Genomic DNA, 121,314 nt, shown 5'->3' with positions numbered 1-121,314 from the left:
CCCTCTATGTAACAGAGAAAAAAACCCACTTTAACACTGCATTAAATGAAAATAAATGCACTGTTTCATAGCTCGAAGAGGACTGTGATTGAGCATGTAATAGCAAACAGATTGATGGCAAAATCTATCCCTAGTTATTATGATGCCTTCTCCACTCAAGGATATAGATGAGCGATGAAATCTTAAAATAAAAGTATGACAACCACACAAAGGTGCCAGTATTCTCCAGTGAATTTCAAAATTAAGCTAATTTAATGGGTCGAAAGTAATACAAAAATAAATAACACAATACTATCAATAGAAGTTTACATACTCTACAGCTTACAGTAATGTTCATGTGTCTGAGTTAAAAAGACACTTAAATTACAAAATAGCATTAGCTACATTACTCCTGTCAAGCCAGTCCCTTCACTCTCTCACTTTCTCTTGTTAGTGATACTCGTTTGAGAAACATCACTTAGTTTGCAGATATACCGCACACAAGTATTTACCCCACCTCCACAACAGAAAAGAACAGAAAAAATCATTTTAGCTACAGTACTGTACATTGAAATAATAACAGCTTCTTATGGTCAAACTGTCCTTTTATAGATCACATCCAACCACAAGAGAATGCAGCTGAACCGCTCTTTTTAGTTCAGAGAGCATCTTTGATTGCATTTTGAAATGCCCCCATGCACCACTCCACCCCCAACGCAACCTCAACTGTATCGTCAACATGGAGAAAATATTGGAAGTGCTTGAACATAGAGTAGATTAGTAAGCTTGAAGTCTGTCTTGTCTCCTGGATATCAGAGCAAAGATATCCCTTTGTTGTAAACGAAAGCACTATGCTGTTGGATAAAGGAAGAGCCTTCTGACATTATATATAAATGATATATGTATATATTAAAAAGGGGTACAAAAACCTTTTTGGGCACTCTACCTTACCAACAATAAATTTTGCACTATGGGACGTTCATGGCGTGAGGAGGTGAAGTGTTGTTTGTGTTTTACCAAGCACAAGAGAGCTTGTACAGTATAGGATAAAAAACTATTCAAGCTTCTGGTGATAAACCATGTGGATAAACTAGAGAGGTTATCACTTCTTTTGATACCATCACGCTTTCCTGACTTTTGTCTGAAGCGGGGGCCTGTCCATACACTCACACACTTCTATCCAATCTGGAACCTGGACATACCAGCGGCCTAAAAGGCCTCCTTGCCCACTTTGGGTGATAAGTCATGTGTGTAATAAGTGTCTGGATCAATGAACATAGAACGCTTTAACTGGAAATGGCCCGCCCATCAACTTCAATCTGTTACCAAGTTAGAGAGACTATGTCCTTTTGACTTTAACGATGTGTCGACTGTCTTACATAGACATGTTTTGCCTTTGTGTGTATTTTAAGTGAAAGCACCCATGTAAGAATGGGAGGAGTATCCAGGGATCGTTAGCCAAAGTAGAGGATGACATGTTGTGTGCTGTAACTTTTGTGATAGCAAGAATATGCTAGAACATTTCAAAGGGAGAAAAAACTGGTAGGGGCAGTGGTTGGAAACAATTCAACTGGTCAATTGTCTATTTATTAATATCAATTATAATGCATTTCAAAGTATGTCTACCTCACTTTAGCCTTCTAAAAACCTTTTTTAATTTGAGATTTTGTCATAAATTAATCTGTGCAAACGTGTAACCCAGAAGAAACCCAAAAAAAAATGTAGATGAAAACCACAGGGTCCCCTTGCTCTCAGGTTCAGATTGAGTTATTGACAGCTGTGTTCGAAAGAATGACTGAAGTTAGCGGCTCTGGTAATGTATGTGGTCAAAAGAAATAACTAGCTGTGCCCAGAACTACGGCTTAACTATGGTTAAAGCTGTGGAGAAGTTGCATTTTGAATTTTAGTGTTTGTATACTGGTATGTGTGAGAGTGTTTTCATATAAATATATGAGAGTAAGAAATCTCTATGTAAATAACTACCCAAATGTTGACATTTATGATGTTTTGGACAGGTTCACCGCTTCTAATGTTTTGCTCACTTTCCCCTTTCATTCCTCTGTTCTTTGTGTAGTAAAAAAAATCACCCCAACTTTGTAGTTTAATGGTTGTGCATATGAATAACTGTTCAATTGTTATTTTTGCCTTTTGTTGTTTATTTACTGTCATTTTTCTTTTGTACAATAAATCATTTATTTAGCTTATGAGATTCATTGTTTATTTTTTTTACCAATTCTAATTCGTCTGTTCAGGCCAGCCTGCTCCCACACCTTGATAAGAACACTGCGTCTCTCTCTCTCTCTAACACACACACACACACACACACACACTTACTTAAGCCACTGGTGGCATCCTGGGTCTTTGAAAAGTTGAAGCGGGTACCAGAGGTGGCAGGAAGCAGATTCACTCTGAGGCTAATTGGTGAAAGAGAGCGTTCAGAGGACAAAGGTTTAGTGTTGGTTTGGGTAGCCATTATTTGGATTTCATATGCCATCCAGCCTGACCCAATTAATATGCCACCTGATAGGAGGGCCTCTCATCAACCTAATTTAGAGAATCAATAGGGGACAAACGAGAGTGAGAACGAAGCTTTTTACGGATGCAAACAGACAAAGACCACCCAGTACAAGCTAGAGAAGACTGATGCCAGCAATGACATAAACCTTTTGACAAATCCTCACTCGACATAAACAAACATTCACACAGTCCTTCTGCCCCTCAAGTGCGTCAATGTACTGAACACATCAGCGCTCATACCCGCCCTACATAGATGAGGAACAACACCAATGGATGTTTTTATTTTTTTGGCACATGAGGGGCAGTTGTAGAAGTTGGACATGAAGTGTTAAGTAGCTGAAAGCCTTAAAACTGCTAACATGATGAACTCTGACCTGGCTTCATCAACTAAAAACAAAAATAAAACTATGCTGTGGAGGTATTTGTGGAATTGCGTAAAAAAAAAGTACAGTACTATGGGAATATTGAACAAAGCTCTAAAGAGAGAGGGCTGGGGGTTGGGAGGTTTTGGGAGGAGCTTTATGGCAATTATGGCCATAAAGTTAAGAAAGAAGGTGAATTGGGGGCAGCACTCAATAGCTTAAATTGCTGGACACAGTAATCAGTAACACCTTTTTGTCTGGCTCACTGACTGGCCAGTGTTTAGAGAGGGGAACTGTTCAGGAAAGATCACACACACTCTTATGGGATGAAAGAATCTCGCATGACAATAAAATAAACTGTGGAGACACAAGTTTTGAGTTGTGACAGGGTAAGGCAGCTGGACCAAGCTCACTCAATGTGAAGATTCTGTACTGCAGTGTACAGTTGATTATTATTCATCCCATTCAAACTGTGCAAAACAATAATAAAAATATATGTTTTGGGGGTTTTCGTTTGTGTGAGATTTAGATCTCATTAGCTTACTCTTCCCTCTCAAAGTGGAAAAGAAAATCATTATTGGGGAAGGAATAGAACTGAAACACTGAATAGAAAATTATTTTTGAAAAAGTATTCATCCCATTTGTTTCAGTGTGGATGCATTGCCTTAAGTACATCATATGTTATTTGCACTTGATAATTGGGACTCACTTTTACTCATATATCTTTCTTGCTAGCAGAGCTGCTATTCCATCCTGTCATCTTGTTTTTGTCACCTACTTTTACTCGATTTTGTTTTAATCTCTGAATATATTTAGTTTTATTCTGCTATATACCTTGTTATCTTGATTTTTGTGTTCTGGTGTTTTGTTTGTATGCTCTACTGCCTGCTGTATCTTTGACGTCCCTGAAAGCACTATAGAAAAAAATGATTATTATTATTATTAGTAGTAGTAGTAGAGGTAGTAGTAGTAGCAGGAGTAATAGTAGCATAAATCGTAGTAGCAGTTGTAATAAAATCTAAATACTAATATTAAATACTAATAGTAGTCATAGTAGCAGGAGACTTAAGCATATAGAAAATGTGCTTAATTTATTACAATGTACAGAACTCATCACTCCCCTGAACCCATTACAAAGTTATGAATTATGCACTTTCAGGGAAGTGATCCTGTAAGATTTCACTGTGGTGAGAGGGGAGATTTCACTTTGAGAGAAAGGACTACTTACATCTGTATTAGTTTTCATTTTGTTTCGGAACTACGAGCGGCTCAGTGTCTCCCCTCTTGTGTCCCGTGAATGACAGGTGTCACTTAAATGTTTTGTGCTCCTGGCGCACCATCTGGTTGGGAGCGGACTAATGCTAGGCTCTGCCATAGACAGTGGTAAGCTGCAATCCAGCGGGCCTGGTTGACAGTGTGTGCCTTGCCGGGGCATGTTGCTCTGCCGTCCTGCAGGTCAGAAAGCAGACCTGGGGACGTAAGAGGACCATCCCTACCCTGGAGGAGTTCCTCTCAGGTCTAACAGTCAGACCCACATAGGAAGCAACAAAGCTCCTAATTACACAGTGTTCTGTAAATCCATTTGTTGTTCCACAGTTTCACTGGAATAGGACTGTTTAATTCTCATGAATGGAGCATCAATATGAAAGAGAATGTATTTGAACCTGAGTTTGAGTGATATTAGTTAGATGTATAACAGGGACAGTCAAACAGATTAATTTCAGAATAATGATAAGGTAAATGTGTTGACAAAAAGAGAGTCACAATATTAACATAATTGTGAGAAAGAATATAATTTTGCAAACATGCAAATAATAAAAGTAAAAGTTATTGTTAAAGGCCAAAAATGAATCAAGACTCTCTCAAAACATTCTGCACATTTCTGCTGGAATTGTGTGACAGTGTTTTAGACAAATTGCTTTTTTTACATCCATGATCAGATATTTTAGATATTTCTAAAACAAAACAGGATTTACTGCAGGTACTAGAGCAGTGTTCAAAAACCCTACACAGTTAGTTGTATAGTTGTATAGTTAGAATAACATGAAGTTGAAAGTTTCAACATTTTAGACCACAGCAGGTAAAAAAGAGGATAATATCAATGAGCAAAACATGCACCAAAAACCTCTTTGTCATTGTACAGCAGTCTGAGCCAGTGGGAAATTAATTCTCTCCTTGGTTCTCACAGGTGTAACATCCTAATGATGACTTGACTTTAAAAACATCTACCAGCAGCCTCCTCTCTCCCGACACACAATCTGAACATTCCGTCCACTTATTTTGAATGCTTCTCACAGCAGTGTGTGATTACTTGAAAGTCAGTCGGACATCTCTCTTTTGGCAACAACAGGAATCAGCCCAAGAGCGTAAAAACAAAACCTTTTGTACCTCGCTGTCCTCGGCTCCTGCCGCTACAGCCATGGTAATAATCCCAAACCTCCTTCCTTTCTTTGAACATCCTCTTCAATCTGCAGCATGACAATAACACAAATAACAACACAGAAATGTCATTATAAGTGGATTCAAGTATAAATCTTGTGCAAAAAAAACAACAAACAAAACAGGATGCTCTGTTCTGTGAAGCATGGAGCTGCTACAAAAGTTGTTGTTTCATCTCCTGGGTTGTTTCTGATCAAATGCATTCTGATGATATAATAAGAAATGGGAAGGTTACGCGAGGACACAGCTGCACTCTCTCTGCCCTGGTAGGGGTGAGCAAACTGAAAGATTCCAGGTCACTGATCAAACTTCCAAAAACACAACCCTTGGTCAGCTCAATCTTCCCCTCCCTTGACAGACGTCCATATTAAGAGAACAATAACAAAACAAACAAAACAAATTTGCTCTGCGTTTCTGAGATGAACACAATCCCACTTCACATATTAGATCCATCTTGAGAAATTAGGGCGTTCTGGGCATGGAGGTCATGGATCATACAGTGGCAGCTATATATGGTATTTCACCTTTCTTGTCTTTCATGATTTGCATTCTTTTGCTTACTTGTGAAGTGCTAGGAGGCCTTCTGTTTCCTGATATTATACATGTAACTTTGCTTTGCTTATGATCTTTACAGGCTGCAATTTGTCTGACATGTATCATGAATTTCAATCGACCTCCCTCTAACCCTTAAAGAGCTCATCAGATTTGCATGTTCCATTTTTTTCATAAAAGATATATATACACACACACACACACATATGTGTGTGTATATGCATATATATATATATGCATATGTATATGTATACATATATATATGTATTTGCTTTATGTTTATGTGATGCTTATGGTTGGCCCTGAGAGTATTTTGGCACACATTTATAAAGATGAAAAAATAAAATTCTAAAAAAGAGAAGCAATTTCTATAGCTCCATTGCTAAACAAAGACAATTCATATTTGGCGATGTTTTTTTTTTTTAAGCCATGCAGATTGCAACGCAGCATTGCAGATTTAGGTTTTAGGAAACATGGCAACAAAAACAGCAATAATGAATTGCCAAAATATAGAAGTCGGGAAGAGATGCCGTTGGTTACAGTGCCGGCCAATAAAAAGGGTTGTGGATTTCTTTGAGGCCTGAGCAGTCAGTGAAAGGCACTGTGGGGTCTCCATAGTTCACATGGCAAACTCTCAAAAACCCATGGGGGGTTGCCCTCCCTCCCTCCCCTGTCATGCCTTAACTGAGGCTAGTGTTGACACAGTGCTGGCCAATCTAATTTTGATTGTCAGGAGCAAGGAATGGTGATCCCCCCCGCCCCCCTGAGATCATCAAGTTCATTTCTCTGGCTGCATAGGGATTTTTTTCCTTTCTGCCCCCCTCTCCATCTCCCCATCTCCCCACCACTAGAACAATATTCAGCCGTTCCTGGGCCTCACAGAGTGAGCTCACTGGAGTTAATCTCTCAGGCCTCTCTCCTCTCTATTGCTCTCTCTCTCTCACTCGCACTCTCTCCCTCTCTTTCTATTCAAAAAGCCATTCGAGAACAGCTTGAATTAGTGACAGTTATTATTCAGACTAATGAGTAAAAACTCAAAGGCAACAAAAGTGGACTGTGACATATAACAGCATTCATAAATCATTCATTCTTGGCAAGGCGGATTGGTTAATAAGTAGATGACAAATAACATTTCTGCAATCTGTAACATTTTAAATCACTTTTCACCACAAATCACAATAGTGACAAAAAACGGCAGACAATGATATCTGTTGTGGCAGTTTGCTTTGTAATGGAGGGAAGTCTGTGAAATGACATGAAGCCCACATTGTTTTCCCAGATCTGTACCGCCAGAAGACAGATGGCCCTCTACACCTCTGTGTGTGTACATGTGCACATGTGCATGCATGCGTCACAGAGAGAGAGGCAGAGAGGGACAGGTTTATCGCCAATATTATTTTAGATTCAAGTGCATATATCAGTGAGTCAGTACACCCAACTTGTGACAAAATCTGTAAATTGCAGTGCTCCAACTGTTTAGAAAAATAATCTTTGTCTATACTTGATAAATGACCAAAGCTGTGAATTAAGATTCATTCATTATTCATGCATTCTCTGATAAACTAATTTGGTTCAACGCTTTCCATCATTTCAAATTTAAGTATGCATGATGGGTTAATGCAAAAAGGGTTACTTAATGTCTTTTGTGTGGTGCAGAAAGAGGGGGAACAGCATAGTGATAAGCTATGACATTTGGGGGAGGCCTCAGAGTCAATTCAATCAAATTCAAACAGTCGCAGGGAAAATACGATTTCCTCACTGATTTGACTGGCAGACTGATCCTATGACAGCCCAGCAGTGACAGTGTGTGGCTTTGTGGTGTAATTACTACTGTAATGTTATAAAGGAAAAAAAAAGATCAGTTAATACGACTGGATCAGTCAAGCTACCTAAATAAACGGGCACATCGAAGAATAATGGAGATGGGGGTGGTCATCTGCTTTTGCATTGTAATAATTTGCATTAGATTTGCTGAGGAGGGTAAATCCCCTAATTTACATAATCTCCATAAAAACTATCAATAAAACTTCTATGCCATTAAAAATAAAACAAAAATGGGAAGGGAAAGTTGTGCTGTTATAGGACAAAATAATCTCTTGCAGGACAGACACACAATGTTTTTCTCCTTGTCTTCCCCCATTTTTTCCTAAATGTCCTGTGAAATGCGACATAATAGAGAGTTGAAACTTTGCACCATGATGAGTTGGTGGCTGCAATATGGCCAGTTGGCCAGATGGGGGCACTGGAGTTAAAGGTCAAAGTTGAACTTTGCCTACAAAATTATTTTTGGATTGTTCAAATCTGCTATCATTTAATTTTTTCTTTATTGAGAAGCAGTCATTTCCCTAAAGCTTTTTAAATATTTTTCTTCTCAACAGCAAACTTAATTTGTGGACTGAGATTCGTAAATGACCTCGAACCCAAAATTAACCTCTGCCCACACCACATATAGTGCCAAATATTAATCAATATATTAAGTGTGACAGCTATTGGCACAAATTGGTGTGGATTATAACTTAGAGTGAGTATACATTATGGAACTTGTCACACAAGCGAGGACCTTTATATGAATCAAACATACCAAATTTCATTCAAATCCATTATTTAGGATAAGAATGGTGGCACTTTTGTTGCCATCCACATTATATACTCAATGCCATAACTGTCACAACACCAATCGACGGATTCCTGTATTACTATGAAACTTACTGTGAGTCAAAACCTTATCGCTGAACATGCTGAAACCTAAAATTGCTGTTTGTATCTCTATTCTAATTTGAATATGTGAAAAAGAAAAAGTATTATTGCATAATTACTGCGCTCCCTCTGTGGAATGAAACAAACAATAACAGATTGATAGTTATCTCTAACATGAGTGGGCCTTACGAGAATATAAATTGTTAGGGTACTTTATTCATTTTGAATAAGCTGCCAAAATACTTAAATCATTACCTAGCAACTGAAGTTTATCAGAAAGCACAGAAAAGCTTCTTAAAAATCTCAGCTCTCTAAATATCACCACCTCAACACTAAAATTTAAATAAAGCATGACACAAATTACAAATAATGCACAAAACCTAACAAAGGAATATGACTAAGAAATTTAGATATAAAAATAGAAAATGTACTTTTAAACTTTCACTCTCATTCCTAAAATCGGCAAATAACGGTTTTCACTTGAGCTGAAAGCACAACTGCAGATTGTCAAGAGTAATCTTGACATTACAGAGAACAATTTTAAACCCAAAGATCAAAGGTGAAAGGTCAGGATTATTCTGACAGGGAGGCTGGGTTCACTGAAGGGGAAAACTGACCAAATCATTGCCTATATCTTAAAAAAAATTAGACAGCAGATTTAGGTACACGTTTACATTTGTCAAAATGTTCTCCCAAAGCTCCTTTGTGTTTAAAGAAATGCATGTTTAAAAACTGGGGACAGGGTGCAAATTAAAAAGGGGGGTAGGGTGGTGTGCTCGGCGTAGGTGCATGATTTGCAAGCTGTCAGATGACTGCCTTGCGGATGAAGAGCAGTAGGCCCCATTCTCTGTCCAGTGCTCGCCGCTCCCCACCCCCTCACTCAAACGCCTCTCCATACCCCATGGGAGGAGGTCTGTTGCGCTGCGGCCACACTAAATCAACATCGTTCTAATGAGGTGTCACACTTGACCCCCAGCAGCCTCAGCCCCTCACATGGGTGTCAGAGCCACAATGAGTGGCCCTCCATCTCCAGCGCCTGGCTGACACATTTTGATTCATGAGAGAGCCTGGGCCCTGTCAGGTCAAAATTACCCCTATCAAAATGCCACCATCAACACATTCATCAACCCTACCTCTGAATCCGCCCTTTTTTTTCCCCAAAAACACAATCCCTCTCCAAAATCAACAATGCTTACTTGCGGAACACTTACAAGGGCATCTCTCAAAATGCTGCATCCACCCTCTGACTCCCTCCACACACACACCGCCATACCTATCAACTAACTACACACAAATGCACGTCTGCATGTTCACATGTTCATACGCACACATGCTCACAATGACTATTACAATAAAGCATCAATAATCACTTCCCAACACAGCTAGATCCAGCCTTCTGTTTCTAATGGCCGTCTAAATGGTGAACTCTGCGTCCCCCAGGTGTTGGTGAGCCGATCCTCTGACCTGCTGACCCAAAACACTCCTAATGTGAACAGGTCCACACCGCTAATAACCAGCCTGAGAGTGAAATCAGCTTGAACTACCTAGGAAAAACTGGCCAGGTCAATACACTGCTTTCTAGACTATCAATATGTCAAAGTGTCCGCGTTGAGTAACGACATTGCAGAAAGCTAGCATAGCTTCCACGCAGAACAATAGGGAAGACTGCAATATCCTCACATTTGGTAGAGATGCTAGCAGTCTAAATGATCATCATGCTCAAGCTAACTGTGTGACAGGTAAAATTGTCATGATTACAGTCATATAGTCATTCATACATCATCTAGACATTTTTCCTAGAACCCCCCTCCTCCCACTTCACCCTGTGTCAAATTGCTCAAGTTTGCAGAGAAATTCCTGTCGGTGGACCTCATTACCAGCAGTGATCAATCCATGTACAGGAGAGAGGTGGCTGCCTCAGGTCATGGTGTACCGCTAACAACCTGAAGCTGAACACTTGTAAAAGATGTTGAGATGAGGATTGACTCCTAAAGGAACCTGTCTGCTCAGCTCCACCTGGAGATCAATGGCTTAATTGTGACCTCAGCTGAGTCACTGAAGTTGCTGGGGATCACCATGGGACAAGATCACCTCATGCCTAATCCAGAAGCCCAATAGCAGATGTTCTTCTTGGGGAACCTGTGCAGGATCAATGTCACAACCAATCCTAGTCCATTTTGGAGATCAATAATCAAAACCATTGTCACATACTCCATTACTGTCTGGTACATCACTGACTGTCAGCTGCCCTCCATCGAGAAACTGCATGATACCAGTGCAAAGAAGGATTCTGCCCACTTCATCTGTTCCATAAACGCTCCTCTGGGAGACAGCGCCAGTCCAGTAAGACTAGGACTACCCATCACCTTGACAGATTCCCTCTGAGCCGTTGCCTCACTTAGCTTTCCCTTCAAAGATTCAGCCCTGCAAACCTCTGTCACCTCAGGACTCGTCCTCATCATCCAATCAGTCTGTAAGCCTTAAAACTGTCACTATTTACCACCCAAACTATTTATTAGCTCCCATACAGTTTCTGCACAACCTTGTAATTCATTACACACATTTTCATCGCTAAACCCAAGGCATGTTTTTCAGTTAAAAAATTACAATTGCCATAAAGACTTTTATTCTGAAAATTTTGCTCAACAAATTGATGTGGTTTGTCTGCTATATGTCAAGTGGTCACACGCCCACAAATCATGCCCACATGCCCACAAATCAAGGTATAGTCGATGGGGAACTAAAGCCTTGAAAATGATTCCCACCCTCGTTTGACTTGGTATAGAGAAAATATTGTTGATGACAACAGCAAAGCCATAAGTCAACACAGATGTCCAACCTCGTAGTGGGTGTTTGGAAGTTAGAAAAATACCACTTAAAGTAAAAGGCCTACTTATGAAAAACAGACCTCAGAGTACTGGTACCTATAATGAAATTTCGATAATGCAGTTATTTAGTTCCAGTTCATCATCTTGGTCTTCATCCCTCTATGTCATGTCTTCTGATTACTTCACATTCCCACCACCAGCTGCCAGCAGTCCTACAGTAATAATGCTTTTCTTACTTAGTCATTCAAAGATTCGCCTCAGACATTCGCCCTAAATACAAATTGACCCAAGTGCAGCTCACTGGCCAGCGGGCTTCTCCTCGCTTCCCCCAAAACCGCTCATTAAGGACCACGTCAAGTGAAAAATGACTTTTTTGAGTTGTTAAGCCATGTACCGAACCAAAATATTTCCTCCATGCTTCCTGTAAATGCTCTGTGATGGAAGAAAGCTCAACCTGCACTCAGGGGCGTAACATTTTGCCTGAGATGTCTTAGTGAGTTTGAGGCCAGATTAGGGGGTGATTTTTGTTCCATACAAACTTATTGTCTCAGTGTTTTCCACTGCAGCTACACCCGCTGCTTCTTCTTTACTTGCAGTGCATTCAGTCCAAGCCTACACAATTGCAGCTGAAACTGAGAATCAATTAAGAGAGGCAGCCTTTTTTTTTTTTTTTTTACATGTGTTACATAAGTTAAGAAAATTCTTATGCGAGAGATTTTTTCAACTGAACTGAGTGCACCTGGTGTGTAGAAATGTCTCTTGCTAGCCTATTTTGTCCCATGTTTTCATTCTCTTTAGTCTTTACCATAATGTCCTGCATATCAGAGCTCATTTCTCTCTGTGTTTTTTGTTGGGTAACCATGACAACCAAGCTCTTTGAATAAAACAAATTACTATCAGCATTAGTGTGGCAGTTAACTTAAGTTATGTTTAGCCTCAAGTTGGCAGTATTTTGTGAGGAAAGTGCTGTGCAGCAGTGGGAGCGATGGGCTACAGACATTAGGAACATTTTTGTAATGTACCTCCAGCAATATTGTCAATCTAATATTTCTTATTAGTGGGCTAGATTAAATTAAAATGTATTTTAATTTTTAAGTTATTTGGCATAAATCCAATTTTGAGCATCCTAATTTATTTATTTATTTATTTTGCTATTTCCCCACATTGAATTGTTGAGTTTCATTCTAAAATGAGATTTCCACCACTTGAAAAAAATTGACACCTACACTAAGAAAGTGGTTGTTGGCATGCAAGAGAGCAACAGAGGCGTCTTGCCAACTCACTGTTGCCCCTTTCTGTAAAGGGGCCTCAGTGGAGTGGAGCAAAATGTAGAAAGATAAAACACAACAGAAACATTATCGGAAATTACGTGGGAATTTTCAGCTTATGGTAATGTTAACCTGGAAAAAAAGGGAAAACAACAAATACACTGGAAACAGCACCCAGCAGCATGGCAGTAATGACGGTAACTTTCCCAACCCTTCGGTAATCTTCCAAAAGCTGTGATACATGAATCACTATTCATGCATTTACTATATTGCTATTATGAAGATGTTGGTCAGGTCTTATAAATGTGCTGTAAACTGGACTTCATTTAAAATATTAGGAAAACCAGAAGAAAGAAACCCTGGAAAAAACGGACAGTAAAGTGCTGTAGGTTAGTTGGCAGAGGCGCCTCTGGTACTGTCCTAACGTGATGAGGGGGAGAGAAGAGACATGGAGAAGGATGGGAAAGAAGAGGCAGAGGGGTGAGGGGGGTGACGGACTTAGCATGAGAGAAAATAAGCAAAAGTTCTGATTTGTTTGAAGCTTCACAGTGAGAAACCTGAAACTGGAGTTGTGCTCCTTAAACAGATCAGCTCAAAACTCTTTGTGGGCTAAACTGATAAAGCTAGCAGTGTCTGAAGGACTTGGCCTCTGCTAATATTCACACACCAAAACTGTTATTTGAGGGAATATAACTGCGCAAATCATCTCTAGACTGGACTTAATCAATGCATCTCCCATACCATGTATGACAATGGAGGCCATTATACAAGTAGAATCAGTTCATCACTGTTCCTATCTTATAAACGTTACGATATAACTTGAATGATAAAATGTAAATTTAGCAGGAGAATGGGTTGGTCTGAGAGGAAAAACTGTTGTATTGAATTTTAAATGAACATATGGCTCCAAATATCTTCCATCTATTATATTTCCTGAATCTCAAGTGACGGAGGATCATACTGGCAAGTCAGTCTGACCTTGGCTTTCTGGGAAAATCCAACAATAAATTACACACCAATTCTGTTGGTTTTGTTGTTTCACCAGACTGGCATGTTTTGAACAACCTGTGTGACTGAGATGGAGATATTGCAGAGTGGATTTGCTTTAGGCTACAAGAGAAACAAGCATATCTCCTGACCTCTGACCTCTCTGTCTTGTATACGATTCTGAAAAATGGACTAACTAATGAGAATAATATCATTATTGCTGTAAAGGCCAGACTAAGCTAAGACTTAGCTAAGTCTTTTCATTTGGCTTCCTGCAAATTTGTTTAACCTCTTCATCATGATTAAGAAAATATAAACAAATCCATGTCCCACATTCTAAACACCTGCCATGCGTAAAGTGGCCTGTATATTTCCTGGTATGAGCTGCTGATTTGATATTCAAGGACATTGCATCTATACACCAAACCTGTATTTATGTATAAACACACTACTGTCATTCCATACATGCACAAAATATGTGATAAAATTTCTCACCTATGATAATTACCCAGACGAGCCCTTTCCCACCAAAGTACCAACAGCTGACTGTGATCGTTCCAAATCTACATAATTTATTGGTACCTGTTGCTGATTCTTGTATTTGGTGGCTTAGGTCATGAAGAAGATGACCACGCACCAAACAGTTTCCACAACAGTTATTGTTAGGCAGCGTGAAGGAGGAACTCATTTTTGCATACTTGAATTTGCATTGTTTTATATGAACAAAAAGTCCCAGGTATCTTCATTGTTTGTCTCCCTGGATTTCTGGTATTGGTATGTGTATAAATGCACTGCTCAAATAGATAGTGTGTGTGTGTGTGTTTGTGTTTGTGTGTGTGTGTGTGTGTGTGTGTGTACACGCGTATGGATGATGGGGAGGTGAGGAACATAAACTTGGATCAAGGGAAAAATCAGGGGAAAGGGGTTTAGAGTGGTGGAGGTGATTTTTTTGTTGTTGTTGTTTTGACAGAAGTGAACAGTTAAAACCCTGGCCACTCAGAATGACACAGTATGGATGACTGAGGCTGTGCAACCCTTTGTGTAAAAGGAACTTTTGATTTAGTTACACAGCTAAAACAAGAACCTTTCACTCCCAAACAATGGACTGCTTTTCTCAAACTTAGCACTCGACAAGTGAGGAGCAAATTGTACATGTGTGTGTATACGAGCGCGCACGTGTGTGCATGTGACCCCCCCCATGTCCAACAATCACCCTCACACATACCACCCTTTTCTCTCCTCAAATAAAAACGTAGTAAAAAGAAAAGAGAAATCATCCACTGTTGAAGTACTTTACGAGATCCTCCTTTAAACAGAAAAAGGACTAAGTATCCATGGGAATCTTAGCACGTTAGGGAGGCCTTTCTCCCTTCCTCTCATCCACTCTCCCCCGCTGCACCCCTGGACCAATGCAATTGTTTATTTTCTCCTATTGAGGCTGCTCCATTCACTGGCTTTCACATTTACTCTGCTCAATTGGAGTGAGACAGCACTTATTCGAGGAGAGGAATGTAGCGTTCCATTGACAGAGCCGCAAGAATGCAGAAGAAATAATTAAAACTTTTTAAAGGAAAAAAAGTACAGCTGAGCATGAGGGAGTACGACGTCAATCGGAACAATACTGACTGACAAGATTTCCTTCTGTGATGAGTATATCCACACATCACCTTGACACTACAAAGTAAAGAGCTGTTTGAATAAAGCACAACGCTGGAAAGTGGAGCAGGGATCCTATAAGGAGGTCATTCATTCTCCTTGCTTTCTTAACTGAAACTCCCCACAGAACAATGAGGCGTTCTCCTGCCTCTGCAGCCTGCTCTTATAAGATGTGGCCCGTCCTCCAGCCTCACTCCTCCCGGCCCTGCAGAGCTGCCCCACTTCATTTCTCCTGAGCTCTATTCTGTCTTGAGGAGGTAGTCGTAATGACAGTTTCCTTCTCTATAACAATTACCATGGCTGCCAGAGCCTTCTCCCTCCTGTCAGTCCCCATTATCTTTTACCAGGAGGAGCCTCCCAAGCAGCCAGGCAGGACGGAGAGTATGAGCAAGGGTCAAACTTATATTGACCAAAAGCTGATGTACGCACTCACAGCTCAGGCAAAAGGCCAGAGCATACTATCCAGACTGACACCAATATTTAGTGAAAATGAATTGATGACTAGTCAGGAGCAGCTCCTGGTTCCAGTGGTGGGAGTTTTTAAGTGCCAGGCAGTTGATTCATGCAGAATCATTGAATTTCTTTAAGTAGCTTCAGCGATAAGAAAATTAACTTTATCTGGTATACCGGGTCAGTATCACAGACTTTTTTCAACTGCTGACTCCAGCGCTTCATTTAAGCTACAACATGTCTATGGTGAATGAATCCTACTTTTTGCTTTCCTTGTTCTTTTTCAGACTTAAGCTGGCAGTGAGTTCCCAGATAAATAATGCGTGAGTCAATGAGCACAGCTGGAACAGCCTTGGATTTGATAGCTGCAATCTTATTTTCCATGTATAGTGATTGAGGCGCTGCTGAGCTTGGTGTCAGCAACCAGTAAACAAAGTGGGCTTGTGACTGAATGCTCACCAGTTCGAATCCCAACACCGACTGGGAAATGGGTGGGGAATATGAATGACTAACGCTCCCTCAACAACTACTGACAAGCTGCCCTTGAGCAAGGCACTGAACCTCCAGCTGCTGCAGTAAAGCTGCTCAGCTTGGAGAAATGCAGGTAAAAAACACAACCTGATAGCATTGTAAACAGTGAGTGATATGTGGCTGGCTACCAACGTTAGTGTATCAACAATATTCAGAGAATATTGATATGAATACCATTATGAATACTGGACATCCATCAAAAGGCCAGATTCATCACAACTAACATCTGTGGTTGACACAGATTCTGGTTGATATTTGCACACTTTAAATGTGTTTTGAATTTGTTTTTAGCGAACACTATTAACTACCTTGAGCAGTGAATCTCATTTGTGATGACAAAAGTAACCGATAAAAGATAATCATTTTGTACATTTTCCTTACAAAACAACTCTCAAGGCTTGCTTATGTAAAGGTCACAGGTTTTACTGTAAAATCTGAGCTTATAACAGTTCAACCTTCTTACTGAATCTAACTTTTATGTAGTCCAAAGTGTTTGCATTACAGACCTACATTCCTGAGGGCCTAATGCAGGAATAAATCAGGAATCCCTGAGGCCTTAATTCACTAAACTTTCCACTACACAGCACATGCTGCACCTTCAAAATTAGGTGAAAACTATTACATGTGATACACTAACAATGGTTAATGAATGTAGACTGTGCATTGTATGCGCAATGTGTGATGCACATACATAGGTTACCCTATTCAAATTGTGTTCGGGAAGATAGATTGGTTAGATAAACTTGTGTGTAAATATTACTGAATGAATGGTTTATAAATACAGTAGATTCGAAAATTATAATAATCCAAATCTGAATCATGCTTGATTGCATAACCCTTCTTGCACCTGCAAGGCTTGAACAGCAGGTATGGTTGCACAGTAGTCTGAGTATGAAAATCTTAATGAATCAAACACTTACAGAGTATCAGGAGCCCCACAGCGTTACTGAATTTGGGCTTGAGGGTGCTGATATAATACACAAGTGAAGCTTACCTGCCACCTACTGGTCAGATGTCTCCAATGCACAACTATACAAATGAGAAATCTCCATAGCAGTTAATATTTAACAGTATACAGTAAAATAAGGTATCAATCTAGCCTCTTGCATCTTTTTTTTTTTTTTTTTGTAGGCAGTTTTATGCTTTATTAGATAGAGACAGTGTGGGAGATAGACAGGAATGGGAGGTATGGGAGGCACAGGTATGGGAGAGAGAGAGGGGAGGACATGCAGCAAATGACCGCAGGCTGGATTCGAACCCGGGTCACTGCAGGAAGGACTGAGCCTTATATGGTACGCACTCTACTCGGTACAATGGAGATGTCATAATGACACAAAATGTCATAATGACATAAAAATCTATAGTACCACCATACTAAAACACACCTTGGTATGACGCCATCCAGGCCATCAAATCCAGGAACAGGCTTTATCTTAAAACAATTATGCTTTAACATGGGAATAGTGTGGTCAAGGACCCACCCCACTTTCTCACCTTCTATGCAGGACCAAAAAAAAAAAATACTTATAGTCTTTTCTATCCACTTGTATGTTTTCAATAGTGGGTGATAGCCCTTAAAATATGTATTCAATTAAAAAATTAAGTAACTTCAACACTGTAACTGAAGTGAAACTCAAAATACTCAAACTCAAAATCAGTCACCTCACTAATAATGCTACTCAAACAAGAAAATCAAGTAAATGTTGCTTTGCTAAGGGGCTAGGTCACCATCCTATTAAAGCCAACCAGATATTAGCAGTTGATTTAGTGTTATTTAAAGTTGGCAAATTTTCATTAGATAATAAACAAGAAAGGGTTTATCTTCAAATGTTTTAATAGTGGAGCTGCACTACTTTAATTTCAGGTCAAACTTAAAAAGGTCTTGTTCATCTCATTCATTAATGGTGCTACAGCTCCTACTTCAACCGCGGAGCTGAAGTATGATAATAAGCTGATGTCAGTATCGATTCTGAGACTACTGACTTTATTGTGCCATTTAATTTGGGAAGCACAATAAACCACTGATAAAAAAATCAGTTTTAATAAGAATATGGCCTCATCAAGCTCTTGATTTAAATAATATTCAAATATACTTAGCCATTATTGTCTTGATAATACTTAAAATGCCACTTTCTTAACTCTCATACTTTGTTTTATGCCTACTTTGTAATAATACACAAGTTGCCATGTATTCACGTAAGCTGACTCAATATTAAAATGGGCATATTGAACAGAAGTTACTCCAAGAAACTGTTGCACCATCAGCTTATTAATGTTTCTGAGGTGGTGCCAAATGTGCTTTTTGAGTTCAGTAGAATGAATGTGCAGCAATGGGACAGCGTGCACTCATCTACTTCACCAGGTGGAGCCAGAAATTTTGGCACAATTGCTTGGTGCCAAAGCTTGAGAAGCCACCATTCACCAACCTGACTCATGTTCTGTGAGAGACTGGCGCCCCCTACTGACCCTGCATGTGGACCGTCTCTGGCACATACCCACCACTAAAAGGAAATGTCTCCTGCCTGCTGCCTGTTAACATGATAGTGTACAGCAACAAATAATAACGCAGTGATTTAAACAAGTTTATTTTTTTTTCAATCTGTAAATAGACAATATTCATAAAAATGGTTCAATCGGTTTTGGATAAAATCTAGAGTAAGAAAGATGCAAGAGCACGATTCTGTAAAATCTGCATTACAACAGAACAAAAAATATTTGTACATCACAACTGTACGTACAAAGCTAAATAACAGTATATAACTTTAACCCTGCAAGGAAAGCTGAACATTTCATGTTCTGTGGTGTTGACTAGTGCTGCATCTCCACCTTTTGTCTGTTACACAACCAGAAGTATAAAAGCCACAGTTTGAATCACAAGTAAAATATTTCAGATCCAAGTTTTGAATTTAACGGAAAAACAACCTAGGGAGAACACGAGAGTTTGACAATCTGCTGGTGAACAGTGTTTTGTGACAACTGTTGATGAGATCCTCATGTGCTCCTTCATTTAGCTGCAGCCCTAGTCTTATACAATGTGAAACAATGTGCTGGCTACTGTCAGATGGGATACCTGACATTTGCACTGTGCCACAAATCTATGCAATCATACTTCATTTTGGCTATTTAAATTTTGACATCTTAAACCCCACATACCATTTCACCAAATTGGGAAATGCTCTCCTCCTGGAATGTATCTGTCAATCTGATCAGCACTCGAGCCAGAGGATCATCCCAATAAACAAATAACCTTAACCGCAAAGATGGCACACAGATATGCAGAATAATGATATTGAACAATTCCAGTTAAATATCCATAACTAGGTGTAACATCAGGGCTGAAAAACAGCAAAACTCTCAGAACATCTACCCTCTAGAAAGCTGGTTTAAGTATTATGAATGGTCTGTTAAAAAGGGACCAAAATGTCCCGTAGTGTCCCCTTTTCCTGTCCATTCCAATTATGGGATTGAAGTGAGGCTCAGGAGGTCCTTATTGCTCAGATGTTGTTGCCAGCATCTGCCTGACATTTCGTCTGCATGTCTTAAAGCCGCAGGTGAGGAACTGGCATGGTGACATCACGGAAGAATCGATGTACAAGGGCGTTTTTGGCAGATAGCCTCTTGTTTGGATCATAATTCAACATTTGCTGCAAGGAAAAGAAATGATAAAGACAGAAATGTCATTATTCATACAGTATGTCCATGGACTTTTAAAATACAGGTTCACTTTTTAGCTCATTTCCTTCATTACATCTCCATTTTACATCATCCACACAGCCCATGTCTTCTTGTGGAGGTATGTTGTTTTAATTAAGGGCAAGTTTCCAAATATATCTGATTTAAGTCAAAGATTGTACAACAGTAAGCAGTAGCTTGGTATTCAGTGGACAGCGAATACATTTCAGACTTTGACAGTTTTCAGCGTTAACTTCCTGGTAAGACCTATGCAAAACCAAATAACAAAACACTGAGTCACAAAATATATGTTAAAATAAGGGAAAATAATATGTTCTCACCCCAAGCAGTTCTCTCCCATCCTCATCGAGAAGAGGCACCACTTTGGATAAGTCCTGCCGGGCCCACTTGGGGAAAGATGGCTTGTAGTCGGGCATGGAGGTGACGCCCGGCCACGCGGCCTCGTCGGGGGTGCCCAAGGTGCGGAAGATTCGGAATAGCTGATCTATCTCCGAGTCACCTGGGAACAAGGCCCTCCTGGTGATCTGGACAACAGGGGACAGGGAGATTATATTATTGGTGAGATGTCTTGCTTAATCCATTATGCGCAATACAGAGGCTTCTTTCATTCACAGTGGAACTTGTATTTTGAAGTTGAAAAAGAGTGCATTACCATTTCAGCAAAGATGCACCCCAGGCTCCAGATGTCTACAGCTGTGGAGTAGTATTTGCAGCCCAGGAGAATTTCTGGTGCACGGTACCATAGTGTTACCACCTGAAAAACATTATCAAAGTACGTAGTTAAGAAACCACAATGTCTCAAAAATCTGGAAAAACAATCTAAACAGAATATCTACAAAACAAATCTAATTTGCCTGGATTTTTTGACTATATCAATCATGGAAATAACATTCTTGAAGTACAATACTTGCAAATGGTAATTTTTAGCAAGTTTTTTTGCAAATGTCTCGTGGCAATACATTGGTATATTTACTCCAATGTTCACAAATATCTTAAACACTTTAGCAAACACTGAGGGTTCTCGGATCAAGACCACTGTCAATTGCAAAATGAAAAATCTTTCCAATCACGATTTGACACTTAACCTAATGACATGATGAGCAAGGCAGCCGTACACCTTACCTCGTGAGTGTATGTGCGGACAGGCACCCCAAAGGCCCTCGCCAGGCCAAAGTCAGCCAGCTTGATCTCACCCTGGGCATTGATGAGGAGGTTCTGGGGCTTCAGGTCTCGATGGAGAACCCTGTGAGAGTGGCAGAAGGCCAGGCCCTGCAGCAGCTGGAAAAGGTAACTCTGCAAACACAAGTGAGTAAGAAACACACACTGAGAGGCATAAACTTAAACTTCTCCAGAGAGTCCATTATCATCTTGATTTCCAAAAATATATCCATTATACAGTATGTTCAAGATAGCTGTTCATAAGAGACCAAAACAAATCTGTTTTGCAATGTAGGCCACGTTTACCTTAACCAGAGGCAGAGGGATACCAGTGACAGAGGAGGAGTCCATGAACTTCTTTAGGTCCTGATGGAGGAACTCAAAAACAAGGTAGAGCTTGTTCTCGGTGTGGATGACATCACGCAGTCTGAAAGATTTCAGAGGCAGATTAGCCAAATGTTACAGAACCTTCTAACCAACACAATTTAAGTAATATGATAATCTTGCAAGCAGGTTTTAGCTAAAATGGCAACATTAAGTACTTACTTGACAATATTTGGGTGACTGAGTTCTTTGAGGAGTGAAATCTCTCGGATGGCAGTGCTGGGTACACCCTCTGTTTCACTGAATTAAAGACATGGAAAATTGGCTGCATATTTTAATCGAAATTCATTATCTAATCCAGGTTATTATCTAACCCAGGTTATAATAATTTTCCAAATTCAATTTCCTTTTAGCTTCATTTTATTGTCATCTTAGGTTTATTTCAGCTTGGTGAGGGATTTCAGAAAGTTAGTTTTAGTGTAGTTTTTATCCCTCACAAACTTTTTTTTTTTTTTTTTTTTTTTACTGTACATGTTTTCGTATCTTGACAGTTCGGGCCAAGCATCTGAAATGTTCACACCACACTATAGCAAACAATGGACAACGTGACTGTGATGTCACCTGTTGACGTTCTACTGTTTGAAGCCCAGTAAGCGGGTGTTCTGGTCACTCACATCTATGGCATGGCAGCACAAGCATATTCCATATAAAGTGTTAACATTTCATTCAGCAATCAGCCAACAATTATCTGTCTAAATGTAAACACACAATGCAGTGGGAAATAACACCAGCAACAAGTCAAATGCTGGTAAATTAGTGACAATTGATGGTGTATTTGTTCGGGGTAGGTAATCATATGAATAAAGTCACACACAAAAGCAAGACTTGTCCTCAGTTTGCCGTCCTTCATTAAAAAAAAATGCCAATGCTGTAGCAAGAGCTTACACGAGAAAGAGCACCTATTACACATTATAAAGTGTCACATATCATCAAATGCAGTCACAGCTTGAAAACTGATGACTGGTTGGTGCATAAACCTCATCATTAGGCAAATTCAGGCGTGTGAAGAAATTAACTTTTAGGCAGAGAAGGCATCAGCATAGATTTCTGTGCTGCCAGACTCTGACAAATAAACACACACTTATTTTCAGTTTTACTGTTACCACAAATAGCAGTTTGGCCTGGGGAAATACTATTCTCGTTTCACTGATGTACAGAATGAGCCCCTGGACTCACTAAAATGTCTGGCAGGGCATCTTCAGATGCCAAATGACACTCCTTGTGACACATTATTGTTTCTGCTATTTATTCACTTTCATATGCCCATCCCACACTGTTAGTGTGGTGGTAGCCCTGCAACTTATTTGTTAAACTCATCACTCCATGTTAGAGCGGGGGAGGAGATCATTAACTAACTAACTTCACCTCAGTTAAGTTAGGCTTGCCCAGCTTGTCACATACAGTGATTTTGTTTTCTAAAATGAATGTCAATTAATGTCTGAACGAGAGAAAATTCCGTAACAGTTGTCCGAAAACAGAATGAGCAACTCCGTGGCAAACCCCCAAAGATATAACAGCTTCATTGAACAGAAACAACGTAACTAACGTTACCGTTAGCCCGGTTAACGTTAGCTTAGCCCCACATCGTAACCAGCTGATAATCAACAACACTTACGTGTCTAGTCTGATTTTCTTGAGGGCAACAGTTTCTCCCGTGACTTTGTTCTTTGCTTTGTACACCACTCCATACGTCCCCTCTCCTATCTTTTCTACTTTCTGAAACGACTCCATCTGATAAAACTACCTAATGTGCGTTTGTAAATTAGCTAAACCGACTCCTTTGTGTTGTACCAAGTCAGCTCGGCAGCTACGAGCACAACGTTAACCGGCAAAGGGGGGAATCGACAGACATATAATTAGCTGATCTTCTTGGCAAATACAAGCGATCTAAGTACGCTACAACTTGTAGAAAATGTTTGCCCCGAGCCTCCACAAGCACCGGTTAACGCGAAGGAAGGGCAGTTGGACGGGGTCATCTGCTAACGCTACAATGATAAAATAATAAATATCTGGATTAGCGCGGCTCCCTTCTGCAAAAAACACAGAACTCATCAGCTTTTCCCGCGTTATCCCGGGGGCGTTCGTTTTTCGTTTCATAATACACCGACTTTCGTAGGCGGGTGGTCCTACATAGTATTTCTTCTCGCTTCCCCAAAAACATCGCATTTATCACATCGGCAATCATTTTACAAGGGGTGACACTGTTGACTGAGTGAAATGGTTGGTAAAAAACTGTCGGCCAAGTCTCAAACTCTTGATGTTTTAATTGTAGGTGCAATTAGAGGCATGTCTCGGGATAAGAAACGGGCATTCAAGCACACTGAAGTGTCACATGACGAGACGTCTCGTCGCATGCGAATTACGTCGGCGATGGAATCGCCAACAAGAGTTTTTTGTTGTTGTTGCTGTTTTTGAGCAATGTGGTCATTATACAATCCGGTCCCAAAAACAAGCGCACAATAAGATAATTATATGGGTTGAATTAAAGGAGAGGAAGAGAAATTGAGAGAAATAAAGAAAAAGGGAGAAAAAGAACAAAAGGGAATGTAATCCATAGACAGTTGTAAGTCTCTGCAATTTGTTATCATATTTTCCAAGGAGTTGAAGACGGTGAGCGGGTCCTGTGGATGTTGGCTTGGAGATGTGGAGAGTCCAATCCATGGAAGTAATATATTATTCACCTGTAGCCCTGGAAGCTGGTGTGTCACAACCCTTGAGTCAAATTCAAAAAGAATAAAAAAAGGTTTAAAGACAAACTGATTCACCGGTCTGGTCTTGTACTTGGACTTGGCAAACCTGGTGGCCTCGTTGAGCTCATCTCTGTTCCCCTTCCTGTGAGCCCGGTCCTTGATGTTGGAGAGGATCATCAAAGAATCATGCAGTTTAAATCCCACAGAGGGCACACCTGCCCATCCTACACTACTGGGACAGCAGGCAGCTTGGTGGCCTGAACATTAGTTTCTGGGTCGCAGACCAGGGGGGAGTGATTTTTGGGTCTTTGGGATCCATCTGAATTCTAAGACAAAATCCATTTTTTTTCTGGTTAATGTCAGATAAGGGAAAGGTTGAATGGGCAGTTGAGCTGAAACAAATTGTAAAATATATCCTGGATTATTGCTATAAAAATGACCCATTTGTAAAAGAGAGAATTTATCAAATTCCCCAACTTTCACTGTCTGAAATACCTCTCAAAATTCCATGATATTCCAGAAATTCCATGACTGGTGGAAACCCTGATGATTAGATAGTAGCCTAATCACTAGAGAGTTATGAGGAAAGATGGATGACATGCGGCCAAGCCCATAACCCCAACCTTATCCCTGTGTGTACGACTGTGCCTCAGCCTGCAGAGCCATCAGGACGTCCCAAGTGACACAACACTCAAACTTATATGATTCATGGAATTACAAGCATCATAATCCAACATTTCTTTTTACTGTATATCACTCATTTCAGAATATGAATAATTTCAGTTATCCTAACCTCAGAAAGTATGTGTTCAACATGTGTGCCGAGCTACAAGTCAGTGATGAAGAGGCGGGACATGAAGCTGTAAAGGTTGACTGTGGTATGTTGGGTCAGGTGCCCTGTGGGAAGGATTTACGTGCTTGTTAGCTCTGTTGTTATGTACATGTGACCAGTCTGTCGGCACATGAGTGGTCACATGCAGCGCAGCTTGAACAATCTCACAAACATGAGACAACCTTCATGGTAAAACCACTGCCGCCGCCACAGGGAGGGTGACCGGACGCTGGGGGGGTGGATCCCAAAGCTTTTTCGCTCCTCCTCCCTCACTACCATTCGTCTCCTACCGGGAAATAACGTGGAGGAGCCAAGTGGAGGATTATTTGCTATACTCTAACATCAAAAATGGGCATCTGGTGGCCCCATCATAACTGAGGTAGCCCACAATAGGGCTGCGTCCTGTTTGTCTACAACTGTCCTCCCTCACTACCACTCGTCTCCTACCAGAAAGTAACTCGGAGGAGGCGAGGAAAGGAAAGGAGGAAAGTGAATGAGAGAAGGAGGAGAAGTGAACAGAATCCCTCTATCAACATAAAAGTGGCCCCATCCCAAACTCCTCCCAAAAGGAGGAGTGATTTTTAGAGCTTTGGGATGCTCCCATAGAAGGTTACCTGGGCGCAGGTGTGCCTCATTGCCCTGACGGGACACCCCCACCTCTCCATGTCCTGACCAATGCTCAGTCCCATCCTGCTTTCTGCAACTTCATATTAAACTAATTTTTTTTTAAAGATCATTTTTTTTGGCATTTCTGCTTTATTAGACAGTCATAGTGGAGGGAGACAGGAAAGGGGGCAGAGAGAGGGGATGACATGCAGCAAAGGGCCGCTTTTTATACTGTAATATACTTTTGAGTATAACATTTTAGACAAATATTGTATGAGTCTACAAAATAAGTCTCCTTCTGTGTTAGCAGAGTAATGTATACTGGTTTGACATTATTATTAAAATCTTGCTTCTCTGGTTTCTAGCTTTCACAAAGTTAGAGAGTGATAGTGATTACAGACGAGCCATGGGAATAATTTATGTAAATTCATAAATGTAATGTATCAATGGCATCCTGTTTTATTTGCCTGATTTACTTAAAGATGCTATGAGTGGGATGATTTTCTTTCTTCAGTATGTCACTATCAAATTTGCAAATCTAAAGCAAGAGAATTTTTTTTTTGCGTGGAAATTGCTACAATGCATTTATATTCACAGTTATGATACTTTATGTTTCTACAAAAAACAATTTTCTTTTTTTTTTCTTTTTCTTTAAACCATTTCAATCAACTCATTAGTTTGAATGCAGTCCAGTGCTCAACTGAGTGAAACTTTGGATTATTAAAGAGGAACAATGAGCGCCCACAGTCTCACAAAGCGAGCACGGGTGTAGCTTATTGCGTCGGTTGCTCTTAGCAAAGATTCTCAGAGCTACAGTACAGCCTGGGGTAGAGAGCAGGACACAGAGGAAAGGATGAGGAATAAAAGGATGCTATTGATTTGGCATCCAGACCCTCATCTTGTGACCCCCATGCACACATAGCTGTGAGGTCAGGCGTCAAAAACAGGCATGACTCGAGGTTCGCTCACGGTTCTCGCCCATCTCTCTCCCAGGAGCAGGAATCACATACAACGTATTCAGTCACACTGCAAAAAAAACCCCAACCTGTTTATTTTCCAATAATGCACTTACAAAATATCTATATTATCCTGCTTGAGGAATGTCTGTTACTTTGTATTCAGTTGAATTATTATTATGTATTAATTCTATCTTTTCCTTTTTTTGTTCTAGGTAATGTAGGTCAGGTGAGAAAGAAAATGTAACAAAAAGAGAGTAACAATATAAAAGAGATATAAGTGAGCACAACTGTTCAAGCAATACACTGCAGTAATCACAGTGTTACACAGGGGTTGCACTAATCAGCGCAACAGAAATTATAAAACTGCCTATCTGTTTGCCAAAGTGGGCGGTGCCAGTTTGCAGACTCCCCATGATGTCAGAGGTGAGAAGAAAGTTTATGGTAATTCAAGACCCAGGACTCTTTTAAAGAGAATGGGGACACATTTCTCAAGTCTCTCTGGGAGTTGAGTTGGGGTTTAGGACTGCGGGTGAGGACCAGGGCTCAGAAAGAGGACAGGCCCACTGCTACACAATGAGGACCGTGACACTGTTGACGCTTGTTCTGGCTTTTACATCTGCAACTGCAACAAGTGAGTACATCTCAATTATTAGATTACAAAGTCTAGTCAAGCACATGCCTGTATGTTTGTTTTCCTTTTGGACAAATTTTATCAATTACACTTTGGGTAATTTTCATCTAAGAACACAATTACAGGAAAATATTCTTAACTCTCCTTTATTCTGTGGTGCTAAAGCCTGAGTTTTAAGACACTTTGTACCTACAAAGTTTTGCCACAGGGTAAGCAACAGATTACTTTTGAGCACTGTGACTGATGTAAATCTCACACTTTACTGCCTCTCTTCAATCACAAGCGTGTGTGTGTGAATCCTTGACTTAGTACTTCTTTGTTTGGATTGTTGTTATCAAGTAATTGAACAGCAAATTAATTTATCTATAATTTTCCGCTTATTTTATGAGAACACAGCTCAGCACTGTGTAAAAGTGATGGATGATGATGTATAAAACCTTTGCATGCCAATTTATTTGCTGCTGAATATCAATTTGACCATATGCTCAAATATTTTCCGAGGTATGTAATTCAGAATTAAAGAAATATATTTTTTCTTTTTGCATGTGATGTTTGAATATCAATAGTCATGTTATTGTGATGTGATTTTGAGTTAAAACTTGAAGAAAATCCCCTAATGCAGTTCTCACACACTCACACACACATCACTAGCTGAGTAAAAGGCTGCCCCAATGTCTGAGATCCCTCATTCCTGCAGTTGGGATTACGGATGCTGTTGCTCAGCTGATAGTCACATGAAAAGGATTGAGGGGGATTGCAGGTCGTGTGACTCCCACTGCCTAGAACCCCAACACTCCTTTACTCCTCTTAGGACCAAAAACACAGACCTGCTCTCACTTCTATAAGTATCTTCATCATTATGTTTAGATAATTCATGTGTATTTCTACAGTCCCATACATCTTTACCTCTATTAAAAAAAAATTGGAACTCATGGTGTAGTTTGGGCAGAGTGAGATCACAAAGAAAACTAAAACCTATCTTGCAGCTGAGGAATGGGATTTTTAGGGACAGAACAGAAGAATTAAAAAAGTCACAATTTAGATATTCTTGTTTCATTGGAAACAAAGAATCACACTCTCACACATGATGTTGGATGTTTAGGATACTTACCGCAGGAGAATGAGCAGAACTGTATGATGTGTTTTTTTCCCCTGAAGGCTTCACAATGCTTTGTCTTTTCCAGAGCCTAAAACCCTGTTCACACGCTACCGCTCATGGAACTCACGGATGTATCCTGTGTGGAAAGATGGGGATGCAAGATTCAGAGACTGTTGGTTTGGTCAGTTTCACTATTCTCACTTCAGTAGGATCTGCTACCACGTCTCGTGACAGGCTGTCCAGAAATATCAAATTGTGTGCAACATTGTTTCCAGGTGGTGAAGTGACCTTTGATCTCAAAAACGATGCACCCACCCTGACCGGAGCCAAAGCGACCTTCAATATTGACCTTCGTTTCCCACCAAACCAAACGGTGCTCCCTGATGGGCAAGTGGTCTGGGCGCGTAACTGCACCATCAATGGTAAGATAACTTCTCCACTGACTCCTTTAATAGGCACTGTTATACCTTCTTATCATGCCACATGCCTGTTACTCCTGTTGATGTGTCTTCTATGGCCTTCTTGTTTTTCAGGAAAACAGTATCAAGAAGGTCAGGCTGTTTACTCTGACCGAGTTACTGACTGGACCGGAGTCTTCCCTGATGGCACACCATTCACCAGGGGGCAGAACAAGAAACCCCACTATGTGTTTGTGTGGAAGACATGGGGTAAAGAGTAAAGAGTAAAGTGTTTAGTCTGTTTGAAACCTAGGTTGCTCCTTAGCTGTATACTGTGGTAGTAACATTTCACTTGAGATAATATTAAATCAATTGTATATGAGCATAATACATTCAGGGTTAAATTTATCACTGAAAATTATTACAAAAATGGTCAGTGATCATTTTTATAATAGAAGATAAAAATAGACACCCAAATCTTCTAAAAGCAATAATTACTACATTATATCAAGACGTGAAGTCTCCATAGAGAATTAGGAAAGATGGTAAAGGGGACTGTGATAGCATCCAGGGGAATTTTCAGTGAGGCTAAAATTTAAGGTTAGGGTTAGGTTATCACCGACCTATTACATATTAACTTTTGTTCCATCTTGTTCTTTAGTCTTTGCTATATCAAAGCCGGTTAAGTGGTTGAAGCATCTGTGTTTGAAACTAACTTGACCACTGATAACTCAACTGTAGTTGAGTTTGCTTTTCGGTTATATGGTATGATTCTGGTTATATGGCACCAAAGGCATCACCATCATCACCCTATGAGCCAAAAAAGACTCTCTCTTTTCTTGGAATATATATAAAGACCCACTGATTAATAGAAATAACAACAAAACTTTAACAAAGTATCAGATGAAAACAAGACTGAAAAAGCACTACTTCTCTATCCAAGGGCGGTACTGGCAGGTGGCAGACGGGCCGTCCTCCTCACTCACTATTGGGACAGACAACGTCCCCCTCGGCTCTTACAACATGGAGGTTGTCATCTACCACTGCCGTGGCAAGGACAAGTTCATTCCTCTTGGCTATGCCTCCACAGTATTCGCCATCACAGGTGAGCTCATGGAATTTTTTTTTGATAAGAATATAATAAATATGAACACCACTACTATCAATCAAATAGAAATTTATCAGCTCTGACTTGACAAATATGAATTTTCAATATTTATGTCACTTTTACAACTCTGACGATAACATCTCCACATGTTGCTCTGCCATCAGACCAAGTCCCATTCACCATCTCACTCGCCCAAGTCAATGATGTCAACCAAGATGACCAGAGCTTCATCCAGAACCGAGCCATTGCTTTCAGTGTCAAGCTCCATGATCCCAGCCAATACCTCAGTGACTCAGATATCACCTTCAACTGGGACTTTGGTGACAACACCGGAACTCTGATCTCAAGAGAGCGCACTGTCACACACACATATCTCTCACTAGGGACCTACAAGCCCCAGGTGGTCCTGATGGCAAGCATCCCCAATGGCTGCGGAAACCCCACTGCTGGTGAGACATTAAATTAATGGACTAATTAATAACATTATTCTTTTTTTTTTTTGGCTTATATACTGTCTTATGTGATTGCTGAATTACTATGTACTGTATATGCAGTAGTTCTTAAAAAGACTGGAAATATGCTGAAGTTTTCTAACATTTTTCCTGCAGTTGTTCCTATAGATGCCTCTGCTGTTCCAGCAGTAGTTGTGATGGCCTCCACCCCCGCAGCTGCCCCAACAGCAAACCCACCAGCACCAACCCAGGAAGGGGATGCCATTGCTCTGGATGTGCCTGCTTCTGAGGCCGCTCCAGCTGACGACCTCTCACTGGCTGCCTCTGTGCAGCCTGCCGAAGCAGCCAGCGTAGCCACAAACACAGATGACGGAGAAGCAGTCATTGATGCAGCCGCAGAGGGGGTGGAGGTTGCCTCGGTTGCCCCTGCAGGAGTCGATGCAGCTGTTGTTCCTGTGGAACAAGACCCAACCACTGTCGACATCACAGCAAACACTGCTGCTCCCCCTGCAGAAGACACAGAGGCTGCAGCAGCGGACGTGGCCACTGCTGCCCCTGTCCCCCTTGCAACTGAAGAGCCAATAAATGCTGATGTAGCAGCTGCAGATGAAAACACAGTGGTTACAGATGCAGCTGAAGTAAATGTGCCAGTGGTTGACACTGTTGCTTCAGCCGCCCCTGTTGCAGAGGGTGATGAAACTGCAGTTGACCTGGTGGCCTCAGTAGCTCCAGCAGTCCCTGATGCTGCCACTGTTGCTCCTGCAGCAGAAGTAGCTGTAGAGCAAGAGACTGAGGTTGTGACTGCTGCTGCTGCTACAGAGGTTGTCCAGGCTGAAACAGTAGCCCCTGCTGATAATGTTATAGTTCCTGCTGCCACTGAGAGCACAGCTGTGGTAGAGGCGGCGGCAGCTGAACCTGCAGGTGATGCTGAGACTGAAATACTGGAAACAGAGAATGAGGCTCCAGCTACTACAGGTGAGTGATCATGCTGTGAACCTAGATAGTTCAAGAGATGACCATCGCAAGGAAAATATTTGTCAATTCATCCTGAAAGCATCAGGTCAACATGTCAATGTGTAATCAATTTTCTCTTCCTTTTGAAGTACAAGCTACAGTTAATGAGGAGGCTGTTCCAGCTGAAGGTGAGGTTGAAGCAGCAGTGGAAATCGAGGCAGAAACGGATCCAGCACAGGTTGCTCTTGTTGTGGCCAAGAGACAAGCCCCAGAGCTGACAGCTGACTGTATGGTCTTCCGTTACGGCTCCCTCGCCACCTCTGTAGATGTTATCCGTGAGTAAATAGAATTGTTATCATCACATTATGTCTACAATACATTGTACCTCTGTGAATACAGTTATGCTTTCATAATGGAAACAGCTATTGTAGTTTTAGTCATAATCACTCAAGCTGTCTCATCTCTTGAAATTACTATGCAGAGGGTATAGAGAGTGTGGAGATTGTACAGGTGACCAGTGTGGTGGCAATGACTACCGCCTTGGAGCAGAATGCTGTGGACCTCACCATTACCTGTCAAGGAAGGTGAGTATGTTTGACTACAGATGATCCAACAAGACACATTTATGAAATAACAACATTCAGAGTATATTACATAAGTGAAAATATTTGTATAATTCAAATGTATTTATGTTGTACAGGTCTAGGAAATTAACATATACAGTCATTATTATTCTCATTGTCACTATGTCTCTGCATCTTCCAACTATCCTTCATTCAGCCTGCCGAATGAGGTCTGCACTGTAATTTCGGATGCTGACTGTATCACACCTGTGGAAACAGTGTGTAGTGCAGCTACACCTTCTCCAGACTGTCAGATGATCCTTCGTCAGTTCTTCAACGACTCTGGAGTTTTCTGCATTAATGTCTCTTTGACCAATGATGTCAGTCTTGCTGTGGCAAGTGCTAGAGTCAGTGTGACAGTAGGTGAGTGAGAGAAAAGTTTTACTGGTCAGTAAAATGTCTTGATCTGTTGGCCACTCCTCTTCATAGTTTGTGTGCTTTATTTACAGGCTCCGATGCTTCCCCAGCTGGCACTGTAGCTACAGTCTTGGGTGTTTTTGTCCTTGCCTGTGTTGTTGGCAGTATTGCTTTAATGTACAGGTGAGTGCCAAGCTCATCTCAGTGTAAGCGGTAGAAATCACATATTCTATTTCCATTTTGTTGTGACTGACTTCAATCTCATTCGTATCCCTAAACAGGCGGTTCAAGCAGTACCAACCGCTAAGAGAAGACCATGGTAGCAACAGCGGAGGAAGCTCTACAATAACATCAGTGCCTTTGCTGTTGTGGAACTTGCTGAGCCGACAGTCACCAGGAGAGAGCCGCCCGCTGCTTCAGGGGAGGCTGGTGTGAATGTTACCATCAGCTCATGCAGCCAGCACATCGGCTTTACACACACAATACTGTAACTGTAAAAATATTGTAAGCCCCAATGTACTAAGAACCAACCACTCTAACCTATAGATTAACTGAAACAATCCCCTGTGTACATCAAGATATGTAAGAATGGAATGGATTAAAATGAATTAAAAATATTAAACAATTTCTGAGGGACCTGATATTTATTACCTCCGCCAAGGAGGTTATGTTTTCGGTGCTGTTTGTTTGTCTCTCTGTTAGCAGGATTACAGAAAAACTACTGGCCAGATTTTCCTGAAACTTCGTGGAAGGGTGTAGCATGGGCCAAGGAAGCGGATCCGGATCCGACTCACGATCCGGATCCGACTCATGAACAAGCAATAATAGCACGAACCTTGGCGGAGGTCTGCACTCTCCGAGTGCCCTTCTAGTTTTGACCTGCAGTAATTTCTATTCATTGGCACTGATGGTTTATATAAAATGTAGTAACTTATTCTCATATTTGTGGACTACCTGTACTAAGTCTGTGGAAAAATCAGTATTAACAGCTCAGTGTAACAAGCTTGCATTTTCAATTCCTTTCCAATGTAATTTGAATCACTAACATCACAGTACTTTTCCATGTTTAATACCCTAAAATGAATAAAATGGAACTTTATCACCAACTTGCATTTCCCTTTTTTTCCCTCTCTTCAATACCTGATAATTTGTCATGTGATATTCAGATGTTGTTTTCTTGGCCTACGATCAGTTCAAGATCCAGGTGAAACTGGAATCTATGGTTTCAATCTGGTAATCACAAACATCAGCAGAATTTTGAGAATTAGTGATTGTGATTGAGAATCCACAGAATTCATTTATTGCTGGACCAAAACTTCCTGATGAGATGATCCCCACACCAACATAGGTATAGGTGGTGCTTTGACCTCCATAAGTGAACTGATATTTTTTGTCCTGGGATCTTTTGAAATATCATAAGTGACGTTTTTGATCCACCAGGGACAGGCTTTGTTGTAGACCATCTGCAAAAAGCCGCATTTTTACTTTTCTGCTGTAAAGTGAGTCCTGGGGACTGGGATTTTTCAATTACTGTAGCTAATTTGTTTATGTACTGTACTTATTGAACAGGTCTGGGCTTAGACTGCAGCCTTGTCTGATCCCTGACCCTGTCTGAAGAATGCTGCTCTCTTGTGGCCATCTTAACACAGCATTTGCTCTCAGTGTACAATGCCTTTATAATATTGTACATTTGACTCCCCACTCCACTTTGAATAAGTTTAAGAAACAGTCCTTTATGCCAAATGGAATCAAAAGCTTTTTTTGAAATCGATAAGTTTGGGTTTGTAATTGTCATTCTGAAAGTTGAGGAGCACAAACCTTGGATGTTGAGCTGCTTATACATCTAAAAGAAGTAATCTCTATTGTCTTTCAGCTTTGTGTCATAATTTACAATGAAATTGTCTTATCTCTCATTTAGTTTAGTCACTGTGAGGGATAAAACTAGTTAAGCTAGTTATATCTTATATATAGGCTATAAGATAACCAGATGATAAAATACTAAATGATAAATATTTTAAATTAGGGTTAGTTTTGTAGATTTATCTTTTGTAGATTTTACCTTTCTACCCAATGTAATTTCTCACTGCCTAATGTAATTACTGTAAGTGTCCCAAATGGATGGAAAACTGCCTAAACACAGTGAGAAACAGACTGTACAGTAAGCAACATCATCAATACATACAAGTAAATGCATTTAGTTAAAGTTGCTCTGGTTTCTCACTTCCTCTACGATTTCATTTTTGCCAATATCATGTAGGCTGCTAACTCCAGTGACTCATTCCAGGCAAATATTTATTTTATTATGCACTGATAGAGCAATAAATGATCTTCATTTCCTCATGAAAGGTTACTTATTCAAGCAACAAAAGGTCTTCAAAACCTAACAATGGCAAACCTACTGATACTAGAATTAAGCTTTAGGCTAAAAGTTTTAAAATTATTAAATTTTTAGCCCAAAGCTAGTTGCATTTTAGCTAACTAAAGCTATTTTATGATTTTGTTCTTTTGTTTGTTGAGCCCCTGTATTTATTTACTTTAGTAAGAACACTTAAAATCACACATTCACACTAAGCCACACTATAGCTTCATTCATTCAGTGAGATAGACTGTACATCAAAATATCAAAACACCTCAATCAAGAAAGCTACGTAAGCTAGGTAATTTAGCTTACACAGATTTTTGTTACACAAACAACAAAAGTTGCCGTGTTTGACTACAGTGAAGCACAATATTATATATTTTAAAATATGTACAACTGTATCCTACATATTTGGATCCTCTGTCCACATGACCTGAGCAGGCATGTAGGGCAGAAGTGGTTTGGTTATCGGACAGACTAGCATTGTACCTGCCTGATATATGGAAAATATTAGCATCACACACTGTTCTCCATCCCATTAAAAAGATTTATGTTACTAAGATGTTACAAGCATGCGTTCATGCAGTGAGCTGATGAAGTGCTGCTGATGGTGACATGCACGTCACATGACTTACTGCAGTGCAGAGGAGAGGCTGATGTCACTGCAGCAAAATCTTTATTGGGAGAAGCCGAGGCCTTGCCCACCAGGCAGGAGCAGAGATGTGGAGGGGCTGGGAAGTAAAACATGGTTTGTGTTTATAAATCAAGGTCCTGAGTGAGAACTGTGCTTTTGTTGAGAAGGCTGTTGCATTATGTCTTTATGTCATCGAGGGCCCTGTGCAGCAAAATGTAAGGTATAATAGAAAGTATTGTAGAGGAAATGCACTGACATACCAGGCCAATTTATATTCAAAATATGAGGAAAGGAAATGCACTGACATACCAGGCCAATTTATATTCAAAATATGATATGTATACACTATTCCAAAACACCCAGTCTCTCTCTCTCTCTCTCTCTCTCTCTCTCTCTCTCTCTCTCTCTCTCTCTCTCTCTCTCTCTCTCTCTCTCTCTCTCTCTCTCAAATTCTAATTCTAATTCAAATTTTCTTTATTGGCATGACAGAAAGGATCTATGTTGCCAAAGCATTTGCAAAGGATAAAGTCAAATAAATAATGGATAATAGACAAACAATTCTACAGATTCTACACATATCAACAATAGCATGTAAAAGCATAGTGGCATAAAAGTAATTCAATACATTCAATATAATTGAAGTCAGTGTATAACAATACAGGACACTGGGAGTGATGGGGGAGCATTTCTGACAAAATTTACAAAATCATTTTCAATATTTACATTTTCTCCTGTATTTGGTGGCATTTAGATACAAACTTTGCAGCAAGATTGGTTTCCTCTCTCTCTCTCTCTCTCTCTCTCTCTCTCTCTCACACACATACTTACACGTACGCCCACACACACATACACACTCACGCCCACACACACATACACACTCACAGGGAAAACCCAGCTTTCCACATTAATATCCATCAAATACACTCATGCTACAGTGCTGTGCTCAATTGCATTGATCACCAAACACATCAGTTCATCATCCTTGTCCATTACCGCAACATCTCTCTAGGTCATTTGCAGTCGTGTGGAGCTGCTCCTCAGCATGCCGCTTCACCCCTGCCAAGTGCTGTGCAGCCATCTCACTTCTCTGCAGCCATGCAGCTTGGCCTCCACAACCCTCTCGGGCCTCGCCATCCCTCCAGGGTTGCAGCATTGCTTCGTCCAAGTCAAAACAAACCACCACTGCTGACTGGACTGTTGCCAAGTTCCAAACAAAAGGTTGGAGACATGTTAGCTTCTCTCAGTCAGACTTTTCCAACTCTTCACTCTAGCAAGGGTGACACCGCCTGGGCCCCATGCTCATGCAGTTTATTAATATTATCATAGATTGAAATGTTATTTGGAATTTGTTTGCAGTTAACTTTAAAAACCTTCCCTGGCCTGATGCCAGCTGGTTCAGGGAATCAGATTGTCAGAGTGCTGGTTGAACTAAAGCTTTCCAGCCCAAATACTATGAATGGAGACAAATACTTCATGGGCATTTCTAAACTAAACAAATAAATAAAACCAAACATACATTTTCAGACATTCCAAACCTGCACAGAAACTGCATAAGCTGTGTGAGAATCTGGATGAGTGTGAAGACAATGCTGTTACATTATAATATCAGGGTTGAATGTTATTCTTAAAATGACCATCTTCATTAGCCTAGAGTTTTAACTTTATTTTGAAGACAATGAAAATTGAATTGAGAGTGAATTTCAAAGCCATTTTATTTGAGCTATTGTTTATAGTATATATCTGTTTATGTTTAAAGGGGAATTACCAAGTTGGTAGTGCATTAATTTAAAATGGTTATAAATTATGTCAGAAGCGTCCAGTTATACTGCATGTTAAATTAATTTCTAACCATCCTCCACCCAATCAGAATTTAGGTTTCCCAGGACAAGGTATTCTGTCACTATCATATTTTCACTTTCTATGAGTGTACAATGTCCTATTATTATTATAGTACTATGTCCTGTTGGACCAGAACTTAGCTTTATAGCACTGCCTCGTAGCACCTATGTCCTGTTGGACCAGAACTTAGCTTTATAGCACTTACTCTCGTTGTTCTCTCCTAACTAGAACCTTGCTTGTGTTGTATGAAAATCTCATGTGTAAGTCGCTTTGAATAAAAGCGTCTGCCAAATGTGAAATTGTAATTGTAATTGTAAATTGTACAAATTATAAGTCAGTCAGTTTTACAGTAAATGTGAAACATCCAAGCCCTCAGTTCCCTTTATAAAGATTGTAGTTACAACAAGACAGTGCTAACAGAGCCATTTTGTGTTGCAGTATTTATTCAGTTTTAGCTTGGCTCATGAAAGTTTTCTAATGTCAGCTGGCTAGCAGGTGGTCAGTATGGATTGTCTATTACATAAGTAACATTATAACACACTCCTGCAAAGGAAGTTACTTGCAGGAGTTAAGTGAACAAGTCTTAAATGTCCTTACAATAAAGGCTGATAAAAACAGCTGTCCTAAAAAAATAACTGCCAAAGCTTTGTTGATATAAATATCCATGCTCTCAACATCAATGGCAGCTATGAATTTCTTTTCCTGCAAATATTTTATAATATATTTGTTGTACACACAAAATAAGTGTTGGGAATGCCAACAACTGGAGGTGCAAAGCCTCTAATATATTTGCTACAAAACAACAGCACACTTGAAAAAACTCTTGCTCTAATGTGGGCAAGCCAATTAATGTGAATAAACAGTAATGTAATGTACCAGCCCTCCTCCCTTCGGGCGCAAAGCTTACCTGAAATCTGGTATGCGACAGATTGTAACACATGAATTACAGTAATTGATGGTTGGGGTTTTCCCATGTTTTATTCCAACTGATCTGGGTGTCAGAAATATTGTCTTTCTGACAAATAATGTAAAAAAATCAGTTGAGTTAATGGTGCACTGTAGAATACCATCCATTTTGTTTAATGTTTACAACCTAAAGCTGCACTAGGCCGCTTTGCACGTTGGCGGCCCCAAGTGACAGCAGTGGTAACTGTTTGGATTTTTGAAAGTTTACAGGACTTCATTATCCAGAAATTATGCAACATGAAATAGAAAACTGTGCTCTCTTCAGACCTAAATTTCTTTTTCTTACCGTATAGTGGCTGGTGGGGGTGGAGATGGTGAAGAAATCTTTTGGCAGCAGGTTCAGCCATTGTTGGTGAGTCCAGCTTTCCCCGGTCCCTGCTGTTTATAAGGTTCGATTTTCTGCCAGTAATCATATGCGACCAGACTTTTTTCTGGGCAAATAGGGTGGATCAACAGTGTCTCAATAAGGGGGCATGAGGCACTCTTCTAAAGCTTTAAGACACCACTTGAGATATTAAATGGCAGTTGTTTAGATTTGCAGCATGTCACATGTACTATGAGTTAGGAAAGTGTAAGTAAATGCCGGATCAGGAGAGGAAATTCTAGCTCATGGTTCTGCTGCAGAAGCAAGATTGAATTTATGGCCCCTTAGGGAATTCCCAATGAACCAAAAGGATCAATGGCTAATGGTAACGTCGAGCTGATGGTTAGTGTTACTCAGTCCAGTCTGCTGCAAAATCATTAATGTATTAATGTGTATTAAATAAATGTGTGTGTGTGTGTGTGTGTGTATGTGCATATGTGTGTGTTTGTATGTCTTTGTGTGTGTATGTGCGCTTGCATATATGCCCTTATTAAAGTGTGGTGATGCAGATAGCCTTAACACTCAGGACATATGAAACCTTCAGTGGCCATATGAGGGGGTTGGGATATAGGTTCTCTACTGGGAAATATAATTGAACCAGTGAGATGGGCTCTAGCAGCAGAGAAGGAGGGGGGAGAGAGAGAGTGAGTTATTGACCATAAGGCAGGTTGATTAGATTACAGAGCTCAGCCTCACACAGGACGTTTATTACAGAGAAAGCCAGACATCGGCAGTAGCTGCAAGAGCTGTAGTCATGCAGACTTCAAAAGAGGAACACAAAATGTGTGTGAGAGTGACAGAGAGAGACAAATAGAGAGAGAGAGAGAGAGAGAGAGAGAGAGAGAGAGAGAGAGAGAGAGAGAGAGAGAGAGAGAGAGAGAGAGAGAGAGAGATCTATATATTTTTTTATTATGGTGTGGTCCAGATGTCCCCTCAGGAATAGAAAACCCAGAGTTCATTTTCATTAGAAAAAGGGCTGAGAGGTTTAGAGGTTTGTTGCACATGGTGGTGAGGTTTAAGGCAGAGATGTCAATAGAATGTCAGTAGAATCTTCTCACAAGTTATCACCACAAGTGTGTGTGTGTGTGTGTGTGTGTGTGTGTGTGTGTGTGTGTGTGTTTGAAAGTAAGTGACATTTTGTAAAAAATATAAATGAAAATAACGAAAGATGTCATATTTGACTGGATGTATCAATGGATTTAAGAGAGTGTTAAAGATTGGCTTCAAGGTTCAAAGAGTCCGTCCTGACACAAAGGGAAGAGAGAGGGCCACACCCAGTCTACACTGAGCATGCTCAGCACTGTCTCAACATTTTACTACACTGGCACCCTGTCTGCAGACCTCAATTAAAATGACTGCGGAAAACCGTGCACACACACACAAACACGCAAACATACATACACAGAAATTGTGAAATCATGATGTTCACAAGGAGAAACACCAAACATTCAATGCCAACCTGTGAACTTTTTTTTAAATGCCCCCATCACCACAGACAGACAGACAAACAGACAGACACACACACAAGGTGCCATCTCACAGACTATATAAGACCATTTCAAACTAATACGTTGCACCAAAAAACTACGAAATATTAAAGTTTTTAAGCGCTGAATAGTGTTTCATTTTTGTAGTTACATGCTTGTTAAGTCATTGTATTGCACTCTTAATGCTTAAAGCTTGCATCAATAGTTGATTCAGCAATTTCATACTTTTGCACAATCAATAGGCCTACAGCAGATGTCATGATGGGTAACTTTAAAGACGCCAGTTCTCATGCTTTTTTTTTTTTTTATCAATAAAGCCATTAGGATTCACTCATCTCTAAAGGAACTTCAATAACAGCACTACTGAAGCTCTCACAGCAGAGTCTTGTTTGTCCCTGGCAAGAGAAACTTCAATTGACGTCCAATATAAAGGTCTTATATGGGGAATATTACTGCAATAAGTCACATTCAGGAAATTCAGGAAATTTTGGCAACATCTTCTCAATATCTTCTCTGGTTTGTAAGATATTGTAATTAATAATAAAATAATAAAAACAATAAATAATTAAAACAAAAAAGCCATGTCCCCTGTAACCCAAGTTCAGAGTCCATGACACTTTCTGGTACATTACCCACACCCCAAACTCAAAAATGGTTGAACAGAAATACCCATAGAGTTATTAGACAACTGGTACTCAAACACAGATAATGGAGATACTGTAGTGCACAATGTTTCTAAGGGATAGAATAACTGCACAGTCATGGCTCTGCCCCAGGCTCCCCAAATATCAATAAAGTATTCCATTACTGTGAAAGGAGAGAGAGGGAGGGAGAGAGAGAGAGAGAGAGAGAAAGAGAAAGAGAAAGACAGACAGACAGACAGACAGACAGAGGGAGAGAGGGAGAGAGGGAGAGAGGGGGGTGTGGGGTGGGACTTGTGTGGGGTGGGAGTAGAGGGGTGAAAGAATCAAATTAATTTAGCCATGTGATTACATTTAGGCTTTAATTGCACTTTCTCTTATAGAGACAGAGGTGCAAGAATCCTTGACATACATTTAATCATAGTATAAAGAACATGAAAACTACAAGCAAAAACAGAGACATGAAAAGTATATGAAGAGGTAACAGTGAAGACTTAGGAAAAGACTTAGATTTAGGCCAGATAAGCAAGCAATGATGCACAGTGTCAAAGAGAGCATAAATCAAGGTGAGGAGGAGGGTGGTGTGAGTTCAACAATGGACACATCTTTAGTTATTGAAGCAACAATGAGGAAGTGAGTCTGGCCTCTTGCCATGTGCTATAAGGGAGGAACTGGTGAGACAGAGAGTGCAAGACAGAGAGCCAGTGGAAGCACAGAAAGGCAGGGTCTCTCTCTGAAGGATAGGGAGTGGCCTAATCTTGTATGCTGAAGAGTGATTGAAAAAGGAAGGGCTCTGTGGGTGGGGTACGGGGAGGGGTGGGAGAGAAAGGCGTGAGGAGGATGGGATGTCCAGCTCGAGCGCATAAAACCCCGGCGCTCTCCAGTCGGACGTCCTGTTGCTTCACGCTCCAACTCCAAGCCCTCAGCTCTCCAACCTCCAGCCTCCTGTGAGAGAACAGGGACAGACACAGAGAACAAAAAGGCAGAGAAGGAAAAGGCAAAGAAGAACCATGAGCCACACTTCAGTCCGCACCTCCACTTCCTACCGCCGCACCTTTGGAAGCCCACACTCCATCTCCATGTCCTCTTATGCCCCTGTGTCCTCCCGCATGCCCCACTCCGGGGGGCGTTATATGAGTTCCATGTCCCCTGTGGCGGCCACCCGCTCCACCACCTACCATCAGCAGCGTTCACGGTCCGCCCCCCAGCCTCCCCGCCTCTCCTACGACAAGGTGGACTTCTCTCTGGCCGAAGCCATCAACCAGGAGTTCCTGACCACCCGCAGCAATGAGAAGGCCGAGCTGCAGGAGCTGAACGACCGCTTCGCCAGCTTCATCGAGAAGGTGCGCTACCTGGAGCAGCAGAATGGCGCCCTGCAGCAGGAGCTCAACCAGTTCAAGGGCCAGCAGCAGCACGGCCAGCCCAACCGCGCCTCTGAGCTCTTCCAGGACGAGCTGAGGGAGCTGAGGCGCCAGCTGGACGCTGTGGGCAAGGAGAGGGACCAGTACCAAGTGGAGAGGGACAACCTGGCTGAGGACGTGGCCACGCTCAAGCAGAGGTAGGTGGCAACATGATGAGAAGAGAGAGAAAAGTGTAGGGTGTGGATACTGTAAAAACATATCTATCTACACAAACACACATATCTATAGATAGATGGATAGATGGATAGATGGATAGATACTGGATTTGTGCATGTATGACATTGTAAGGTATTTTGGGACAGAGGGGTGGAGGCCAGGTCCATTGGGAAGGTACACATTGGGTTTGTTTACAACCGTTTCAGAGGAGCTGGTGAGTTTCCCCCCTCTTGGTTTACACAGTATCATGATGTGGGTTTGTTGCTCATGTAAGTTGAGGAGGGGAAACGGCTGTGGGTGTGGGCAGGCGGTGCTTGTCACATTACCACCAATGCCGCCATCACATCCTCCACCGACACAACTACACTACACTGTGTTGATTGTTCACTTTTAATGCATCGATAAGGTAGAGAGTGCTTGGGTGTGTGTGCCACTGGAGTCCAACAGCAGTGGTGGGGTAGGGCGTGGCTCACAGGCAGGGTGGACACCACACAGCTGCAGCACACCGCTGGACGCCCAGCACTGCATTGTCTTCATGCGTCTGTGTTGAATGTCTCATCTGTAGACAGTGGTTCAACATGACACTAGATAAAGCACCTTAGCACATGACAACAAAGTGCTATGAATAACACTGCTTCTAAACCAACACATAATGCTTGATGTTGAATTGCATCTTGACATATTTGGTACTAAAATTGCTTTCCTAAATTTTCCTACAAATCCCCCCCCAAAAAATGTGTAGACTTTCACAAACACACACACAATTATGTATGCAAACATTCTCCATGTTATTGAGGGAAATGACAAGGCAGGAGGATGGATGGACCAGACTCAGGGTGGGGCCGGACGAGGAGAGGGGAGGGGATAGAGAGAGGAGGGGAAAGAGGAAAAGGGACAAGAGACAGAGAGGTAGGATGTCAGGCGTGGTGAGAATAGCATCAGGAAAAATCAATGTGACTCAATGACTCCATTAGGTGGGTTTTCAGTGTCCCTCGGTGCTGATGGGCCGGTGCCAGAGACCCCATTAGGAAACGAGGACCCCTGTAACGCTACATGAATTAAAAATGAGGGAGCAGGCCCCACTATGTGATGCATTCCCACTAATCTACTTTATGTCCAGCTTGTGCATGACTGCTCTCTGAGAGGACAGAATCCAGTTGGGTTCAAGAGCACATCCACACATCGACCACACAGACACACAGTTATTACCGGTTTGTACAGAATGAGCATCCTGCATTGTGCAGTGACATAACATGTGATGACTCATCACAGTGACTCATGAATCGTAACTGCTTTTGCGAGCCAATGCTAATAATATCAATATCAGTATGAATTAATACCATATTTGTTAAGTTTTGAAAGCTGAAATAAGAATAATATTTATGTGTTAGGAGCCTCATGCATGGGCAGTAAATGGTATTTTCCCATTATAATCCTATAGGGGACAGTCAGTTGGTGAAGACATATTCCACGTACTGCTGTAACATGCAGATTCAAGATTATTACTTTTGTTGCATGTCAACCCCTCTATGCAACGTCTTTTTTGTCCCTCTGTTATACACAAAAAATCTTTAATGGAAAGATGGAGAGTGTGTGTAGATGACCTTATTGAACTGTGGAGACTACATTAGCTGAAAGGAGCAGCTGCTGATCACACTGGGAACACTCACAAATCCTTTTACAGGGCAGTGAATTAACAAATTGATCCAGCAGCTTTCTGCCAGCTGATGCCTTGTCTCGGAAAAGCCCTGATGCAACCTCAGACAGGGAGGGGTTGTTGGACAAATTCCACTGTCTCTTCCCTCCCCCTCTGCAAAGAAGAGATTGAAAGAGATCTCTAAAGTGAAAATGTGATTTTTAACATTTTCTCTATCTCTCTCTTTTTCTATTTTTTCTAATCAAAGGCTGGATGAGGAAGCCCACAAGAGGGCAGAAGCTGAGAATAACTTGGTTATCTTCCGCAAGGTAAACACTCAGCTCATTCAACCATGAGTACCATAATTGTTACAATGTCCTCAGGCTCAGGTATCAGATCACAATCAACAGCTTTTTACCCTCTCATTCACTTCCATAACAGCGTCATCCTGCGGTGACCAGTAATATGACAGAGCAAACTGATTCGTTTCTCTCTTCTTCTGCAGAAAAAGCTTCTTTCTTTGTCTAAGGCTGGACTTCATCTATGCCTGTGAAACAATAACATATCAGATTTAATCTTAGTTGTTATTAATTGACTTAACTTATATATTTGTTTGTTTTGTTTTTAATGTGTTTTTAATTATATACAAAAAGTTTGAATACACAATCTTGAATTTCAAATTTCAAATATATCCACATAGAAAGCTTTTTGGAGGCCTCTTAACTTGTTATAACTCACTATTTGGGTTAGGGTTAGGGTTAGGGTTAGTGACTCTTTGAGTGAGACTATTAAACTATTTGTAACCACTGGAGGAAACATGTAAACACACCTTTTACAGCCTCAGAATACATGTAAAACAAATACTGTCAGTTGTTACAGCAAAAGCTCAGACAATAAATTCCAGCTTGATTACATTTTTAATTTAATAAATCATAATATGAACAAAGCTGTTGGGAGGGTGACAGTGTTTCAACAAAGGATGACATATTGCAATTATAACGTTGGTCTTTAAGGTCTGACTGTTCATTTGTAAGCATAAGCTAAATGACAAATAGTGATAAATTATTGGATGAAATTATAAACAGAGTTTATCTCTTATAATAACTAGGATGTGGATGATGCCACATTGTCCCGCTTGGAACTGGAAAGGAAGATCGAGTCTCTGATGGATGAGATTGAATTCCTTAAGAAGCTCCATGATGAGGTAAGTGCTGCTTCCTCTGCACTTTATCTCTAGAAGCTCCACATGTAAAACAGACAGAAGAAAGTTTGGTTTTATTCCAGAAGCCATAAGACTTTTGAACAGTAAATGTAAAAGGAATGGTTGTCTCACACAGCATATAGACTGATAAATGCATTTTTTTTTTAATATCTATCTTTTGTTGTTTATGAACTTGCTGTCTTGATTTGCCCCTTAAGGAATTAATAAATATTTTGATTGATTGATTGACTTTATTTATGAATTGTATTAATTATTCAAAAATCACTTCTCACAATGTCTTATACAGAGACCTAGTGCAGGGTAACATTTAACATAAACTCTGGTTTATCACACACTCATAACACTTGAATAAATGCAACGTGTTACCAATTACCTTTAACAGAATTGTGTATTGCTAAATATAGCTACCAGACGGGTGATGTACATTGAAAATATGATTCTTGGTAAGGTTTTGATTTGAGTGTGTGTGGTGTTTCTCGTATTGGCCATCATGATTTTGCCATTTATATGTGTGTGTGTGTGTGTGTGCGCGCACCTGCTGGTATGATCAGGAGATCCAGGATGTGCAAGTGAGTGTCCAGACCCAGCAGCTGAAGATGGAGGTGGACAGCAGCTCCAGGCCTGATCTCACCGCTGCTCTGAGGGACATCAGGGCCCAGTATGAGACCATCGCCTCTAAGAACATGCAGGAGTCTGAAGAATGGTACAAGTCCAAGGTAGACAGACACACATGCATAAATACATAGATACATACATACAGACAGACAGACAGACAGACACATACAAACACCTGTGTTTCTGTTTCTTCCTGCAGTTTACTGATCTGACTGAGTCTGCAAAGCGCAACACTGATGCTCTAAGGCAGGCCAAGCAGGAAGCCAATGAGTCCAGGAGGCAGATTCAGTCTCTCAGCTGTGAGGTCGATGCACTGAAAAACACGGTGAGGCCTAACACCTGTCATTTTACTATACTTTGCTATACCCCACTGTACACTTGTATTAGTATCCTCAATGGTTCTTATCAAATACCCCTATAAGAAAGAAATTTTGCTTCACATCCACCCCTGCTGACGTTGTTGTGCCTCTGTGTTTTTCAGAACGAAGCTCTGCTGAGGCAGATGCGTGAAATGGAGGACCAGTTTGGCAATGAGATTGGTAACTACCAGGACAATGTAGCCAGACTGGAGGACGAGATCCGCCACCTGAAGGATGAGATGGCGCGCCACCTTCGGGAGTACCAGGACCTCCTCAACGTTAAAATGGCTCTGGACATTGAGATTGCCACTTACCGTAAACTGCTGGAGGGGGAGGAGAGCAGGTGAGGGAGGGAATGTCAAGTGGAGTTTTTCCGTAATTTTTGGTGCCGTTGCATGTCATGTAGTGTCAATTTAGGTTTTTCTTTCCTTTAACTTGGGCTGGAGGGTGGATAGGGTGGTACAGTGGATCAGTGGGTGTCACCTCACAGGAAGGACCTGGTTTTCTGTGTGGACTTTGCAATTTTCTCCCGTCTTTGTGTGGGTTTTCTCTGGGTGCTTCCACATTTAAAACATGCAAGTCAGGTGGATTGGAGACTCTAAATTGCTCATAGGTGTACTGTGTTAGTTCTCCCTGTCTTCCACCCAGTCCAGCCCCCTGTGACCCTGAAGAGGAGCCAATTTCAATTTTTATTTTTTTTTCTACTTGGACTAAAACTGTCCATTGTTTATGATAGTAAGATTGATGAATCCAGTGCCAATGGAATCCATTCAAAAGGCATTGTGTGATTTAAAAGTGCTTGGGCTCAATCAGAGTAGACCTGCTTTGTGTTATTACAAAGTTTTCATCTGTCAGCTGCAAAATTTTTCTGTTATGTTTATTGTAATGTTTTTCATGGTCTAGTTGCTAGACTTTAATCTATGTAAATTAAGAACCTTGGCGAAATCTAATGTGCCAAGCAATCTAGCCCTAATAAGTAAAGCACATACACACTTTTCATAACAGGTTGCTATTAAATAACACCCAAATGTTATATTCTTCTTTAGGATTACTGTTCCCATCCTAAATATTGGCATGAGCAATCACCTTGGTGATAGAGGTAAGATATAGCTCTCTTTTTTCAGCATCAGATATAAGAGAAAGATGACAATCAAAAGCCTTTAATTTATATACTTTATTACCATTCTATAACAATTGGTGATGTGATTGATGAGTGAGGATTCAGCAATCATAGTGAATCATCAAAAGGTGATTCAGCAATTCAAAAATTATGATTTATGAAACACAAATGTATTTGAATGTAACAATCTCAGCAGGGCTTTAATCTGACTTTACCTTCCTTCACAGATTATGAACAGACTCCAGACAGCCTGAGCAAGAGGACTGTCGTCATCAAGACAGTTGAGACTCGTGATGGAGAGGTAAATTGATGTAGACACTGTGCGGACAATAGTGACATGACAGAAGCACAATAACTAGGAGGAATAAATATATATAGTATATTCAGAGTTGAAAATGATTTGACTGTGTTTCCTTTCCATCAGGTGGTCAAGGAGTCCAGGAGGGAGAAGGAGAGGGAGTCAGGCCGGAGTGAGAGGACTGACATGGACGACAAGGATGAATAGTTAAAAACGACTTAGATGATGTAAAGGTCCTTGCCAAGAATGAAAAAGAAAAAGATTAAATAAAAAAGACAAAAACTAGAAGACAATAAATTCAAATCTATATAGTCCTCATTTTCGCTAGTTATTTGTATCATTGTCTAGCAGAGAGTCTGTCAGTTTAGGTGCCGTGTTAAAAGAATCCCTTTAGACAGTGTCACTTTGGTGCTATTTAAAACCAATTGTTGCTGATGAAACTAGTAAACTAATCTCTAGGGCTGAGCAAATCCATTTTATTAACATACCACTTGAGGCCTTGATTTACAGTGCAATCCCTTGAATCCTTAGATGACCACATTTTTGTAGCAGAGCATTAGTACAATCTAAAGAAATAAAAATAGGCAGTTTAACTAAACAGGATCAGAATGATTTGGGCCGGTTCTTAAGAGGCCTATTTGTCTCCTGGATGTGATTTGATTTTGATTTAGCTTTGAGAGAGACTGGTCAATACACCTTGAAAGAAACAAAATGCATTTGTTTTAGTAGCTTTGCTGTTCTCTCATTGTAAGGATCACCAAAAACATAGATTGATAATAGACATGTACCACATAGTAAATGATGACAGCAGCCAGCTGAACTCATCCAGTGAGACAGATTATTACAGAAAAATGTGCTTTGCAATGATGTGTGTATCTAGCACCCACTGATGAATGACTATGTAAGTGCAAATAAAGTTAATTGGAGCAGAACTGTGTTGTTTGCACACATTATTTATTATGATGTTACTGTAACAAGACTCTTGTTCTTTGCGCCACTACCAATTTCCTCTTTTCTAACAATAATGTGTTGTTCCAGAAATTGATTGTTTGTACCAAGGCTGAAGTCTCCATGACCTTGTTGCATTTTACCCACAATATCTGACTTGTTTCCATTTCCACCCAGTTGCTACAGTAGGTGCTACACATCTTAGTGTTGTGTCTTTTGACTCTGATAACATGAAGTCTTAATTTTAGTTTTATTTTTAGTTACTTTTCTCTTTGACTAGCCACAGGTCACTCAAGGACACCCTTCCTATAGAGCGCTACACTGCTTACATACCATGGGACTTCTGGCCATCTTCTAATATTTGGACTGATCATTTTATCTTCTCTGCCGTCATTATTCAGTGCCAATGCCCACATCAGCTGTGGCATCAGCCTGAACTGTAGACACCGTAACTTTAACTTGCCTGGTAACACTGACCTCTCTATGCACTCTAAACTTCTCATTACATCCTGTCTGAATCGGTCTTTGTAAGGTTTCTTCTGTCCTAAGCAGTTGACAGGTTTCTCTGTTATCGCTGGTATTGCCCCTCGGCATTGTGTGGTAGTGAACAGCAAGCTTTTGCTTTATAGCGTCCCCTTAACATTAGAGATACTTCTTAATTTGCATGGTTTTACTGCACCCAAGCAAGAATACAACAATGTTTTATTTCTGGCCAACGAGTTTCTAAATGTTTCCTCCTCCTATCCCTCCGATCTGATAACTTAAAGGCTAAGTCATAGCAGTGTTTGGACCCCAGCTACATATCAGAACTTTTAAAGCTGTTGTTTTGCTGCAGTTTTGATTAGGAACCAGCCAAAGAGAGCCACATGCGTTACAGTAGGTGGCAGCACGCACCTTCTATCTTGGTTGCAATCCGCCAGAAACTGTGAGAAGAAGAAGAAAATCTACATCCGCTTTCAGAGTTTTCGCTCGCTGTTTTGTCTTGGCGCGGGACTTCGGATTTAATGTGTCAAATAGCAAGCTAACAAAGAAAATTGGTCAAAATTAGAATGGGCGGGGTACTGTACGTCCCCGCAGGGTGCTGAACAGGGCAGTTAGAGAGTAACAATATCTGCTTGATCTGGTAAGTTAGTTATGCAATTAAGTTACTTTTTTATGTACTGAAAAGACTGGACTGAAGTCAGTGAGCGGTCGCCAGGGACCAAGCTGCTAACTGCTAGCTTCCAGCTCGTTACTTTAACGTTACTTCATTAACGTGTGTGGAAAAGAACCGACCTGTGCGGATTAAACATGTTACGTTAAACGTTAACTGACATTGCAGTTACAGCTTCACGTTGTAGTCGACATTGGTAAATTAGACTTAGCGTTAACGTTAGTTAAGTTATCTTAACTTGACATGATCAACAGTGTGTTAACGTCAGTAAGGAAATGTTGACGTTCACAAAAGACAAGTGACTGGGACCATGTTCCAGTTTCATCAAAAGTTCAGTTGTCAGGATTATGGTTATATGCTGGTTTCCATTGGATCCACGCAGGAAATACGTAAAAGGCGACGTTTATACCTAGAGCCCTCTTAAACCGATCACAATTTCACAATGTCCTTATTGTGCAGTTGCACAGCACAGACAGGCATAGGCGCAGTGTATTTGAAAAGTTTTGTTGTTGAGGCATAAAGCGCATCAACACCTGTAAATATAGTAATTATTACGTAACCAGCAACATGGCGACTTTAGTGATGGATCAAATGCTGAAGATCAAGAATTTACGTCTTGACAGTATCGCAGGTTCAGATCTCGATTTGACAAATGTCTATGTTGACAAATATTGTTTGGACTGACCTTGTCCTTATGAATAATATGCAAAATATGAAATTAAGTAGTATTTCCCTCAAACACAGTATGTATCTTTTTTTGTGATTTTATCCCATTATATTTATCCCTGAGCAGAAATTCTCTTTTTGCCTGTTGGTCTTCTTTGTATAGGATTATGACTGTAAATTAGTTTCCTTGGCCTTCTCGTGTTATTCTTTTGTTATCTTTCTCCATATTACTGTATGTCAGATTAGGCACCATTACCTGAGGCAGACTGGTGATATATGGACTTGTTCATGATGAACTGTGAGCTTTTAGCAACGTGCAGTGCCCTTGGCTACCTGGAGGGAGAGACCTATCACAAGGAAGCTGACTGTTTAGGTGAGTGTCACCTGATTGATCTTAATAGAAATGTTAGCACTATGGAATGTTTACAATGTTTACAATTATGCTGCAAAATCAGAGAGCAACAGGGAAAATATTGATGGGTTAAGTTCAGGACAGGAGGGCACTTTCCCTGGTCATCGTCTAATCCTCTCCTGTCTCTGTGTTGTAGAGAGTGTGAAAGACTTGATCAGATATTTACGCCATGAAGATGACACACGTGACATCCGCCAGCAGCTGGGGGCAGGCCAGATTCTACAGAATGACCTTCTACCTATTATCACTCAGCATGGGCAAGACAAGCCCTTATTTGATGCCTGCATCAGGTAAGCGCTACGATGGAACTCTTGAAGTCGAAATATGTGTTCAGGAATATTCCTCAGAGAAATGAACTGAAACACCCGTTTTTCGTCAAAGCTGTATGAGCTGACGAGTCAGAAAAGATAAAACTGTGGCTCATATAACTCTGCTTCTCTGGTCTTTCACAGGCTCATGGTCAACCTTACTCAGCCTGCCATGCTTTGCTTCGGTAAAGTCCCTGATGACCCAGCTTTTAGACATCACTTTTTACAAGTGATGTCTCATTTACAGGCCTATAAAGAGGTATTTTGATCACATTATAATTGCAATACCATAGTTTATCTGACAAACATATTCCAACATGTAACAATATTGGTGCGTTGAATATTTACAGGTCGGATAAGTTCTGTCATTATTACCATAAATCCTTTTGATTGTGTGTATATATGCTGTCAGTCGCAAGTATTTAGCATGATAATTTTATCATTATTTGCAGGCATTTGCCAATGAGAAGGTGTTTGGAGTTTTTAGTGAGACATTGTACAACCTTCTACAACTGGTGAGTGGTTCACTTCTCCTGTTTCCTAGATTACGTTTTTAAAATGCTTTATTTTATATATACATGTGTGTCTCACACTTTCTCCCTCTCTTTCTCTCCTTTGTTTCTTTCCAAACCCTCTTCCCTGTCAGGACTGGGAGCAGAGACAAGAGGAGGATAACCTGCTAATGGAGAGGATTCTGCTGCTGGTCAGGAATGTGCTTCATGTACCTACCGACCCCTATGAAGAGAAGGTCTGAGTTTAATATGGATGCCCATATGACCACATTCTACTAAGTCCCAACGGGGGTTTGAGCTAAATCTGCCCTGTAATATTTTAATATAATATAAATCCCCTCCCCTTTCTTCCCTTTACCCCCTCTCTACTTCCTCCATCCCCAATCTCTGTCTCTCTGGTGGCTGCAGAATGTGGATGATGATGCCAGTGTCCATGATAAGCTGCTGTGGGCCGTTCACATGAGTGGTTTTGATGACCTGATCAAGTTCTTGGCGTCTGCCCAGAGTGAGCAGCAGTGGAGTATGCATGTGTTGGAAATCATCTCCCTCATGTTCAGAGACCAGGTTAGAGAGAAGCACCTTTTGGAGCTGCACAGGTCATTTGTCAGCTGTTTTTTTCCGTCTTTGAGCTTTTCCTGTGTTCCTGCAGACCCCGGAAGCCTTGGTGAGTGCTGGTCAGGCTCGTTCAGCCCAAGAGAAGCAGAGAGATGCTCAAGAGCTGGAGGTACTGAGGCAGAAGGAGCAGGCGGCGAAACGCTCTCGCACCTTACAGAGAGGAACCAGGTAAATACAAGCAGTTGTATTTTGGTATTGAAGTTACAGTTTCCGAATGTTGTTGGCACTGTGTGTGTGTGTGTGTGTGTGGGGGTGGGGGTGGGGGGGGGGTGCAAGGTTCCTACGGTTACAGAAAAGCCTCAAAGCTAATGAGGCAGCTTTTAAAAGATCTAAAATAGCTGCGATTGTAGTGAAAATCAATCAGCAATATAGCTTCACAAATCCAGGAGGAGGAAGCGCTCATTGTAATCACATCTGGGTGGTGACTTCAACCTCTATAGCTTGCCCATGCCCTAAATGAATAACCTGCAACATTTCATAGTGGATCATAAGAATGTAGATCATAGGCGGACCACAAGTCTATTATTCCAGCTATGTAAAAAAAAAAAATCTTTCTGTTGGCATGGGTAATTAGTTGTTTATGTCATAGAACACTTAGTTGGAGATAGCTTTTTTTCTCTGATTGATATGCATTCCTCACATAAATATAAATTATACTAAATTATACTCTGGGATGAGTTACAGCTGGTTATAAAGGGAAAGTGAGGCTGCACCTCCAGGCATTCGCACTTCAAAATGTCTAACAATATGCAATATGTTAAACCACTGGGCAATGTATGGGACAGCCCAAAAATATCAGAAGGTGGTATATATTGCTTAATGCCAAAGGAAAGTGTATAAGTGTGTGTAATTGTCTGTGTATACATTTGATTATAAACGCTTTCCATTGCCTGCCTTTTTTACCTTCTCAGACACTCTCGCTTTGGAGGGTCCTATGTTGTTCAAGGTCTCAAGTCAATTGGAGACAACAATGTGATTTATCACAGAGGCCTTCATAATGTGAGTAAATGGTGCCATAGGGATCCTTAAACCCATTTGTGATAGAAGTGAATCACTGAGAAGCACCTTAATATTAGGAGTGGTGCTGTTTACCGAAAATAAAAATTAAGTAAAGTTATGGAATGACTGATTTTAATGTAAATCCTGCTTGTTTTTTTTCTTAGTTCAAAAGCTATACTCATGACACAGGAAAGGCTGTGAGACGTGTTCCTAAGAAGAATCGACAGGCACAGGACTGTGAGGGCAAACGCCGCTCTGCCCTAAATGTGCGACTCTTTCTGCGAGAGTTCTGCATGGACTTCTTGGAGAACTGCTACAACCACCTGATGTACCTCGTAAAGGTCAGGACTTTCTGCCACTGTCACATAAATGGCTTCTTTGTTGTGTAGCGTACACTCAGTGTACAGTGAACAGAACCTGGGGAAGTAGCCTACTTTAAGAACAATGTTTTGAGTTCTCTGCAGCAGTGTTTGGCCCTGTGATTGCTGTTGCTGATGGATCCTCCTGACACCAAAAACGGATCAGTATGATTTGGACCAATGGCCTGAGCAAACAAAAAAAAACACACAACTCAGTCCATAAATTTGCTCACACTAGAAAGATGAGGTATCACGCAGTTGACATGCTACTGACATCAGAACCTCTAATCTCAAAGAAACTTGCACAATCCAATGTGACACCAATCAGAACAAAAAGGGCAGGGTCAAATTTTGCTGTTGGCTTCTGACTCACCTCACTGTAAACTTGGCTCTCATTGGTTATTGGCATTTTCCGCTGTTGGAATGAATGTGTACTAATTCAACATTTTCATGTGTATTTCGTACACACGATGTAAAAGTTGTAAGTTGCAAAAAAAATCAGAGGTGCTTTGTTTTGCTTATTTAATAGATACATAAGTTAGAGGTATTTCTCCTACAATACAAGTCTGCCTACATAATAGCCTCTCACTAGGTGAATGCATTGCCACCCACCTTGGTTTACAAATGACTGTAGAGATCTATTACCTTGTTAAATTGTACTGAGGCAGATGGATGTCCGATATGTTTTTATGAAATAGGAGGAAATTGAACACTGTGTGTAGGCTGGGTAGAGCACAATGTACATTACTCACACTTTTTGTTTTTCTTGTCTCCTCCACAGGAGAGTCTGATTCGGGAGCAGGCTCAGCAGCACGATGAGACCTACTACCTCTGGGCACTCAGCTTCTTCATGGCCTTCAACCGTGGCAACGGTTTCCGTGCTGACTTAGTTTCTGAGACCATGTCCATCCGTGCTTTCCATTTTATTGAACGTAACATCACCAACTACTATGAGATGATGCTAACTGACCGCAAAGAGGCCACATCCTGGTCGCGCAGGTGAGAAGATCGATCGGAAGGAGGTGGATAAAAATGTGTCTGTGTTTTCCTTCTTTTTGGGCCCCTGACAAATAGTCACTTTTTCTCCCTAGGATGCACTTGGCACTAAAGGCATATCAGGAGCTGCTGCTGACTGTGAACGAGATGGACCGCTCACGTGATGAAAGCATCCGTCAAAGTTCCAATGTTATCAAATGTGAGATGCCACCAGCTCTACTTCAGACAGCACACTTTTTTTTCTACTGATTTAGTATATGGTCCCCTCATATTGGGCCTTTGTTTTACTCCCATAACTATACTAATATATGAGAATGAGTGTGCATGAAGTTGTTTGTGGTTGTCACATCGTCTCTTCTTACCTGCTCTCTCTAGGTAACATCTTCTACATGATGGAATACAGGGAGATTTTCCTGACCTTGCTGAGGAAGTTTGATGAAACTAGACAGCCACGCTCCTTCCTCAAAGACCTGGTGGAGTCAACTCATCTCTTCTTGCGTATGCTTGAGCGCTTCTGCAAGGGTCGCAACAATTTAGTGGTGCAGGTAAGTGCTCATGCCAAAATTAAAATTGTGGGGTGTGAAGAGTTTTGCTAACAGCATCCATTGAAGATGGTAGTATCTGTCTCTGTTAACTCTGCAGAAGAAGAAAGTGAAGCGGAAGAAGGCTCGAGGCCAAAAAAAGCCATCAACTGTAGAAACTAACCCAGAAGCCCTGGAGGAAACCTGGAAGATTGTGGAAGAGGAGCTGAGGGCCTCAGGGTTTCAGGTCAGTGTGGGAATCAAGCTGAAGGGGGAGTGGGGTTCATTGCATTTCATAGGCAGATTCTTGGAGGCAAACCTGCCACTGTGTGCTATCTTGATCATTGTTTTCAGCAAAAGAGCTTTTGGCTTCAAACAGGTTCTTTAAAGCTGCATAATAAGAGCAAGTTTCTCAACTAGTGCTTTCCAAATCAGCTGTTAAGCGTTGATGGCTTAAAAAGAAGATGTCTGTGTTCAGCATATGCCCCGAGAATAATGCAGCACTCCTTTTGGGTGAGTCTGTGATGACACAAAATTATAATTTCTGGAATTCTAAGGTGAGGAGCGTAGAGATCATTGGAGATTTTCTTTTCTTATAACTCTAAATAATCTCACGCCGATGAGTTGAACAAGGCAGGAGATATGCTTGCTCATGGTTTTCAGTTAATAACAGCTTTCACCCCAATAGGCCAATTAGTGTAATTTAGTGAATGCTGTATCTGAATGGCAAGACTTTTACCCAAGTTTCCCCAAAATCAGACCAGTTCTTAGAGTGTATGGATGGCTAACAAACGCACAGACTCCCAGACAGACTCCCACATTCATTCAGGTGTGGAAGACGATCACTTAATGATTTATTGGTGTGTTTAGGAGATTTATCTTTTGCAAGGTGGCCTGTTGCTCCAGGAAATACAGTTAATAGGACACTATTATAAACCACATGGGTCATAGAGTAGCAAATTCATCAAGTAATTATTTAGTACCTCTAATCATCGATAATTTATCATCTTCAGGGCTGCAGATGGTGAGTAAAAAGCAACATGTCCTAGCAAGGGACAGTAGAAAGCCTTGAAATCTTGTGCAGTTCATGCTGTTGGTATGTTTTCAGAAAGAAACCTAAGGACACTTATTATGAACCAGAGTTGATTAAACCTTTATGAAAACTTATGGAAGTAAAGTAATGATAGAATGCTGAAGCACCCTAAGGGAGCTCACATAAGACAGTAAAGTATGCCATTAATATCAGTATAATCATATCAGTATGGCACTGATTTATAGCAAGTCTGTAAACCTGTAAATCAAGAAATGAACTGATGACCACTCAAATACATTATACACTCAAATACATACTGTACGTTTTTTCTGGTCTGCAGTGAACAGGTCAAATTTACTAAGACTGAATTCTACCTTCCTATTTTTGTGTCTGCAGCTGTCAGAAGGTTTAACAGAAAGCATTGTGCCATTTGATGCCACATCTGAGACTCCTCTTGAAGAGCAGCGGACTGAGGCTATGGTGCGGGTGCAGGATGCCCTGCTTGCCAAGCTTGGACCGGAGGCGCTGGGGCTGCTGCGCGCAGCCAGGTCAGTGGGATGCAGCACCCCATCAGCCTCTCAGACCAATTACACAAGCCTAGATGCTTAAGTCGAGGTTTTTCTCCTTGTCTTTGTACTCAGGGAGGTCTGGCCAGAGGGAGATGTGTTTGGTTCAGCTGATGTGGAACCGGAGGAGGAACTGGAACTCCTCAAGCAGATTCTTAATGCCAACCTGCCAAGTAAGTTTTTCATTTTGTACATACAAGTCAGTTCGTACCATAGTGTTTACATGATGGTCATGTAGCTAATATGTAATAACTTATTTCAGCTTTCAAGTCTTGCGTTTTATTTTTAATTTCAGGGTCATCTCCCCCTGAGACTGGGATGGAGGAGGAGGAGGATGATGCAGCAGAGTTAGAAGAGGAAGAGTTGGAGTCTGTCCAGGTTTCTGAGTCAGAATTCAACTTCCTAGACTTTATCAAGAGGTGAGGAAGACTATTAATGCCAGTAGTAATTGATGAAAAGGTCCTCTATTTTAAAAAGAGCCATCAGGACACTATGTAAATATAAAATATTTTTGAATCGGATGATTGTCTTGCAGGTTTGCCAACCCCGGCATTGTGCGTCCATACCTCATCCTCCTGAAAACATATTCCCAAAACACACCTCACACAAACCACTGCATCGCTCGCATGCTGCACCGCTTGGCAGTTGACCTGAAGATGGACGCCCTGCTGTTCCAGCTGTCAGTCTTCTGCCTCTTCAATAAGATCCTGAGTGACCCTGCTGCAGCTGCTTATAAGGTACATTAAGAACAAAAAAAAGCACATTTCTTCAGTGTTGTCCAATTTATATTTGTTAGATTTTGTTGACCAAAGATGCTATTGGTGATGGAAAGAGAACCCTGGATTATAGACACAGGAGTTTACCTTCTTTCTCCCCTTCACAGGAACTGGGGACCTTTGCCAAGTATGTGCTGAATCGGTTCTTTTCAGTAGCAGCACGGAACAACAAGGCATATGTAGAACTGCTATTCTGGAAGAATGTCGGGGCTGTGCGCGAGATGACCGAGGGCTACAGCAAAGATGGGTTGGTGTTCTCTCGGCGTTATATTCCTGTACTGTGTGTGTGCAGTCAATGTGTGTCATGTTATGCTTCCCATTGTTATTAAGTTACAGGGAAAGCATGTGTTTGGGTCAAAATATATGCTAATTGTTGGATATATGCTCCACATTGAAATATCTCATTGTCTTACATGTGTCAGAGAGGGATCAAAGAAAAAAGCAACATGGACAGAAGAGGAGGAAGAGGAGTTGCGAAAGCTCTATGAGGAGCATCGTGACTCTGAAGGTGTACCTTCTTTCTGATTTCTGTTTTTCACATCCTTTGAGTTTGTTGCATCTAGAATATGCAGTTGCACATAGTGTGCAGTGGTCCAAACTCTGTCCCTGACTCTTGACTCTTGCGCTTAGTGCCAGACATAGTGGAGACTCTGCTGCCACTACTAAGCAACAGCACCCGCACACGTCGCCAGGTAGTGATGCAATTGGTGCGTATGGGCCTGGTGGACAGCGCCAAAGACCTGAAGAAACAGAAGTAAGTTCTCCAGGGGGAAATTCCAGAATGGCAAAATGGATTGGGATTATAACGTATGTACTGCAAATCTATAGAGACCGTTGTCGTTAAACAATGAGTTTTTATCCTTTACACAGGATAGGTACCCGGATTGTTCTTTGGACTCAGGAGCAGGAGCAGGAGCTGCAGATGCTCTATGAGGAGTACAGAGACTCTGACAGTACGTACTGGAGGCCGTATCAACACTTTGTAGTATATGAGGGAAAAACAGAGCAGCATGTCACTCTACCTCACCCTGTCTTCATTTTCAGTGCTGATACAACAGTAGTCTCATGAATACCTCAGGATTTGTGTGATGACTACCTCTTAAATGATAAAACTGTCTGTTCTTCCGTAGATGTGCTGGGGGACATTCTGAAGAAGCTTACAGCCAAGCGTTCCCGTGCGCGCGTGGTGGACAAGCTGCTCAGTATGGGCCTGGTGTCGGAAAAACGAGAACTTTATAAAAAGAGAAGTCGTACTGCTCAAGGGAAGAGCTCTGGAAAGGGAATGGTAAAGTGTTTTTTAGTTGTAGTTGTGCTTTGATAGTAAGACCATACAACAAGTTGAGAATTTGGAGATGAAGATGCTCATGTGACAGACATAAGTACTAGCCAGTGCCTTAATATGAAATGAAGGATTTTGAATGGGTTGGTGTTTGTCACTAATAAATCTAAGAAAATTGAAGTGTATACAGGTATGATAAAACATGAAAAAATACAGTATTTCTGCAATAAAAGTCATGCTTGTTCTGCCACAGACTGAAGAAGAGTTCCTAGCTGGCTTAACAGAAGATTTCACAGATGATCCCATGGACAGAGATGATGAGGAGGAGGAGGAAGAAAATGAGTCTGAAGAGAGTGAGGAGGAGGGAGAAGAGCATGAGAGGAAAGAATCAGGAGCTGGAGGAAGGAGGAGCAGAAGCCTGGACTCCACAGTGGTGAAGAGTGCCGATGTTGGCACCATGGTGTACGCTCTACAAAACGATGGTGAGAGCAAGGTCAAACTGTCCTGACCATCTTTGTGATGGCCAGTGTGCTGTGCTTCGTACAGGACAGGACAGTTTATGAGGGTGGAGCTTGGTGGGGGTTAAATGTAAAGTGGTCAATATGATAAGTAAGGCAGATCTTTTTGGTAAAATTATTACAATGCTCTCCAGTCAGTCTGACTTACAGCACTAAAGTCTGCATCTTCTACAGGTCAAAAATGCCCTGATTCTGATTTTAAAAAATATATATTTTGTTCTAAATAATCATCAAATCATTACTTTATGGTTTTCTACTATTCAAAAGCTGGGGTAACTCTCATCAAGGGACTCAATATCATTGTAATGCCAGATGCAGCAGCTCCTGCAGTCTTTTCCACTATTTCTACTATTTCTCTTTTTTCTTTGCACCAAGCTTTGCTTAAATGCACTAGCTCTTCTTTTTATTGCTTATTTTATATTCTATAGCTAGGTAAATCGCTGACATGTTTATTCCATACGGCATAAAATTCCCAGGTCCTGAGGTAAAAAATGACTAAACACCAGACCTACTGGTGCCATGTCACTAATGAGTTCATTAGCTAGACTTGTTACCATGGTTACAATGTGGACTGATTGTCAGAAGAAAAATCTATGCCAAAATCATTCTCTTCTGGAATACAATACACAGTTGACGCCCCTTTGTAATTTGTTGGTAATGCACACTTTCTTGGCAAAAAGAGGAAATTCAGAAAAGCTTCAGATGGCTTCATTATTCTGATTATCAACATCACCAAGGCTGATGGATTTGGTAGTTTGGTGTTTGCAAATCTGTCATGTGTGCAAATACATTGGCAATCTCTGACACTATAGGAATAACATTTTAATTCATCACTATTTACCCTTAAAGTTCCAGCTGATTAGTGCTGTGTTTTCTTAAACCAGGTATGTCGGGACCCCTGTTGTGGCTACAGAATTGCCTAAACAGAACAGCAGATGACTGTGAAGAAGATGGTAAGTGCAACTGGGGAGAAAAAAATAGCAATACATTTTGCTTCCTGTGTTATTTGTCTGTTGTTATCTGTGGTAAGAGGTTGTAGTTCTGGAGAAAGCACTATGTAAATGATGTGTAGTGCTATCATTGCTATTTAGTATAGTTGAATGCAATATGTTAATGGGGTTGTTGTGGTTCATTCTCCAGGCTTGTCTCAGCCTGTGCCACTTGTCCCTCTCACGGAGGAAAATGAAGAAGCCATGGAGAAAAAGAGCTTCCAGAAGCTTCTACGCAAACTGGGATTACGAGCACCAGCTAACGAACAGGTATTATTTAGTGATATTTCACTGTCAAATCAGTGGTGATGCCTCATTCTGATTCTAGCCCCTTGATCTGATCTTTGTGCTCTCATCTGAGATGTCTGGGAGTTTCTGGGTTTGATTTATCACAGAATAATTTCTAGATAATGGAGATTAACAGAAAGCACCTCAAGAAGTTCATTGGAGTTTGCTATAATTAGTGAAAATCCTAAAACACTTTTCAATTGTTTTTTGCTGTTTGGTAATCAGGAGTCCTTTTGGAGGATCCAGGCAAAGATGAGTCCATCCCAGCTGCGGAGTGCAGCTGCAGCTCTTAGCCCCATAGAGGAGGAGAGGACAGGGGCTGAGGAGCCAGAGGGACGCGGGGGTCCCACCCAGGAACAGCAGGAGGAGCCGGCCTCAAACGAACAGAGAGCCCAGGCTCTCAGAGCGCTGCTGCTGGCACGCAAGAGGAAACCACACTCAAGTGAGCACACAGGTAGGTTTGGAATGCATACATACATGTTTTATATGTACAGGTATGTTTCATATGCTTGTTCCACTGTACCTCAACTCTGGTCAATTTCTTTTGCAATTTTATTTAGTTAATCATTAGATTACATGATGCACATATAACTTATTGAATAGCCTTTAGCTAAGCAGCCTCACAGCAGCCAGTCTGTCTGCCTGGTCTGCGAGATCAATGCTTATTGGTAGTTTGCAGGAGTTGTGTGTTACCCGTGCAGGCAACTTCTACAGTCTAACAGCCAATAATGTGATGTGATGTATATGGCGGCTTATCAAAACTGAGTGTATTGGGTTTTTTTATGTACTGACCTAAAAATAGTATTGAAAAATATGAAGTGGTGTGATATGTCGGTGCTTGAATTTTCTGAGAAATATAACAGAAATCCACTTTAAAAATAACGGTGAACATGGAGACAATGGTACAACCAAAACAAAGATAAAACAGAGAAAGTCTATATAACATTGTGGAGGTATAACATTGGGATGATTGTGATGAGGTCAGTTACTGTATAGTCTGTTTCTTCTTTTTTTCTATGAAATGGCAGTTATTAGCAAAGTCTTACTCTATTTCTGTCTCGCCCACCATGTTGACGTCCCATAACAGCCCAGATAGAAATCTATCAATAATTCTGTCCATTTTCTAATTAAACATTGTTTTTTTTTGTTTGTTTGTTTTTTTGCTCCTATGTCACAGATGCAACTCCTGTTGAGGATACAGAGTCAGAGAACGTGCGTGGGAGGTGAGATATTTACCTCATCTGTTTGTTAATCACTTAAGCTAAAGCACAGCCTAGAAATGCCTATTTTCACTTCCAAATGATCTATTCCTTTTCACATCAGGACCCCAAAAGAGAAGAGCTCAACTAAAAGAAGCAGAGTGTTGGACGATGATGAAGAGGATGGTATTTCACTCTTCAATCTATTCCTCTAATGATAAACAAGTGGGCACCCAGCCAGAGAACCCAGCCAGAAAACGAAAGGCTCAGGGATGAGTGTCACTTTTTATGCCACACCTGAGCTTAATATCTGTGCCACAGGGGCGACCAGCAATGAGTCGTTGACAGCTATTGTAGAGTGTTGTAAATGCTTCCTTGAAACAGTCCAAATAATATTGTAATATTTCACACAACTGTCAGACCTGTAGTTTATTGATTGGGCTTTTAAATCACGACTGAGTGGGTGCAATAGCCATGGTAGTCATATGTATTATTTTGGCTGACACATTTATGTGTTTACAGAGGATGACTCCACCACCAGGATGTATATAGACGAAGATGCAGATTCAGACCGGGACGACGTCTCTGCTCCTGCCAAGCGCAGACGACAGACGGCCTTAATCGATGAAGAGGAAGATGAGGATTAGTAGAGAAGCCTATAACGGGCTGCGGACACTGCAGACATAGGAGACATAAAATTCCCTCGCTTTCCTCAGAGAAGTGAGCCCAAGTCTGGAGAATGGGAACTCTGTCAATCAAGAAAACACTGGAAATAATGACTCTACCAAGATCCAGTTCTGCATAAGTATTTTTATTTTGTCTTCACTTTGGTAAGCCATTGCTTGGGACGTTTGTGTAGTTATGGTAAGGAAGATCTGCCAGTCTTTTCTTTTGTTTGTCATTATTTTTTATCTTTATTTTTCAAGGACCAGCCAGCATGGCATCATACAGGTAAATGCACTTAAAAAATGTGTTGCATCGGACAGGGGACTTCTTTTATAAACCAAAAAAATGTCAGGTGTAATTGGGAACATGTAGCTTAATTGTCCCATTGTTTGGTTAAAATCATATTTGTGCAGACAGAAACTGTAGTTTTCAGTTGTTTTCATGTTGAATTTAGTAAAACTTTTGCATATAGATAAATAAATAAGCACTCTTGTCAAAGTAGTGGCCCACCGACTGGTTTTCTTAGTCACACTGTTGCACCATACCATTTTAATCACTAGAGGGCACATAAAGTTGAATAATTACTTACTTTTTGTGGATTACATTGGTGATTGCCATGTACTCAGATTACGTTTTTTTTTTTTTTTTTCTATTTTAAGAAATATGCCTTAATTTTATACTTAATCAGAATGAATTTGAATCCGATATAATGATAAAAAAAACACTACTCATTTAGAAATCTAACATGCACTTATTTTTAAGATTGTTTTTTAAACAAAGCCTTTACTCTCGTGCCTCTGTAGTGAGTGAGGATAGGGACAATAGGACCCACATTTGAAGAATTGGTTGGTATTTGTCATATAATGAAACAAATAGGTTTTTTTTTTACATAAAACACAATCTTTTGATCAAGCTTTCTCTAATAGTCTGAGAGACCGTAGTATGTCTCCAGTCACTGCCTGAAGTCTGCCACTTTTTCCAGCTGTGTTGGAGGTGGTCTCTTTTGTCTTCACATCTGGACCATGTTAGTGACTTCCTGTTACGGCATCTGGTCAGACCCCCATCCCACAGACCCAGAGGCAGACCTGAGCATCTACAAACGTTTGTGTGTGTAAGCATGTGTGCACATTGGTGGGTGGGTGGGGTTCAAGACGCTAAGAAGCCATAGATCACTTCCTCTGCACAGAATAACGCCGATGCAACAGTCTTCCACAAATTCACCAGACTTGGAAACCCTCTACAATATGCATACAGGGATGATCCACAACTTCATACCATTACTAACCAGACCAGATAAGAGCTATTACTAGAAGTCCTGACATATGTGTCGGCGCATTTGCGTAGATATTTCTTAATGCCAGTTCCTAAATCTTGTTTACAAACATCAATAGAATTTGTCAATAGAAACCATGCTTTTATTACTGAAAATGGAGGCCAGGCTTTCTGTTCAAAAGAGCCTCAGAGGTGAATTCAAAATTCAAGACATTCCTCTTTTAATATGCCATGGAAGAAGTACAAGCAAAATTTATTGAACCAACCCCTCACATTTTTCTCAACCATTGCAGTGCCTGCTTAAATATCTCATATTGGCTTGGACTTGTTGACTCGTCAAACCTCTTCAAATAGACAACACTTCATTTGTAGGGCACTACCTAGGTTGAAACCATAAACTAAGGTTTGGACTCTTTGAGTTTACATTGTGCAGAAAGAAATGCAAAGGACCTTTTTTTTGTTTTGTATTAAAGCGTATTGTCACAGGTCACAGACGGTAGAAACAATATTATTGCCTAGTAGTAAGCCACACATGCGTCATGAACAAAGTTACATTCTTTGAAGACAGCTCATTGTAGATAGGCTATGCAGTGATTTGTTCACCACTGCTTTCTAATGCTTAGGTAAATCTACTTGTATATTCAGTGGTGAGGGGGAAGAAAACCCAACCTAATATTTTTGTAACAATTTGTTCTCCCCAGAACTCCCATGGATCAATAATTTATTCAGTGACAGTCATAAGACATTACCCACCTGCCACCTTGCTTCATGTTTATGTTGGCTCATTCAGCAGAGAAATGTAGAAATGAACTGAAGTGACAGTGATATTAGGGGAAATCCTACAGAGGATGCATATAAGAATCATCTGCAATGTAGGAGAGGATGAGTGATGGTTCCCAGGATAACATTTGGGGGTAATTTGATTGGTTGGTTACATAATTCTTGTAAAAAGTGATTGATCATGAAGTCACTTCCTGGTAAGGATCTACCTGTAGAAGAAGACCTGAAGAAGGCATCAAGTGCCGGAACGTCGATTAAATTCATACTTTTGCATCAGAGTTATGAGTGTGCGGCTGCTTTTGAAGGATCTACCTGTAGCCATAGGACCTGCCCAGTAACCTTTCTCTGTGGTGAGAGTGCATTAATATCATGTAACAATAACTCATTGTTAACAACATAGTTGTAAACTATTATGTAGGCAGATTGTCGGTGAGGAGAATAGCTCTCATTTACATGCAAAAGGTTTTTAGTTTTAAACATTTTGGGCATTAAACCAAGGGTCTCAAGAGTGAAGTTGAAGTTGAACATAAAATATGACTGGACATGAAAACATTGCTCTGTGGCATAAATTGAGTTCTTGCTAAATCAGGGAGAAACTTTGCAAAGTTTCAACAGCTCAAAACAATCTTTTCCCATTTACTGTGTTTACAGGTGTGTATTTCTGGATTGCATTGCGATATTTGAATTTCTGACTGTCAAAGATCAGTTCTCCACCAAGTTGGATTTGTCATTTGTCCCTAATTTGTGTTTTTTGGGATAGTAGTCTAGGTTATCTCAATGATGAAATGATCTTATTTAGCAGTTGTTTCACCCTGATACTTTTCCTATTGAATTCTATGGGGAAATTGGTATGAAGAAACAACCATGAAACTGATGCATGTCAATCTTAAGGCACGTTAGCAGCATGAGGATCCAAGAATGGTTTAATAGCTCATACTCTTGCTCACATGCACTAATTTAACCAATAATTTACTTTACTCTCTGAGTAACTTGTAATCAAGCACATTCGTTGCTGAATCCTCATAGAAATGCACTTCAATGCAGCCTAGGAAAGAGCCTGAGTGTCTAGGGATGTTTACGGTTAGGAAACCTTTTAGAAGTCATTGACTGCATACTAATGACTAGTTCATAAAGATTATCTCCAAATAAGTGCAGGCACCCTGAACAGAACTGGCTGTAGTTCTTGAACCTTTTGTGTTTTGTGGTTAGAAAAACCCTCAAACAAAAGCTGATAGTCTACTCTGTTACAAAGTCTCTGGGACACGGCAGCCTATTCCGGGAGGCTCTGTGATGTGAATGAAGCGCTCCTACTCAGCCTCAGCACTCAGCTGTAGTTCATTCCCTCTGCCTGGCCTTCAAAGCCCCGGGTTCCTCTGTGCAGACACACGACAAAGCCTTACATGCAGACAGAGAGTCTGTCGCCAGTTGGCACTTTATCTCAACCCAACAAATCCTCAAATCCCTTTACACACAGATACACATGTATACAAGCGCAGGGGGAAGAAATGGAATCAAACCATCTCCAAAAGACACAGCCTGTTCCTTCACCCACATCAAAACACTTCAGTTCACTATAGTCTTCATATGCAGCGCCTTTAACACCATCCATGGATCTGATTTTATATTAGACATAGCCTATCTAACAGCTATGTGCATCAAAGTAGCTACTCATGATCACAGTACACACTCTCTGGGGTCATTAAAATGTATCCAGTATCTTCCTTGGTCGTCCATCCCTGATGAAAACCATCTTATCCCACATTGTCATACTATACAATTACTAGGCCTTGGAAAAACTGAGTCCCCATAGGCATATTATAGTGATATCATAGTATAAGTACGAAAAATTAACTAGAATCGTATCTGACCACTATACTGCTAGTCCATATAGGTTTATTAAAGTGTTTTTCGTTAGGAATGAACCCTAAGTGTTTCTTCTAACCAATGCGCTCTTTAATTATGTCCAATTTAATGTAAAAAAATAAACCTAATGATTAGTGCTACACCATTCCCCATTAGTTAAATCAGTTCATGGCCTCTAGGTTAATCTGAAAAGTTTGAATCATGTCTGTGTGCCCCCTCCCCTTCCCCGGACTGACACGACGCTAGATGGGACCGAGAGGGGGTTGCCTCGCAGAGAGAGAGAGAGAGCGAGAGAGAGGGGGGGGGAAAACTTTTCTCCTCTCTCTTATTTTAAGTGGTTTCTAATTCAGTGAGAGAAAGAGAGGGGAGGTGTGTGGAGGAAGAGTAGCAGGGTTAGGTTTTCCACAGGCAGGACACAAAAATGATTTAGTCGCGAGTCACAGATAGACGCGAGCCCAACGGTTAAACGAATAAAGTTCTCCGAGCCGCCCGCGGACACCAGACACTGCCTCGTCGTTGTGGTAACACATTTGCTCAAAACAAGATTTGGATTAGATTTTTAAAAGGGGATGAAAAAAAACGATGCCGTTGTGTCTTCCCTTACCGCAGCCTGCGAGTTTAGAAAGAGCCTAGCGTGAAGTTTGGAGAAAACCGGTTTTCCCTGGGACCCAGCCGCCGCTTTTGTGTTTGTGAATGGTGGGGTGTTTTTCCTGTTTGACAGGGCCGATTGTCACGGAAAAGTTAACGTTACAACCGCCGAGCACAGGCTCATCGGTAAGTTTCCCACTTTTACTAAAGCAAAAGTTTGATTTTTGGTCTCTGTGTGGCGGGTGCGTCTACATAATTAAGCTACTCCTTCTTCTTACACACTAAGGATAGGGTTCATGTTTGTTATCCAGTGACAATGGCCTTTTCAGTACAGTTTATTACTCCAGTCTATGCATGGCAACAATAGCCTCATACTTCATTACTGATGATGATTGATTACTTGAACGATTCCACCCCAAATCCTGACTAAACAGTGCCAAAATCTACAGATGGAAGTGTTTGTAATAACACATAGGCCATTTCCATAGTTGTTATAGCCTATTGTAAAGTACAGTAAGGGGCATAAAGCAACTTATGTTAAAACCACTTGAGGACAATGACACAAGGATCCAGAAAGACTAAAGGCTTTATTGGTGCACTGAACCAGACATTTGAGGCCAAAAATCCCTCACAATATGCATTAGTCATTACTGGCTAACAACCCTTAAGCTGGAAAGTATAGTAGTGCCAGTGAAACAAATGGTAAGTAGGCTACTTATTGATTGGTGGATTCTATGCAATTGTTTGTTGAAGTTCACATGATGTTTGAAAAATCCAGAAATGTAAAGAAAGAGATTTGGTATTCTTTTACATTGCTCCAAAACATAGTGTCTGTTCAAACTGTACAGAAACATCCTTCATTTTGTGAGAGGAACATTTTCATTTTTCTCCATATAATCCTCATAGCGTGCGACAAGCCCCGGCCTTGCGGCTCGGCTGTGTGTTCCAGGCTGGGAGTGCATCTTGGTTTTTGGGCAGTGTGATGACAGCCTACAGGTCCTGTCTTCACAGAGACGTTGCTCCAAGTCTGTAGTTACACCCCCTCAATGCACCCCTCTCTACTTGACCTACTCCAAAGCTAGTCTGTCAGCTTGTGCCAGATGGTTTTGCCGTTTGAAAACGCAGAGAGGAAGCCCATCCCTGCTTCAGAGAGAGAGAGAGAGAGAGAGAAGGCAGGAAAAGAGGCAGAAAGGCAGGGGTTTGGTGGGAGCTTTAGTCTGTTGCAGCACACATGTTGTTTTTCATGTTGCCTTTCAATTAGCAGAGATGCTAGGGTCTCATTTCCTTAGGGATCTTTGTTATTAAAAGACGCTTGAACCATACAGACTTTTCCTTCATCGCCAGTGATTAAAACAAACAAGCAACATGGCAGTTAATAAAATCCTACTGTACTAAACACTCTATTGTACTGGAGATACTGTAAGCAGCTATCAGGGGAACCTTGTTGGGGCAAGGCGGTGTACACAGACTCACTTGGTGGAGGCAAGGTTTAATTTGAAGTTTGGGCAGTTACAATGCTGGGATCTGCTTTCTCCTTTACACGCTAGCGTTTTTCTAATGTCTAATATATACCATTAGAACTCCCCTGAGATGGCAGCAGTGGTTAACCCTATTTTTTGTAGTGTAAATAAAAAGAGAAATGCAAAATTTTGCTCCATTTCAGGTTTTGGTGTGCTGCTATGAAAGGTGATGGGACAAAGTTAGATCTACAGTCGGATTCGGCCTGTTTAGACGAAAACAGGCAGAAGACTAAAAGCATCTCTTTGGTTAAATCTCTCTTATAACTCAGATTTTAAATACTGTGTTATTTGCTGGAGTAAAAGCTTCTCCACAGTAAAGATTTTTTTTTTTTTTAAATTGACGAGGTTTTTCACTTTTAACTGCTTGCAAAAAAAGAAAAGAAAACACGCTTCATGATCACATCATCACCATATCAGTGTGAATCTGCTTTTAATGGGCCCTTACTTGGACTTGCCAACAACACAACCTGTCATAGAGTTGACAAGTCTGGGCTACAGTCCATAAAACTCACCGTTCAGGTCACTTGACTGCAACTGCACCGTGATGATGATTTAAGAGGCATCTTATCTGATCTAAGATCAGCGCTGCTGTTTGAATACACTGCATGCACACGCTGTCAGTTACTGCTCTTTCACCTCTCTTTATTTATGGGAGGAGTGGATGCAGACTTAACCTTAGCACTGTTGAAGGGCTTGAGACAGCTGTACAGTTTATACAGTGGACAATCAATACTGTCTGTGTACTTTTGCCTTGTTTTATGCAATCCAGTAGTGATTAATACGAAAAGTACTTGAATTGGCTGGACAGAAAAAAGGCTGACAATAAGATTATAAAGTATGTCTGATTTACCAGTTGCAAAAGATGAATCTCATTGTTTTTTTGTTGTTTTTTTGTGGCTACTTAATTATTCTTTACTAATAATCAATGGCAAATATTAATATGAAAATCAAGCATGCTCAGTTTCTCCATCTTCTTTAGTTCCTGTGTTGGGAGATAAAGCTATTAATCAAGAATGAGGTCAAAATGCAGGCAAATGCAGTTTCACAGTGACTATTGAAATGTCTTTACCACTAAAGTCTTCAAAAGATCTGTAGATTAGCATTCCAGCTCTGTCCGGCCACGTGCTCCGGCCTGCTGCACTGGTCCAACATACTGAGGAGTGTCAGGATTGGCTTTGATCGGCAGTTTAATCCACGCACTGGTGAAACTCATTTGTTCTCTCCCAGTACACTATGCCATTTTGAATAAGAACACTTAACAACACTGTGTTAGGGATGAGCTGTGCTGTATAATCTGTAGAAAGACTCATTGCTGTAGTTTATCTGATAACAAGAGCGCTATTCACTGTGACTTTATCCTCTCTCTGACAGTGCATCCTGAGTGTTAACAGGGTTGGCAGTAGCAGTGATACATATTTTAAATAAAACATTTTTTTACTGTGTTAATGTATTCTGATTACAGATACTTGTGTAAAATTACAGGATTACTTCTGGGAATACTTTTAAAATGAAATTGAGAAAATGAGAAGGCCGTTTAAATAGTGGCAGGCGTTCTACGTCTTTTTTAAATGCGGCACAGAAGAAAAATTGTGTTTGTTTGCAAACCTGAAATACATTTCCTGAACTTTATATTTTAATCATGAAATGTTCATCATGTTTTGATTTTGCCTCTAAAATGATTGTTGCAGAGTTAGCCTAAATAGCGGAAGAACTGACATGACTGAAGAACTCCTTTTCCTCCGCGTGTAATGTTTTTCCTGCACTTGAGGAGTGTATTTATACACTCGTTATTCAGCCCAGTTGGGCACAGAAGAAGGTTATGAAGGTGGATTCAGAGATGGAAGGAGCGATTGAGTTTTGGGTGTAAGAAAACCCCATTGTCACAGCAGGCCAACCACATAAAAACTGATACCAGTGGTTTTGAAGTTGTGGAGAAACATGAACACCCATCCACAGACTACTTATAGCACTTTAAATATTGGTTATAGTTTTTTTTCCTGTGGCAGGAGAGGGGGTGTTGAGATGTCTCGGAAAATGAAGGACATATGAGATATTTTCGGCTCGTGAGAGCCTTGTAGGAGGTACAATTATTCTTCACTGGCAGTTGACAAAGAGGGTTAAATGACTGCTCTGACTGCTGTAAATGACAGAGCTGAACTGGAAGTGCCAAAGACATACTGTATATAGGCCCTGCATGGGCTCCCAGCCTCCTAACATACCTATCTACACGTCACCACAATTCACTCAGTAGCCTGATTTATTTGATTTTATTTGAATTTTTAAAGAATGTGAACATATGAACATTTAGATAACAAGTAACACAAAGTTTAATAATAATAAAAACTAGAATATCAAATTATTATTATAATTAGAAGCTGGTAGGGGTTCAGCGTCTTGCTCCAGGACTCTTCAGCAGGGCGGATGCTTGTAGCCGGTTGACTCAGCTGGTTGGATTCTGGTCCTCAGGTTGAAGGGACCTTGAACTCTCTATTCCACCCTGCTGCCCACCAGCAGCACATTTGATTATATCACTTCAGTGTATACGGACCTCCACACTGCACCACACCCCCAGCTGAAGGCTGTTCTCGCCACAAACCCTAATAGAGCACTACTGCAGGCATACCTGCCCCTCCCTTCTGCGCTGTGCGCTGTGTGCTGAGTTTTAGTATAATTTTAGTAAGTTTATGAACATACGTATGAATATGTGTATGCATGCATCAGACATGTGATTCCCTTCAAAAGGCGTCTCATTGTGTTCCTGTACTTTTTCTGCCTTTCTGTAAGTAGCTCTCCACAATCTTAAGTTGAAAGGCCGCTATTGTTTAGACTAAATTCAGAGGCAGCCATGAATTGGAGAGATTATGAGGGAAAAGGAAGCTAGAAATACTGATAAAAAATATTATGACACCTGAAAGTGTTTACAGTCTCTTGGCCTTGGATTGTCAACATAAACAGTGTGTCTCCTGCCTTTCATAAAGTGCTCTGACATGATGGAGAAGTTTGAGACATCTAACATCATGTCACTTTCAACATAATGCGCCTTCCAAATTGCAGAAATGGATGAGTTGTGCTATGTTACAAGTCCTCAGATGTCATCCTTCCTGTCTAATATTATCTAGCTTGTAGGCTTGTTGTTGTGAGAGACAACAGTGTGCTGAAATGGAAAAGGAGTGACTTATTCTCCCTGATTTTACCTTATGCACTTTTCATCTCACGCTGTGCCCCCTTAAATGTTTACAGTGGGGTTTCTTAAGCTATGGGTGACAATCCCCCCTACTAACCCCAGTGACATACCTGCCCTCTTCCCACCCCTCTTTCTTTTAACATCCTTTCTACAGAGGTGGTCATCCTAAATAGCACAACAGATAGTTGCATTGGATCCTGTGTATTGGTAACTGCCTCAAATATTGGTGTAGTGACTGCTGTGAGCAGAGCAGCTGACGACCTCGAAAGACCATATGACACCTTGGGAAGACAGCTGACCGGAGGGAGTAGAGCTGGGAACGAACAAGGGATCGTCCCTTTAAGATTTTGATTGATTGATTTTGATTGACTCAACAACATGCTGAAAGTTAGCGATAACTCCTTTTTGTGTGAGGTAGCATTAGAAGCCTCACTTAATCTAACTGGTTTGTATTTGGGTTAATGATATAAATAAGATTATTTTTGTTGCATTTATGTTTTAGTAATTAGTATGCAGTGAAGAGTGACAGGAATGGCAGCAGTGACATTGGACGGGTTGATTTTTGGACCGCAGCAATTTGTCAAAGTTAGTGATTTATTGATTGTCAACCATGTAAATTTGTTGATTTTGCATATTCATAATCAATGCGTCATTTTGTTTTGAACATGGCTGCATTAAGCCTAAATTCTGAGTATATGCTGAATATATTATAAAAAACTCTGGAATACTGTAAACAGAAACCAAATAATGTGGTGCTTTGTTTACCATGCACGTTGCTACATCACACCACAGCAGCAACTGCCACACCAACACCTGAACAGAAACAATCTCAGTCACAAAGTAGAGGCGCTTGGCTGTACAATGGCAAGTGTTATATGTAGATTAGCCTACGAGCCAGACAGATTACTAGCTTGCTTTCATCATATTGCAAGGGAACCTTTGCTTTGCTTTGTTACCTTAGTAATGCTCAGATTGCTTTTCTCTGATTCAATTTTGAAAAAGCTGTTTGTACTGATAATGTAACTTTGCTAGGAGTGCAAATTCTCTGGCAGCTGCCTTGTGTTTCCCAGTCCATCTAACAAATCAGCTCTTCAGTCATTACAGCTGTGCTACATTTGTTGGCTAGGTTTATACACTGATGCATAGCATAAATGTAGCCAACGATAGCAATGCAATATATTAGATATATCGGTCTGGACTCAGGCAGTAATATGCAGAAATGTAGTTTGGCTATAATGGCAAATTCCACATTAAAACTTATGTGAATCAACTTTGAATGTTCAATTGCAGATTTTTCATTGTAATTAGTATAAATTAATGAAAACAATCAACAACAAAATAATTTGTTGCAGTCCAAGATGAGTTGCATTTGTGTTCTGTTTTTGGATTAAATCCAGGCAGATTGTGTTGTTGGGTAGTGAAGCGAAGCCTCTATGTTGATAATCCCACTTTGTGCCTCTGTCTCTGCTTTGTGGCCCCAAGAGAAGAGTCAGTTCCAACACAGTGCAACCTGATGAGCCCTGCTTCCTCTTCTGGGCCCGAGCTTCCTGGTGTGGAGAGGCAGGAAGCTCAGTAGTGGCCCATATGATGTCCTGCTTCATGTGCTCCAATGTGAAAACAAATGTGATTATGATGAGCATATTTTTTTCCAGTTTTGTCCAGCCATTGTAACTAATCAACCACCAGTGTGTTAGCACCATCATGTCCATGCTTGCTCTTGTCTATACTTGACTGGTCTTTGAGCCGGTTGGGGTATTCAGCTGAGGGTGGCATGATTTATGGCTGCAACTGTGGTGTGTAAGCTCCTATGCATCTCTCACATTCAGAGAGAGACCTTGGTAGAGTCTTCTAAGTAAAGTCTTCAGACAGCCAATTCATAACACTGCAGGTTCTTCAGCTTCTCAGCTGGTCCTGGCCGTCAAGCCAGAACACCCCCATCCTTGGCTGTAATCACACACCCACCCCCTTGATTAAACACACCCAAATTAGCTATGTGGGGAACTTGTACTCTGCCCTGCCTATTCCTCAGCAGCTGAGGTCTCAGCTCCTCAGCCCCCTGCGACGTGTTTGTTCAGGAAGAGTACACTCTTTACCTAGGTTTTAGTTTCAAGGGTAACACAGCCTATATTCCAGTGTCTCATCTACAGTTGTGATGCTTATTGTGTATTTTAACTCTCCATTTGTCATTATTAGTGGTTCTACTGGAGAACATTTTTTGTTTTTCAATAAAACGTTTTGATTTTCATGGAAAACCTCCAGTCCGACATTGAAGGGATCTGGAACTTTTAAAGCCTCTAACGATCAGGCTGACACATCCTGGAACTGAAATTGTTGCCAAACTCTGTTTACTGGTATTGTATTTGTTGCCAGGCGACATTAGCTTATTGAACATTCTGCTACAGAGTATTGGGAGCTTTTGGGGCCTCCAGTGAGTTTAATGACATAATTCTTTTAGATAAAAAGCTCTGCTTCTAGTAAGAAACCCCTCCCTCCATCACTCACCAACTCTCTCAAGGCAAATACTTGGCATCTATCTCTAAGCAAACACTTGGGATCTACCAGTCTCCTTGGTGCTCTCCACCATCTTTAGGTGGTCTCCCTTTTCCTCCGCATGGTTTGCTCTGAGTGCCACTAGAGGTCACGGCATGGGCCTCAGAGTCTTTGTCATGCTGCATAATGGCTCTATTCTCCCAGAGCAGCATGGACTTCCAAGCCTCCTAGACATAGGACACCATTGTGACTCACTGAGGGGTAACATGAGGGGCAGACACACGGCCATGGGAGTGTGTATGGGTGTGTGTGTATGTACAGAGTTGAGGAAACTACTCTTAAAATGTAGTTTAAAAAACGGACTAGTTCGCACTGAAAGAATTTTAGCTGCTAGTTTTACTGGTAACCCAAAAATATCATTTCAACAATTACGGTGTAATTTAACAATAACCAAATATGACATATGGCAAATTATGAGTTGTTATAGAGAAACTATTAATACTGCAAGAAAGGATGAGACTTGTCAATTTTTTTCTCTGTTAGCATTGGTGAGTTTTTCCTGAAGGTGTAACTAGATCCAATAATGTGACCACAAAATATTTAGTCAAGGTCTTGGCCTACTAGTAGCAACATAGGAAGTTGTAGCAAAATTTGTTATTGCCTAATTACAGTGCAATTATGGAAAAAAACGAGCTACTGTATAATGTAATGTTACTATTTTACTATCCCCCACAAAATGTAAAACTACTACTTGAAAAGTAAAGCTATATCCAAACTACATTGTGGTGTATGGAAGAACACAGAGAGCAAAGCGAAACTCAGATAAAGAGGTGGAGGCATGAATAGATTGGTTTGTGTTCAGGGAAAGAAAAAAGAACAGTAGTAGACGGGTTCAAAGAAGTTGGAAAATACATAGATAGGACATAGAGAGGACTACCTCTAAAATTTGGATTGTAGAGTTTTTTTTATCTCTTTAAATATATATATATTTTTTTCTTTTAGAAAACTAATTTTGTAGTTTTAGTAGTTACCTACAAGTCTTCAGTAACTTACACAGTTCTTGCTGCCTCCTACAAAAACATGTGATGTCATTTGTTGGAGGAAACTCGTACTGTGTAAGCAATGCAAGCGTATTCCTGCCAAAATGTAGTTATTTACTACTCTGTGTGTAGTGGATGATGAAATTCACCTCATATATCTCACTTGATATAGTCGCACATTCATGTTTCATACTCCTTGAAAGAAAAAGAAAAACATTTTGCCATTTTCTCAGATTGGAAAATGGCAAAAGGCCACCGGACAGGCAAACTGAAACAGTCAAAAGGCTTTAGGCCGCGGTGTGAGAGGCACCCTGGGGAAACACATGCTTTATAGGAGCAGCCCTCCAAATGAAGACACCCTAACTCAACTGGCCAGCACAGGTGTTTCACATGCGCCGTTCATGTCATATCTAATTTACTGTAAATACAAGCTGTCAACCCCCTAATACAAGTAGGCTGAAGGAATTTTTTGTAGGCTCTGATATCTCCCACTTGGCACCATAAACTGCAGAAGTGAATGAAAATCAAGATGATCCATTTAATTCACACTTAAACATGAATGCTGCCACGCTGTAGCAACGAGATGTCATCCTGTTCTTCCGCTGCCTCTGATATGACCAGAATGCAGCATTAGAGGGGAAAGCCAAACCTGATAGGAAATCAACCCCAACATGGAGAGCCGGGTCTCGGTTTACAGTCACTGTATCCAACGCCCACACCAGAGCAAAACAAAATCCCCTAACAGTGAGGTTCTTGTGTGTAGTTTCATTCCTAGTACTGCTTCTGCCTCAGAAGGGAACTTGGTTCTTCATTTTGAGTTGGCTGGGCTTGATATGAAGATTATAGTCTTGATTGTATAAAGATCTTTCCAGCAGTGCTAATTTTGGTAGAAAAGATAGATTTTATTTTGGGCCTATTCTCATTTTATCCAATTTACTTTTTGTGCTGCTACAGTCAACAAAATGTCTTGATGTTTTTGTTCACAAGTCACTTCATAAGCAGAAACCTTTTTCTTCTCACAAGGTTATGAAAACTACAAATCATAGTCGTTGCTGTTTGGCTGAAGAATATTTCTCATTTTTTATAAAAAAGATAAAATTGTGCATTTTAGCACTATTTCATGTAACTACATTATTGCATCCACAGCAAATTATTTTACTTAAAGATCTATTTATATCCTCAAAGTTTTAATAAAATATGTAATGGATACCAAAGACTAGTGTCAAGATGCCAACTGGGAAGATATTTTTTTCTTAATTTCTGTCATTACAATTTTAACTGATGGGAGACAGAGAGACAGGTACCAAAGAACGAACTAAGTCAGCAAGCGAGAGAGAGAGAGAACTTTCCAATGGTCTCTCATTTTTTCCATGTAAAGTCATGGGCAGGTCATAATACGTAGCCTTGTGTTTCTGAGAAAAAGGCAAAAAGAAAGCGCATTGTGTAGCCACGTAGTGTAAAAGGGAAGGTAGATTTGAGGTGGGGAAAGTTTCGGGTAATGAAAGAGAGACAAAGCATCAGATAAACAGGAAGAGGGGGGACAGAGAAAGAGCTGGCAAGCAGATGAAGAGAAAGGGCAGGGGGCTGACTGTTCCTGACTGTTTCTCCCGAGCTGAAAACGTGAGTTAGCTGTAATCGGATCTGGACTGGGGTGAGATCATGAGGGAGGACCTGCCAGCAGCCTCAGAGAGAGCAGTCCACCCTAAGCCTTGAGCCCCGTTACTACCCTCTGTGGCTCTGTGCGCCTGCCAGATCAACCTATTAAATATCATATATAACCCTTGGACAGTACCAGTTGTTTACTTTGTAGGCACTGTTTTGCAGACATACAATCACAGAAAAGGGGAAGCTTCAAAACATATGAGATTGTACTTTAGTATATAAACGATATCTGCTTTTCTACATCATTGTGTGTAGTGCAAACAGATACGATGTCAGCTAGTTGCTATCACAATATAATTGCGGTGATCAATTAAGTGTTTTTGTGCTAAGTTCAGTATTGTTTAAAATGGGGAGCCATCTTATGGTCTGTTAGATATGTTTATGGTTTCTGTCTGTGCCCATAGAAACCAAATGTGGTATACAGTACTGCTTTCAGTAGGAGAGCTTATGGAGTGTGTGACAGCCGCACATGCAACTAGGCAGAAGTCACAGTTGATCTGAAGATTTCACACTTCGCCTACAGCCTTGGAGACGGCTGAGGAGTTGTCAGCCCAAGTCCCGGTGTTGACGGGGACATGCTGTATTTTATTCTTCACTCATTCGACTGTATTTCCTTTTCTCGTATTTCTCCACTGTCCGTTCATAGTATTGTGGCTAGGGAATGTTTGTTAGAGGGGCTGGAACCGCCATTCAGGCTCTGTTTACATCTACTCCACTAGAGTTACAGTACCAAAAGTTTGTTTTTGTTTAATTGTATTGGTGATCTTTGACTTATACCAACATTTTCTCTTGTTTTGCAGTCACCTCATCTGCTCAGATGGACTTAAGATAACACAATCAGCCGCTCTATCCTTGTCCCAAACTTCAACCAGCCCCAAACCCGCTGACATTTGCCCAAAATGGCAGATCCCACTGGGCTGGGCTCTGATGGGGCAGGGGCAGGGGCAGGCACGGCTGAGGTCGACGCCTGTAGCTTGGAGATCGAGAGGAAGTATGATGTCATCCCTACCGTCATCTGCTCCATGTGTTGCCTGTTCGGTATCATCTACTGCTTCTTTGGTAAGACACCAAGCGTACTAAAACCTCATGTTTTTCTTGTGACACAACACAGTATCTAAACATATCATGTGTACGTAACCGTGCTCTATAGTACACCGTTTGATTTTGCCAATTCAAGTTGGCTATTCCTTTGCTTTCACTTGATGTCACTGCTCTCCTCTACGACCAGATTGCAACAGGCATTGTCCGTTCCTCCCTGTAAAAATTTGATCTAATCAGGCTGGAACACGAAAGTGAACGCTGCATATTGTCAGTCATTGGAAACTCTCTCATGTCACAGCTTAATGGCTATTAAAACTGATTTGAGAAATTGAAAATGCCAGGCCATTTAATTTATCATCATGCATTAAGGATATCCACCACTCTAATGTTCTGCAGTGCATTGTAATCACGCCTCACACAGACACACACACACAAATGAGTCATTTCCCATTAGGATGACTCTACTCTTGAAGACTTTGGGCAAGCCTGCAGCCATTATGAATAGGCTGTTGCCTTTTCTTACATTAGACTCAGCATAATGATCCCATTTATTTCCTTGAATTTTGACTGAATTCATGTCCATAGAGTAAATCTGCAGCGCTTTAGTGTGCTTACTTTATATTCATACAATGGGATATTTCCTTATGTAACTCTTCCTCACGACTCTTTTGTCCTCATTATAAAACTGTCCCGTCCCGTCTCTTCCAGGTTACCGCTGTTTCAAGGCGGTCATGTTCCTGTCCGGCCTCATGTTTGGCTCTGTCATCATTTTCCTGCTGTGCCACAAGGAGCGTGTCCTGGACACCCAGCTGAGCGTGGAGGCCAGCGCCGGTATCGGCCTCGGTATCGGCCTGCTGTGCGGCCTGGTCACCATGTTGGTGCGTAGCGTCGGCCTCTTCATGACGGGCCTGCTGCTGGGCCTCCTGCTGGCTCTCGCCGCCCTGCTGGTGGCTCACCAGTTCTACACCCCCACCACCGTCTGGGTACCCCTGGGCACGCTGCTGGGAGCGGGCATGCTGTTCGCGGTGCTTACGCTGCAGTGGCAAAAGCTCTTCACCATGCTCTCCACCGCTGTGTTCGGGGCAGCTATCATGACAGTGTGCGCTGACTACTTTGTGGAGATGCTGGCTCTGGCCACGTACGTGTACGAGTGTTTGCGCCTGGCACCCGGGCCGCCTCTCTGCTGGTACAGTTGGGTCATCTTGGGCATCTGGCCCGCCCTCAGCTTGATGGGAGTACTGGTCCAGTGGAAACTGACAGACGACAGTTTCTCTCACACTGAGGGTGAGGCTTAAATATCGTGAGGCTTACACTGTGAGAGCAGCTCTGTCATTTTGTAAAGATGTTTTTCACAGAACATTTTAGTTATGATTTTGGATGCAACATGTTTCCATTACGATCTCATATTCTCTCCAGAGTGACTATGATATGAGTCATAATAAATAAAGTGGTGTTGTAAAACTGTCTTTCTCAATTCCTCCCCTCCCTTCTTAGTCATTATCAGCCGGAGACAGAAGAGAGTCCAGCTGATGCGGATCAGAGAGAAGGATGCCAAGAAGCGACAGCAGGCAGGTGGGCAGGAAGGCACGTACCGCCGTAAACCCACCCCAGTGAAACGTTACGCTGGGGATCTACTGGCACCGGTCAGTGTCACCCGACATGGCACAAGCTGTAGTTATAGATTATAGTTATAGAAATTGTCATTTTATGGCATCTGTCATGCTTACCTGTATCCCTGTGAAACTCAGTGCAAAGAACTTTGCTAAACGCGAATCATACTTTTTCCAAGATCCGTTTCATGTTCAAACACCCCACCTTTTTCCTGCCTCTCTCTCATCTCTCTCCCTCTTTTGTTCTTTCTCTCAGAGCTACCTGCAAAGTCTGCGGGACAGACAGACGGGCACAGGCACCTCCCTTAGCAGCCTGGGCACCGCCAACCACACCATGATCGATTTGGACTATGAGACGGGCTCCACCGTGCCTCTCACCGCCACCACACCAGTCATCAGGGTCTGAGGATGAGAAGGGACTACACTCTCTGGTTCTCCACTGCTGCCTTCCTAATGTAGACTAAATCCTATAAACTGCCCCACTAAGGGTTTTTAAAGTCCCTCAATTGAGGGAGGGAGAAAACATATTTTATACCAGCGCACCTCTTATCAGTGTGTCAGTCCTGGATGTTTTGTAGAGAGCAACCTGGAGTTCAATGGCATGGGTTCCCTGTTGGTATGCTGCTTTTTTGGGGAGAAGGGAGAGATGTTGAGCCCCTGTTTGATGAATACTATAACCACTGCATCAATGGGTTTCTCAGAGAGAGAGAGAGAGAAAATCACTAAAAACAGATACTAATAAACTAAGGTCATACATTTCCTCATGTCAAGTATTATTAAATACATAACAGCAAGTACATGCCTCAAAAACTGATGTATTTGTGTTTGGTAATGGATTGTGGCCATGACATCACATGTGCATCACATGCGTACTTCGTATGACACAACATGAGTACTGTGCTTCAAAAAAACTATTAATCAGTGCCATGAAGTGTTATTTGTTGTGGGTACCTGTCTTACTGTTTAACTGTTTGTATGTTTAGTTGAATGATTTTTGAGGGTATGTCCTAAAAAATTTTTGTGTTTTAGATTAAATGTGATGAGACAGAAATACAGCACATGACATGTAGACAGATACATGGCCATAAATATGACAAAGTGGAAAAAAAACTAAATGATGCAATTAAAATTGAGTTGGTTTTTTTTTTTAGAGCTCCTTTCTAGAGCTTTTAACATGATCGTTTATTAGCAACACTCTAATGCTATGACCTTTTTGTGTTTGCAATGTAGCTTTTGTCAAAATAGGTGAAGTGACTTTCATGTGTTTGTAGACTGTTGAGTATACTTATGGAGTATCTGAAACTTTTTTTTATAATTTAATTTATATTATGAACAAGTAAGCAGTAGATTGATGAAAAAAGGACAAAAAATTCGATGCATATTTGCTGTTAATTTGTAGATTTTTAAAGAATTATCCGTTTTGTTATTTGTGTGAATGATTTTGCAGGGACATCACTCTCTTGTCACCTGAATCTGTACATAATTGTTGATAGGAATTGCGAAGATAAATAAATCTGTTTGATACAAAAATAGTTTTGCTCATTAGTCGACTCAAATAAATTGCAGTGTTTTGTCTCTTTGGGCACCTAGCAACACTGGCAGCGTTACTCACCAGATTTTTCAAAGGCAAGACAAGAGGTCATGGGGGAGGATTTCCTACTCTGCAACTGGTTGGTGTTGCCATGGCAGTCCCAAAGTTTTTTGCAGACAAGCTTAATGCATGACAGACTAGCCTTTCATCATATTGAACATAAAGTATTTTTCTAGCCTTTATGTGTGGTGTTGATCAGCTATCCTGGTGACAGCACACATCAATCAAAAACAAGACTTGACTTTAATGCCGACGTCATGTCTGGTTTGTTTAATAGTACAAAATGGAAATATCTTCACATGTACAAAAATCAGGTCAAGGACGTGTCACATTATTTCTCACAGACCAATGTGAGTCATGAGATAATACAATTTATGATGTTCAGTAACAGTATGTAACTTAAATGTAAGAGGACTGAACATAAGGCATGAGAAAACTTTAAGCACATTATATGACTGGTTACACAACACTTAAAAGAACATCGAACACTATCAACATCATCTCACATCTCACTGTGAGGAGTAAGACAAATAACCCTGCACATCTGTTACAGAGAGAGAGAGAAGGCCTCCCTTGGTATCTCCCTGAGTGAGATCATATAAAAACTTACACAATTCTTGCAGTCACACAAACACACAACTAAGCCTCGCAAAATCAGCCTGCTTTTGGAGTGTAGCAGTGGCTTGGCGTTCATCAAATCCAGTGGAAAAGTCAAATCACACTCTACTTTTTTGCTGTAGGTGATAAAGCACAGCTCAGTCATTCACTGCCAACTCTCCACAAATTACATTTAAACTGGAGACAAGAATGCATTATTTCGTTGTCACAGTTTGTGCCTGAGTAGAGTCTGCACCACATGTGTTCCCAGCACTCCCAAACAGAGCTCCAGCTGAGGTTGACTGGTTGTTTAATGTGCTCTTTCTCTGGACTTCATGGTACCTGCTGCCCCCTAATGTTTCCCCCTAGCACTGCATCCAGCGCTCCCTCTTGCTGAGTGGGTAGCCTCTGTCCACGCTCAGCTGCTTGTTCACACGCCAGTACTCGTCTCCCTTGAAGAAGAACACCTTGCCGTTGGTCCAGGTGAAGGCTGCGTCGGGACTGGGTGGCACTCTGCTGAAGAGCAGCGAGAGCGGTTTGGGGTAACCGCTTAAGTCGTTGTACTTCAGCTCGTCCCACTGCCAGTGATCTGAACCCTACAGGCAGACAGCAAAGAGATGGAACAAAAATGTAGGTTATTATAAGTCACAACAAGTCAGCATGGTAAATACAACTGTAGTTACATGTTATAATGCTGCTGTTCTTTTTAAACATTTTAACCCCTTGTGTTTTGACTTTAGCTACCTTGATAAAGACCAGCTTCTTGTTCTTCTCCAGGTACAAAGCTGCATCAATGTTAGCGGGGATCCGTTTCACCTGTTTGGGGTACCCATACTCCAGTCCGAAACTGGTGTACTTCCACACTTTATTGCCTGTGACCAGACACAGTGTTGAGTGAAGCTAAAAACACACTGACACAAGTTCTGGACTAAATGACAGCTGGTGAACAGAAGACATAACAGAAGAACAACCGAAGACAACACTGTCATTATGGAATGTATGACTGAAGTACACTTTATTAGTCTAAGAATAACAATTTCTGTACCTTTAAAAAAGTATGTCTTGTTGGTTCTCTGAGAGTACACAGCTGCACTCAGGTGTCCAGGCAGCCCCTTCCACAGCCTGTCAATCCTTATTGGGGTACTGTATCCCAGATCCGAGATCGTCCAGACATAATCACCACTGAAAGCGAAGGTTTTCCTCCACGGACCTGAGAGAAAATTCAGTGAGTATTTCTGACACATTTTTGACAGTACTCTATATTACTTTAAAGTCAAAGTCATTGTATGATTGTACACCAAACATTGACATGTTGATGCCCAAATAATTCTGGAGCATTTTTGTAGATGTACGAAAATAAACATATAATCAAACCCAGTGTCATTTTTATAGTATCTTCCCCTTCCCCTCAGTGGTAAATCCATTGGTCGACCTAATAAATAAGAGCGTATGTGTATATTTATAACTTACCCAACATAATGGCATCAAGTGTGGCATTGCAGGGGTCTGGGATGTTCTGAGTTTCAGAGCTGCTGTCTGTGGGAAGGGGGTTGTAGGAGGCTGTTGAATTCACTGAATTGCTGGGCTTGCGTTCACCTATAAAACAGGTAAATTAAGTAAAAAAGATGAATGTATGCTTTACCTATGTTGACATTTGAAAATGACAGTAATGATGTTGTTATTCCCAGTTGACACAATTGAATATGACTGACTTTTACATCAATTTCTATTTGTCTATTTACATCAACTTCCCTAACAGATCAGAGTGTAGGGAGCTAATGGAAAGTTAAAAAGCTAAAGTTTTGTGGCTGGGGTGGCTGCATGTATATGTGACAATCATACAAAGTGTCTCAAACTTCTTACAATAGAAAACGTAGCCAGATAAACTCAAAGGGTCTGGGCTATGGGTATGAAAGATGGGTCTTGTTCATATTAAAATGAGTCTTCTTGATCTGCAGACATATTGATAAACGTCATGACTGATGGGCAGGCCTCATCTTTGATGCAACAAGTGAGCAAATGGCTCAGAGTCCAACATCATCAGTCTTAATTATATGTATTCATTATTGACTTCACGTAGTAGAACATGGGCTCATTACTCCAGCTTTTGATCTACAAACAGAACTACAATAATTCCCATAACCTTTAATGGCTGCTCCCTCTCTTCATAGAACATGTAACCTCTTTGACGTGTTCAAAAATGACAACGCCACTGCCAACAAGAAGTTCAGGATAAGTCTGTTCTTATTATATCACCAGTTCACCAGTTGGGTAAAGAAGCACCTACAAAGCTTGAATCATGAGTACCCATGCATGAAAATTTGAAAAAATATTTTTACACCGTGAATATCAATTTGACAGTTCGGAGCTAGTCTTAACACCGTCATGCTGCGACTTTATGCACTCACCATATAACGCCTGGATGCCCTGCACATCATCGGGATGCAGCCTGAAGTTGGCACGGTAACCAGTGTAGACCGGCGCCATCAGAGCGGTGCTGTAATGAGAGTGACCTAAGCCCAGGGCGTGGCCTATTTCATGGGCAGCTATAATACGCAGATTAGTACCATAGTACACTCCCTCGGTCCAGTACTCATCATCATCAAAATGGACAATACCCGATTGTGGTGGCTCAGCATGGGCTAGTACATGACCTGCAGAGGACAAAAACAAACAACAGAGATTTAGTTAGTTGGCCTATTCCAGGGGTCAATGGCAGTAGGCCCGGTAGAGGACAGCAGCACAAAAAAACAAAACATTATTTATAGAGCAAACTCACCACGTCCATCAAATGGGACAGAGCAGTAACCATCTTTCTTATGGAAGGAAATCTTTATGTCTGCTCTGCCGTGCTCCACCTCTCTGAAGCTCAGCGGAGTCACATCACTCCAGTATTTAAAGGCGGACCGGATGGCCATCTTGGTGACTGTCTTCTTCATGTCTGGTGTGTAGTTGTAGATGCGGTAGGTCAGGCTCCGCTTGCGCCAGTAACCTTTAAGAGAGACCACAAATGTCTACCTACCAGATTCACAGTTTTACATAACCAATACATTTCAGTTCCAGACAAGACAACACCAAGACTTCAAGTCCACAGCAAGTAGCCGGTGTTTATTGTCCCCCACCAAAGGGGGGGCTATGGATCAGTCTCCATCCGTTAGTTTGTTCATTAGTTAGTCACACTGTAACATTGACTTTGTGCCGCTAGGAACTGACAATGAATGGGGACTCAGTGGTAAAGCAGGTCATACAGTTAAAGTTATCATACAATGTGGGGGACAATGAATGGGGACTCAGTGGTAAAGCAATACAGTTAAAGTTATCATAGGTAACATAATAGTCTACACACGCTACACACTTGGAGACATCAGACTGGGTTGATGAGTTGAAGTGAGAGTCAATGGAGAATTTTTGGGCAAACCTCTAACCACAAGACACTGTAGTTATTGTACAGTTGTTGGACTGTTGTACTGTTATTGCATCATCACTGCACTACCACTGTGCCGTCAGTGTTGACTACCTATATCATATTACCACTTACCTACTGTGCAATACCATATATCACTTATCATTTAGCATTTATATTAGTCATAACACTCACGCTCCTGGTGTTGTATGTTATATTGTATATTGTATTATAAATTGTATTGTAGTGTACATTGTGTAATGTACAGATTGTATTTATTGCATATTGTAGTTCTTATATTTTGTACTGTATTGAGTAAAAACAGGACAATTACAGTTCCTACATTTCAAGATATAACTTGTAAGCCTAATTCTGAGGAGAGTAGGCAAATATAATGGTCAATCTGTCCTTTCATTGTCCCATACCAAAATGCTTATACAATTTCACTCATATTTCAAGTACACTCAGCAATCACTGACTGACCCAAGCGTGGAACTACATCACTGGTGGGGGACAACATGTTTACTATTTGCTTGTTGATCATAGGGTTTGGCACAGACCTCCAATGCTCATACAGCCCAGGAGATGATGGTAATGATCATTTATTATTCCATAATTCTGCCCGAATTTGATGAAGATGGCACTTAAATTTTATTTCAAAGGGCACAGGTTGAGATAGAGTTACCATACTTCAAACATTAGGTCCTTCCACAGTCAAAAGCTGATTGGTTAATGGCGAGGTGGAGGGTAAAATAGTTGATGGAAATTGATGCCTTTTGAGATCCAACTACTATTGTGATAAATGGATTCTAAAAAAAATGGCATTCTTACATTTTTCATAACAGACTGTAATGAAAAATGATAATGAATTTAATATACCTTGCCAACTTGTGTACAGTTATGTACTACAGGACATAATGTTACAGTGTAGTTAAACTGTTCTGTTTATAAAATAAACCAAATAATTATCTGTTTTGAAGCATTCTATATGGCATATAGAATGCTTTGCATATAGTATATGCAAAGCAAAAAGCAATTATTACTTCTTGCTGGCAGTCTTGTAAAGCTGCTCTTCTAAAAATCGAACAACTATTTCAATAGTAACTTGCGCCCCTCTATCAGTCTAATGAATAGGGACACAAACATTAGCTGGCGAGGTGTACTTACGAAAGAGGATTAGGGCCACATGTGAAAAATGTATTTGAGTTGTGAGATTCATCTCAGAATTCTGAGTTCAAAGTCAGAATTCTGAGAATAAAGTCAGAATTGTAAGAAAAAAAGTCAGAATCTCAAAATTCTGACTTTATTCTCAGAATTCTGACAATTCTGACATTCTATATCACAAGCAATTATTGTTTGCTGAAGTTAATACAATCAAATAAACGTTACAACCACTAATGTTCACACTTTATAAAACAGCATCTCACCCAGCACTCTGAATTTGTGAAGTTTCTGGTTGAAGGGGTCCTTCATGCCACAGCGGGGCTGCCTCATCACCTGCAGGGTGGCTTCATCTATTTCTCCAGTGAGAGGCAGATCATTCACCCTCTGGAACACCCTGGGGAGAAGAGGAGAGTAAACATCTGCATACTGCATCAACTACAAGGAAGAAAGGTGTCTGGACTGACCTCTTCTTCCTCCACTGTATCAGGGAATTTCACTTCAGTAGCACTACATAAGGATCTAATATGCAATTGACTGCTTCTGGTATGACATATGACCTAATTTTCAGCACTTGAGAGGGACAATTGTACCTAAGAGCTTCAATAACTTCCTCCAGGTAAGATGGGTCCTGAGCGTCACCATGGTTACTCAAGTAGCCATACGTCCTTAGATAAGTCTGTAAAATGAAGAAAAGTAGTAAATCAGTCCATACCTTGCTATGAGACCTTTTGAAAAAGACAGACTAATGACAGTAGTGGACTACACTGGCCACTACATAGCCAATATTACTATCATGCAATGAATAGAATAGGCCTATAGGCTGCGAAAATGAAAAACAAAGTCCATGGCTGTGCTATGTACAATCATACACTCACTATTACACGCATCTAATGAATGTGTGAGTGTGTTCAAACAGCCAACAGAGCAAACTTTAATCTAATTTTACCTGCGCTTCATTTAACTCCGTCCACTGCTGCACCACTGCAGAAAACGCGCAGACTGTGAGCGCCATCAGCAGCGCCAGCGGCCCAGTGCAGTCCATCTCCAAGTTTGCACCGACAGTTTCTGTGGCAAATGTCCGGTAAAACCTTCAACACAAAGTCCTCACCAGAGGCCGCGGCAGACTGTGTCCTTTCTTCCGTGTGCTCCGGCACTTTTAACTCAAACTGGCGGGTGAGTCATCCTTGCGGCCACGATGATCCATCTCTGAGGTATGAGGAATACAAGAGCAGCCAGATGACCGCATGCCAACATGTCTGCTGTTAAATTATACAGCTGTGGAGAGAGACTGGACCTAAAGTAGTGCCTGGTCTTCCCCGACCACTTTATGGAATTAACAGGCTGTAACGCTACAGGCTTTTTACAGACCTGTCACTTTGTTTTCATGTGTAAACCTCTGAACAGACTGCGCTCACCCCGAACAAAAAATCACTATAGCCTAACATGCCCATAATATTCCTTAAGGGAGTAGAGTATGCGGTATTCAGTAGAGACTCTACAGTGACCTTATTGTTGACTTGCAGGTATTTTTTTTAGTCTTCTTTGATAATCAGGGGCGTAGGAAATATGGGTCCTGTGCATGGAGGTCCTGTGCACATGAGCTGAATCTGGGCCCCCCTCTGTGGCATATTGCAGAGAATAGTTAATAGGTCATGTGACTACGTGTTATTTTGTGGGTACGCAGCCCGGCTGAGGCGCATGCGGGAGGACCCAGCATGGCCAGGGAGGCTGATGCCAATTGACACTGTGCTTTGAATAAAGGCTAAATTAACAACAGTATACTGTGAGCCGTGTCATATATGTCAACAAGAAACAACACACCCTCCACTTTACTCCCATCCCCACACCACGGTTATTCAATCTATGACAAACATCAGTGTTTACCCATCCACAGCTCAAACACGCCTCTGTGCATTCATCATTGAAGCAATTATTGAACACACCCCCAGTTGGTATTATGGATTTTGGGCGCTACCCTGATAGCGCTAACTGGCTGTCACAACCATACTCTCACCAGTTTTACCCTGCTCAAAATCTGTCTGGGGAGGACAGGTTTTAGTTTTAGTATCGAAGCCAAATCGTGAGCTTAGAATTATAAGGTTCTATCTGCCTTCAGGATAGTTCTGAGATATTGAGCTTCAAAGTTTTCAGCATCCATTGAGTTAAATGGAGATGGGTCCTTTTGTTTTAAAAATTACAGACTCAAAAATCATTATTTTCAAAAAATAACACCACACATATGTCAACAGGCACTCATAGAATAGGTTCATGCGACTAACTCAGTTTTGACAAAAAGGTCAGATAGAACCTTATAATACCAAGGTCACGAAATTGTGTTCCTGCTTGTTCCAGGTCGTCTTAGGTAACACGCCACATTATGCTTTATCATAAAAACCAGAGCAGTTGAAATAAAAGTATGAAATATTTGTAAATATACACTTTTACACGTATTTTAGCCCAGATAAATGTGTCAGTAGTCAGTAGCCCCACTACGGCACCCCAGACTCCAACAGTCCTATAAAACTCCTTAAAAGACTTACAGCTTCCTTCCTATCCTTACAAAAGTCGGGATATAATTACCACAGGTTTTTTCCTTTTTTTCCTTAATTTGGGAGCGGGAGAAATTCGAGGGAAAATCCTGTTACAGCAGCATTAGCTGGTCACACAGCTGGTCTCAAGATGCCCAAATTGTTAACAGGGATGGAGGCTGGTTGGCATCAAACTCGCCCAGCCACCTCACACAGGCTGAAACCTGAGACAACACATATTAAGACTTTGAATAAATGCTTGACTTGGCATGCCAAGAAATCCTAATTCACCAGAAAAACTACTTTTCATCCACCGTCCTCAGTGACTGATGGATTCCAAAATTTAAGAGACACTTTTTAAGAGACACAATTTTATCAGGAAAATTGTTGTTATAATAAAAAAGAGCCCAGTTGATAACCTGCCAAACTGTCTGGTGGGCTGGTAGTGTTTGCAAAATTACCAACCATAACCAACATTTACCAGCATTTGTTGGCTAGTGTCAATTCCCCCATTTTTTGAATTTCCCCTCAAAGTTTTCATGAGAAATTGTTTATATGTCCAAGAATTACCCATGAAGCAGAGACTGAGAATATTGCCATGGGAGCTCAAACAGAGCGATTCTGCCTCAGTCCACATCACAGCTGCACACACTGCACATTCTTTGCTGTGCACCAACTTAACACACTGGCAAATAACCAAATGACAAGAGGAGCTCAAAATGTAGTGCACTAGTTTGCATGTACCACCAATGTGCTAGAATTTTATACATTTACTGAGCAATAAAACTACGAGTCAGCTTTATCTGCACAGTATCCAGTGAATGTGTAATCATGGTGACAGCATCATCATCACTCACACGATTTCATGGAAAGAAAGGAACAGAAAGAGGAACAAGCAAGAAGTGGGAGTAGATACAGACGCATCCTTTTTTGGGTGAGGTTGATCTTAACACCTAAACCACAAAAGCTGACAACTATCTTTTGATTCTGATATCTGATAGCTATCTAACACACACAGCTGAAATATAAGCAACATAGACAGATGATCTAAGCATGTATAACATTTGGTCCAACAAAAACAAATATTTATAAAACCACAGAGCTTGATTTCATAAGTCCATTGAAGTAAGTGGATATTCGTCATTCTCCTTGCTGACGTTTCTGTACTTTTCTTTTTTACATTTATTCCAACACTCAGTGAGTAGTGTGCAGTAGAGATCTGTGTACTCACACCAGCGTCATGATTTTGTATGTGTGTACTAACAAAACAAATCACTTCTTTCCTGCGTTAAATGCAGGACCATATAAACATGTTTAACGTTCAACGCACTTCTGCTCACCGCTCATCCTCTGACTCATTTATGAGTCAGAGGAGAGACAGAGCAGAAGGATGGATGCATAGATGTATAACACTGTGAGAAGGGGAAGAAAGATGCCTGCCAAACAGGTTTCCTGGCAGGTCACTCCCCTTGAGATATTATTAAATAAACAAACCTTAAAGTAAAAATCATTGATTTATCATACATGGAAACTAGTGGAACATAGTGTCATACAGTGAATGTCTCTATTTCTGTGTCGTTTGCAATGTGCATGAGTACGTCATAGTCCCAATTCACTGCATTATTTCATCAAGCAGTTACATGCTTTATGGACTTTAACTTTAATACAGTATAGTATTTTTAGGTCCAGTCCCAGACTAACAATTCGGGAAAAACAATTGATGGTCCTGATTTCTTTCAGACAGCCTGTGAAGTATTCTATTCTGATTACTGCAGATTATGTATTTGTCTACATTGCCTTGTTTTATTTTGGACTATTATATTTCCTATCAGTTTTTTTCATCCTGTCCTTACTCTCTCTCATGATTGCTCATCGTCCACCTTCATTTCCTCTCTCCCTCCCTCCTGCTGACTTTCCTAACAGCTGGAAAACCTTTCTTGCCAGGAAGCCGTCTCACTCTGTTCATATCCTGTGTCCACTGTTGCCACATTTATGAATTATTATGTAAAAAGAGTAGAAGACGCTACCAAGCCTTCATTTCTACTTTATAAAGTAAGAAAAAAGGGTGACCAGATATTGCAGTCAAATACACCTAACGGTCTTTGCGCTGTGGAAAGGCATGAACTGATTGGCAGTCGGTTGCTGCAGCTCTCAGTTCCACTGTTGGGACTGTTTGGGTGAATCTGACCTCCTACCACTTTCTTCTAACAGGCTCCATTCCTAATTACTGTACTTGCTGCCCAAACAAGGCGCAGGATAGGAGAAAATAACTTAAAAGTTATAGAAATAAAATTCTGTGGACACAATTAGGACACAGAATTAATATATGGGTGCAAGATACCTGGAAACCTCCAGAGAGTCACATGCATGTGCAAGTAATATGACTGTAATTAAAACCATGAGATGATTTGGCACAGTTGTGCATAAATTTGGTACCAAAGCCATGACACTATAGTTTGACACATCCTCTGTGTGACAGATAAGGTTGGATATACCCATTGTCTATTATTATATATAAAAATGTAATGTTTGGGGTGCTATCCAATGCTTTAGTACCACGATGTAACTGAACTGAACTGACACGTTTTTGACTGGATGAATCTTTGCAGTTGAAAATTGATTTCTACATATTTTTCGGCATGGAAAAATGGCCGAAAATATTCTAAGCTCGTGTGTGATTCATTAAATGAGACTAAGATGTTTCAAAAGAACTTGAACCATCTCCAGCAAATCACTGAATCCTGAGATATTTTTGACAGCTGCTTTAGGAAGGTGAAACTGAAATTCAGCAGAACCAACTTCAGTTTTCAAGAGCCCAAAATACTCCTGCTGCTCCTGGGCAGTTTCTATTTTTTTAGTGTAATTGGGCCTGTGCACCAGTGTGCACATACCCGTTTTGCTGAAAACTTAAGATTGCACTGTGTAAGTTTACTAAATAATACATGAAAAAATGGACAGTTTAGTCGTGACTATATAACATTGTTCATGAATCATAGAAAAAAAGCCTTCACTTTCACATTTAAATCACCCTTCTTGTAGAAAAAGCCTATGTGATTCCAATTTGACTTTCAAGAACAAAAGGCAATTCTAAGTTGACTGTAGTCATGATTCTGCTGGCTAACTGAATAGTAAAATTAAAAATCAGTACAAACACTTTCGACATTACCCTTATCTGCAGGATTACTGTCATGCAAAATGATTTCTTTACATGTTGTGTTTTTCTAAAACACTTTGCCTCAGGTTGTCAAACTAAACTTAAATTATCTTTGGACCTTCAGAGGTTGATATGGTGTCTCATAATTCATCATATAAACTCAGAACAATCTCCTATTGAACCATAGCTGAAGTTTTATCATGCAACAATACCTACGTGGTATTTCTCAATTTATGCTGTTGCATTAATCCGGTAAGTCTGTTGGATATTTCCATGAACACCGTAGTCAAGTTTGACCTAATAATTAGTAACTGGCCATGGAGTCATTATGGTTAATCATAGTGTATTAACTGAGAGTGGAAAAACTGAGTAAGGACCAACATGCACTTACAGCAAAGCTTAGTAATTCATATTTTAAGGAAAATCCCATAAATAACATGTATTGCATTAATGCATGTTATTTATGGTATATTCCTTAAAATATGAATTTAACTATTTATAACAATTTTTCCATTTCTGTAGACACAAAATGTATGTGTAATGCATGCTGCCTGTGTCTTAGTAATGCGTCTCTATAGCCAAGGGATTATAGTGTAGAGAAAGCTGTTGAATACCAACCAACACTTCAGGAGTTCTGGGACAAAACAATTGAATCATTTAAGCAATTTATTCTCCAAACAAAACAATAATGCTCTGTCCAATTTTTAAACAACGCCATTGTTAGTGGATCAGCTTGCTATTTATCAGCAGAATGAGTGCATCAGTGTAATATGAGAGCTTTTTATCGATCAACTTCAACAAACATGTACGTTCCACAGTACATTAAGTGCTAACCACACGGCTCAGCTGACAGAATTCCATCACTTTTATTGATTTAATATCAATGTGATTTGAATGGTTTAACATAAATGAGTGAGCATTTCAATGAGTTCAAATGTTGTATTCCTTTCTGGAACATTTGTGCCTGTGTCTGTTCAGAAGTTCTAAAAGAGGTAAATATTCTGGTTTCCACAACAGAATTCGAATAAGTTAAAAGGGTCAGCCGCATCTGACTTAATCATTTAACTTTGGCAAATTCCTCCAAAATAAAAATAGCTTTTTACATCTTCTTAGTTACAGAGGTAATTTATCAGCAGAGCTATAGTTGCACATAAACAAATACTGTTCTCAATCCTATGTTTTAAATAGTCCTAGTTGCCTCTGGTTCTGGTAAGTCCCACTTGACCTCTCTATGGAAGTGGCCATTCCATGTTTAAATAAACAAAACAAACCCTCCAAACATGAATGAGCTATAAATTCTACAAAATAGATTCTGGTAAATTTCTGTAAAGTGTTCCTTTCGGAAATTCCCGTGCCCTTCGCATCAAGAATACACCTTTCAAAATCCCATTATATTCCAGAAATTCCATGACCACTGGCAACCTTACAGCCCATAATTGATTATCTAAAAATATAATTTTTGACTTTATAATTCTGATACATAATTAAACAATTAATCCATTTTAATTTTAATAACCAGGGTTAATAATTCCAACACACATTACAAAATACCATTATTATTTAATATAATAATATTTTACTATTATTCTTTTTTCCAATTCACATAGACTCTAAATAATTAATTGGAATCACCAAAGTATAAGTGAATGACCAATAGAGGCAATGTTTGGGTCTGACCTCAAGCAGTTATTCACCTGCTTCACCTCACCTGGTTGCTTCATCTTGGTTCTGTGTTTTGCTGAGATTGTTTCTAATCTCACAGGCAACATGAGTGCATAAACATTCTAAGGCTGTGTGTAAATAAATCCTACAATATTTGTCAGTTGTAATGCATCCAAATGTGCTGTCTTTGCATCAAACGGGGTCTTTTTTCTCAAGCGTCACATAAGACTTTGAGTCTATTCCTCCTCTTCATCCTCTTTGATCTTAACCTTCACCCTGTGCCAGGCGTTACTCAGCACACCCCGCAGATTCCAGATGGGTGCAACCGAGTCTGGCTGCATGTTGTAGCTGTTGTCCACTGCCTTGCAAATTATTTCCAGCTCTTGAGCCTTGGGAGGAAGGGGGGCCGTTAGCTCCCACAGCTTCCAGGCCCAAGCCCGTCCCGGTGGGGGCGAGGGTGCGGGCGCTTGTCCCTTCTCACTGCTCCTCAGCTCAGCCACCTGCCACGTATTTCCTCCGTCCAGAGAGACATCCACGCGTACCACCTCCCGACCGCCGCCGCTCCAGGCGTAGCCCTTCACCGTCACCTCTTCGGCGCTGCGATCGACCACAGCACCATCCGCCGGCTGGGTGATAGCTGACTGGATGGGCAGCTCCTGGATGGCCGGGGCAGACTTGAAATCCACTGTATCCCAGTCGGTGCCAGGGGAGAAGCCCTTGTAATCATTCTGCTGCCAGTGGCTACTGCTCTCCTCTGCACTTACTACGATCTTGCCCAGCCACTTAACATTGCGTGCGCCAACTGTTCCTGGTACAACAACTCGGACAGGATAGCCGTGGTCGGCAGGAAGATCCTCGCCGTTCATTTCATAAGCCAGCAGCACGTCACCTTCCTCGCTCACCGCCTTGTTTAAAGGGATGGAAGCCCCATAGGTGGTCCCCGTTACGTCTTTGTCCAGCCCTTCAAACTGCACATGGTGAGCCGACCGGGCCACATCTGGCCCGTAGCCGGCTGCCAGCAGCACGTCCCTCAGCCGCGCGCCGCTCCATGTGGCGTTACTGATTGCAGCAATGCCCCAGTTGAGTCCTTTCACCTGCTTGACCTTATTCATCTCAGAGCGGCGGTTACCTGCACACTGCAACGTGGCGGTGACGGTGTGTTTGGGGAATTGTGTCTTTAAGTCTTCTAAAGACAGCGTCAGCACCCCTCCAGGTAACCCTTCCACCTGGAGCTGATATGAAGCAGGATCCACATGCGGCACTGGCAAGTGGTTCCTTTTGAAGAAGATAGCAGAGGGCGTTATGTAGTTGTCAGAGAGGATTTCAGGTGGCGGCTCAGCGTTGAAGGGCTTGAGGCTGTTGATGCGCAGGACGGGGTGGCGGTCGGGGTCGGAGGAGTAGGGGTCAGATGATTTAACAGCCTGCTGCTTCCTCTGGTCCTCCACACTCAGCTCGCCAACCTTGTATTAACCACAAACACACAAAAGAAATTCACTAGGCCATATGGGACAAACACAAGGCCACAACCCACCACACATTTTCAGCTAGCCCATAGACTTTTCTCTTATACCTCAACTGGCCAAAAATGCAAATCAAATGCATCTTTCTTGCTGCATACCAATGCAACCTTCCCATTCTGTAAGCAAGCACATATGGTATTCTTTTCTCCTGTTGCCTGCTGCCTATTATGTTTATGTGCTGGCCAGTGACATGAAGCTGATGAATAAAAACATCAAGCAAACATGCCTCTCCTTGGCCACTTGAGGGAGTGCCAGTATTTAGTCTACAGTTGATGGTTTTTAGTTCAGCGACTTCACTTTTCCTTGTGGTTCGGTATTTAAAACAGCACACAGACATTGTCATATCTTTGGTCACCAAAAGAAAGGAGAAAATCACTGACATGTTTGTTCTGGATGGGATCAAATTTCTGCTGATCTGAGGTAAAACTAGCCAATCACCAGACCTCACCTTGTAACACAGTCCAACTGTGGTGGGATAATGAGTTCACATCAATCTCTATACTTCATATATTATTTCAAATTACAAAGTCATGGCAAACATTGTTTGATGGATACAGATTTGGATATACTGAATAGATGTTTAAGGGGCTGTTCTCAGAATCTTGTGCTTTAGTGTTTGTTACTCCTGTCCAATTCTTATCTCCCCTGTGTGTTGGATGCCCTGCTTTGATGAACTTGTATGGTCTGAGCGAACGACAGGAAATCAGCCAGCGCGCGACAGCTTTTCTTCATATTCTTGTTCATTGGTTTCATAGGAAGAAATCCATACATTTGTTTGGGTGGCACTGGATGACACTGATGACACTAGCACACATTTTCAAAATCAGTTCTTTGATTTTTGGATCTTAGTGATGGTGTTAGTACACAGGTGTGCGTGTGTGCGTGTGCATATGTGGGTGTGTAAACGCGTGCTGAATCCGGTCACAGGTAACCCTGCGAACCCAAAATACATGCACACTGCTGCCGGAAAAAATCTTAGGGGAAACACTGCTATATTTCTAATATTACATGTGAACAGCTTATAACATCTGGATCATCTGGAGTTTGAACATTACCTTTTCAATCTGACACAAAGTAAAGGTAAAGCTTATGTTGACTTTTTATGGTCTTTTTTTTGTTACTCAGCACTGGTAACCAACAGTTGGCCCACCTTGTATTCTGCGAGGATGTCCAGCACATGGTCCTGGCTGTGGACAGCATACAGCGCCCAGAACGGTTCAAGGGCCCCGCCTGCTGCTAGCAAGATTTTATCACCACCAGGGTGCATGGCCACAAACTCAGTAATGTCGTAGACGCTGCCTTTGTAAGTGACCCACACGCCATCTTCCAGAGAACGGTGCTTGGTGACTTCTTCCTGGCTGAAGATGGGAACAGAGGAGACCTTGCCTATGGTTTGCACTGTAGTGGTGGCTGCCCGCTCAGCCTGCACAGGAGGGAGGAGAGCTAGAATCAACTTTGTGATCAATCAAAAAGGACATTTCTGAGACATTAAGACTGGGAACCAGTTTTCCAGGATTTTCCACCGAAAAGTCTATCCATCTTCCTCCCGGAAGGGAGGTTGTATGTCTCAGAAAGTAAATATTGCATAATTGTAAACATGTGGGGCTATACAACTGTGGCTAAATGGTAATTCAGATCCTTTTGTGATCATAATTATTTGTCACAATTATCAGTCTCAATTTTCAACAAAGTACAAATACATTTTATTATACAACAGGTAGTTCCGACCAAGCAATCTGATTGGTCAACTAGACATTTAGAACGTGATCAAATCAGCATGACAGCACACCTAGCCGTGCTCATCACTAAATATTACTCCGCCATATATTATCATACAATATATTTAAATATACGGTAACTCTGTTCAGCCTTGATGTTACTAGACGCTCTGGCATCCTCCGTCAGCTGTGCTGGTGAGTCTGTGACACGGCGCTACTAGCTTAAAATGTGAAGTTCGCGGACGTAGACCAAATCTGTCCATGAAAAAAATATTTGTTTCAGCAGATATCTTAGTTACAACAAGATTGAGCTAGCAAGGCAGTTTTGTGTTTATATGTGTGGTATTTATTCAGTTTGGGAAATCCCACGATCTCTAGAAAGCATTAGCTCAAGTTGGCTGGCTGACTCAACAGGGACTAGAAATCGTCTCTGTTGCTAGGTCGTTACTAAGGCTCCGCCTACTTGCTGGAGTAGTAAACTAGGTTCCATTACATAGGAGTCTACTGACGTGACTTACTGTTTTCCAGTTATTAGTCAGACCCCATGTATTTCCAGGGAAACGGAGGTAACACTAGCAAAATGTTTTTTATTTTGAGAGTGAATTGCCCCACAATATGAAAACATTTTGATTATATCTTGTATTTTGATGGTAACTGTTGTATAATCGCAATATTACACTTGAGGGTGTGCTTTACCGTCATTATTGGCACGACAGTGATGCGGTCGAGGTCCATAAGCGTCCTCTCTCGAGGTCCGTAAGCACCCTCTCGTGTAATATTGCTTAATTATACTTTTTGTATCCCGAATCAACATTTAGTCCATTTCTAAAGGATATCACGGGTGTAATCTTGAATGAGTTAATTTATTTGACAATTTCATTCTTAGTTTTTTCCTATCGCCATTAATGTCCATGAAAAGTCTAAACCCACCGATGTGTTGCCACAGTCGCTACAGACGCTACTACTGTTAAAGTTATCATACAAAGTGGGGGACAATGAATGGGGACTCAGTGGTAAAGCAATACAGTTAAAGTTATCATAGGTAACATAATAGTCTACACATGCTACACACTTGGAGACCATCACCCATCAGACTGGGTTGATGTGTTGAAGTGAGAGTCAATGGATAATTTTTGGGCAAACCTCTAACCACAAGACACTGTAGTTATTGTATAGTTGTTGGACTGTTGTACTGTTATTGCATCATCACTGTACTACCACTGTGCCGTCAGTGTTGACTACTTATATCATATTACCACTTACCTACTGTGCAATACCATATATCACTTATCATTTAGCATTCATATTATTCATAACACTCACACTCCTGGTGTTGTATGTTATATTGTATATTGTATTATAAATTGTACTGTAGTGTACATTGTGTAATGTATGGTTGTATTTATTGCGTATTGTAGTTCTTATATTTTGTACTGTATTGAGTAAAAACAGGACAATTACAGTTCCTACATTTCAAGATATAACTTGTAAGCCTAATTCTGAGGAGAGTAATATATGGTCAATCTGTCCTTTCATTGTCCCATACGAAAATGCTTATACAATTTCACTCATATTTCAAGTACACTCAGCAATCACTGACCCAAGGGTGGAAATACATCTCTGTTGGAGGAAACATGTTTACTATTTGCTTGTAATGATTATAGCCGTGAACACAACTAATGCAAATTAAACACTGGACTGACTGGATTGTCATTAATAATGATGTCTCCCTCTAACCTTGCTGTGGTGGAGGCCGTAAGCCAATACAGCCCCCGTTCCAGCCAGCAGCCCGGCCAGGACATGTTTCCAGCTGGGACTGTGGGCACGCTGGTACGATTCTCTTGATCTCCGGTCCTCACTGCTGCTGCTCCAGAGGCGAACTGCACACGGTGCTACAGTAGGTGCCACTCGCAGATGCCTAAATTTGAAAAATGGAAATTTAACTGTAAAGCAAATTAGGGCTGGAGTGAAACTGTCAGTGTATACTGTTCAGTACAGTGTGCAAAGAGCAGATAAACAAGGGTGTGAGTATTTGCACATAGAAGATACAATTTAAAAAAAATCATAAAAAAAAAGTTCAGTCTGTTGTTACAAAGACCATCAACTGCATTAACATTATTTTTTGAAGATGGCCATGTACTGATAAATGCGAAAATCCAAGTAATGAGTCGCCTCTATCTAATGCAATTCTACTACATAAATATTGACACCCTTGGAAAACTCATATACACTCTAGTCAACCGTGCAGTAAATACCAGAGTAAATAATAGCCATATCTGTCAGATGTCATAAAACCCCAGAAAATACCATAAAAGATTCAACGTCTGCCACTGATCCATGAAACAACTTCTAAAAGTCATACTATAAGTCTCATGTGCTATATGGGTCATATTTCCAGAAGTTATACTGACTTTAAGTTAAATTTGAGCCCAAAAAGGAACCCACGGTTTCTACTAACTGTGGCACATTTTAGAATAAAGGCTACCACACATTGGGAATAGGCCCACACATTTTTTGTGAACAACTTGTCTCTGAATAAAATAATTTTCTGAGTACACCATATAGCCTGCGGTTTGTGCTATAGTTGACACTGGTGTCGTTTCCCTCCTCAACACCGGCCATACCGGTTATACCGCCTGTCGCCACCAGGGGGTCTAAGCGCTGTCAAACTCAGCATCACTACGATGAAAGTGAATTCCTCTCCAAACTCACGTGTGTTAACGGCATTTGTAAACGGTAACACTTTTAAATCAATTTATAACACTGCTCAACACTCAGAGAGTTAATGTGAGTGAGGTGCAGATTCTGGCATATTGCCCTTCTTTAGGCTACCATTGGATTGTACTGGACACATTACTGTCACTAGGTAAGGACAAATAATTAATCCTATTGATCCTACTCTGTCAATCTGTCATTAGTGATCAGATATTAGTGATCAGCATGTTTTTAGTATGTCTTTTTATCATTTAGTAGCCTAACTTGAACATGGAAGTTCAAGTTCAAGTTAGGCTACTAAGTGCTTTTATTTTACAAAATACAAAATAACGGTATGCCCGGTGTGGGGCTAACAACACCGGTGTGGACTCCAAGACCGCATGCCACCGGTAACACCACCCACCGCGACAACCCTAGTTTGTGCTGTTTTTACTTTTAGTTACAACACAAAGGCCTATAGTGAGAAGTTTTCTACCAGCTTTTCTGCATATCTTCATGACACCATATCTACAAAACGATGTTGACAGAACGTGTAAGACAGAAGCTCCCAGATAAGGAAGCAAATGATTGTCTTTTCTCCTGCTAGGTAATGATCAACCTAAACAGTGAAACTGACTTTCCTACGTGGGAAAGTCCCGTGAATCAGAGCATGACTGACTGTGTTTTACAAAGTATAATACATAATTATTATGTTGGGACCTGAATGCCACACCAACCTTTACTAAATTGAAACCTTTGGCTAGGTGGGGCTCAGACTGGAGTAAATTAATCTCCATTTATGCCAGTGATAGGACAAAGCAGACATCTGGTATATAAAAGGCTCAGGTACTTATGCCATAAAGTTCTTAAACAACTTTTGTAACAAAACCTCAAACGAAAATAAGCTGCCCGAATGGTTTTATGGCCACCTGTGACAAGTGCCCATTTTGTAACCGTACCTTTGAGTCTTGAGAGGGCCAACTCTAGTCAGGCTTTGGCAGCATTTGAGAAGCAGCATTGCATTGATGTTCTGGGAAGAAATTAAGAGGAAAGAAAAAATCATCTTACTGTGGTACGGCACATAAGATAAGATAGCACTTTATTGATCCCCTTTGGGAAATTCAGGATAGCACCATTACAAAAAAACAGCTTAGATTTCTATTTGAACAATTGGCATACCTCCCATCGATTTTAAATATTACACAATAGTAAAATGTACTCTGGTGAGCTCACATTGACAAAGGTTTTCTTTTGCCAAACAGTCTATGAATAAACTTAACTCTGGGTTGTCCATTATTGCCAAGAGTGGGGAGTTTATCAGTGTTTGTGATTAGAACGCCACCCCATGTGCAAACAGGTCACTGGGTTTCAGCTTGTGTTTCCTAAACCTACATGACTGTTAAAGCCTCCAGTAACTTCATGTGCTCATGTCCTACTGAATATAAACTTTGTCAGTCATGTTAGTACATACCGAGTGCAACCATAGCTAGTGGGATAGCTAGTAAAAACAAATATGCAACTGTGTGCATATTTTAGCAGCATGAGGTGTTCCCCATCACAATATACAGCTCTTTCGGCACAACTCAAACTTACCATTATCTACCATTTTCTCACTTCACTGCCAACACATGTTCCTGTTAGAAGGCCCAGTTGGATGTTCAAACCCCACCTACTCCTACTCATCTGACCAACCAGCAGTTACTTCAAACATCAAAACAAGCCAACCAGCTCAAGGGGTGTGAACAGAGAGGGGGGCTAGCTTCAGTTCAGAGAGTGGTAGCTTCTGTTGACTCTTTCCTAACCACTGAAATATATACAGTACATATATAAAAATATTTGTCATTCCATAATGGTACACCTCCAGTTTGTCCAGTGTACAATTAAATAACAAAGTGAAGTTCAGTGCAGTGCAGAATGATTATACTCTAGTGGACAAATCTTAATAGACTTAGTTTTCTTCCATAAACACTGTCTTGTAATGGTGACAGTAGAGAAATTAAGTTATGAGTGTAAATAAGATTACTCCAGCCTGAACTAAGGCATGGACAAAATGTCTTAAAAGCCTTAGTGGCACATCTTTGGGCAAAACAGGAGCCTTTATGATCACTTGTCAAAGCTAACAGCTACATCAGTCCTAACATATTGTTATGAAAATCTGTGATGTAACACCCGATTCCTTTATTGTAAGGTTAAAAATACACTCTGAATGCCATCTCTGATAACAGTATGTTCCAGCTTCACACCTAAATTGAATGGAAGTACAGGCTTTTCTCGGAAGAACGGCACAAAAGTAAATTTAAATGGCTATAAAATGAAATTTGTAAGCTGCATCTTGTTATCAAATGGTGTGCAGCGCTATTGAATGGGAGACAATTAGATGACAGCTTTGACCATCAACTTACACGTCACTCATAAAATTACAGATAACGTGGAAATACTCACTTTTATTGATCATTTACACCTGGCTTATCACCGCACAGAGTTTTAAGTCATTACTCTTGTATCTGCTTCCAGTAAGGCAGCATGCCTGAGAGTCTCACTGTTTCCAGTCAGAAGCACAACAACTCCTTTAGAAAAACTCACTGAGGGAATGCTAACATGGAGGTCATGGACCCATATACTGTAGTTACCACAGTTAACAGTTACCACAAACCTTAGTAACACTTTGTAATGGATTATTATCTGACAGAGTGTCTGCAGTGTCTGCTTCATCAAGTTACAATTGAGGCTTTTAAAAAAAAAAAAAAAAAACTTTTGAATGCCAGTTAGAATGAAATGTGAGACCAATGGCCCAACTGGAATGAATACAATTGTAGACCTTTCAGAGGACACGTTTTACACAAGTGAGCAGATTTCTCAGTGAGGAATAAGCGCAAGATACCACATTTTTAAGACTCAAAACTTAAATTTAGAGTTAATGTTTTGAGTTAATATGACATAGTCTATTTGACTGTATTCGATTTGAATTCTTTTAACATCAAATAACACGCAGTTTAGAGAACATAATGAAAACATTTTACGATTTTTTTTTTTCGGATTCTGCAGACCCCCTGGTCTGACTATACTGCCACGTCTAACTTGCTTTTGTTCATGCTTTTGCTTTTTATTAATGAAGCATTTATAGGCTTTACACAAGATATATGTAAATTGAATAAACTTATTTGGATAGTCATAGAGCTCACTCAGTATCATAACCACTGGTCAAAACGCTAACTTTATTACGAAAAGCAAGTGACATCCAGTATTTGTTTTTGTCACAGTTGTATTAGCAGTATTTGTCTTCAACATCTGACTGTACTGTTTTCTCTGTAAATACGCTCATTTGCATTTGGCAGCATCTGCAACTACAATAGCAGTAATAGCAATAATAATAGTGCGTGTACTGCAGGCCTTACATTTCAGTTTTATGAAATGTGAAGCTGAAAGTACTGACTGAAAGTAAATCTGGCTTCGTCACGTGCTTCCTCATCACCATGGCTAACGTAACACTCGTAGCTAGCAAGCTTGCCGCAGGCAGCTAGCCCGACCGGCTGCCGACAGTCGATGGTTTGTTTCCCAGGCCCGCTGATGTACGTCCAGAGAGACTTTATGAACATACATCGGTGTAACGCTGGGTTCTGTTTCTGCAGCCAAATGAAAGCACACTACTCACTTCTGTTGTGTCCGCCGCTTGATACAGAGATGCTCTTTACGGTGATAGACAGCCGAAAGTTGACGCAGCTTGTTGACCACACGGATGAAGAGGCGTTCAGGACAACTCGTAAATAGGAGGCAGCTGTTTGTTGACCAGAATTTAGCTACTGCCCCTGTTTTTTTCTTTACCTCGGCCCACCCCCAGTTCAACAGGAGTTTACAGCCCGGTGCTCAGCTCTACCCGCGTCAAACCACCGCAATAAAAAACGAGACTTCCGGTCACAGCTTTCAAATTAAAACAGCGATGGACAAACACTGTAGGAAAAATAAGGAGTACATTAATTTACAGTTCACTTGCAGTTTTTATTACCCCTTCAAAAAAAGTTAATTTCACAGCTTCTATAGCCATATATTGGCCTAAGCAAGATGGCAAAATTACGCAAAGAAAGGATATTAAAAAGTCAATATTAAAGCAGCAAATTCGTCTTGGCGTGACCACTTTTATTGGTGCGAATTCACATTGAGATTCAGTAAAAAAAAATTCAAAACCAGCAATTACCTATTAATAACCTTTTGATAAAAAAATCTTATAATAATTTGTATTTGTTTGCTAATCTGTAAAATTGGTTCAATGTGCTCACAGTAGTCTCCTTGATGTTTTTTTTAATAAAACTCGAGTTTAGTGTTGTCTTGTATTTTCTTATGCAACTGTCATTTTGTGGTCATCTGGTCATCAGCAGTCCAAATATGACATGCTGTCAGTGTGTGATTGGGTATGCTCCCTTCCATTGGGTGTGGAGAGAGAGAGAGAGAGAGAGAGAGAGAGAAAGAGTGCGAGTGAGAGTGAGTTCCTGGTGGCTCCCATGATAGAAATAGGCTTTTTGGGAGTCTACTGGTACAGAAAATGGATCCAGGTATTAAGCCCAAGTGCAAAAGCTGGGTTGAAGGATGATACAGCTACCATGGCATTTATTGGGAATCAAGTGGGATGTTGCAATGTCTGGGATACTACACAGATCTCCACTCCAGTCCCAGAAATATTAAAAGGTAGAGATGACCAAGAGGTACAGTCATGAACAGTCTGATTCTAGTGAAGGCAGGAGGACGGCCCAGCTTTCTTCATCCAGTATCACTCAAGAAGAAAAGAAACAAAAACACACAAAAAAAAAGAAAAAGGATGGATGCACATGGAGTAAATCCCCAAATTAGTTGTTTTCTTTCCTTCTTTGTTTTGTGGTTTGTTTCTGTGTCTGTAATTGTTAGTGCTGTCTTTGAGGGAGAAGCTCAGATTGCACTGGCAGGGTTTGTATTCAGCAACATGTGGCTGTCCAGTCAGGAGCAGTGAGGCGGTCTCACTGCAGTCAGCACACCAAGAAAACTGTATCGGATATTACGAGAGGATATTTCAATTTTACCATATACATATGATTTGCTGCTATGGCAGTGCAACTGAATAAAGTGCCATCACTTGCATTAATAACAAAACTACCCTATCAGCAATAACATAACAGAGGTCAAATAAGACCAAGGTTGTTGCTACTTGTTTCCCCTCCCTGTTATTGGTCCATGTGTGTTCGTCTCCGCTTTTGCTTTACTGAAAATGATTAACATGTTGGAAGTGATTTTTCCATAGACCTTTCACTTGTTCCATCATCCTCAATTGTGAGAAACCCTGGCAGTTTTCCCCACCGCATCTGTGGGAAACATGTCATCTGACATGTCACCCGAGAAAGATGAGTTTGTGGCAAATGTCATTTCACACCTCCAAGATCGAGATATTTGACACTCAAGCTCCCAAGGTTCCTCTGTGTGCATGTCCCAAGCTATTCATGATGACTGAGACCAGGGAATCTTGATGTAGTCTGGAAAAACCTCAAAGGAACGCTTCAACTGTGGACAACATCAACATGGTGTCCAAAAAGTCTGGCACTAAACAAGCAGATTCTGCTGCTACCAGCATCATTAAGAACTTTGTCACTACTTACTTTAGAAGTTACTTTATAAGTAGAAGAAGAGGAAAGAGAGTCTGGACACTGGACACAGAACTTTCCAAAGTTGGAGACAGTACCCACGCAAAACTCATGGATCGACAAACACCAAAAAAGACTGGAGTAAGAGGTCAGGACTTCTCGCAGAATATCTACACTCTACACTCTGCAGACATGCTGAGAGCGACTCTAAAATAACCCCTACCATCTATCATTTCAGCTATCCAACTGTGTCCTAGGGCAAGAATGGATGAATAATGCAGAGGACTGTAAAGCTGAAGAATCCCTCGCAGCCACCACACTTGTGAATGGTGTCCTTTCTGATTTGGGCAGCATCTCAAGGTGAAAGACCCATTCTCCAGTTCTAGACTACATTGCATGCTGTTTATTCAGCTGTGTGTTCTTCTGTGGGGAAATCAGAGGATAGCTTAAACTATGACACTTGTGATTCTTTGTCTAATTCACCAAGTGGCAGTTCTGCCTCCACCAGTCATCCTTATGATATCAACAAAGATGCAACTATGATCACATATTTGGCTCATTAAGAGGGTTATGAAGTTAATAGATTTTAGCTATTCATTAAATAAGCATTTCAATATATTTTGTAAGTGCGGACATCAATATTTTTTGATTCATTATGTCCAAGAGTCTGCACCCAATAGGCTGGATTCAAATTTTTTGAGATGATTTTGATGTCAGCAGGACTGGGCCATGTGCCATGAGGGCCAAGACCATGCAGGTTTTCATTCCAACTCAACACTACAGCAGCTGATTTCACTGATTAGCACACTCCCAGCCAGAGAGGAGGAAGGAAACTAATCAGTGAAATCAGACGGTGTAGCCCCGAGGCACATGAAGCCAGCTTTGTGAATAGAAAATCTTTTCACAGCCTCAATGCGATGACACTATACTCATCATCAATGAATATGCCCACTGTGCTTTATTGACAGACAGATAAGCCTATTCATTTATGCATTTACATCTGCAATTCTCCTCCTGCAATCCTCTCTAGTCTAGGCAGGAGCCTTACTTTTCACTGTCCCAATGTTTCTGTATTGTTTCTTATTTAGTCTTTATAATAAATTATAATAATGTTTAAATAATGTGTAAATAAATGTTAGCAATCTATTTCTTTCCCACAATAAAACATCCACTTTCAGTCTACTTAATGAGTTGAAATTGTCAGCAGCATGTTTACATAATCCCACAATTATCCATAGTCTATTACTTTTGTTATTTTCTAAAATTTTGTATTACTTCTTTTTATAGCCTAGTTGTATGCATATATGAACTTTCTTTTCCCCCATTGAATCATATTACTTTTGCACTGACCTAATTTCCCCATGGGGATCAATAGTTTAATCTTATCTCATATATCTCAATAGCTGCTCTGGATCTGTCCATGTTGTAGCCTACTCTCTGTTACAAACCCTGCCTCCTTCATGTGAACATGCTCATAGCTGATAGGTAAATCCTGGGCTGACAGAGTGACTTGATAACCAGCTTTGTGAGACCTGTTATCCTGGATTGCCGCTGTTAGGTTCTGTCAAGCCAGCTATGTCAAAGAAACCCCTGGATATGTTAGGCTTCCTTAGCAGTACAGGCCCCAGGGAAAAGAAACACAAAACAGTTTCAGACTGGATCCTTGGGATCATAACTTGTTATGGCTTCTCAATAAATTTCATTTGCATGAACTTTATTTCCCCAGACTTGCTTATTCCTCTAAAAACAATAGTTGAGCTTCACAGCTCTTACATTCATTTTCATAATATTATGGATGTGTTTGGGGAAATACAAAATCCTGAAAGGCCACTTGCCTCTATAATCGGTAACACTTTATTTTACAGCCCACTAATTACAGTGTAACTAGTTTGTAATTATGGGGTACTAATAAAATAACAATGCTGTAGATACAGGGTAACAAAACAAGAAGTCCAGGAATTAAGGGGTAACAATTTTGTAATTATGACGTAATTAGGGGGGACAGAACAAATGTTATTGGTGATTGTTCCCTGTAGTTATGGAGTAAGTATTTAGATCCTAAATTATTTTATGAAAGGATTAGGAAGATTTTTATTTTACCTTTTATATTATAAAATTGACATATTTGATATTTCATCTCAACATACTGTATATTACATTCAATAAAGCTCTTGTATGTTCAATTAAGTCTGTGTTGAAGTGCCATATTTTTTGTGTATGGTATATTGTTACAGAAATGTCACCAAACAGCTGGTCTAGGGTCTCCTCTCCTAACATCGATTACCAGATGGACTTATGTGATTTTCTGTTAAACTGTATTTACTGTGGGGTAACATTGTATAATTACTGTGAACAAGAGGGGAACAAGCACTACTTTATTTTACAGCCCACAAGCACCGATAACATTTATTTTTCCCCGTCCTAATTATGTTATTGTACCCTGTAATTATTTTTTAAGTATGCAGTAATTACAAAAATAGTTACACCATAACTACCTTAGAAATCTCTCAGAATTACAAAATTGTTACCCCTTACTTCCCGGACTTATTGTTTTGTTACCCTGCACTAGTACCCATAATTACAAACTAGTTACACCATAATTAGCGGGCTGTATAATAATAATAATTTTATGTGTTTTTGTTTTTTACAGAAAACAAGTGGTATAATAAAAGCAAAATGGACTCTCAGCGAAAAAACAGCCACATTTAGAATAAATATTGATTATATTGTTAGTAATTGAGGTAAAGAAAATGTTAATGGCCAACATATATTTACTAATTCCATTACACTTTCACTGCTTCAGGCTACAGGTTTCCCATAACTACAGGAATAAAGGTGTGTTTTGAAGAAATGTGGAAAGACACTATAACAGTAGCGTGCAAATAAATGTATTCAACTAAAAATGACTCAGTTGTTAAATGTGTAAAGTGGATAGGAAGATGACAGGAGTTCAGAAGTGGACTGCAGGTGAGAGGGCAGTCAAGCAGGGCTTTGGCTCATCTGCTTCTGTCTGTTTGAGCAGCGTCTCTGCTATTACAGCCATGTTGTCAGCAGATTTCTTGTTCTTCCCCCGGAATATGTGGGATAGCCAAGAAAAGAAGCCACGCTTCTTCTTCTTTGGTTTTATTGACAGGCTGTCTTTGGCACTGGAACTCTGAGGTCCTGTAGGTTTGACCAGTTGGACAGGTGGAAGTCTCTTTTCCAGGGTCAGACAGGACAGATTGTTTGTGTCCTTGACAGTTTCAACCACAAGGCTTGGTGAAGCTTTGACGTCAACCTGGATGACTGGAGCCTGGGACTCCTGAAGCAGGTTGGCTGATTCTTCCTTAAGCAGGTGAATCAGAGTGTATTTAGCAAGAGAGATGGGGAGAACCTCCTCTGAGGTGGAGTTATTGTCAGGGTCAGCAGAGAAGACAGTGACTTTTGTTCCCTCACAACATTCAGGTTGATGCAGAACGGTGACAGAGCTTTCAGCAGCGGCTTCAATCTGTGCACAAGAGTCGACCGTTTCCCTCTTGATGATAAAAGGACATTGTTCGTCCTCCTTCTCCAAGTCCTGGAGGAACAGCGTCAGTTTAGAATCAGCTTTGACGATTGGCTCCCATTCATCAAGATGATCTTGAGTAGGAGCATGGTGTGCAGCGCAGGCAGCCAGAAATGTAGAACTCACTGTTGAGGAAGCAGAGATGTGCTTTTCACCAAGTTCCTCCTCCTCCAGGAGGACTGAGAGGAACTGCATCAGGTGAGAATCAGTGCTGCTGACTACTGGTTCCCATTTGTCAAGATGGTCCAGAGTCAGCCCACATTGTGGGGAGCAGTCAACTACAAATCTAGAGAGATGTGATGAAGCATAGAGGAGCTCCTTACCAAATCCCTCCTTCTCCGACTCACAGTGGGATCTGACCAGTGGCTCCCACTCATCCAGGCAGCCCAGAGTGGATCCACAGGGTGAGCAGCAGTCAGCCACAAATCCAGATGTGTCACCTGGGGGGGCATAGAGGTATCTCTTTCCAACTGCCTCCAGGTGGTAGTCACCATCAAAACCACTGGGGGAGTGCTGAAGCAGCCTCAATCTCTCAATGATTTTGAAGTCATCAGTCATTTGAGCCTCATGGGATGGAGCCTCAACAAGGCGGAGCAGGTTGGATTGAGCCTCAACATGCTGAGCTGGGTGGATGGATGCATCTTAATAATCAAATAACCATAAGGCCACCTGATATAGCTTCATTCAAGGTCAACATGCTTCATCATAGCTTCATCTTATGCCTTTCATCATAGTTTTGTTTCAACAACATATTTAACTGTGAATTTACAATGTAAATCAAACTAAGGAAGAACTGGACACAAATGCAAACCCTCCAACAGAAACAACTAGTCTATCCTGACTGTCTGTCTCTTGTTTGTCCGTTCAGCAAAGTCCTCTGTATTAATCTTTTCCTGTTAAATAATAAAATTAGAAATACATGTGGCTTACCAAGATGGAAATTACTCTACATGTTTTCCTTTCTAAAATGTAGATATTGTTGATGTTTCTCCAAATGAATGCAACGTGAGTTTTCTTTCTCAGTTTGTAGGTGAACACCGAGATGAAACCGTGAGTCTGTGTTTGTCTTCAGGTCAATCGCTCCTTTATGACTCTGACATTCTAAATTCTATGAACTCTGCTGCATTCTGTCCTGCTGCATTATGATTCATCAGATGAAGCTCAGGCTCCAGTAAACTTTGGTGACAGAGATGCCTCACTTCATACATGGTTTATAAACTACACGATTAAAAAACACATAACTGAATATTTGGAATTTGTATTAAGATACTGTATTTTTTATGCAGAAAACATCTATTTAATTGCTAATTCTTATTACACTTTCAGTTTTAAGCCACAAGTTTAACAGCATTGTTATTTTATTAGTACCCCACAACTACTAGTTATACCGTAATTAGCGGGCTGTAAAATAAAGCGTTACCCTATAATCTTATTTTCTGTCTATGTTATGACAGTTTATGATCCCCTTATGACTTTTTTTATGACTTGCTCTAATGCTAAGAGAGAAGTTCAGATCAGATAACAAGGCAAGTGGATGCTGACCTACAACGGATAATTATTAATATTTAGTATAAGTATATTTATCTTGAATATGGATCATTGGTTATTTATATGAACTATTCACCTCTATATTTAAGATAGAGATGATATATAGTATGGCTGAGGGATGCCTCCTCTTTGTTTATACAGCACCAGTGTGGGTTTTGACATGGTTGGGGAGTCTAGACAAAACAACCCGCTGTACACTGTCTGTTTTCACAACAATTGCTCATAGCCTACTTGTAGACTTCAAATGCCCTTATGAACCTTGACAGTCCAAAGTGTCCCATTTTATCACTTTTTGTATGGTGGTCTTTACACATGTAATCAGTAGGACTTTTTCCTAGTACACTGTAATCCATGTAATTGCTGTAGGTGTTTAAGTTAATCACTGTCCTCAAACCTTGCAGGCAGTGAAGCGCACCTTGTGAACTGGACCAGAACATCCTATTTCTGTAGAAACATCCTCCTATAGTGTGCAGATACTGTCAGTGTTAACCTGCTTTCAGTTGCATGATTATGTAATAATTTCTGTTTGTCATGTAATTACCACAATGTGTCATTTTGCCAATACTATCAATGTATCCATTAGCAATTATTTAACTTCTTAGTTGATTCTGTTGACTCTTATCGGCCTCCCTGATCCTGAATCAAATACACAATACTCACCTAGACTCCCAATCTTCAGCCTGTTCTGACTTCAGCTTCTTCTGTGTCTGCCTCTTTACCAGTCTGACACATGGGACAAGGAATAGCTGTACAGGAAAAGGCAGTTTGCCCAAAATATTTGTTTCCATATGTTTAAACAGAGATGCTCTCACACAGCTGTAGAGTCGGTATGAAGGGAAGGCAAATACTGTAAGACCATAACCATTGGCGTAACTGAAACTAAATGGATTTTAAAGACTAAACTCCTTTAGTCTGTCTCTATCCCACAAATGGATACTCAAAACATTTGAGTTGTGCGCAGTTACACACATATCAAATTATACATGCTCATGTAGCCTAAGCAAAAAGTGTGTCAAACTAACAACTTTGAAAAAGTAGTTCAACTGCACTTGGATGACGTTTTGAAAAATTACATCAATCTGGAGTTTCAGATAGCCTACTGTAACCATGCCTATCAGCATCAACGTCTGGAAACAAGGCAGACTTCAGTATAGTAACACCCCACCCAACACACTCAGACACACCCCTTTCTCAAAGACACACATATGTCTTACAGGCTTACTCTTTACTGTAGTCTGCTTGTATGATTTGGGTCTGGACTGAATATGCCAGTTTCTCTACTGAATAGCCACTTACTGTGTTTTCTTTGACTGGTAATAAATTGCCATTATCCAGGGCTTAAAGCAAAACAACATTACACACAGCTTGCATACATATAGTGAGCTGTAATAGCCATTTGGCACCTAGACTATATGTGAACCATAACCAATGATTAATCACATCAGTAGGTCTAATTATGATCCGATGTGTGTTTTGGTGACAATATGAAACCCATTTACTCCCTATAAGTCATGCTTGTAGAAAAAGCATGTTAATGCAACTCTGTGGGCCGCTGTGGCGTCCCTGTTTGACGTTATCAACATACATATTACAAATCCGTGTGCACGGTCTACTGATCCGCGGGCATGGTTTAGGACTCCGTGCGCACTGATTACTAATTCGAGGGCACGTTTTATGCTGAATGACGATTGTAAATTGTGAAAGACAGATCACATTCAGGTCTGTCATTGCTGCTGGAGCAGCAGCTGTAACTATCGCTCCCGGTGTGGTCAGATATTGGAGTGCGCGCATACCGGCGTTGTGTCTGGGATTTACCTCATGTGGAAAGAGCACTTTCTTTCTGCTGGTTGAGCACACAGTGGAGAACAAACACCCGGTTCCCTTAATTTGTCAAACGGTTTCCCGTCTCCACCCGTTTGTTCAATCCATACCTATCGCCGTTTGTTTTTTACTCCTGTCTCAGTGACGCGTGTATCTTCACCAGCTTCCATAAACTTCGTTTCCATATTTCAGCTGTGCTACAACACGGAATCGGTGCTACATAGAAAGTAGCTTGCTGTTCATTGGATAAAAAAAAACTTGCTCGCATTCCATTGGTAAATGTAAAATATTGCTTTGCTGAATATGATTGGATAAAAGGCATCAAAAACAAAAACCCACGTGGAGTGAGTTTTTTTTGTCGAAAATAGTTTGTAAATCTAAAACGTCCATACGCCGGGAAATCCGGCACCTGGCCGGAGGTCTTTAAGCCCTACATTATCACCTTCACCTAGCAGTATGTTACACATTTTAGTAAGGTTTAGGGTGGGATGGGGAAAGGGTCGGTGGGTGTCGGGACACTGGCTGAGGGTGCGTTCTTCATAAACTGACAGTAACAAGGAAATCTTAAAAACATATTAGTCACACACTCAGGTGAAGGCCCTCAACCGAAACACACAAGTGGCTAATGTTTTTAGATTTCCTTGTTGGAATGCCACCTCAATAAAGCCATTTTTAATTTTTGTACAGAGGTAGAGTGCCTGGGTTTTTCCTTCATGATTTTGTATTCAGAGCTCCGTCCAATGAGCAGCTTCCCAATACTTTACTCCTCCACACATTGTGTCGTGTTTAAATTGTGAACTGGAAAGTACAGAGCATTTCAGGATGTATGTGTATACAAGTTTAATATTTGAAAAAGCTTTAGTACAGAATTTAAATACAATTCAATATTTTGAAAAATTGGATAAACAAGGCTCTACCATGGAAGTATCTACATTACATGGAAAACACCCAAATAACCAGCAAAACCTGCAATTATCTTGCTCCAGGATATAGTTCTAGCCGAATGGGCTGCTTAAAATTCACATTTTAGTTTGTTAACATGGCCAATGTCAGCCACGGTCTTGTGAGGACTGATGTGCCTCATGAGGACAACTACTGGTCGGTCTGGACTGCCTGGTTCCATCTGTCTGCCACAGCCTGTGTTCCCACTCTTGTGCTGGATGGTGGACATTCACTGCTGTGTCATCTTGGCTGCTTCAGCTTTGATCAGTGAAATGAGTTCTAGGTTAATTAGAAACACAAAGCGAAGACCTGCAATCTGAAGAGAGAGATGTACTGTTAGAGCCATGTCTCTTATCACTCAAACGTATAATGATTATTGTTTTTTTGAAATCATAGCCCACTGTATCGGCACTCTCCACACACCTCCACCACAGAGTTGTTGTTTAGTTTCCACTTGTTGCCTGACAGAACCGGTCTGCCATCTATATAGATGGGTCGTCTGCCCTCATTGGCAATGAAGAAGTCTCCATTGTTCTTCAGCTTAATAATCCCTGCAAATCAGTGTATGAACATAGATTTTTGATTTACATCAGATGCAGGCAGATGCTCATAACATGATCAATATAGTCCGTTTAAAACCATCAAAAGGCCTTGATATTTTGAGATATAACATTGGTCACACACACACAAGCTTGTTCCTGTAGAACATATTTTCTGTTTTTTTTTCCAAACAGAATACTGTGAAGGAGCAGTGATGAAACACTAAGTTGCTGTTCTAAGTATGTTGCCAGCCACTCATAATAGATTAAAGGTCCCATAACATGCAAAAACGGATTTCCCTTGTCTCTTTGATTATAAAGGAGTTGGATGTGCTATCTAAACATCATGGAAGTATCAAAACAAATGGTCTAAATCCACACCATCCATGTAAGGAAAATATGCCCTTAAACAAGCCGTTTGGACGTCCGTAAATTTGTGACGCCACAAGGGTACACTCATTTCATATGCCCGCCTACAGCACAGTCCGCCATTGCCTGGCAACTGAATGCGGAAGACCAAACCCTGCTGTCTGTAGCGTAGCGCAGCAGGAAAAATGTCCAGAAAACAATCAACTGCACCTGAAAGATGGATCTACCCTAACTGGACGTGACCCAACAGCAAACGTGCAATCGGTAAGTGTCGCCACTTTGTGATTATATTTACAGTTTATTCCAAGTCAGTCAGCTGGGCTTGACATTGTGTTCTTGTTTATTTTACACTCTATGATGCTTTGTTGCTAAATCAGCTGCCTTGTGTGGAGAGATTTGTCCGCTAATGTATCTTGAGAATTAGAAATGGATACGGTAGTTTATGGTATTTCAGTCCGATTAGCATTGGGTAGCGAGTCCTGATGAGACAGTTTGATGCGGGCCTGTGAATACGAGGAAGCCTGTTGGCCACAACGACAGCAGTTAGCAATAGGGGCAAACACATGTGCAGCCAGAGTCGGTTGTAGGCTACCTCAGCCGGCCAAAACGAGCACCTTGTCTCGTTAACCTGGTGCCGTTAGGACACACTTACTATAATCAAGTTTAGGGGCTAGTGCCACTTGCAGCAAGCTAATCTAGCGTTAGCATTAACGCGTTAGCGTTAGCTAGCGCTAGCTAAGGTTAGCTCCTCTGGCTCACTTTGCGGACACATCTCCTTACACGAGACAACCTCAACTGTAACGTGGCAAAACTCGAAAAGTACTTTGTCGATCACGGACTCTTGTCACCATGAATATTTCACTTCTAGCTAACACCAAATGAATGGAAGGGAGTTACTGGTTGATGAGATGTAACATGTCACGTTCTGTCTTTGCACCTGATGACATCACTGATGGGAACATTTGGAAATTGGATATATAGCATTGCTTCCCTTTCCCATTCTCCCAATTGCTGTCAGTAACAGCAGCAAATTATTTGAAAAGCATTTTGCAGGTATAATGTTACTGGAAGATAATTTAAGAGTTAAGTCACCTTGTTTCCTAGATATTTTCCAGGCAGGCCCTTCTAGTGACAGGTCTACATCTATCTGTTTGTCCTTGGTTGCCCTGCCCAAGGTAATCTGTGGGAACACAGATAGAAAGACATCATGATGAAGAAAAAAAAAAAAAAAGAAATTCCTTCCAAAAAAGTCTTATTTCTTCTCATAAACGGCACCTTAGCAGTGTTGCCAACTGTTTCTGAATGACAAAGACTTACCTCTCGGGATCTCATGAGGTAGCGTACCATTCGTCCTCTTAGTGCTGCTAGTGTCTGGTTGTCAAAGTCTGGCAAGTTCATCCCTGGTGACACGGACACACACACACAAAAAGGTTTCACCAACATGGATTCCGCAAAACCAATACAGACAAAAAACTGCTGTCTGCCCGTCCTTAGTGAGTGAAAGTCTACCTACCTGTAATGCTGTCCACAAGGACCTGCCAACGTGGCAACTCCTGCTCTAATTGTCTAATCTCTCTTTTCTGGTGACGATCAGAAATCATCAGCTCTGAAGGGGAGGATGGGGAAAACAGGGTGTAAAGAGGTATATGTAAACGATAAATATAATCAAACATTTACAACCATGTAATATACAGACACAACAAATCCTTTAGGACAATATAATTTAAGCCTAAGAGCCACAAACAATTTCTGGTTAGAATTACAGAGACAACTACAGCACAACCACTACAATTACCACTCCAACAATAACTACAACTACTACACACCGTGTCTTTAGTTTGTCCAATATGCATATCGTCAAGTCAATAAAGCACCTAAGTTTTATTTTATTCCTGCAAGTTGAAGCTGCATTCTTATCTCATCCTGCAAGTGAAATTTCATGCAATGTGTTTGTTTACAATCTAGATTGCTTACCGTGCTCCAACACCTCATCTCTGCTCTCCCTAGGTAAAGAGAAACAGAGTAACTGATGAGCACTAGAAATTCATGGATGTATTGCAGTGAGAATATGGAAAATCATTTATTCGCATTATCCTTCCATACTTTAACTTTGCATCATCAACCATCTGCTCAGCATCAGAGAAGTTGAGGACCTGGTCACCTTTGGGGAGAGGCTGGACTGCAACACACAAGCAGAACAAACAAGATTGTTTCAAATATGGAGCTGCTACAATCATCGCTACCTTTAGGAAAACATCCAGGGCTCCCACATATTTCCCACTAATAAAATTATATGACACCGTGCCTATTCAATGAAGTGTAATGCAATTTCCATGCCTAATATTTGTCAAATGTTACATTTTTTGTTCCTTTGCAATGTCCCAGCTCTTGGCATATTTAACATTTTCAATAATCAATACAATTATTCAGTGGGACTCAGTCAGCTGCCAAGCTCTGACATTATCTGCTTCCTGGAATGTGTGTGGTCTCGACATTCTAGCTTTTTTTTTTTTTTTTCAAATAGGACAAATTATTTCTTAAACGTGATATGTGCAAAATGTATGATTTTCATACAACTAGAAAGAAAATAAAACTTACTGAGTGAAGTCACTATAGATTACCAGGATGGTCATGTTGGTGGCTCACTGCTCAAGAACCCCCTTAACAGATGTATCTTTTATATTTAAAAATATATGCCTAAATGTTAAAGCAAAATTAACCTTTGCCTGATGTTTTGAGTATTATGCTAGTTAGCTTGACAGAGGAAACTCTCTGTGCGGCCAGGTCAACTCACCACTCTGGTCGTCCAGAAGGTAGTATTGCTTGAGCAGCTGCCAGTGCACCAGCAGGCTCTTGGGGGTGCGAGAAGGGTGAAACACACTGGGGTGCTTGTTCAGGAGCTCCTGGAACACCTCCAGCTTGGGCTGACTAGTCTGTTCAATGAGAAACATGAAAACTCTTGTTATTACATACACAGCAACCAAATGCATACATTAAAAGGTATGTTGTATGTCATGAGCTGGTAAAAAACTATTCAACTGCTTATTTTAGAAAGAATCACTGCACAGTGTAAGTATTTAATTTAGAGGTCGACCATTTGACCGAATAATAACAGCTGAGTAGAGTTTTTAAAAACAATTCCTAATGGATGGATATGCCTTATAGTGTTGAAAATAAATAATAGTGAACCCTGATGATTTGTATTGAGTGCTTTTGTAGTGTGTGGGACTGAACTGGAAGAAGCTGAGGTTGGTTCTATGTTCTAGATATTAGATATGAAAGTTATTTTGAAGAAAATATAAATTACAAATTCTTTCTGAACAGAAAATTTTAAGGTGACAGTCTTAAATGTGCTAACCAAATCCTTCAACCCAGTAATTTCTCAACATGACCTTGCTGCCAGCCACAAAAAACTCACAGAAATTAGTAATTTATTCTGCAACTATTATAGTATATGTATTATTAAACTAGGAATTCAATGAATTTATCAAGCATTAATGTAACATGACATAATAATGTTTAAAAAATGTTTAAAAAACAAAACAATGTATTTATAATTATAAGCATAATTTTATGTTTAATTCAGTGTCTTAAACCTATGATTGGTTAAAAAAAAGTCTGCGTGATGCAAGTTGGCCCCCCCCCCCACTGACCATTACTGACCATTCGTCAATAATTTGCCTTGTCAGGTTAGATAAGTTTATGTCAAATAATATCCCAATATAAATCCTCAAATTCACTTACAGAACCAATCTTAGCCAACAGCGCCTCCTCCGCCTGACTGAAGAGAGCTTTGCTCTGGATCGCAGCGATGGCCTCTGGGTGGAGCTGTCGCATGGCCTGCCATGCCAGCCTTAAACAGACATGCAATTGTGAGAAGGCGTTCAAGAAAGTGTTGTGAGGGTAGTGAGAGAGGTGTAAAGAAAGAGAGAAATATACAAACACAGGGGGAAAGGGAAGCTGCTGCTGTAATGGTTTCTTACTTTGAGATGACAGGATCATAGAGGAGAGCGTACCACCTCTCTTTAATCTCCCGCAAGGTGAAACGACAGCTGAACTTGACCCCCAAATGAACAGAGGTTAGGTCTGTGGTCTAGAGACAGACAGACAGACAGACAGACAGACAGACAGACAGACAGACAGACAGACAGACCTTAGTCCACATTAATTTAAATATATTTTAACTAATCTGTTTAACACTTCATGCTAGACAAAAACAAGCAGGTATCAGTCGACACCGCCCTTACTGATGCTTCATCAAATCATGAACTGACAACAGATTCATACAAGCAAACTAATCTTTGCATTAATTATTGCCCCATGTCTGTCTTTCTTATCAGTGATCTTCATTCTTATGCTACTCACCTGCAACACAGCATTTATAAGCAGCAGGTCATCAGTAGGTTTCCACCGGCCCAGGTCTTTTGTGATTTGTAGAGGCTGCTTGCTTTTCTTCACCCTTTTGGTGATAGGTGCAGGAGCTATCACCATGGTGAGTGGCGGTGTGAGGGCAGTGCTGGATTTTGCCACCTGACAGAGGAGCGTGAAGGTAGAAGAGTTAGCCATCAAATCTATACAACTTCTATCTCAGCCAGTATGCGATCCTTTGGGAATCCATGTATTTCAATGCTCCTCTGTACCTTTTTTTTCTCGTTGGATGAAGGCTCACTCCCTGAGCAGCGGACTGGCTCTATGACCGGTGGGCCTTTGACTCTACTGGATGACTTAACCAGACTGCTTTCCACCAGCTCATCATCAAACTTCTTCCTCTTTATTGACCTGAGGACATTATTGTGTCAAAGTTTGCACAGCGATTCTTTATACATTGAACAGTAGCTGATACACTACAGAAATACTACATCAAATATCCTGAGCAGACACAAATAGAAATATGTCTATTTCCTTTTATGCACAGTACAGTAAACAAAGGTATCAATCAAACCTGGAGGAACTTCTGCGTTTGGGAACACCACCACCAAAAGCTTGTGTTGCTGTCCTTTTCACATCTTTTATTCCCAGTGACTCCTCGTCCTCTGACCGACTCTGAGCACCAGCTACTGCCATGGGCGTACCAACCACAGGTGCACCTGCCTGCATCTGTTCATTGACAGCATGAAACACATAACTCAATATAAGTAAATTTCTCAGAGTAGCAAACTCAAGACATGCAGTGAGATTAGATATCATTTCTACCACTTATATTATGAAGCTGTCATTTAATTCATAGTTTATTTTTCTCTGGCGTACAAGCTTTTGCTGGCTTCAGCCTGCCCATGATTAATGCAATCCAGGGTAATTGTAGGCTTTTGGGAATGTGTAGTTGGCAGCATAGGTTGGGGGCGATTGGTCTGTAGAAATTAGGAGCATTACACATTGACGTGCAGTTTCCCTTTAGGTACTCAAAAAATACATTTTAGGGGCACACCTTAAATGTTACTATGCACAGAACACCCTGCACTCGCCAGTGTTATTAGAACTCACGCAATTTCTGTATCATAAACAGATTAGTTAACTTATTTTAATGGTATTTCTACTCAACTAAAAGTACAAATAACCCGACGGAATTGATTAAATCCCTCCACAATTTTACTTTACGATTCTGTGCATGTTAGCTCGCTTCAGGTAGCTAGGCAGGCATCCTTTTGTTTATACGAGTCAGGAGCAGAGGCTGGCTAACTAATTTACCTTTGTTTACATGTAGTGTCAAGGCCTTTCAGGGTAGATGATCGGTATGAAGTAACGTTAGCTAGCTTTACTAGCTGATGTTCAAGGCGGGATGAATACAATTACTAACGTTAGCGAACAAGCTAGCCAAAGATAATGTTATATTCTGCGTTTTGATAGGGTTTTTGGCAAGTCAATGTTAGGGTGTCATTCTCAAAATAACGTTAGTTAGCTAGCTAGCATTAGCTAACTCTACATTTCTTCGATGTTTAACGTTAGCTAGCCACTATTATGCTAATTAACGTTACGTCTTGCGACTCACCTTTCTGTATTACTTTCCTCGGTTTTAGTAGCTGATCCGTTACTTTGAGTCTGAGTACCCTATTTATGACGTTTGAATGTTATGTTACTATCAATACAACGGTTACCTGAGCTAAATGGTTTAGCTACATGGCTAACTGGCTACATACATATCTTTATGCCTACAAGCTGCTAACATTAGCTTCTCTGCCATTCTTTCTTCTTCTGCTTCTTATTTACAAATGGCAGTAGGTATCCAACGTTAAAATGTATTACCGCCCCCTACTGCTTCTTGCGGTGGGTTGGTCCTTCCATAAAAACTAACCAAATCAGCATGTACTGTTATCACTTTTGAATAATATATATATATATATATATATATATATATATATATATATATATATATATATGACAATCCTAAACAACCAACCTAACCAAATAAACTAGTTACAAATATTCAACTGATTCTCCCCAGTGCAGACTGAATTCATGTATATTGAACCTGTGAGGCGATTCATTGTGAGCTGTAATGCCTTTTTTAGTCCACTATACCTCCTCTCCTAATAATGGCCTCCTCTCCCATTTCTATCCATACCACTCTTCTTGCCATTTCTGCATTTCATAAATCTCACCTGAACATCAAACTGAGTTAGTCTTGATCCTGAGGCATCAATCTGTATCCTGAAGAAACCTCAAGTAAGTCATACAATAAATCCTGGTAACTGTTCAAGTTGAAAGATCTCTACCAATGAACTATTGAGCATGAATCTGAACATAATTAAAGCATTATAGGTTTCACCGCTTCCATCTGTCCATTGTGATGCTGTCAATACTGCAAACTCTGTAAAACATGTACTGTATTCTTTGGGACTATACAGTAGCAGATCTGCTTATATTGTCTGCATATGTTGTCAATGTAAATTTCCTTTTAGTTCCAACATGAAAAAGTGAACTCAGGAGCATTTCATGTTCCCACACCTGTTCAGCTCTTTTAATAGGGCAAATATCCGTGTGCCCCTGTAGATTAGCTCAGTAAATGGCAGCCAAATGTTTTCTTTCTTTTATTTTCTTTTAATCTGCAATGGTATTTCTCATTTTGTTCCTGTAGCTATTTCAACAGCTCACCGACATGATCTCAGAGCTTGTGCTTGTACAATGTCCAGCTTCCTCAGCAATTTTTTTGTTACACTGCCATACTCAAATACAGAATGAAGCAATCTTCTAGCTGCTTTTTTCAGCATCTCTATTCTCTTCTTTTTTCTTAACTTTTTTCGTAAATTCCCGTTTATTACTATTGCGCTAAAAGGGAAAATCTTTGTTTCATCCAGATATACTGATCTCCGTTCCCGACACATTGACAACCTGTTCTCTTGTGGCTTGAATTCCAGCAACATCTTCAAACCTTTGAATCTTCTCTCAGCTTAAGCCCAAGGCCCTCTTCTCCCTTGACATTGTAGACACGCTGCCTGCTGTTATATCTTGCAGGCATGCGCAAGCCAATGAGGCTAGAAGAAGACTTTCGGCAGGGCTTGAAGTGTTATGAAGGCGCTGATCTAATTTCTCTGACCTTGGGAATTTTATTCTACATTTGTGAACAAGTCTCTAATGTGTGATGCCAAGAAAGAACATTTTCTGTTTGACTGACAGTGAATGAGATGAGGATGATTTTCTGAGGATATGGACACATTTTCTAGTGTACTGTCAGGACTACATTGAAATTAATCTCACTTGAATGTAAATGCTCCAACAAAAGTCCACAAAGTCAGCATCCCA

The 121,314-nt window shown here is 40.8% G+C and overlaps 8 protein-coding genes across 13 annotated transcripts; 4 read left to right on the top strand and 4 right to left on the bottom strand.

The window, feature by feature from the left end:
* Positions 1-18,849: 18,849 nt before the first annotated feature.
* Positions 18,850-23,658, bottom strand: cdk2 (cyclin dependent kinase 2). 5 transcript variants are annotated; one of them, XM_071543271.1, is made up of 7 exons: positions 23,117-23,658; positions 21,664-21,741; positions 21,424-21,544; positions 21,082-21,252; positions 20,612-20,713; positions 20,280-20,483; positions 18,850-19,910 (listed from the first exon to the last, which is right to left on the bottom strand). In XM_071543271.1, exons 1-7 carry the CDS (start codon positions 23,230-23,232, stop codon positions 19,806-19,808), a joined length of 897 nt encoding a protein of 298 aa, XP_071399372.1. In that variant the 5' UTR covers positions 23,233-23,658; the 3' UTR covers positions 18,850-19,805. The 5 variants fall into 5 exon arrangements, with proteins under 5 accessions (XP_071399372.1, XP_071399380.1, XP_071399388.1 ...); XM_071543279.1 differs by having other exon boundaries at positions 21,082-21,282; positions 21,454-21,544; XM_071543287.1 differs by lacking the exon at positions 20,612-20,713.
* Positions 23,659-27,161: 3,503 nt separating this feature from the next.
* pmela (premelanosome protein a) lies at positions 27,162-32,850 on the top strand. Its single transcript, XM_071543212.1, has 12 exons — positions 27,162-27,219; positions 28,404-28,499; positions 28,594-28,740; positions 28,852-28,986; positions 29,660-29,821; positions 29,989-30,273; positions 30,433-31,251; positions 31,380-31,565; positions 31,712-31,814; positions 32,011-32,216; positions 32,303-32,393; positions 32,492-32,850. Exons 1-12 carry the CDS (start codon positions 27,162-27,164, stop codon positions 32,643-32,645), a joined length of 2,442 nt encoding a protein of 813 aa, XP_071399313.1. The 3' UTR covers positions 32,646-32,850.
* An 8,660-nt stretch (positions 32,851-41,510) lies between these two features.
* prph (peripherin) lies at positions 41,511-47,540 on the top strand. Its single transcript, XM_071543258.1, has 9 exons — positions 41,511-42,058; positions 43,982-44,042; positions 44,822-44,917; positions 45,487-45,651; positions 45,750-45,875; positions 46,032-46,252; positions 46,956-47,008; positions 47,257-47,330; positions 47,454-47,540. The coding sequence occupies exons 1-9, from the start codon at positions 41,511-41,513 to the stop codon at positions 47,532-47,534; spliced, it is 1,425 nt and encodes a 474-aa protein (XP_071399359.1). The 3' UTR covers positions 47,535-47,540.
* A 1,723-nt stretch (positions 47,541-49,263) lies between these two features.
* timeless (timeless circadian clock) lies at positions 49,264-62,621 on the top strand. Its single transcript, XM_071543105.1, has 30 exons — positions 49,264-49,398; positions 50,336-50,467; positions 50,643-50,796; positions 50,959-51,073; positions 51,267-51,329; positions 51,461-51,562; positions 51,735-51,890; positions 51,976-52,109; positions 52,853-52,940; positions 53,105-53,281; positions 54,081-54,298; positions 54,391-54,494; positions 54,671-54,840; positions 54,938-55,063; positions 56,246-56,397; positions 56,491-56,588; positions 56,711-56,834; positions 56,951-57,152; positions 57,299-57,438; positions 57,614-57,699; positions 57,822-57,945; positions 58,062-58,144; positions 58,322-58,476; positions 58,724-58,952; positions 59,873-59,941; positions 60,129-60,247; positions 60,491-60,719; positions 61,443-61,488; positions 61,589-61,650; positions 61,987-62,621. Exons 2-30 carry the CDS (start codon positions 50,371-50,373, stop codon positions 62,109-62,111), a joined length of 3,747 nt encoding a protein of 1,248 aa, XP_071399206.1. The 5' UTR covers positions 49,264-49,398; positions 50,336-50,370; the 3' UTR covers positions 62,112-62,621.
* A 3,737-nt stretch (positions 62,622-66,358) lies between these two features.
* Positions 66,359-80,670, top strand: LOC139664360 (transmembrane protein 198-like). 2 transcript variants are annotated; one of them, XM_071543168.1, is made up of 5 exons: positions 66,359-66,819; positions 77,330-77,588; positions 78,279-78,854; positions 79,065-79,142; positions 79,437-80,670. In XM_071543168.1, exons 2-5 carry the CDS (start codon positions 77,429-77,431, stop codon positions 79,487-79,489), a joined length of 867 nt encoding a protein of 288 aa, XP_071399269.1. In that variant the 5' UTR covers positions 66,359-66,819; positions 77,330-77,428; the 3' UTR covers positions 79,490-80,670. The 2 variants fall into 2 exon arrangements, with proteins under 2 accessions (XP_071399269.1, XP_071399259.1); XM_071543158.1 differs by having other exon boundaries at positions 79,065-79,213.
* A 394-nt stretch (positions 80,671-81,064) lies between these two features.
* Positions 81,065-87,047, bottom strand: mmp19 (matrix metallopeptidase 19). Its single transcript, XM_071543200.1, has 9 exons — positions 86,882-87,047; positions 86,526-86,611; positions 86,199-86,329; positions 84,148-84,360; positions 83,777-84,022; positions 82,839-82,964; positions 82,414-82,578; positions 82,113-82,240; positions 81,065-81,964 (listed from the first exon to the last, which is right to left on the bottom strand). Exons 1-9 carry the CDS (start codon positions 86,975-86,977, stop codon positions 81,734-81,736), a joined length of 1,422 nt encoding a protein of 473 aa, XP_071399301.1. The 5' UTR covers positions 86,978-87,047; the 3' UTR covers positions 81,065-81,733.
* A 5,247-nt stretch (positions 87,048-92,294) lies between these two features.
* Positions 92,295-103,031, bottom strand: suox (sulfite oxidase). The gene is made up of 5 exons (XM_071543179.1): positions 102,864-103,031; positions 100,171-100,241; positions 98,255-98,435; positions 95,950-96,222; positions 92,295-94,739 (listed from the first exon to the last, which is right to left on the bottom strand). The coding sequence occupies exons 2-5, from the start codon at positions 100,227-100,229 to the stop codon at positions 93,516-93,518; spliced, it is 1,737 nt and encodes a 578-aa protein (XP_071399280.1). The 5' UTR covers positions 100,230-100,241; positions 102,864-103,031; the 3' UTR covers positions 92,295-93,515.
* Positions 103,032-112,552: 9,521 nt separating this feature from the next.
* mcrs1 (microspherule protein 1) lies at positions 112,553-119,764 on the bottom strand. Its single transcript, XM_071543126.1, has 14 exons — positions 119,564-119,764; positions 118,520-118,674; positions 118,218-118,356; positions 117,943-118,107; positions 117,561-117,670; positions 117,322-117,430; positions 116,372-116,510; positions 115,681-115,756; positions 115,552-115,580; positions 115,091-115,183; positions 114,895-114,977; positions 114,670-114,757; positions 113,093-113,220; positions 112,553-112,985 (listed from the first exon to the last, which is right to left on the bottom strand). Exons 2-14 carry the CDS (start codon positions 118,672-118,674, stop codon positions 112,899-112,901), a joined length of 1,401 nt encoding a protein of 466 aa, XP_071399227.1. The 5' UTR covers positions 119,564-119,764; the 3' UTR covers positions 112,553-112,898.
* Between the last annotated feature and the right edge of the window lie 1,550 nt (positions 119,765-121,314).

The sequence above is a fragment of the Centroberyx affinis genome, unplaced genomic scaffold, assembly GCF_046629955.1.
Source record: "Centroberyx affinis isolate AG114_WGS23_722 - 3 ecotype Tasmania unplaced genomic scaffold, CSIRO-AGI_Caff_v1 ptg000235l_1, whole genome shotgun sequence".
Classification (NCBI taxonomy): Eukaryota; Metazoa; Chordata; class Actinopteri; order Beryciformes; family Berycidae; genus Centroberyx; species Centroberyx affinis.
Note: the sequence above shows the minus strand (reverse complement) of the source record. Positions and strands in the feature narration are given on the sequence as shown.

What these genes read in the sequence shown, in the direction of transcription:
- cdk2 (XM_071543271.1), bottom strand. Translation starts at nt 23,232, where the DNA reads ATGGAGTCGTTTCAGAAAGTAGAAAAGATAGGAGAGGGGACGTATGGA. An exon ending in TCCCTCTGCCTCTGGTTAAG is followed by an intron (nt 21,253 to 21,423) that starts GTAAACGTGGCC and finishes TTGTGTTTGCAG; the next exon opens with AGTTACCTTTTCCAGCTGCT. An exon ending in TCCGCACATACACTCACGAG is followed by an intron (nt 20,714 to 21,081) that starts GTAAGGTGTACG and finishes AATGTTTTTCAG; the next exon opens with GTGGTAACACTATGGTACCG.
- pmela (XM_071543212.1), top strand. Translation starts at nt 27,162, where the DNA reads ATGAGGACCGTGACACTGTTGACGCTTGTTCTGGCTTTTACATCTGCA. An exon ending in ATTCAGAGACTGTTGGTTTG is followed by an intron (nt 28,500 to 28,593) that starts GTCAGTTTCACT and finishes CATTGTTTCCAG; the next exon opens with GTGGTGAAGTGACCTTTGAT. An exon ending in TGAGGCTCCAGCTACTACAG is followed by an intron (nt 31,252 to 31,379) that starts GTGAGTGATCAT and finishes TTCCTTTTGAAG; the next exon opens with TACAAGCTACAGTTAATGAG.
- prph (XM_071543258.1), top strand. Translation starts at nt 41,511, where the DNA reads ATGAGCCACACTTCAGTCCGCACCTCCACTTCCTACCGCCGCACCTTT. An exon ending in GTGGCCACGCTCAAGCAGAG is followed by an intron (nt 42,059 to 43,981) that starts GTAGGTGGCAAC and finishes TTCTAATCAAAG; the next exon opens with GCTGGATGAGGAAGCCCACA. An exon ending in TTAAGAAGCTCCATGATGAG is followed by an intron (nt 44,918 to 45,486) that starts GTAAGTGCTGCT and finishes TGGTATGATCAG; the next exon opens with GAGATCCAGGATGTGCAAGT.
- timeless (XM_071543105.1), top strand. Translation starts at nt 50,371, where the DNA reads ATGGACTTGTTCATGATGAACTGTGAGCTTTTAGCAACGTGCAGTGCC. An exon ending in GCAACAATTTAGTGGTGCAG is followed by an intron (nt 54,841 to 54,937) that starts GTAAGTGCTCAT and finishes TTAACTCTGCAG; the next exon opens with AAGAAGAAAGTGAAGCGGAA. An exon ending in GGAGCATCGTGACTCTGAAG is followed by an intron (nt 57,700 to 57,821) that starts GTGTACCTTCTT and finishes TCTTGCGCTTAG; the next exon opens with TGCCAGACATAGTGGAGACT.
- LOC139664360 (XM_071543158.1), top strand. Translation starts at nt 77,429, where the DNA reads ATGGCAGATCCCACTGGGCTGGGCTCTGATGGGGCAGGGGCAGGGGCA. An exon ending in TATCATCTACTGCTTCTTTG is followed by an intron (nt 77,589 to 78,278) that starts GTAAGACACCAA and finishes CGTCTCTTCCAG; the next exon opens with GTTACCGCTGTTTCAAGGCG. An exon ending in CAGTTTCTCTCACACTGAGG is followed by an intron (nt 78,855 to 79,064) that starts GTGAGGCTTAAA and finishes CTCCCTTCTTAG; the next exon opens with TCATTATCAGCCGGAGACAG.
- mmp19 (XM_071543200.1), bottom strand. Translation starts at nt 86,977, where the DNA reads ATGGACTGCACTGGGCCGCTGGCGCTGCTGATGGCGCTCACAGTCTGC. An exon ending in ACTTGATGCCATTATGTTGG is followed by an intron (nt 82,579 to 82,838) that starts GTAAGTTATAAA and finishes ATTTTCTCTCAG; the next exon opens with GTCCGTGGAGGAAAACCTTC. An exon ending in AGAAGCTGGTCTTTATCAAG is followed by an intron (nt 81,965 to 82,112) that starts GTAGCTAAAGTC and finishes GTCTGCCTGTAG; the next exon opens with GGTTCAGATCACTGGCAGTG.
- suox (XM_071543179.1), bottom strand. Translation starts at nt 100,229, where the DNA reads ATGCTGCTTCTCAAATGCTGCCAAAGCCTGACTAGAGTTGGCCCTCTC. An exon ending in GGCCCTCTCAAGACTCAAAG is followed by an intron (nt 98,436 to 100,170) that starts GTACGGTTACAA and finishes TTTCAAATTTAG; the next exon opens with GCATCTGCGAGTGGCACCTA. An exon ending in ACGGCCTCCACCACAGCAAG is followed by an intron (nt 96,223 to 98,254) that starts GTTAGAGGGAGA and finishes CCTCCTGTGCAG; the next exon opens with GCTGAGCGGGCAGCCACCAC.
- mcrs1 (XM_071543126.1), bottom strand. Translation starts at nt 118,674, where the DNA reads ATGCAGGCAGGTGCACCTGTGGTTGGTACGCCCATGGCAGTAGCTGGT. An exon ending in CATCCAACGAGAAAAAAAAG is followed by an intron (nt 118,108 to 118,217) that starts GTACAGAGGAGC and finishes CTCCTCTGTCAG; the next exon opens with GTGGCAAAATCCAGCACTGC. An exon ending in GAAAATATCTAGGAAACAAG is followed by an intron (nt 113,221 to 114,669) that starts GTGACTTAACTC and finishes ACTGATTTGCAG; the next exon opens with GGATTATTAAGCTGAAGAAC.